This window comes from Mesoplodon densirostris, chromosome 7 (assembly GCF_025265405.1).
Source record: "Mesoplodon densirostris isolate mMesDen1 chromosome 7, mMesDen1 primary haplotype, whole genome shotgun sequence".
Taxonomy (NCBI): domain Eukaryota; kingdom Metazoa; phylum Chordata; class Mammalia; order Artiodactyla; family Ziphiidae; genus Mesoplodon; species Mesoplodon densirostris.
The window spans coordinates 5,137,742-5,280,818 of NC_082667.1; the positions used below are offsets into that span (position 1 = coordinate 5,137,742).

Consider the following 143,077-nt stretch of genomic DNA (forward strand, 5'->3'; position numbering starts at 1 on the left):
GTAATCCAATTACCTGTTTCTAGTGATTTGCTTTTCTAAGAAGCTGAGATGCAAACCAGGCATCTGGGTGCAGAGTCCGTGCCCTTGTCCTTCTGCTCCGCTGGGTCCAGCAGGGAAGGAGGGCCACAGTGCCCGAGGCGGGGGCACTATGTCCAAGGCCAGGGTGTGGCGGTGGGGCTGCAGAGCTGGGGCGGTGCAGCACGTTCTAGGAACTGGATGTGAAGTGACCGAGCAGAGGGGCTGGAGCAGTTTTGAACCTGATCCTGAAGGCAGCTTCCTGTCCCAGAAGGGTTGGGGGCAGCTGTCTGGGGCGGGTCAGGCCGGCAGCTGACCCCTGTGACAAGGGAGGGATCCCGAACCAGACTGGCCAGGGCTGGAGGGCAGGTGGAAGGACGTGGAGGTGGGGGTCGAGTGTAGGGAGCGGGGGGCTCCCAGATGGCCCAGGCCTCTGGTTCTGGGTCCTTCACAGAGGCCGGGCTTCCTCCAAGAGAATAGTTGGGGCTTTCAAGGGACACAATAAAACCCTTTATCAAACTGTGGTTAATAGTTTCTTCCAGAGTCCTATGACGGGAGAATGAGCAAGGCAGGCGGCACTGCACCAGGAGGCCTACCCCTCTCCTCCCTGCCCCCTTTCAGGTACCCAGTCACCCTCAGGGATGCTGGCTGGCCAGGCCCGTGGGGACACTCCCCCTCCTGCAGTGCCCTCCATGTACAGCAGGGGGCAGCAGTCCTGCTGGATGCAGAGATTCTGGATTCCGGCTGCTGGTTGCTGGCTGCAGTGCCCCTGGGGTGGGCGGCAGGGGTGGTGGGCCAACCTCAGAGCGTGGGTGCTCTCCCTCTGACACCGCTGCGTCAGGATCTGTGATAACTTTCCACGCTGTATCTCGTGCGGACTGCTCTGAGAGCCACGGCTCTGGATCCCGGGGCCTGGCTCTCTCCGGGTCCTCTCAGCCAGCCTAGGGCCTGCTCCTGTGGTCCTTTTTACCTGTGCAGGTAAGATGGGAATCACCTTCCACATCCTTCAACTTAGGCGCATCCATGTGCTTGAAATACAGAACAGATTCTGAAGTCGTCTGCTGTAGTCAGGCAGCACAGCTTACGTAGTTGGGGAGGGGGTGGGTGGCTCCGGACCCAGACTGACCTGGTGTGAACCCCAGACCCACCCCCCAAGGAGTCCTTGGGCACGTTATCTGGTCCCTGGGCCTCAACTTCCTCATCCCTCAAATGGGGGCGATACTAGTACCCACCCGCTGGACCACCGTGAGGATTCTGGGTGACAGCAACCACTCAGCCTAGTCAGCATTTGTGATCCTAGAAAGAGGCGGAGCCACCGTGTTCTGGGGAGCTGGTGACGTGCCCATAAAGCATTGCCATCGATGTCAAACTGGTGAAAGATGACTCCTTTTGAAAACTGGACTGGGCATCATTCACAACAGCCAGGAAGCAGAAATGGCTCGTGTCCATCCTGATGGATAAACAAATGTAGTCTACCCGTACAATGGACGTGTTTATTCAGCAATAAGAAAGGAATGGTTAGGCCTCCACGCTTCCACTGCAGGGGGCACAGGTTCGATCCCTGATTGGGGAACTAGGATCCTGCAAGCCGCCACAGCCAAAAAAAAGAAAGGAATGGCTCTGACCCTCGCTACAGCAGTGAGAGAAGCCAGACACGAAAGGACAAATATTGTATGATTCTACTTACGTGAAATACCCAGAATAGGCAGATTCATAGAGACGGAAAGTAGGTGAGAGGTCGTCAGGGGCTGGGGGAGGGGAAACAGAATTCTCACTTCCTGGGTACCCGGTTTCTGTTTGACGTCCTAAAAAAAGTCCGGAAGTGGATAGTGTGATGGTTCACAACATTGTCAATGTCATTAATGCCGATGAATTGTCAGTTAAAAGTGGTTAAGCTGGTAAATTGTATGTTATGTATATTTCACCACAACTTTTTAAACATAGGGAAAAACCCCACTAGGTTAATGAGTCACATCAGTTGACTGGGAAAAAAAGGCAAAACTTGGATTTCCGTGGCTGTCGTTGATGACTGTTCCCTCCCAGCTGTTCTTGGCCGGTGACTGGACACTGCAGCTGCAGGTCACCTGGGCTTGGCAGGGGGCTCCAGCCACACCACCCTCACCGCCTGTCACCTCGCTGCCTGCTGGGCCCTCCCAGGCCGGTGTCTCTGTTCCCTTTTCCACAGGAATACTTTGCTGCTCGGTCTGCAGTGGGGCCTTCACCCTGGCCTCCAAGCACCTGCTTGCCTCCCTGCCCCGCCTCACCCCATTAATCCAGACCCCAGCCCAGCGGGCACCACCTTGGCCTTGCCCGGCTCCCAAGCTCAGGCTGCCCCTCCATCCTCCGCCCAGTTCACTCCGCCAGACTGCAGGGCTAACCCTCTCAGGGCCAGGTGTGGCCCGAGACCCGAGTCTGCTCTCACCCCAAAACCTCCCAGCGGGTCCAGACAGATAGTGGGGGGGGAGCATGTAGGGGGAGCGTGAAAGGGGACAGTGGGATGCAGGACAGCCCCAGGCAGGCACGAGGGCTTTGATCAGACTGTCACCTCCGTTACTAACCAGGGGGCCTGGCTGCTGCTGAAACGTGTCACTAGCTCAGATGGGGCTGTGGAGCTGTCCCATCTCAGCAGGTCCCTTCCCAGGTCACTGTCCCTGCTCCCCATCTTCTACCTGGTGTCAGCACACGTGTATTTTTCTATCCCGGGTTTCTCCTCTGCCTTTCTCCCCCACTGGACCACCAGCTCCAGGCGGGGGGAACGTATCTGTTTTATTCAGTAACGTACACGCAGCATCCAGGACCACACCTGGCCCGCGGCAGGGATGCAGGTGCGTGCACGAATGTCTCCGTCACAGCCCCTAATTCCATGCTGTTGCTGACCAGGGGAGGGCTGAAGGGGCTCCTTCCGTCTGCGGCGTGGGTCCCAGGCTGTGCTCGGGGCCGCAGGCGTTGGGGCATGGGGGCTGGGGTGGGGGGAGGAGGGTCGGTGGAGCCTGCCCAGTGGCGTCTGGTGAGGCTGCTGGCCCAGCAGCTTTACGGAAAAGATGGAGTCCTTGGTGTCCAGCAGGACCACAGTCAGACAGAGCTCTACAAACATTAAAGATGTAAGTTGGGACTTCCGTGGTGGCCCAGTGGTTAAGACTCCGTGCTTCCACTGCAGGGGTCACAGGTTCGATCCGTGGTTGGGGAACTAAGAGCCCCCATCCTGTGCAGTATGACCAAAAAAGTTTTTTTTTTAATACTTTTTAAATGAAGATGTAAATCGCTCTACAGTGCCGGCAGGGCTGTTCTGGTTCCTGCAGGTTAGCCCAGCTGTCAGGAGGGGCAGCTTCCTCCCGACATCTCCCCACCCTGGGGGCCTCGGACTCCTCGGGCCACTTCCGATGAGTCCGGGCGCAAACCCGCAGGGCCTGGTTCTCGGAGATAAGGGCGGCACACCTGGCAGCTGGGTGCCCCTTGACCCACTTCCTGCGAGGCCCCGCGGCAGAGATGGGGAAATGCTGAACCTGAGCTGCTCACCTCCCTGGAGACGCCATCTGGCTTTCTTCTTCCTCTGCTCCCGTGGGCGGCCACCAGAGACACATCGTCCCCTTAGAACCCGGGCAACGCTTCTAGGCCTTGGTGCGCAGTACAGAATTGCAAGATAGAGTCCGGCCCTACCCCAGGCTCCTGATAAAGTTCAGGACTGGCAGAGTCGTTATCAGGTTGTCTTGGCACGATCTCAAGGGGACAAAGGTCACCTCGTGGAGGGATCATTTTCAAGTAAAATTGCCTGGCGTGGGGCCTGCCTGCAGCCAGCAAGCCAAAGAGGAAACCGTGAAAGAGTGGGGAGAACCAGCCCCTGCCCTGAGGGGACAAAGGAGCAGAGAGTTGAGGCCGTTGCTGGGAGGTCCATGCAGGTCAGACCTTGACGACGGTGACATCTGTGAGCTGCTCTGGGCTCAGGGCTCTGGGCCAGGTGCACTAAATCATCTAAGCCTCCAAGAGCCCTGCAACGTGGGTACTGTCATTTCTCACCATTTTACGCACAAAGAAACTAAACCATAGAGGGGTGAAGGTGTTTTTCTGGTTCCCCAGATAGTTCTGATATGGGCGGCCGGGGTTGAGGAACCTCAGCGGCCAAGTCTCACCTCTTAACCGAGGCCAAGGGAGATCTTCTTGGGGCTGAAGATTTGGACAAATAACGAACTGAGGGTTTTTTTTGTGTGTGGGAGGGGTTGTTTGTTTTTTTGTTTTTTAATATAAATTTATTCATTTTTGGCTGTGTTGGGTCTCCATTGCTGTGCACAGGCTTTCTCTAGTTGCGGCAAGTGGGGGCTACCCTTCGTTGCGGTGCGCAGGCTTCTCATTGCAGTGGCTTCTCTTGTTGCGAAGCATGGGCTCTAGGCGCGCGGGCTTCAGTAGTTGTGGCACGTGAGCTCAGTAGTTGTGGCTCATGGGCTCTAGAGCGTGGGGGTTTCAGTAGTGGTGGCACACGGGCTTAGTTGCTCTGCATCATATGGGATCTTGCCGGACCACGGCTCGAACCCGTGTCCCCTGCATTGGCAGGTGGATTCTTAACCCCTGCACCACCAGGGAAGTCCCTGAGGGGTTTTTTTGAATTGTTCCAAGTGGTGTCTTGAAACTCCCCAAGTCTTAAACCTGGGGCCCAGATGTAAACCTGGGTGGAAGCCGTAACTTGGGCCTCAGACTCCAGCCAAACCCCCGATGCTGCAATCCGGAGCAGAGAAGGCAAGTGCCCAGTACCCCGCATGAGTCAGACCTGACGCCCAGCCCTCAGGCCACTGCACCTGACCAGGAAGTCCCTGACAGGAGGCTGCCCCTCAGGCATCTCCGGACCTGAGGAGAGGAGCCCCCAATAGGACACCTGGCTCTCAGGTGACTCCATGACAGGACGGCTGCCCAAGCCGTGTGGCTGACAGGGTCTTGGTTCTCCAGCCTGGTGTCAGGCCTGAGCCTCTGAAGTGTGAGAGCCAAGTTCAGAACATTGGTCCACCACAGACCTCCCAGCCCCACGTAATATCAAACGTCAAAAGCTCTCCCAGAGATCTCTATCTCAATGCTAAGACCGAGCTCCACCCAACGGCCAGCAAGCTCCAATGCTGGACAACCTTTGTCAAACAACTAGCCAGACAGGAACGCAACCCCACCCATTAGCAGAGAGGCTGCCTAAAATCACAAAGTTCAAAGACACCCCAAAACACCACCAGACGCAGCCCTGCCCAGCAGAAAGACAAGATCCAGCCCCATCCACCAAAACACAGGTACCAGTCCCCTCCACCAGGAAGCCTACACAAGCCACTGAACCAACCTTACCCACTGGGGGCAGACACCAAAAACAACAGGAACTAGAAACAGGCAGCCTACAAAAAGGAGACCCCAAACACAGTAAGTTAAGCAAAATGAGAAGACAGAGAAATATGCAGGAGAAGAAGGAGCAAGGTAAAAACCCACCAGATCAAACAAATGAAGAGGAAATAGGCAGCCTACCTGAAAAGTAATTCAGAATAATGATAGTAAAGTGATCCAAAATCTTGGAAATAGAATGGAGAAAATACAAGAAACGTTTAACAAGGACCTAGAAGAACTAAAGAGCAAACAATGATGAACAACACAATAAATGAAATTAAAAATTCTCTAGAAGGAATCAATAGCAGAATAACTGAGGCAGACGAATGGATAAGTGACCTGGAAGATAAAATAGTGGAAATAACTACCACGGAGCAGAATAAAGAAAAAAGAATGACAAGAATTGAGGACAGGGGCTTCCCTAGTGGTGCAATGGTTAGGAGTCCACCTGCCGATGCAGGGGACATGAGTTCGTGCCCCAGTCCGGGAAGAACCCACATGCCACCGAGTGGCTGGGTCCGTGAGCCATGGCCGCTGAGCCTGCGCGTCCGGAGCCTGTGCTCCGCAATGGGAGAGGCCACAACAGTGAGCAGCCCGCGTACCACAAAAAAAAAAAAAAAAAAAAATCTGCCAACAAACAAAAGCCCAGGACCAAATGGCTTCACAGGCGAGTTCTATTAAACATTTAGGGAAGAGCTAACACCTATCCTTCTCAAGCTCTACCAAAATATAGCAGAGGGAGGAACACTCCCAAACTCATTCTACGAGGCCACCATCACCCTGATACCAAAACCAGACAAAGATGTCACAAAAAAAGAAAACTGCAGACCAATATCACTGATGAATATAGATGCAAAAATCTTCAACAAAATACTAGCAAACAGAATCCAACAACACATTGAAAGGATCATACACCATCATCAAGTGGGGTTTATCCCATGAATGCAAAGATTCTTCAATATATGCAAATCAATCAGTGTGATACACCATGTTAACAAACTGAAGGATTAAAAGCCATATAATCTCAATAGATGCAGAAAAAGCTTTTGACAAAATTCAACACCCATTTATGATAAAAACTCTCCAGAAAGTTGGCATAGAGAGAACTTACCTCAACATAATAAAGGCCATATTTGACAAACCCACAGCCAACATCATTCTCAATGGTGAAAAACTGAAACCATTTCCTCTAAAATCAGGAACAAGACAAGGATACCCACTCTCACCACTATTATTCAACATAGTTTTGGAAGTTTTAGCCACAGCAATCAGAGAAGAAAAAGAAAGAAAAGGAATCCAAATCGGAAAAGAAGAAGTAAAGCTGTCACTGTTTGCAGATGACATGATACTATACATAGAGAATCCTAAAGATGCTACCAGAAAACTGCTAAAGCTAATCAATGAATTTGGTAAAGTAGCAGGATACAAAATTAATGCACAGAAATCTCTTTCATTCCTATACAATAATGATGAAAAATATGAAAGAGAAATTAAGGAACACTCCCATTTACCATTACAACAAAACGAATAAAATACCTAGGAATAAACCTACTTAAGGAGACAAAAGACCTGCATGCAGAAAACTATAAGATATTGATGAAAGAAATTAAAGATGATACAAACAGATGGAAAGATATACCATGTTCTTGGATTGGAAGAATCAACATTGTGAAAAGGACTCTACTGCCCAAAGCAATCTACAGATTCAGTGCAATCCCTATCAAACTACCAATGGCATTTTTCACAGAACTAGAACAAAAAATTTCACAATTTGTATGGAAACACAAAAGACCCCGAATAGCCAAAGCCATCTTGAGAAAGAAACACAGAGCTGGAGGAATCAGGCTCCCTGACTTCAGACTTTACTACAAAGCTACAGTAATCAAGATGATATGGTACTGGCACAAAAACAGAAATATAGATCAATGGAACAGAATAGAAAGCTCAGAGATAAACCCACGCACATATGGTCACCTTATCTTTGATAAAGGAGGCAAGAATATACAATGGAGAAAAGACAGTGTCTTCAATAAGTGGTGCTGGGAAAACTGGGCAGCTACATGTAAAAGAATGAAATTGGAACACTTCTTAACACCAAACACAAAAATAAACTCAAAATGGATTAAAGACCTAAACGTAAGGCCAGACACTATAAAACTCTTAGAGGAAAACATAGGAAGAACACTCTTTGACATAAATCACAGCAAGATTCTTTTTGACCCACCTCTTAGAGAAATGGAAATAAAAACAAAAACAAATGGGTCCTAATGAAACTTAAAAGCTTTTGCACAGGGCCTCCCTGGTGGCGCAAGTGGTTGAGAGTCCGCCTGCCGATGCAGGGGATACGGGTTCGTGCCCTGGTCTGGGAGGATCCCATATGCCGCGGAGCGGCTGGGCCCATGAGCCATGGCCGCTGAGCCTGCGCGTCCGGAGCCTGCGCGTCCGGAGCCTGTGCTCCGCAACGGGGGAGGCCACAACAGTGAGAGGCCCGCATACCGCAAAAAAAAAAAAAAAAAAAAAAAGCTTTTGCACAGCAAAGGGAACCATAAACAAGATGAAAATACAACCCTCAGAATGGGAGAAAATATTTGCAAATGAAGCAACTGACGAAGGATTAATCTACAAAATATACAAGCAGCTCATGCAGCTCAATATCGAAAAAACAAACAACCCAATCCAAAAATGGGCAGAAGACCTAAATAGACATTTCTCCAAAGAAGATATACAGATGGCCAACAAACACATGAAAGAATGCTCAACATCACTAATCATTAGAGAAATGCAAACCAAAACTACAATGAGGTATCACCTCACACCAGTCAGAATGGCCATCATCAAAATATCTACAAACAATAAATGCTGGAGAGGGTGTGGAGAAAAGGGAACCCTCTTGCACTATTGGTGGGAATGTAAATTGATGCAGCCCTATGGAGAACAGTATGGAGGTTTTAAAAAAACTAAAAATAGAACTACCGTACGACCCAGCAATCCCACTACTGGGCATATACCCTGAGAAAACCATAATTCAAGAAGAGTCCTAGGGGCTTCCCTGGTGGCCCAGTGGTTGAGAATCTGCCTGCTAATGCAGGGGATACGGGTTCGAGCCCTGGTGTGGGAGGATCCCACATGCTGCGGAGCAACTAGACCCGTGAGCCACAACTACTGAGCCTGTGCGTCCGGAGCCTGTGCTCCGCAACAAAAGAGGCCGCAATAGTGAGAGGCCCGCGCACCGCGATGAAGAGTGGCCCCCACTTGCCACAACTAGAGAAAGCCCTCGCACAGAAACGAAGGCCCAACACAGCAAAAATAAATTAATTAATAAGCTCCTACCCCCAACATCTTGAAAAAAAAAAAAACAGTCATGTACCACAACGTTCATTGCAGCACTATTTATAATAACCAGGGGGCTTCCCTGGTGGCGCAGTGGTTGAGAATCTGCCTGCTAATGCAGGGGACACGGGTTCGATCCCTGGTCTGGGAGGATCCCACATGCTGCAGAGCAACTAGGCCCGTGAGCCACAATTACTGAGCTTGCGCGTCTGGAGCCTGTGCTCCGCAAAAAGAGAGGCCGCGATAGTGAGAGGCCCGCGCACCGCGATGAGGAGTGGCCCCCGCTTGCCACAACTAGAGAAAGCCCTCGCACAGAAACGAAGACCCAACACAGCAAAAATAAATAAATAAATAAGGAACAATATTAAAAAAAAAAAAAAAACTAGATATATAATAACCAGGACATGGAAGCAGCCCAAGTGTCCATCGACAGACGAAAGGATAAAGAAGATGTGGCACATATATACAATGGAATGTTACTCAGCCATAAAAGAAACAAAACTGAATTATTTGTAGTGAGGTGGATGGACCTAGAGTCTGTCATACAGAGTGAAGTAAGTTAGAAAGAGAAAAACAAATACCGTATGCTAACACATATATATGGAATCTAAAAAAAAAAAAAAGGTTCTGAAGAACCTAGGGGCAGGACAGGAATAAAGACACAGATGTACAGAATGGACCTGAGGACACGGGGAGGAGGAAGGGTAAGCTGGGATGAAGTGAGAGATGGCATGGACATATATACGCTACCAAATGTAAAACAGATAGCTAGTGGGAAGCAGCCGCATAGCACAGGGAGATCAGCTCAGTGCTTTGTGACCACCTAGAGGGGTAGGATAGGGAGGGTGGGAGGGAGACACAAGAGGGAGGGGATATGGGGATATGTGTATACATATAGCTGATTTTATTTGTTATACAGCAGAAACTAACACAACACTGTAAAGCAATCATACTCCAATAAAGATGTTAAAGAAAAAAAAAGTGGAGTCTTGCCAGCTCGGCAAGGCTGAACCCCACTTCTGCCACTTATTCCGTCTGTGCCCTGAGCAAGTTCTTACTGCATGCGTTGGTTCCTTGTTGCAAAGTGGGGACATTAGCGGGACTTCCCTGGTGGTGCAGTGGTTAAGAATCTACCTGGCAATGCAGGGGACACAGGTTCAAGCCCTGGTCCGGGAAGATCCCACATGCCGCGGAGTAACTAAGCCTGTGCACCACAATTACTGAGCCTGCACACTACAGCCTGCGAGCCACAACTACTGAGCCCGTGTGCCACAACTACTGAAGCCCACGTGCCTAGAGCCCACGCTCCGCAACAAGAGAAGCCACTGCAATGAGAAGCCTGTGCACCGCAACGAAGAGTAGCCCCCGATTGCCGCAATTACAGAAAGCCCACGTGCATCAACGAAGACCCAATGCAGCCAAAAATTAATTAATTAATTAATTAATTAAAAATAAAATAAAATGACATTTTTTAAAAAGTGGGGGGCTTCCCTGGTGGCGCAGTGGTTGAGAGTCCGCCTGCTGATGCAGGGTACACGGGTTCGTGCCCCAGTCCAGGAGGATCCCACATGCCGCGGAGCGGCTGGGCCTGCGCGTCCCGGAGCCTGCACGTCCCGGAGCCTGTGCTCCTCGACGGGAGGGGCCACGGCAGTGAGAGGCCCGCGTACCACAAAAAAAAAAAAAAAAAAAAGTGGGGACATTAGCGGCACCCGCCTTGCCTTGCACCGGTGGGTGTGCTGGGGTGAACGTGGGCATCATGGCTAATAGTTAAGGCACGTTGCTCAGTGGCTCACTGACAGTTTCTTACCTTCCAGAAAGTTCTCTTCACAGGACGGTGCAATGCGTACAAAAAGAAAGATGTGATTTGCCTGCTCCTTTAAGGGAAGACTCTACTTTACTGTCAAACCCATACCTTGAAATTGAAACTGGTATTTCACCTGATAAGAAAAGTTCCTTAAGAAAACCTTCCAGGAATTCCCTGGCAGCCCAGTGATTAAGACTCCGTGCTTCCACTGCAGGGGGCACGGGTTTGATTCCTGGTTGGGGAAGTTCCACATGCCACATGGCCGAAAAAAAAATTTTTTTAAATTCAAAAAAATGAAGGGACTTCCCTGTTGGTGCAGTGGTTAAGAATACACCTGCTAGGGCCTCCCTGGTGGCGCAGTGGTTGAGGGTCCGCCTGCCGATGCAGGGGACACGGGTTCGTGCCCCGGTCCCGGAGGATCCCACGTGCCGCGGAGCGGCTGGGCCCGCGAGCCATGGCCGCGGAGCCTGTGTGTCCGGAGCCTGTGCTCCGCAACGGGAGGGGCCACAGCAGTGAGAGGCCCGTGTACAGCAAAAAAAAAAAAAAAGAAAAGAATACACCTGCCAGGGGCTTCCCTAGTGGCTCAGTGGTTAAGAATCTGCCTGGTAATGCAGGGGACCAGGGTTCGAGCCCTGGTCCGGGAAGATCCCACGTGCCGTGGAGCAACTAAGCCCGTGCACCACAACTACTGAGCCTGCGCTCTAGAGCCTGCGAGCCACAACTACTGAAGCCCGTCCGCCTAGAACCCGTGCTCCACAACAAGAGAAGCCACCGCAATGAGAAGCTCACGCACCGCAACGAAGAGTAGCCCCTGCTCGCCGCAACTAGAGAAAGCCCGCGCACAGCAACGAAGACCCAACGCAGCCAAAAATAAATAAATACATGAAAACATTTTTTTTAAAGTGAAACTTTGGGGGGACTTCCCTGGTGGTCCAGTGTGTAAGACTCCGCACTCCCAATGCAGGGGGCCTGGGTTCGATCCCTGGCTGGGGAACTAGATCCCACACGCCGCAACTAAGACCCAGCAAAAATAAATAAATATATTTTTAAAAAAGTGTATTAGAACTTTAATTAAAACTTTAGAACTTTAATTTTTTTTTAAAAAGTGAAACGGGGGCCTCCCTGGTGGCGCAAGTGGTTGAGAGTCCGCCTGCCGATGCAGGGGATACGGGTTCGTGCCCCGGTCTGGGAGGATCCCATATGCCGCGGAGCGGCTGGGCCCGTGAGCCATGGCCGCTGAGCCTGCGCATCCGGAGCCTGCGCGTCCGGAGCCTGTGCTCCGCAGCGGGGGAGGCCACAACAGTGAGAGGCCCGCATACTGCAAAAAAAAAAAAAAAAAAAAAAAAAAAGTGAAACGGGAATTCCCTGGCGGTCCAGGCGGCCCAGTGGTTAGGACTACACGCTTCCACTGCAGGGGCCATGGGTTCGAGCCCTGGTCGGGGAACTAAGATCCCGGAAGCCATGCGGCATGGCCAAAAAAAAAAAAAAGTGAAACAATGCCTCTGAGAACGCAACAACGAAGTAGAAAGTAAATGATCAAATGCACAAAGAAAAAATGTAAGAGACCTGTGAATAGAAGAGACACCTGTATGTTTCTTCTCTGCTCTGCTCTTACGACCACCCTCACACTTCTCTGCACTCAGGACTTCACATCTGGCCCCCCAGTGTGGAGCTTTCCCCACACCAAGCAATCCTCAGAATCTCGGGACACCAGCTGAGGGTCCTACAGCTGAATTCTGACACCACCCAACTTGGGAGAGCCCAGACCCAGTCCCACAAGACGTCCCCACTTCAGACGCCCATGGCAGGTCCAGGTTGTCACCTGTGCTTCTGACCGACAACAATAAACTGGAGGTTTCCATGACTCCCTCCTCAGGCTGACTGTTTGCTAGCAAGCCTCATAGAATGCAGGGAAACAGTTTCCTTACTAAATTACTCACTTATTACAAAGGATACTAAAGGATGCTAATGAACAGCCAGGTGAAGAGGCACACAGCACAGGCCTGGACGGACCCCGAGCCCAGAAGCATCTGCCCCTGTGGAGTTTGGAGTCACCACCCTCCTGGCACATGAATGTTCCTGTTCACCAAACCTGAAGTTCTCCAAACCCCGCGCTTTAAGAATTTTTAACGAGGCTTCATTATAGAGGCATGACATTTATTTTGGGGGGAAAGTTTTTTTCCCAGCTTTATTGAGATATAATCAACATGGAACACTGTGTAAGTTTAAGGTGTACGACATGATGATCTGATACACGTAGATATTGCAGAATGAAGACCACCATGGCGTCAGCTAACACCTCCACCGCATCCCATAATTACTAAGTGGGCGTGATTGATTAAATCATTGGCCGCCTGTGATTAACTCAACTTCCAGCCCTTCTCTGCTCCTCAGAGGTTGGGGGTGAGGCTTAAAGTTCGAACTAGGAGCTTTCCGAAAATCACCCCATTAACATAAATCAGGTGTGGCTGAAAGGGACCAGTTATAACAAAAGACACACGTTCCATTCTGGTGACTTTTATCCTTTAGGAAATTCCAAGAGTATGTTTTAGGAACTTTGCCCCAGGAACAGGGATGACGATCAGATATACTTTCCTTATTATAAATCGCAACACAGCTTAGAAATGCTGTACAGCAGGGGTCCCCAACCCCTGGGCCGTGGACCGGTAGCGGTCCGTGGCCTCTTGGGAACCCGGCTGCACGGCAGGAGGTGAGCAGCGGACGAGCGAGTGAAGCTGCATCTGCCGCTCCCCGTCGCTCGTATTACAGCCTGAACCATCCGCCCACCCCCGGTCTGTGGAAGAATCATCTTCCACGAAACCGGTCCCTGGTGCCACAAAGGTTGGGGACCACTGGTGTACAGGGTGTATAATGCAGGGAAATGGTTAAAGGAAATTCGACAGGATCGATAACGTTTCTAGGATGATTTGCAGGAAAAGCCGGCAGGCAGGAAAGACTGGAGCAGGGTCAGATCCACGGGAGCCCTCAGTCAGCTGCAGATCTGATGGGTGTTGGTAGCGGCAGGCGGGCAGCCAGGAGGTCTTAAGGAAGGCCCAGAGCTCCCTCTGGGACCGTGGAGGGCTACTGGTGTCACAGCAGGATGGGGACTCATTGTGGAGGTCCCACCAAAGCAAAGTTGGCCAAGGTGGTCCCAACTGGACACCTGGGACCCTCCAAACACCTCCCCTCCCCTAGAGACTCTTGTCTTCTCTTTCTTGTCACATCCCCGTCCTTCCACTGTGGATGGGTATCTGGACCCCTGGGACCAGTGGCCTTTGTCCTTCCCTGAAGAGTGGGGAGGGGTCCAGGGGTGGGTGCAGGGCTAGGATGATGGGACCTGTCTTGCTGCCCCAGCAAGACTGGGGCACCTGGAAACTTCAGACCACCATTCCGCACCTGTCCTTTTTACCTGATGTCTGTTCCAGAAGGAAGGGATTTCCCTGGGGTGAGGTGGAACAGCAAGATCCTTGCCCATCACCACTGTTCCCAGGCTCCCTTCAACTTTGACCTTCCTGATTTCTGCTGTAGCCTCCCAACATGGGTGTTAATACCTAACACTTTAATTTCCCTCACTTTTGTTTTTTTACTTAAACCCTTCCTTTAGCTTTGTCATGAGCTATGAAGTCCTAGCCTTGATGTAGCAGCTGTTTACTGACACGTATTAAACAAATGCCTAACTGTGAACATCGAAACTGCGTTCCTGTGTCACCAGAATCTCATCCTGTGCCCGGATGCACCCAGACCACTTTCGGTTCCAGCCTCTACTGATCACAGGCTACGGTCTTGAGCCAGTGCTCGACCGTCTCTAAGCCTCAATCTCCACCTGTGAAAAGTGTAGGGGACCTGGCGGGTGAGGTCACTGGAGGTCAGTTTACAGGTGGACTGCCTAGTGACCCACAGCAGGTGTGGGTGGAGCACTGCTTCCCTCTCCCCTTCTCTCCGCCTCTACAAGGTGTCTGACGTTGCCCCAGGCCAAGCTAAGCATGCAGGCTCCGCCCACTCCATCACTACCTTTCATCCTGCTGTAGGCCAGGTGCTGTGCTAGGCACTTTGCCTGAGTTATCATACTGTGAAAATTAGTAAAGGGAAACCTCATTAAAATGGATTCAGGAGGCCACAAGGGGGAGCTCTCACCACTTGACCTTAATTCAGATTCTCCGCAGGAAGTGACACTGCTTACTACATCCCGCAGGAGAAACAAAGATTTTCTCCTGGCCTGGCAACAGCTCAGCCAATGAGAGACTGTCGTAATTCAGCCAGTGAAAGGCCACTACACTTCCAGACCCCAGTTTCCTCCAGTGGACTTTTTGTTTATAACAGTCCCTCCCAACTCCCCCTTCTCCTCTATAAAAGGGTTTCCTCTCCTCTGCTTTACTGGTCTCGCATGTGGTTTGCCATGTTTGCATGTCTGTATTGCAATTCTTTGCTGCTCCTGAATAAACCCGTTTGCTGGTAAAAAATAACTGGCTATTTTATTGTTTTAGGTTAACAACATTTAATCCCCCAAAAAATCCCATTGTGTTAGTCAGGGCTGTCCAGAGAAACAACCAATAGGATATATATATATAGATATAGAGAAAGAGATGTATTATGAGAGATTGGATCATGGCAGTCTCACAATCTGCCATCTGCAAGCTGGAGACCCAGAAAAGTATAACTCTACTACAAATCTGAAGGCAAGAGAACAAGGGGAGCCAATGATGTAAGTCCCACTCCAAGTCCAAAGGTTAAAAATCAGGAGCACTGGGCTTCCCTGGTGGCGCAGTGGTTGAGAATCCGCCTGCCTATGCAGGGGACACGGGTTCGAGCCCTGGTCAGGGAAGATCCCACATACAGCGGAGCAACTGGGCCTGTGAGCCGCAACTACTGAGCCTGCGCGTCTGGAGCCTGTGCTCCGCAACGAGAGGCCGCGACAGTGAGAGGCCCGCGTACCGCGATGAAGGCTGGCCCCTGCTTGCCACAACTAGAGAAAGCCCTCGCACAGAAACGAAAGACGCAACACAGCAAAAATAATTAATTAATAAACTCCTACCCCCCCCAAAAAAAAAATCAGGAGCACTGATGTCCGAGGGCAGAGGATGGATGTCCCATCTCAAGCAGAGAGCAAATTCACCCTTCCTGGGGATTTCCCTGGTGGTCCAGTGGTTAAGAATCTGCCTTCCGATGCAGGGGACACGGGTTCGACCCCTGGTCGGGGAACTAAGATCCCACGTGCCACGGAGCAACTAAGCCCGTGCGCCACAACTACTGAAGTGGTACACTCTTCAGGGAGCGTGTGTGTCCCCTGCATTGGCAGGCAGATTCTTAACCACTGCGCCACCAGGGAAGTCCTAATAAATAAATACATTTTTTAATTATGAAAAAGAATTTGCCCTTCCTCTCCCTTTCTGTTCGATTCAGGCCCTCTGTAGGTTGGATGGTACTGCCTCATTGATGAGGGCACGGCCACCTTCTTTACCCACTCTGTGATTCAAATGCTAGTCTCTTCTGGAAACACCCTCACAGTCGCACCCAGAAATAATGTTTTACTAGCATCCCTCAGCCCCGTCAAGTTGACACATAAAATTAACCATCACACCCATGTAATTCTCACAATAATCTTACAATTATCTTTTATTATCCTTTAATTATCAATACAAATAAGGAAATTGAAGCTGGGAGAAGTTAAAAAAAACCACATCCAAGTCCACACTGCTAGTAAGTGGAGGCAACTGGATTTGAGGCCAGGTGGCCTATGTCCCAAGCCTCGCTGGGGAGGTTCGTGCCGGCAGGGGAGGAAAAAAATATTTTCCTCTACCCATCATGGGTTCTCCAGCCAGGGCTCTATAAATGAGACGGACCAAAGACAGGTTAATAAGAAAAAGGCAGGGACTTCCCTGTTGGTCCAGTGGTTAAGACTCTGTGCTTCCACTGCAGGGGGCACGAGTTCGATCCCTGGTGGGGGAACTAAGGTCCCACATGCTGTGCGGTGCAGCCAAGAAGAATAAAAAGAAAAAGGCAAAAAGAAGTTTATTAACATGGTCATCTCATGTGGACACAAGGGAGCACGAATGATGAGTAACCCACTGGGTTAGTTAGAACTTGACCTTAAATACTATCTTAGCTTAGAACCAAGGAAAAGGGTATTTGGGCTTTGGGGTGGGAGGATACAAGTTATAGGAAGGTGACTGGGAAAAGAATGATACTCAAGGGTTGTTTAGTAAGGTTTGCTATGCAGGTTTGTCTGTTTTTTTAATTTAATTTTTATTTATTTATTTGGCTGCGTTGGGTCTTTGTTACTGCACGTGAGCTTTTCTCTAGTTGCAGCAAGCGGGGCTACTATTCGTTGTGGCGTGCGGGCTTCATATTGCGGTAGCTTCTCTTGTTGCAGAGCACAGGCTCTAGGCACGCAGGCTTCAGTAGTTGCAGCATGTGGGCTCAGTAGTTGTGGCTCACGGGCTGTAGAGCACAGGCTCAGTAGCTGTGGCACACGGGCTTAGTTGCTCCGTGGCATATGGGATCTTCCCGGACCAGGGCTCAAACCCGTGTCCCCTGCATTGTCAGGTGGATTCTTAACCACTGCGCCACCAGGGAAGTCCCGCTATGCAGACTTAAGTCTTATCTTCTCTATTGATGAGAGTTTCAAGTCCTCTACCTCCTTGATGGGAGAAGGAGACTCTTTACAAAAGGAAATTGCCTTTATGAATAAAAATTTCCGGGAATGCCCTGATGGTCCAGTGGTTAGGACACGGCGCTTTCACTGCCATGGCCCCGGGTTCAATCCCTGGTTGGGGAACTAAGATCCCACAAGCCGTGTGGCACGGCCAAAAATAAAATAAATAGGGCTTCCTTGGTGGCGCAGTGGTTGAGAGTTCACCTGCCGATGCAGGGGACACGGGTTCGTGCCCCGGTCCAGGAAGATCCCACGTGCCGCGGAGCGGCTGGGCCCGTGAGCCATGACCGCTGGGCCTGCGCGTCTGGAGCCTGTGCTCCGCAACGGGAGAGGCCACGGCAGCGAGAGGCCCGCGTACTGCCCCCCCAAAAAAAAAAATAAAATAAATAAATAAATAAATAAATAAAAATTCCTTTACAAAGGAAAACCTGTGCCCCATTTTTAGAGCTTTTCCTGTGTCTACTGGTTCTCAATGGCCTTTAGGTCAAAATAATTCAAAGGCCCAAGAGGCCTAGTTTGCGGTGGCATGTCTCGTGCCCCCAAACCTACTTCTCCCCTCCACCTGCCTCAGAACTGCTCTCAGCCACTCTGAGGACCCTGTGCCTGGAGGCCCAGACTCCATCAGAGAAGCCTGTTGAGCTCAGAGAAGTTGATCCAAGGTTTTTCTCTCATCATCCTTGATGCAGAAGCGTTCAGACTTCTGTAGGGTGGGCATGGCTGAAGGAGGGCTGCTGGTGCCATCACAGCCTGCTCTGGGCAGGACCCTACCAAGGTACAGAGTGCTGTAGGGTCCCAGGGAAGAGGCAATCCCATCAGATGTTAATGTTTGTTGCTTTCTCAGCCACAAAAGTACCTCCCCCAAACAGCCAGCCCTTATTCCAAGCAAAAACATCTGAGTCACACTTGGAGAGTTAGCTGCTTCTGCTTCTGCTTCTTCTTCTTCTTCTTCTTCTTCTCCTTCTCCTTCTCCTTCTCCTTCTCCTCCTCCTTCTCCTCCTCCTTCTCCTTCTCCTCCTCCTCCTCTTCCTCCTCCTCCTCCTCCTTCTTCTCTTGTATTAAAAAGATTCAACAAAAAAAAAGAAAAAAGAAAAGAAAGAAAGAACAACAACAAAAAGGAAAAAATTAAAAGAAAAAATAAAATAAAAACAAAAAGATTCAACTTTCCAGAAAGAAACCAAATGTAAAGTGAATGTCATACCTAGCAAGCCTTACAAAGAGGATTTGACAAACTGTCCCAAAAGTCTTAACATACATAACCTTTGGTCTGGTAATATCAGTTCTAGGAATTTGTCCCAAACAAATATTCAGATATGTGGAGAGTTATGTTTGTACAAGGATGTGCATCCTGGCTGGATTAATAAATAGCAAAAATGGGATAAATGCAGATGTCCAACAATATAGAATTGCTCAAATAATTATGTAACAGTCATATAGTAAAAACTATGGAATCATTATCAAAAAGCAGATTGTTGGTTGCCTGCAAAGGGGAAGGAGTGGGGAGGGGTCATCAAGGGCAGGAGGAGCTTTTAGATGTGCTAGATGTGTTCACTATGTTAATCGTGGTGATGGTTTCACGAGTGTATACAGATGTCAAAACTTACCAAAGCGTACACTATAAATATGTGTAGTTTATTGTGTCACCTTAAAATAAAATAGCCAGTTATTTTACCAGCAAGATAATTCAGGAATTCCAATTTGGGATGTGCAAGCTATGGCAAACCACAGGCAAGTTTGGAAAACTAAGCAGAGGAGCATTCTTTTATAAAGGAAAGGAGGGATTTGGGAGGGGCTATTATAAACAAAAAGCCCATTGGAGGAAAGCCAGAGTTCAGGGTGGTGATAGTTTCTCATTGGCTGAGTGGTGGTGATTTCTCATTGGCTGGGGTGGTTGCTGGGCAAGGAGAAAACTTTCTTCCTCTTGCTGTAGTAAATTAGTAGCCTTCTTCCTTCTTCTTTTAAACATAAAACTTGAAAGCATAAAAGTACTAAAAGAGAATATAGGAAAATTTCTTTATGACCCTAGAGTGGGGACAATTTTCTCTATAAGTCAAAATTTGGAAGCCATAAAAGAATAAGAAATTTATAGAAAAAATTCATTAAAAAAATCAAAGTCAAAAGACAAATTGGTTAGCCCTCAAGAAAATGCAAATCAAAACCATAATGAGATACTCCTTCATATCCACTAGGATGGCTATAATCAAAACTACAGTGGGAATTCCCTGGCAGTCAAGTGCTTATGACTCCACACTCTCAATGCAGGAGACACGGGTTCGATCCCTGGTCGGGGAACTAAGATCCCACATGCGGCACAATGTGGCCTAATAAATAAATAAATAATTTTAAAAAATTTTAAAACCAAAACTGCAGGTAATAACAAGTGTTGATGAGGATGTGGAGAAACTGAAGCCCTCATACACTGCTGATGGGAATGTAAAATTGTGCATAGCCAACAAGTGGAAAGAAGCGAAATAGCCATCAACAGATGAATGGATTTTTAAAAGGTGGTATATCCATACAATGAGATAATATTCAGTCATAGAAAAGAATTAAATACTGACATATACTACCACACAGATGAACCTCAAAAACACTAAGCTCAATGAAAGAAGCTGGACTCAAAGGCCACATATTGTATGATTCCATTTATATGAAATGTCCAGAACAGGCAAATCCATACAGACCTAAAGTAGATTAGTGCTTAAAGTAGATTACTGTTTAAGCCTGAGAGAGTTGGGGGCAAATGGGAAGTGACTGCTAACGGTAGGAGGTTTCTTTTGCGGATAATGCAAATTTTCCAAAATTGATTGTGGTGATCATTGCACAACTCTGTAACTATACTAAGAACCATTGAAAACCATCCACCACTTCAGATGGATGAATTATATCTTATATCATATGTGAATTATATATATATATATATATATATATATATATATATATATATATATATATATATATATATATGTATACACACACACACACACACACACATTTCTTTTTTTTTGGCCACACTGCACGGCTTGTGAGATCTCAGTTCCCTGATCAGGGATTGAACCTGGGCCACGGCAGTGAAAACCTGGAATCCTAACCACTAAACCACCAGAGAACTCCCATGAATTATATTTTGATAATGCTACTTTAAAAAAGATACACTGGTGAGGGTATGAGGAATAATTTTATATGTCAACTTGACTGAGCCACTGGAGGCCCTGAACTTTGGTCAAACATTATTCTAGGTGTGTCTGTGAGGGGGTTTCTAGATGACATTGACATCTGGATCAGTGGACTAAATAAAGCAGATTGCCCTCCCTAATTTGGGTGGGCCTCATCTAATCAGTTGAAGGCCTGTATAGAAAAGGCTGACCTCCCCCTGAGTAAGAGGGAGCTCCTCCTGCCTAACTGCTTTGGAAGAAGGACATCAATTTTTATCCTGCCTTCAGACTCAAACTGAAACATTGGCTCTTCCTGGGTCCTGAGGCTGCTGGCCTTCGGATTGGAACTACACTATGGGCTGTTCTGGGTTTCCAGTTTGCCAACTGCAAATCGTAATTATGTGAGCCAATTCCTTTTTTAAAAAAAATTTTATTGGGGCTTCCCTGGTGGCGCAGTGGCTGAGAGTCCGCCTGCTGATGCAGGGGACGCGGGTTTGTGCCCCGGTCCGGGAGGATCCCACGTGCCGTGGAGCAGCTGGGCCCGTGAGCTGTGGCCACTGGGCCTGCGTGTCCGGAGCCTGTGCTCTGCAACAGGAGAGGCCGCGGCGGTGAGAGGCCCGCGTACCACAAAAAAAAAAAAAAAAAATTTATTGAAGGGCTTCCCTGGTGGTGCTGTGGTTAAGAATCCGCCTCCCAATACAGGGGACACGGGTTCAAGCCCTGGTCTGGGAAGAACCCACATGCCGCGGAGTAACTAAGCCCATGCGCCACAACTACTGAGCCTGCACTCTGGAGCCCATGATCCACAACTACTGAAGCCTGCATGCCACAACTACTGAAGCCCCCATTCCTAGAGCCCATGCTCCACAACAAGAGAAGCCACCACAATGAGAAATCTGCACACCACAAGGAAGAGTAGTCCCCGCTTGCCGCAACTAGAGGAAGCCCGCACGCAGCAACGAAGACCCAACGCAACCAAAAATAAATAAAATAAAATAAAAAATAAATAAATTTATTTTAAAAAGATTAAAAAATTTTATTGAAGTATAGTTGATTTACAATATTGTGTTAATTTCTTCTGTATAGAAAAGTGGCTCGGTTATACATATATGTTCTTATATATATATTCTTTTTCATATACTTTTCCATTATCATTTGTCACAGAATATTGAATATAGTTCCCTATGCTATAGAGTAGGACCTTGTTGTTTATCTATGCTGTATATAATAGTTTGCCTCTGCTAATCCCAAACTCCCATTCCTTCCTTCCCCTATCCCCTCTCCCCTTTGGCAACCACAAGTCTGTTCTCTATACCTGTGAATCTGTTTTTGTTTTGCAGATGTGTTGACTTGTATTTTAGATTCCACATATAAGTGATATCATGTGGTATTTGTCTTTCTCTTTCTGACTTTCTTCACTTAGTATGACAATCTCTAGGTCCATCCGTGTTACTGCAAATGGCATTATTTCATTCTTTTTATGGCTGACTAATATTCCATTTTATATATATTTATATATATATATATATATATATATATATATATATATATATATATATACACACCACATCTTCTTTATCCGTTCATCTGTCGATGGACATTTAGATTGTTTCCATGTCTTGGCTATTGTAAATAGTGCTGCTATGAACATAAGGGTGCATGTATTTTTTCAAATTATAGTTTTGTTTGGGTATATGCCTAGGAGTGGAATTGCTCTATCTTTAGTTTTTTGATGAACCTCTATACTGTTTTCCATAGCGGTGAGCCAAGTCCTTATAATTATTACTTTATATTATATTATATATAAAATTTTATGTATATGTATGTATATCTCCTATATCCGATTGGTCTGTTTCTCTGGAGAACCCTAATACAGAGGGCAAACAGTAACACACATCAACACTGTGCACACGCAAGGCCTTGACCCAGCTATCACAGTTCTGAAAATCCACTCTATTGATTGACTTCCAGGTGGGCAAATTGACCTTTGTATAGTTATTCACTGCAACAATGCTATAGGGCAAGAGACAGGAAACACCCTGTGTCACACTGTGTGTGTTTGTTACAGGGCACAAATAGACTGTGGTAAAATAAACCATATTGATAGAACACTGTGTACCCTGAAACAATTTACAAATAAAGTTGAACAAGGAAACTCTCTATGTGATGACAGGAAAATAGCGCCAAGACATATAAGTAAGCAAGCTTCCTTTTACACGGGAAAGAAGGGAAGTATACATAACAACTCTTTTCTACTTGCATTTTCATAAGGAAATTCTGGAAGGATAACACAAAGAATCAATGAGTGGCTACCCGTGTGTCCGATGGGCAAGTGTGGGAGTAAGACGTTTCCCTCAATACTTTTTTTTAATATAAATTTATTTATTCATACTTTATTTTTGGCTGCATTGGGTCTTCGTTGCTGCTCACGGGCTTTCTCTAGTTGCAGCGAGCGGGGGCTACTCTTCATTGCGGTGCGTGGTCTTCTCATTGTGGTGGCTTCCCTGAGTTGTGGAATATGGGCTCTAGGCGCGTGGGCTTCAGTAGTTGTGGCTCGCGTGCTCTGTAGTTGTGGCTCGCGGGCTCAGTAGTTATGGCTCCTGGGCTCAGTATTTGTGGCGCACGGGCTTAGTTGCTCTGTGGAATGTGGGATCTTCCCGGACCAAAGCTCAAACCCGTGTCCCCTGCATTGGCAGGCGGATTCTTAACCACTGCACCACCAGGGAAGTCCTCCCTCGGTACTTTTTTATACTGACTTGATATTTGAACATTAGTGATTAAAACCGTCCCTATTTAAAAAAATAAAATACCCGTCCTGACCCACCTACAGTATACTTGTCAGTTGCCCTTGTAGAAGGTCAGGCCCAGGAGGGTGGTGTCTATTTTGTTCATTATTGTACTTTCTGAACCTAGGAGAGGTCTGGGTCTGGCACACAACAGGTGCCCCAGAAACGCATTTGGGATGAACGGCTGAATAGAGAGAAACTGGAAACAAACGAAAAACAACAAACAACAGAGAATGCTCGACAGGAATGAAGGTGCAAACTATGGAATATCATAACAGAGTTAAGAAAGAGGTGTATCTAGACCAAGTGAGTTTCAAAACATACCGTTAAGTTGCGGGGTGGGGGGATTCCAAACAACCCAATCTGACTTATGTAAAAGAAGTCCCTAAGTAATACTGTGTGTGTGTGTGTGTGTGTGTGTGTGTGGTGATGTAAAATGTGGAAAAGTCTGGAAGAACATCCAGCAGAGAGGGGAGTTGGATGGGGTGGGGAGGGAGGTGACCAGGGGCTTCTGTGCAGTTTCCATGTATTCCAAGAGAATGCATCTAGTACTCGGGGAGAATGAATAACGTCAAATCAAAAAAAACATAGAGACGCTTGTGCACCATACGACTTCCATTTCGTAAACATGCACGAAATGAGAGTGAAAAGATACACAGAAAGTAGAGCCATCGAAAGACGGAAAGGAAATGCAGCCGCGAGTGCGATTCCAGGCAATTTTAAAACTTTTTGATTACGGTTCAGTGTTCCTTGTTTTCCCACAATGAATACACCTTAATTGCGTAATTTAAAAGGGTAATAGAGGGGTGGCCTGAGCAGCCAGCCTTGTAAGTCAGCTGCCGCTCCAGACCCTGCGGCGACTGGCCGCGGCGTAAGCGGATCCGCCGGGGTTGCACGGACCGAGGGCACCCGGCTTGCGTAGACGGAGGGCACCCCAGGAGGAAGCGCGCGGCCACGGGGAAGCCCCGCGCGTGGAAGGGCGCAGGGCGGGCGCACTCGGAGTATCCGCGGGGCTCCGTGCTCCGGCCCGGCTCCGGGGTCCGGGCTGGAGGGCACGCACGCCGCCCCCAGCCTCCTCCCTGCGGCCTGAAATCGGCCAGGGGGCGATTTCACAAGCCCGCCCGGCTCTGCGCCGAACCGGTCCCTCCCGAAGTCTGACTCTGACCCCGCGGGCGCGGCCCCGGGCGACCTTGACGCTCCGCGAGCGCCCGCCGGCCGACCTCTGCTGACCCCGGTAGGGTGTGCGGGGAAACAGCGCGCCGCCGAGGCCGCCTCTCTCTCTAACCTCCAGCTCCTCCTCCTGCGTAAAAGAGCGGCCCTAGGGAACCCGGGGACGCACAGGGGCGGTCGGTGGGCGCCGAGAGGAGGCGGGGGTGGGAGAGCGGAGGAAGCCGGGGGGCGTCCCGGGGCCCCCTCCCCACCCGCGACCAACGCCTCCCCGGCGAGCAGGACCGGCGGCTGCGCGGGACGCCCGGGACCTTGACCTTCCCCGGGCCTGCGGCGGGCACCCAGGCGGGCAGGGAAGGGGCCTGCAGCTTCGGGATCGTCCTCCGAGCTTCCCACGAGAAAAACACAGATTCGAGGGAGCAGGACAATTGGGCATTTTTTCAACTGAAACCGCGTTCGGCAGCCGCCAGCAACCGCTGGTCTGCCGCTCCCGCCCCACCTGCACCCCCAATGCCCCCCCAACCCCGCTGCTGGGGCTGTCACTTCCTTCTCCGCACCCCACCCATCCCTGAAATTCCCCGGCTTTTCCTCCTCCCGTCAAAGGCAAGAGATCTCAAGGAAACAATTAGTTTATCTGGCGGCCAGTTAGCGCCTAGCCAATCCCCCTCTCTCCTTTCCACAAAAGGTTTGGCGGGTTGGCGGAGTCCAAGCCCAGGGGCTTCAGAAATGGGACTCCACCGCGGTTCAGGATCTAGAGTGAGGCGTGGAGACACGCCTCAGGTCTTAGAAAAGGCAGGTGTCCTGGAACCGGGCCCGGTGGGAGGGCGCGAGAAAGGGGTTATCAGTCTGTTTGGGGTCATCTGGGGAGGCTTCTTGGAGCTGATGGTGTCTGAGTTGGACTTGGAAGGTTAGATGGGAATGTTTCCGGTGGTAAGGGAGACGGCCAGCGGCTTGTATTTCAGGGTCAAGGTCAGAGTGGGGGGCTGCACCCCTCCCCAGCCCTCCCCCACAGGCAGATTGGGAGCTGGTGTGTGAAAAGAGCTATGGGCATCCATCAGGGGATGAATGGATAAACAAAATGTGGCATACCCTTACCATGGGATATATGCGGCCCTAAAAAGGGATGAAGCACTGACACAGGCTACAACCTGGATGGACCTTGAAGATATTATGCTCAGTGAAGGAAGCAGACATAGAAGGCTACATATTGTAGGATTTTATTTATATGAAACTTTCAGAATAGGCAAGGCTATAGAGACAGAAAGTAGATTCGTGGTTGCCAGGGCCTGGGGGCCTGGGAGGAGTGCTGCTGATGGGGGATGGGGTTTCTTTTAGGAAAGAAAGTTTTGGGGAACGTTCTGGAACTAGACTGTGGTGATGGTTGTATAACCGTGTATATGTAAAAACCACTGACTTGTACACTTTTCTTTTCTTTTTCTTTTTGGCTGCCCCCTGCACGGCTTGCGGGATCTCAATTCCCCGACCATGGATGGAACCCAGGCCATGGCAGCGTGAATTGTACACTTTAAAAGGATAATTTTATGGTACACATGAGTCATATCTTAGTAGATTTTTTAACAGGGAGGAGGGCTATGAGCAGAGCCCCACGTGGACCCAGCATCGTCCTCGTTGCTGCCTGTTTTGCAACAGAGGAAAGTTTGCCCGCTTTGGGCCTCACAGCTGGACACAGCCACAGCTGCGCCAGAACCCAGATGCCCTCTGAGCATCTTCTCTGGGGAGTTGGGACTGGGTGTAGTTTTCCCCATCTCCCTTCCTGGCACCTAGCCCAGGGCGTGGGAAGGCACCCTGGGCGGTGGGAACCCCGAGAATAGATGCCCAGAGGCCGGAAGTGAGATGATGTCTTGAGTGGAAGAAGCACCGAACTCATCGAGGCTTGTAAACACAGGCTGGCGTGGTCTCTTGGGTGCAGATCTGGGGAGGACTTGTGGCCCTGTCCTGGAGACAGGGCCGGCTGCCTGAGTGTCCCACCCGTGCGGTCGCAGAGCCAGCACTCAGAAGAGCCCTGTGGTTGGTGTAATGCCTAGTTGTCACCGTCTTGAAATTCTTAATGATTTTTGAACAAGGCTCTGCAGTTTTGCTCTGTGTTGTGCTGGGCAAATTATGTAGCTGGGTCTGCCTGAGGTCACAGGATGCATCAAAGGTTTCGAGATGCAGAAGGTGACTTTAGGAGCACCAAGAAGAAGGACAGGCAGGAGTGAAGTTTAGAGGGGTTCCTGCAGGGGACTTTGAGATGGGATGAGGGCCTGGAAAGGACGGGCCAGATGGCAGGGGCCCCAGGGAGCTAAGCCGGCATGGCCCTCCATCCATCTGCCCACCCATCCATCCACTCAACCATCAGTTAATCATGCAGCTAACATTTCTGAGACCATATGATGTATCAGGTGCTGGTTAGAGCGTCCCCACCCTTTGGAGCGTCTGGTCCATTGAACACCAGCTCCCATCCACTGTATTCTAGGCCATGCACACTTTGTCCCACTTTCTGTTTTGTTTTGTTTTCTCATTTTCCCTTTCTTTTCACATGAGAGAGTATTTGTTTCTTGCCTGCCTCTCCCACCAGAGTGTGGACTCCTGAGGGCAGGGCTTGGTCTAAAGGCTCTGTCACTACTGAGTTGCTGAGTATGTATTTGCCAAATGAATGAATGAATGGACAAACGAATGAATGGACAAGTGAATGAATATGGGTAAGAAGAGGGCTGGATTCAGATCATTCGAAAGCCCTACTTGCTAGAAGGATTATGGTAACCTCTTCATGAGTAATTTAAAGGATTATGGTAACCTCTTCATGTGTAATTTAAAAGATATACTAAAATAAGTGTAAGAAAAGCCATCAAAGTTCTTCCTTTGAGGGCTATTTGCTGTTTTCTTTAACATAGAAAATATAACACCCCTCCCCCACTTTTCTTTTCTTTGTGGCCCTGCTTTGCTCGCACCTGAAGCTTGACTTCTCCTCCTGGTAGGTGACAGCCCTCGGAAGCGAATGAGTCAAGTCATTTCTCTTGGAGAGGGCCCCTCTGTTGGGGATTTGGGAGGATCAGAATGGGGGTGCCAATGTGGCAGGGTGGAAGCTCGCAGGAGAGCAAGGCTAGTGGCAGAGGCAGGGCCAAGGCAAGAGGCTGGGAGCCTCACCTAGCCTGGGGTGGGGGCCAGACAGAAGGGAGCCAAGGAAGGCATCTGAGAACAGGTCCCAGGGGAGGGGAGGAGTGGGGCAGGGGTGACTCACGGGTTACAGAAGGAGAGGATTCTGGCGGAGGAAGGGGGGAGATGGGGCAACAGTGAAATGCAGCAGAGGGTCCCAACAGGATGGAACCTGGGGAAGAGGCAGGTGCGGCTGGTCACTGGTGAGCCCTGTGTCGCTCTTCATCTGGCTATTCATCTGCATCCTTTATCATATCCTTTACTAAGTTGGTAAATGTGTTTTCCTGAGTTCTGTGATCCACTCTAGCAAATCAAGCAAATGCAAGGGTGGGGGGCTCTTTGGAGCCTCTGATCTGTAGCAGGGGTCAGAAGCACAGGTGATAACTTGGACTTGCAACTGACAGCTGAAGTCAGGGGACAGTCTTGTGGGACTGAGCCCTTAACCTGTGAAATCCGATGCTATCAATGGGTAGATAGTGTCAGATTTGAGTTGATTCTTGGATACCCTAGTGGTGTTGGAAAATTGCTTGGTGGTGTGGGGAAAACATCCATACACTGGGTGACCAGAACTGTCAGAAGTGAAGTGTTAGGGACTTCCCTGGTGGTCCAGTGGTTAAGGCTCTGCGCTTCCAATGCAGAGGGCATGGGTTCGATCCCTGGTTGGGGAACTAAGATCCCACGTGCCACGCAGCGTGGTCAAAAACTTTTTTTTTTTAATTTTGAAAAAAGAAAATTCTTTCAGAAAAAAAAAGAAGTGAAGTGTTTCCTGTGAGCAGTGAAGAAAACAAACAGGGAAGAAGCACACAGTGGGGCAGAGCTGGGGGTTTCCCTGCACAGGAAGGGTAGACAAAGTCTGGTTTTCCTAAACAGGTACAAAACTGGTTAATATTCTACACAGCAATAAAACCACAACTTTGGTGAATACTTTTTTTCAACTGAAAGAAATCCTTGCATTGCTTTTTCTTTATTTAAAAAAAAATTTATTGCCATATAGCTGATGTACAATGTGTTAGTTTCAGCAAAGTGAATCAGTTATACATATATAACATGTATCCACTCGTTTTTAGATTCTTTTCCCGTGTAGGCCATTACAGAGTATTGAGTAGAGTTCCCTGTGCTGTACAGTAGGTCCTTATTAGTTATCTATTTTAATTCTTGCATTTTTGTGGGACAAAAATCTACCAGTTACATGTAACTTCATAAGAGTCTGGGGCTTAGTCAAAACACAATTCCCTAGAGAATGAGCTAATCCTGGATGGGCGGTTTAGACGGTGAGCCGGTGAATGGACATTCCAGACATCCTTTTGCCTTGTTTCAAAATTTTGGATACATTTTTCTTAAACTGTGTGGGTCAGGAGTTGATAAATGGGCTTCGGAAGGTCCAAGACTGAAATTATTTACCACTGTTGACGTGTGTGTGCTTTTTTCTGGAGAAAGTGTTTGTAGCTGTCATCATGTTTCCAAAGGGTCAGTGACTGCCTTCAACTCCCAAGTTTAAAAACTATTGACTCAAGGTATTACCGCCTCACCTCCTTCTGCAAAGGGGAAGAATTAGCATCTTGACACAGAAGTCTTCTGCCGATGCTTATTTGGATATTCAGGTATCTGTTAAAATGTGCCGCAGGATAGTCACCTCTTCCCCATCTCTGAGGTCACAGTGTCCAGGCAGGCCAGTCAAGATGCCAGCTTCAAAGAGCATCTGCTGAGGTGTCGCCTGCTCTTTGCCCAGCATACTGCTCTGGTCACACCAAGAAGCTCAGGTCCTGGCCCGAGCTCACATTCTCCAGGTGGGCTGGCTGGTGGGACCCTCAGAGATGCCTGGGATCTGAGGAGGTCATAATGCTGACCTCTGAGCTATTCGGACCTTTCCAAATAGCCTTAGAAAGGTCCCACATTTATCTGAAATGAACCTACATGGATCAAAGTGTGCATGTTGTCTGCCCCTGGCTGGCAGCCCAGCAGGTCTTGGCAATCCCTGTGCTTAGAGGCAAGCATCTCTTGAAGGAATGAATACATCTCATACTGATTGTAAGATAGCAATTGTGCCCATGTTTCTGATTAATAAATGAGGAAATAAGTTATTAAATGTGCTGTTTATAGACAAAAGCTATTAAAACATGTGCTCCATAGAGGGAGAAGGATAATCACAGCCAACATTTATATGGCGCCTACTGTGTACTGAAGAACGTCCTAAGGGCTTCCCATCAGCTACTCAGGTAATCTTCATTAGGATTCTCCAAGGCAGCTTCCACTCCTCTCCCCATTTTCCAGGTGAGGAAACCACAGGACATAGAGGTTAGGATCACTCAGCTGGGAAGCAGCAGAGTCAGGGTTTGAAGGCCGTCTAACTTTGGAGTTCACAAGCCTAAGTGACTAGAATTACTGCTTCTTCAAATAAATAATGGTGGTGACAGACTTAGAGAACAGACTTCTGGTTGCCAAGGGGGAGAGGGGAGGGGAGGGGTGGACTCGGAGTTTGGGATTCCCAGATGCAAACTATTATATATAGAATGGATAAACAGCAAGGTCCTACTGTATACCACAGGGAACTATATTCAATATCCTGTGATAAACCATAATGGAAAAGAATATGAAAAAGAATGTATATATATGTATAAATAAATCACTCTGCTGTACAGCAGTAATTAACACAACATTATAAATCAACTATAGTTCAATTTAAAAAAAAAAGAATGGTGGTGAAAGTTTGCTCATTATTGTCCCAGCCCAACATCCTCGTTTTTTTCTTTTAATTAATTAATTTTTAAAAATTTTATTTATTTTTGGCTGCGTTGGGTCTTCGTTGTTGCACGCAGACTTTCTCTAGTAGCGGCGAGCGGGGGCTACTCTTCGTTTCCGTTTCGGTGTGCGGGCTTCTCATTGCAGTCGCTTCTCTTGCTGTGGAGCATGGGCTCTAGGCACGGGCTCAATAGTTGTGGCTCGTGGGCTCTAGAGTGCAGGCTCAGTAGTTGTGGTGCACAGGCTTAGTTGCTCCGCGGCATGTGGGATCTTCCCGGACCAGGGCCCAAACCCGTGTCCCCTGCATTGGCAGGCGGACTCTTAACCACTGCACCACCGGGGAAGTCCTTTTTTTTTTTTTTAAGTGAAGAAACTGAGGCCCAGATGGGGGAGCGAGGCACCCACAAAGCCAGCCAGGGGCAGAACTGGCCCAGGGTCCAGGCGTGTCCACACCTGGCCACTGTGATGCCTCCCTGGGAAGGCAACCCTCACCTCTGCCCACCTTCCCTGTGCCTAAAAGGGCCCCAGCAGGGCCCTGGGTGTGGTGAGGTGCAGAGGAAAGAGAGTGGAGTCCACGCCCTGGAGAGGAGGAGGAGGCAACAGGACAGGAAGGAGGAGAAGAGAGGCTGGGGCGCAGGTTTCCTTTGCCGCTGCTGCCCACAGCCCTGCCAGCTCCTTGGCTGCGGGCACTCTCCCCGCTGCTCTCCCTGCCGCTCCCCTGCACTAGCGAGGAGCTGGCAGCGGTCCCCACCCTTTCTCTCCTCCCCAGCTCCGCAGTCTCCCCAGGTGACCCAGTGTCTCAGCTTCATCACCTCTTCATTTCATGACCACCCAGATGGCCTCACCCCTACCACCAACAGTCAATGCCCTACTCACCTCTAAATCTTTTTTTAAGTTTTGATTATTAAAATTGAGGCCATGGGAATTCGCTGGCGGTCCAGTGGTTAGGACTCGGTGCTTTCACTGCTGGAGCCCAGGTTCAATCCCTGGCCGGGGAACTAAGGTCCGCAAGCAGCGAGGCGCGGTCAAAAAATAAATTAAATAAATAAATAAAATAAAATTGAGGCCTAACATCAGGGAGAAAACACCATCAAGTGCATAATCTTATGCATATGGAGGAAGGCATTTTCATACACCCCACCTCCCCCCACCCCACCCCCACCATGGGCTCCTTTGTATATTTCTAGGTCAATAGCCATCACCGCTGTTAATATGTCTCACTTGGGACTTCCCTGGTGGCACAGTGGTTAAGAATCCACCTGCCAATGCAGGGCACACTGGTTTGAGTCCTGGTCTGGGAAGATCCCACATGCTGTGGAGCAACTAAGCCCTTGCACCACAACTAATGAGCCTGTGCTCTAGAGCCTGTGAGTCACAACTACTGAGCCCACGGGCCACAACTACCGAAGCCCGCGCTCCTAGAGCCCGTGCTCCGCAACAAGAGAAGCCAGCGCAATGAGAAGCCCACGCACTGCAGCAGAGTAGCCCCCATAGCCCCTGCTCGCTGCAAGTAGAGAAAGCCCGCGCACAGCAACAAAGACCCAACGCAGCCATGAATAAATAAATAAATAAATAAATAAATAAATAAATAAATAAAACTATCAGAGGGAACAGAAAGAAAAAAAAACTCAAAAAAATGTATCTCACTTATGTTATTGAAATAATACAGTATATTTATGTGTGTGTGTGTGTTTGGCTTTCTTTTGCTTAACATAAGCTCTGTAAGATTCATCCACATTGTGTATGTCAGTAGTTTACTCTTTTTCCTGGCTGTGTATTATTACACTGTATGGAGAAACCACAATTTATTTAACCATTCTACTGCTGATGGGCATCTGGGTTGTTTCCGGATTTTTGTCACCTTGAGCAAATCTTCTATAAACCTTCCTGCCTGAGTCTTTGCATGGACATGGGTTCTCATTTCTCTTTGGTGCATACCCAGGAGTAGGATTACTGGGTCGTAGGCCAAGCCCATTCAATGAAGAATTCGTAAAAAAAAAAAAAAAAAAAAAAAAAAGAATTCATTGTCACTCTGAGGTCCTTTCACTGGCACATGGTCGAGCCGCCTTCTTTCTTTGCTTGCATCTGCGTTATCTCATTTTCTCCTCACCAAATCCCAGTGATGCTGGCTGAGCAAACATTGTCACCACCCTGATGTGAAACTGCTACTACTTACTCACTGTCTATGGGGCTCAAGGTTCAAGTTCAGAAGTGCAGAACTCTGAGATTATAAAATTGTCTCCTATGGGAAATAGAAACTGAGTTCCAAAAAATCTCACACACTTTTGGACCAGAACCTGCTGGGAGCTGCCAGCAAGAAATGAGGCTGGCAAGGGTGAGTGGGATTCAGCTGTGCTCTTCGCAGGCCCAGAGGGCTTTACAAGTTTTGTATTACAATTGTTTCTCTATTTTAGGTTGGACAATGGCATTGCCATTCTGTATTTTTTTTTAAAGGACCTTTATCTTTCTTTAGCGATTCGTACTCAAGAACGTGTGGACAAAATGACAAGATTTCTGGGTTTGCTTTAAAGAAATCAGAAAAAAAGAGGGACAATATCCGAGTAATAATAAAAACATTCCACGCATTTTTTTAAAAAGTGTTCCTTATGGCCACAATAGGTAGCTGCTACAGTGTGTTCCAATCAAATCCGGGAAGAATTTGAAAAAAACAGAGCTTAAGAAAGACTACTTTCTGAGGCAGACTCTGGGATATTTTTGACCCCGAGGGAACTCAGGACCCAACCGGGCTGAAGCTCCCCAGGGACCTAGTTCCTCAGTTCTTTTTTTTTTTTTTTCTTTTTGCGGCATGCGGGCCTCTCACTGTTGTGGCCTCTCCCGTTGCGGAGCACAGGCTCCGGACGCGCAGGCTCAGCGGCCATGGCTCACAGGCCCAGCCGCTCCGCGGCATATGGGATCCTCCCAGACCGGGGCACGAACCCGTATCCCCTGCATCGGCAGGCGGACTCTTAACCACTTGCGCCACCAGGGAGGCCCCTCAGTTCTTTATTAATAGCCACCCCGGGGAGCTGCAGTCCCCGGGAACAGAGCTCAAGAAGGGAATGAGGCCTCCACCGCTCGGCTGGAGTCGCCAGCAGGCGTGGGCTCATTATCGTCCCCGGAGAGAGTCCAGCCTCTGGAGCACAGGTGAGCGCGGAGGCGACCGCGGTCCCTGCCCCTGCCCCGCCGGGCCTGCAGGCGACACTGAGGGCAGCACGCAGGGAGGGGCGCACCGTCAAGGCCGCAGAGCCCTGGGAACAGACGGACGCCGGGCCAATCCCTGCGGGGCGCACGACGGGGCAAGGAGGGAAGGAGAAAGTGACCTTGGGGCGGGGACCTGCAGACAGCTGGGGTTCCAGGAAGAGGAGGGAAGGGCATGGGGGGTAAAGCGACCGTCCAACTTGGGAGGCACAACCCAGGGAGGCCCACAGGCTGGTAGAGACGCGCAGGTGATGCTGGAGGAGCCAGGGTAGGTGCGGTGCGGCCGAGCCTCGGGCAAGTGTGCCTTGGCCCAGACCACTTGCCCTCTTGGGCCACGAGATCTTCGGGGTTCGGGGCCTGGGATCGCTCGCGGGCCAGACAGGAGCCAGCAGGGGAACGAAATCTCCAACTTCTAACTTCAAAGAAATGCGAATTAAAATAAGGAGAGATACCCGCCCCCACCCCGCCTTTAGGATTGACAGCCAGCGGTGGTGATCTCCTGGAGACCAGGCCGCACTCCCACACCCGGGGGCGGGGGCGGGGGGGTAGTGGACGCTTTTCCAGAGGGCAGCTCGGCAAGTGGCACCAAAATGTCACCAAGGCGTCTCACGTGCCTTTGACCTGGCTGCTTCACTTCTAGCGATCTACCGAGAGATATAGGCGCTCAAAGACGCACATTGACGGCCCACACAGCTTCATTTATGTCTGCTGCGGTGAAAAGGGGGTGCCTAAGTGTCCATGGGGCGCGTTACATACTGTGAAAGCCTCGGTCATCTCTGTGCCTCGACAGGGGATCCCGTCCACGACATAAGCCAAGTGAAAGCAAAGGAGTGTGTTACAAACAGCACTTATCCTATGACTTCATTCAAAACAGCCTGGAGAGTGTGCGCCGACAGTACACTGGGGTCAGTGGGGGGGGGGCGGAACTAGACAGGACTTTCATTTTCTCTTCTAAACCCATCTGGAAAGACAGAGGCCAGCAGGGAGTTTTCTCCGCCCAGAGGAGCGGCTGACCCTTAGGAAAGCCCGGTCTTTGTTCATAGAACTGGTTATTTTATGGAGCACCTGCTGTATGCGGGACCACCCGCTGGGGCCTGGGAAGCATTTTCGGCAGAGATAGAGAAGGGGCTGCTCACGCCGCGGGAAGCGCGGACCTCCACCCCGCGAAGTAGCTGCAGGTGGCAGCTGCCCTTGGCCTGGACCTAGACTCAGATCGGCCAGTGCCAGCTCAGTGACAGGTACAAGGCACATCAGTCACTCTGTCTCCACCTTCAGCCATTTCTATCCTGGCACCTACTATGCTTTAGACGCCTGAATAGTTTACTAAATCTTACCAAAGCCCAGCAAGGGAGCAATGTTTATCCCAGTTATATGAAGAGGGGGCTCAGAAAGGTCACTGGAATAGGCATTACCATGTTGGTTTCGTGAGCCACGCTGCCTCAAGATCCTATCAGCTGTCACTCCTGGGATAAGGTCCAATTTGGAGTGTGGGCTCTGAAATCAGACCCGGGCCCAACGTCGAATCCATCTTCTTAGTGTGACTGTGGGCAGGTTAGTGATCCCTCCTCTGACCCGGGCTAGGATCAGCTATTTATAGGGGTGCCGTGAGGATTATATGGGGCAATGCCTATAACGGACGAGCATGAGCTAGGCACTGTGCTAAGCGCTTTTACGGGCATGGCCCTAATGAGTTGGCCCATTTTTCAGATGAGGAAACTGAGGCTCGCAGGGCGAGAAATCTCGTCCTAGGCCTCAAGCTGGCAGAGGCGGAGGTAGCCTGCACCCCTACGAGCCTCAGTTTCCTCGCCCGACCCGCTCCCCAGGGCGCCCCGCCCCTGCTGATGCCCCGCCCCGTTCGTCCAGGTCCCGCCCTTGGCCCGCCGAGCGCCGGGAGTCGCCGCACAGCCCCTCGCGCCTCAGCCAATCGGCCGCGGGCGGCGTCGGTTGCCTTCAGCTTCGCCCGCTGTCCTCCCGCCCGGCGCTCGCTCGCTGCCTCGCTCACTCAGCCGCCGCTGCTGCTGTGGCTGTCGCCGCGCCTCTGTCCGCCGACTCGGTAAGGCCGGGCTGAGGCCGCGCGCCGCGGGAGGGGGGTGTTGGCGGGAGCCGGGGGCTGGCTGCGGCGGCGCCCAGGGCCAGGGGCGGACGGGGACTGCAAGGGCCCGGACCGAGGCGGGGGCGGGGGGCCGCCGCCTGTGTCGGGGCGCCGAGGGACAGCGGTTCTTAGAGAGCTCGAAACCGGAGCGGGGCGGGACTCCCCATACCCCGCAGTGGATTGGGTCTAGGGGGTCCGCGTCAGTGTCGGTCCGCATGCGGGCAGGTCCGGTGTGGCTGCGGGAGGGATGCTCAACCCTTCGGACTTGGCAGGACGCCTCCGGGCTGGGGCCAGTAGGGCCACCGGCTCTCTTTCCCTTCCCATCTCCCCGTCACTTCCCAGGAGTGGGTTGATTGGGTCTCGGGGTCTGCCCGAGGATCGGTCGGCCTTGCGAGCAGGTACTGTATGGGAGCTGGAGGGACGCTTGACTCTCCGGACTTGACAGGATGCCCCCGGCCAAGGGACACCAGGACTGCCGGTTCCCTTTCCCCAGCATCCCACTCCCTTCGCCGAAGTGGATTGGGTCTGGGGATCCGTGTTAGGGCAGTGGAAAGGACGCGACGGCGGGAGGGATGCTCAGTCCTCGGGATATGGCAGCGAGCCGCGGATCCTTCCTCTATCTCGCCCCATCCCCTCCCCCTCCGAGAGTGGATTGGGTCTGGGGGGCCGTCCCGGGGTCGCGGGCCGGCCGAAGCGGGAGCCAGAGGGACGCTAGGGACTCAGCAGGGCGCCGCCGACCCCCTCCAGGCTCCCGCCCCCGCAGCGCAGCCGTGGGGACACGCCCTTGGCGCTGGGACTCCAGGCGGTGTCCAAGCGCCCTAGGTGGATGCGAATGGAGGCACCGGGCCTGGGTCCCCTCTTGCGAGCGCCCTCCATCCCCCCATGCGGCGCGCGGTCTAGGACAGGTGGGCGAGGAGAGCCTGTCCAAGGTCGCGCCGGGCCGGGGAGCTTGCCTTGCGGGGGGTGGGAGGGTGTGGGCGCTTCACGTGACCAGGCCTGGGCGAACTTGGCCTGCGAGCCCGGACGGCGTGGTCAGGGCGGTAGAGCAGCCGGGGCTCCGGGGCCCCTATTCCGGCAGCCCCTAACCCCAACTCCCTGGGCGAGCAGACAGTTCCTTTCGTTTTGGAAAGGCTGTGGATCAGTGTCTTTATAGTGTAAATCGGTGGTTGACTCACGTTAAAGCCGAACGGAACAAAGATGATCTTACTTTTTTAACTCCAAGAGTTAAAAATCTCGAGAAATCAGGTGGAATACAGAACAATTTAATATTACCAACTTGGAGCTGCTTTCGGTTTCCTCTGTGCTCCATGTGATATTAAAATATTGAAGGGCAGATTTTAGTAGGAAACTGGTAACTTTGTAAGTCACCAAATAAAATCAGTTTAACCTTTTGAAAAGTGTATTTTGTTAGACCATTTTCTCACACAGGCTTCCGGTTTCTGGTCATTCCAGATATTCAAGCATGCTTATTTCTTTCTAAACCACAAACCAAATGAATAAAAAATGGCCGAACACACTGGTCTTTTTATTTATTTATTTTTTTATGCCAGCAAGCATCACCCCCCTTTCCAAATTATTTAAGGTGACTCTTAGTGAATGTGGCATAAATGAGAACATTAATGCTGATGATAATGCTTATCGTTGAGGCGAGGGAATGTTTAGTTGTAAGTGATAGGAGCTGAATGCAAAATTCTCGGTGGAGTTTGGGGTGGTTCTGCCCCTGCGTGCCCGGGGGCTGCTTTCCGTATGTAAATGAACGGTTTCCTTCCAAAGATGTGTGGCTAGACCTGATCTTGCACACTGAACTCCATCTGAACAGCTGTTGGAATCAGAAAAAGAGCCATCTTAAGGAGTGCACATACTTTGTATCAAGAGTGGCAGAAATTGGAGTTATGCACAGGCCGAAATAACCTTTCGAGTTTGTACTGAACACAAGCGGCCTTAACCCAGAGGTGAAGGGAAGAAAGCTGGCGTCGCTGCCGCCCGGCCTTGGCCCCGGCCACAGCCCCCGTGGTCACCGAGCGGTCAAGCCTGGGTCTCCGGGGAGTCCTGGGGCGAGGGCCCGGGCTTACGCAACCCTGGCCCCGCATGCCCATTCATGGAAGCACAGTTAATTGTTCCTTGGGCTGCGCGGTGAGCCCCTTCCGGAGGCGCTCTGGGCTCGCGGGGCGCGGGGCACCGTTTCTGGTGTGGGCTGTCTTCGGGCACACCAAGCTCTTAACTGTCCCCAAAGTTGACCATGCAGGGCTCGGCCTTCCCCCGCAGAGGCGCTGCATTTCGCCCGCTGTCGCCGGAGTGGCAGCGCCGCTGACGCGCGCCAGCTCGCTCCGGAAGGTGTCTACCCGGGCCGGGCCGGTGGAACAGGATCTGAACTCCCGGGGCGCGCCAGGCCGGGGGCGGGGCTCGCGGTAACCTTTCCCCTACTTTTCTCAGCCGTCACGTGACGCCCGGGGGGGAGGGGCGGGCCGCGCCGACCGCAGCTGCTGGCGTTGCCTGTGAGGACGCGTTCCAAGCGAGCAATTAGAGTTGCAGCCTGGAGTCTAAAGGCGGTGGGAAGGTGGGAGGCGGAAACGCTTACCCGCTCCGGCCAGGGGCTGGTTCTGCACTTTGATCCAATGCATTTTTTCCTTTGTTGGAAAAAATGTTTAGTCACTCTGCATGGTTATTATTGGCAGACCTGACAGTTCAGTTACCGGTGGAAGCCTGCACTTTGAATTCCGGAAAAATTGCTGCTTTTAAGAATAAAATTGTTGCTCAAGCTGGTGGGTTTCAAGTTTGTTTCGGAGACTCTCCCTCTTACTTTAACGAGACCTCTACTTCGAATGGCTTGAGCCCCTCTTGAGCTTTTCCTGCGAGGACTTTTCTGTTTTAAAAATAAGTACTAGAAGCACACGGTGCAAAATGAAGGGGGTGCAGGTGGGAATTCAGCACAAAGCTGGCCTCCTCACCCGGTACCCCTCCCCAGAAGCTACCACTATTAAGTTTCCTTGACAACTGTAGAAATAGTCTAGGCTGTACAGGGCGTTAAAAAAAAATCTGTTACAGACATCTCACAGCTCCATCAACATCAAGTCCTACTGCCAAAGAAACAAACCAATGCTTTATAAAATACAGAATTGGGAACAATTAGGGAAGCAGAGGCCGAACTTGCATGGATATGTAAGGAAACTAGCCGTGAAAAGAGCCTTTTTGAGGGGGTTTCCTTTGCATTATATTTGTACACAATTATATTGATAATCCATATAATTATATTTTGAAAGATGTTGCATAAAAATAGGCAATATATGAATAATACTACTAACCTTCAACAGTTCATCCTAACGACATGGTAAAAATACGGATAATCTAAAGGAAACTCTTCAAAAAATCCGTTACTTAACACAAGTAAGGAATATTTTCTGCTTGTTGATTTCTGATTGCCTTTTGATTTTGCTGCCTTTTGTGAACTTCACCTTTTACCCCAAGCAAATATTAGGTGACTGAGAGCCTCCGTTCAGTGGAATGTCCTTTAGTTTTTTTTCATGTGAGCTGTTTTTGTGTCCAGGAATGTTTAGGGAAGTTAATAATTGAAAGGACTTGTGCTACCCAGTGAGGTGTGCCTCTCCAGGCGTACAGTAGGTTAATGGCCACGCTGGAGGGTTGGAAAATAGGGTAGCTACGTGCAGCTTACGAAGGCTTATCGGCTAATTGTTGGACACCGAGTTCTCTAGGGAAAAAGGAAAGGAATCGTTTGTACACTCCATGTGGTGGTTCACCCACCCATCCCAGGAACCTGAGGGTCATCCTAGATTCTGCTTCCTAAATGGCCTTTTTTAAAAAAAATATTTACTTATTTATTTGGCTGTGCTGGGTCTTAGTTGCGGCAGGCGGCATCTAGTTCCCTGACAAGTTTGTATTAACAGCTAGAGTCTGTCATAGAGTGAAGTAAGTCAGAAAGAGAAAAACAAGTACTGAACGTTAACACATATATATGGAATCTAAAAAAAAAGAAATGGTTCTGATGAACCTAGGGGCAGGCAGGAATAAAGACGCAGACGTAGAGAATGGACTTGAGGACACGGGGGTGGGAGGGTAAGCTGGGATGAAGTGAGAGAGTGGCATGGACCTATATACACTACCAAATGTAAAATAGACAGCTAGTGAGAAGTAGCCACATAGCACAGGGAGATCAGCTCAGTGCTTTGTGACCACCTAGAGGGGTAGGATAGGGAGGGTGGGAGGGAGACACAAGAGGGAGGGGATATGGGGATATGTGTATACATATAGCTGAGTCACTTTGTTATACAGCAGAAACTAACAACATTGTAAAGCAATTATATTCCAATAAAGATGTTAAAAAAAAAAAGCTAACACAAAATAACCTTGCCTTTAAGAAGTCGTCATATGCTGTAACTCGGACTTTCCTTCTTATGAAATAATACTTCATTTATAAGATTATACATGTATCACTGATTTTTCCAAGTGTCGGCCTCTCCGTGCCCTTAAAAAGATTTAATGCACGGAGTTTTGGTTTCTTTCTCCTTTTGCAAGCAAACACTGTTGTGCAGAGTGAAGTACAGTAATGCTGCTGAAAGCTAAACGTCAAAGACGTTGGGCTGGGGTATCAAACGCAGTGGGAAGAGGAAGGATGGAAATCCACATTCTTGGAGGACTGCTGCTGGCCTGTGGCTGCAGTTGGGCAGGTACAGAGTATGTTCCTGCATTGGAGACCTAATGTGAGTTATGGGTAACGTGCGTACTTTATTTGACAGGAAACAGATCTTATGAATGGTGATGACATGTGCTCTAGGCGCCCCCCCCACACTCACACACACGTCTAAGTGTCAGACCTGGAAGTTGAACCGTGATCTGTGTTCTCCAAAACGTGTGCCCCCTCCCCCTGACAGGCTGCTTCCCAGACCACTGCAGGCAGAGGGCCTGGGTGTTGGCACTTCCCCCAGCCCAGGGCCCACTGGATGTGACATTGAATCAGCTGTGTGTGTTTCTGGGTTTCCACTTCCTGATCTCTAAGGCGGTGCCTCTGACACCTGTCATCCTGTCTCACAGGGGTTTTATGAGGATCCAAAAGAGGCCAGATGTGAGAGTAGTTTTGAGGGTGTGAAATGAATACAGCTTCCAGCAAACAATACCGTGGCCACAGGCAGGGCTTTTTTTTTTTTTTTTTTTTTTGGCTGCACTGGGTCTTCATTGCTGCACGCGGGCTTTTCTTTAGTTGTAGTGAGCGGGGGCTACTCTTCGTTGCTGTGCGCGGGCTTCTCATTGCGGTGGCTTCTCTTGTTGCGGGGCACGGGCTCTAGGCATGCAAGCTCAGTAGTTGTAGCACGCACGCTCAGTAGTTGTGGCTTGCGGGCTTAGTTGCTCCACAGCATGTGGGAATCTTCCCGGACCAGGGCTCGAACCCGTGTCCCCTGCATTGGCAGGCGGATTCTTAACCACTGCGCCACCAGGGAAGCCCCTCAGGCAGGTTTTATGGATACGGCTGCCTTCTGTAGTCCTCAAATTGTAACGTGTGGTTTGACCAGTTCAATTGTACTTCTGGGTGCAAAGGAGAAGCACGTGTGTGGGAAATATGGGGCATCCCCCACAAGGTTTTAGGGACATTTGAGGGAACCACACCCTGGTGGCGAGGAGAGGTTCGGGGACTTCTCTTGGGTGGACGCATGCCTCTCCCAGCCGTTCTCGCTCAGGCCATTGTCCTGATGTTGGCCAGGCTGGTGGGGGTCCTTCTGGATTTCCATACAGAGAAAAACACCTGAAGAGGTAGTGCAGATAATTGGGTTAGACAATTATATTGGCAGGTTACGCCTGCCAAGACATTCTGTATTTTCTTTCTGGTTTTTTTCGGCCACTCAGCACAGCATGCGGATCTTCCCGATCACGGATTGAACCCGCGCCCCCTGCAGTGAAAGCGCGGAGTCTTAACCACTGGACCGCCAGGGAAGTCCCCAAGACATTCTGTATTTTCTTTATAAAAATGTGACCCTCGATGACCTTTCCCAGTTCTTTTTCTTGGTGAAATCACATTTCTCTGCATTTAACTGGTTAACCATTACTTGTTGATATGGCGCAGTGTAAGTGTTACGTTTGAATTTTGCTTTATTTTTACAGTACCTCGGTAGGCAGAAGCTGTTGTTTTTCGAGAGCCATAGAAAAAGGGATAATGATTCGGGTTTCCCCTATAACCTGCCTTGACTCAGCATCTTTACCCTGTAAATGTGAACGGTTTATTATGATATACTTCACTGCGACAAATGAACCGTGTGGCCAGTTTACTTAACGCGGCTCTTCAGTGCTCTATCATCAATTCAAATGTAGCCATTCATAGGTGAAAGTTCCTGCACCTTGCCTGTGCACGAAGCCCTCCCCCAAATTTAAAGTGAATTCTGAGTCTCATGTTCTTGCTTCTAAGATGCCTCCCTCAGATTAGGGAAAGAATAATGTGTATTTGTTTGTGTACACACTTGCTGAACAAACACAAGAGCACAAGTACAGAGGATCATGTCTCCAAGGAAATAAGGACTGGCCCGTGGTGGGCAGAGAGGTGGGGTGCCCGCGCTCTGGTGGAGAGGCGCCCTTTTATTTTTTCTTCCCGTTACTGCTAATTTTTGCCTGCATCTAACCTCTCACCCTCATTAGCAGCAAAATGGCAGGAATACTAAATACTAAAGAGCAAAAAGGAACCTGAGAAGACACATGGACCCCTGGGCTGGTGAAGCCTTTCCAGAACCTTCCTGGTACTTTCCTTGATGTGCTTCAGGTAGCAGTGCTGAGGTAAACCTGGGTACCACCTTGGTTGTCAAGTATGGCAGGAACATGGTTTCCCCAAGTTGCAGCCAGTCCTGGAGGGCAGAATTAGCTTTGTTCAGCTGAACCCTCCCAGGCGTTGGTCACCAGACCGTAGAAGAATATGTGGTAGAGGATAAGATAATTGCTCTGCCCGCGGCTAAAGATGATGCTACAGATTCTTCGCCTGCACTGGCTTCTCACAGGAGGTTTTCCAGGGGTGGCAGTGCAAGTGTCATCCAGTCTCACTCTGATGAGGGATACAGGCTGTGCTCCTGGAGACCCTGCCAGGTACTCGTGCTGCGCTAAGCTGTCCCTTCCTGTGGGTGACCTTTTCTCAGAGGATTTCCAGCTCAGCTGTTTGCCGCTAGATGAGGTGGATTTTAATAGAAGGCAGGGTCCGCTCCTGTGGGCCTGTGAACTGTGCAATTCTAGTGGGAATACTGGAAATACTGGAACATGGGAGTAATTTTAGAGTTGGCACCCGCTGTATTTGTAGTTACTGTAGTTTTACTGCTGGTTGCAATCACGTCATTTTGGTTACGACAGAGTGACCTAATTTTGTATCTGTGTTGTAACGTTAGGAATCTTAAGTAGAACTTTATGTGGAGTACGTACCACCTAACTTGGTAGGTAAGAACATGAGTTTTGGAGTTGGACCTCAGTCTGATTCCCAGCTCTGCGGGTTCGCTAGCTGTGACCTTGGGCAAGTTGCTTGACATCCAAGCCTCGGTCTTCTCATTTGTAAATGGGAAGAGCAATAGTAACCAATTCCTAGAGTTCCCGTCAGAATTAAATGGGTTAATGCAGGTAAAATACGGATCACATTGTCTGGCATATGCCAAAGACTTTGGTAGAAAGAATATTTTGTATCTTCATTGTTAAAAGCACAAAAATTAATCTGTATGCCTTACCTATCTATCCACCTACTACCTACTTCTCTCTTTATCTGTTAATTTCAAGACTGTTTTGAAAGGCTTCTGACAACACATAATTTATTATAGATTATATTATTATATGCTATAAAGACCGTTTTCTTGGAAACCTGCTGTCACATGGCAAGTTTTTATTGTTTGTCTTATATTATAGAGGTGATTTTCACCCCTCAGTTTTCCCCAGGCCTGTTTTGAAGTCTGGCCCTGCACTTTACATTGGGTGACCTTTTACCTCCTTTCCTGCTGCCTGTTGCAGAACCTCGGGGGGGAGGTGGAGGAGGCCGGCTCTGAAGGAGGCCAGATGCCCTTGAGGGAAACAGGATGTCTTATGGATGACTTTTTAAAAATTAATTAATCTATTTATTTATTTATTTTTGGCCGCATTGGGTCTTCGTTGTTTGCGTGCGGGCTTTCTTTAGTTGCGTCTGCTCTTCGTTGAAGCGCGCAGGCTTCTCATTGCGGTGGCTTCTCGTTGCGCGGAGCACGGGCTCTTGGCGCGTGGGCTTCAGTAGTTGTGGTACACGGGCTCAGTAGTTGTGGCGCAGGGGCTTAGTTGCTCCGTGGCATGTGGGATCTTCCCCGACCAGGGCTCGAACCCGTGTCCCCTGCATTGGCAGGCGGATTCTTAACCACTGTGCCACCAGGGAAACCCCGGCAGGCGGATTCTTAAGCACTGCTCCACCAGGGAAGTCCTTATGGATGACTTCTTGATTACATGACCAGTGTTACGATTTGCAGGCCACTGACCTCTGAGGTTAAAGGCCTTTGTTAAGAGGAATTGGTTGTGGAGAAAGACGGCAAAGTGAACACATTTGACAAACAAAGTACAGACCAATATTGGCCAGGGAGTTAGAGGGTGGCATTGGGCTGTTAAAATGAAGGTAGTCTTAACAAAAATTGAATGAGACGTTGCAGCATTTCTCCCCCAGATTGTTCCCTTGACATTCACTGTTGGAGAACTGTGGGCTCGTGGTTTGTTCAGAGAATTCAACAAGGATTCGTGTCCTGGGGAGCTTTACAGCTTATGTTGGGAGCTTAAAGGAATAACTGACAGGTAAAAGTCATTCGCCAGCAAGTGCAGCTGAAATTGCTAAATGTAACTGATAGAATTCCTGTGTTTCCAGAATGTGCATTCCAAGGCAGGCACCTGGGCGAGGGGAGCTGTAAGCTAGGTGTGAAGCAGGAAAAGGGAAAACGAAAAAGGTCAGAAGGCATCCATCCCAGCTATGAGTCGGAGTTCACAGGCCACCGGTCATGGCCAGTGGGCCTGGCCAAAGAGGAGGTGACCAGGAGACTGAGCTTGGGAGGGCCTCGGGAATAGCAGCATAATTCAAGACCGGAAGTGTGAATTTTAAAAATTGCGATAAATAGGTCGTCATTCTCAACCGGAGTGTCTTATTCTGGATCTCGGTGTTTTTCCTGGAGCAGATTAGCATAAGGTGCTTAAGTGCTCTGGCACAGACCTTGGTGACTGTCTCCCTCCTTTAGTGGCCCTCCTGGTTTCTAAGGCGGCACCATTGCGTGGTTCCCACGTTCAGCTGGGCGGGCAGCAGCGCCCAGGTGTGGCCCCGGGCCGGGAGCTTTGTGCACAATCACCGTCAGGTGGGGCTGCAGGTGGGCGCTCTCCACCTGATGCGGCCAGAAGTGATCTCTGTCCTCCCAGGGGAAACAAACGGGTCCGTAGCCCCACGGCCAACACGCACACAGAGAGGGCTTTGTTTTCAGCATGTTGGATCAATTTCTGGATGTCTCCCCGCAGCTGGGGGGTTGCTGCCACCAGCGGCCATCTCCAGTTTACCCCCGAGCTGGTCTGGCGGAGCACTGCAGGAGGTGGCCTCGCGTCAAGAACGGTCCCCAAGGGGCCTTCTCCCATCACCTAGCCAGACCTCCGGCAGGGAGGAGCAGCCAGCCTGTGCTCCCAGAAGGTTCTTCCACTGTCCCCCTGTACCCTCCAGTTCAGAATTCTTGTCCGAGGGCCTCCGGTAGTTGCCCAGTGATGATTTGCCTGAACAACCGAGTGCAGAAGTGGAGACAGTTTGTGTGTTTTCTTCTCCAGCCTCCCGAGTATCCGGGGCACAGGTGCACGTTCTGTGGGTGGGTCCCTGGGGAAGCCACATCTCTCCACCCAGGTGGAGTGGTACTGGGGGAGAGGGGCAGCATACCTTCCCAGAACAGCAGGTTCTGGTGCTGGTCCAGCATGGGGTGAGGGATGGAGTGAGGGCTGCCCTAACCCGTCCGCGCCCCGGCATGGCAGGCGGTTGGAGGTGTTTCAAGGAGAGAGTTGGCCGGGAGGATGCGGGAAAGATGCAAGATGGGTTTTCAGTTGACTTGTTTTTGGCATCAGTGTAGATGAGTTTGGAGAGAGACTCATGTGCACAGATACAAGGCAAAGCCCTGGGCAGGGCCTTGTGGGTGGCTGAATCCCGGGTGCAGAGGGGCTGGAAGAGGACCCTCAGCAGATGAACTGGTAAAACAGTCTATGTATCTGGTGACCTTACCTGGGAGGGAGAGGAAGCTGGAGAGGGGACTGGCACGTGGACACTCAGGGTTTAGCTGCACACCGTGTGTGGGCATGGCAGAGCCCGCGCCAGCCCAGGGAAGCCGGGAAGGGGGTGCCGCCCGCTCGCCTGGCCCTTGGAGCCCTGCCGTACCCTTTTTTTAAAAAATTTTTTGGCTGTGCTGTGCAGCATGCGGGATCTTGGTTCCCCAACTAGGGATGGAACCCGCGCCCCCTGCAGTGGAAGCACGGAGTCTTAACCACTGGACCGCCAGGGAAGTCCCCTAGCGTGCCCTTTGCCTTCATCCTGGAAGGTTGAAGGGGTGCAGAGAAGAAGCTGTCCAGGGTAAGTGGCCCGGATCCAGACACAGGCCCCAGCCTGCCAGCTGGCCCCAGGGCCCTTCCTCTCCTGCTGTGTTGAGGTTCCCAGCGGCGCTGACAGTGACAGGACAGCCGTGCCAGCCTGGGCTGGCGCGCCTCGGGGCTCCAGGGATGCGGACCGGGAAGGGAGAGTTGGGGAGAGGGCAGTCTCCGGTCCACATGGCACAAGTATTAGTATCTGTTCCTTCCGGGAGCAGACATGTAGGTGTGATTCCTTGCTCTCGTGTGTTGGCAGTATCTCCTGCTGTAAGACAGAAAACATCCTGCTGTATTAATACAGTAAAGTTCACTGGGGCTCTTTTGCGGTCCTCATAATTCCTGATTTTCCACGAGTTTATTACTGGCGTGCCCCCTTGCACCTGGAGCAGGTCTGGCCTCTCCCCCAGCTTCACCTGGAGGTGGTTTGCTCACAAGGCAGGTAGATTTGCCAGCAGTGGGGAGGCCATTCGTCAGCAGTGGCCCTTCAGCTCCAGGCACTTTTGCCAACTCTGCGGGGCTGCCGACCTGAGTGACTTCAGGGAAATATCCAGAGGAACAGCTTGCCTCTCTGTTGGCAAGGTTCGCACCATTCTCATGGTGGTTTTCAAACTCTGGTCTGGAGTCCTCCACCCAGGAGGGCCAAAGGGAGGAAGAAGAGGGTTGAAAGGCTTTATCCACCAAATTTTCCTGTGTGTTTACATTTGAAGAAAAAGGTCCCCATTTTTAGAGATGTTAGGAACCCTCTGGTCGAGCGACCCACGGGAGATGCTTCATTTCCAGGGGCCACGGTCAGCCTTTGGGAAATGATGGTAGCCGTGTCTTCATCAGTTACTCCAGCTGCTGCTTCAGGGCGACTCCAAGGTGGGAGAGGCAGGGCAGTGCGTTCAGGCTGCACCCACACCCACCTGGGTTGGGTGGAAGGTAGGAGCTGGGGGTATGACCCGCGAGGGTGCCCCAGGGCAGGGGGCGCAGTGACCCCACAGGCAGCCTCGCCCTTCCTTTCTTGTTGTTTCTGCAGGTGTGGTTGGGTGGGTGAGCAGCTATTTCCCTATGGTGTCTGGGGAGCTTTGAAAGTTGGTCTCTGGGTGTGAGATTTAGCACCGGCTGCAGTGGATACGTGTTTTATTTCCTTAAACATACTTTAAGCAATTATTAGAGCAGATGACAAACATACAGAAGAGACACAGGCGAGAATTCTCTGGCGGTCCAGTGGTTAGGACTCTGTGCTTCCACTACAGGGGGCACGGGTTCGATCCCTGGTCAGGGAACTAAGATATCCCACAGCCATGTGGCATGGCCCCCCTGCCAAAAAAAAAAAAAAGAAGCACAGGCATAAGGATTCTCACTTGGTCACAGCCCAGCTTCACCAGTTCTCACATATGGCAATTCCTACCCCTGTCCATCCTTCCCCCACCTCCAGTGGTTTTGAAGCAAGTCCCAACATGATAAAAGATAAAAGTGCATTGGTAGGGCTTCCCTGGTGGCGCAGTGGTTGAGAGTCCGCCTGCCAATGCAGGGGACATGGGTTTGTGCCCCGGTCCGGGAAGATCCCACGTGCTGCGGAGCGGCTGGGCCCGTGAGCCATGGCCGCTGAGCCTGCGCGTCCGGAGCCTGTGCTCCGCAACGGGAGAGGCCACAACAGTGAGAGGCCCGCGTACTGCAAAAAAACAAAAACAAACAAACAAACAAAAGTGCATTGGTAAATATTTCAGTATGTATCGCCAAGAGATAGCAGCTCTTACCGTTCAATTAAAAAATAGTTTTCTAACTTTGTAAAATGTGTGCATGTTATATTTGAAACAGTTGTTTTCAGGCACCTGCAAAAGGTCTCATCCTGATGAATTATAACATACAATACACCATATGTTTATATTTCCATGTGTATTGGTGAAGCAATGCATAGAATTTAATTTGAATCACAAAGTTGGTGATTTGACATTAAAAAAAGACAGCACCTCTTTTAGAAAATAACCACCATATCATGTGACACCTAAAAGCATTTAATAGTAATTCTTAAGGTTATGAAGTAACAATTGTTTAAAGGGGTCCTTAGTGTGAATGCAGAACTAGGCCCACATCGGGGGAAAGGAGTAGTAACGCCCCCACCCACTCGCCCCCCTGAATTACATGTCTGAGGAGAGAAGGTTCAGATGCATGAGTGTTAAATAGATACCACTTCTGTTTCATGAGACAGCGGTGTTTGTGTGACAGCTTTATTGGGAGATCATTCACATCCCATACCATCCACGCACCTCAAGTGTACACGTCAGTGATTTTAGTATATTCACACGTATGTGCAGCTGTGACCCCCATCAATTTTGGGACATTTCATCACCCCCAAAAGAAACCCTCCTCTCCTTAACCCCACCTCCCCCCGGCCCTAGGCAACCACTACTTTCTGTCTCTGTGGATGTGCCTGTTCTGGACATTTCCCATAGATGGAATCGTACAATACGTGGCCGACTGTGTCTGGCTGCCTTCACTCAGCATCGTGTTTTCAAGGTTCACCTGTGCGGTGGTGTGTGTCAGTGCTTCATCCCTTTTTATTGCTTGTAAACAGCATCCTGTTGTATGGATAGGGCGTATTTTGTTTACCCCCGTTCATCAGTGGGAGGGTGTTAGGGCTGCTTGCACTTTTTGGTTATTATGAATAATGCCGCCGTGAACATCATGTACAGATTTGTGTGCAGACACATGTTTTCATGAGCATGAGCCTAGGAGCGGAATTGCTGGGTCGTGTGGTAACTCCACATTTGACTGTTTGAGGAGCTGCCAGACTTTTCCAAAGGGGCTGTGCCATCTGACATCCCGGCCAGACATGCACGAGGGTTCCGATTTCTCCACATCCTCTCCAGCGCCTGTTATCGCCCCTCCTTTTGATTATGGCGGTCCTGGTGGGTGTGAAGTGGTATTTTACTGCAGCTAAAGCTCTGCATTGTCCTGGTGGCTGCAGGGGGCAGTATTACAAGGCTGCATGTTTCCAAGTGCGAGGCTCTGGATGCCAAAATCGAGGGTGGAATTTTCACTCGATAGTTTTGCAGAGGGAGCGTCTCAAGCCCTTGTCATCCGGTTCACTAACTCCTGCTTCTGGCTCAAATCAGGGGAGGCCGGCTCACGATAGTCATCCTGGCTCCTGCAAAACTAGAAAAACAAATTGTCCACCTGGAGGGCACTTAAGACTCTTCTATTTGGTTTTTAGTCTGAACCAATCAAAACAAGCAAATCACTAGTTAAATTTAGAGTTTTTTCATTTTTTTAAAAATAATTTTTAGGGACTTCCCTGGCAGTCCAGTGCTTAAGACTCCACGCTTACACTGCAGGGGGCATGGGTTTGATCCTTGGTGGGGGAACTAAGATCCCACATGCTACATGGTGTGACCAAAAATAATAATAATAATAATAAAATAATTTTTATTGGAGTACAGTTGATTTTAAATGTTGTGTTAGTTTCTGCTGTACAGCAAAGTGAATCAGTTATACATATACATATATCCACTCTTTTAGATTCTTTTCCCATGTAGGTCATTACAGAGTATTGAGTAGAGTTCCCTGTGCTGTACAGTATAGGCCCTTATTAATTATCTATTTTTCAGAGAGTTCTGATAAAGGCCTCCAGAAACGGAGGCTGTAAACATCCTTGTCTGTGTGCCCCAGGCCAGCAGAGATTAGCTCCCCAAGCAAACACCGGACACATACCTTTGGAGAGAATTGGCTACAAACACTATATTTAATCTACTGCCATTAATAATCCCTTCCTGTTCTGCACAAAGCCCTTGAAAGATTTTAAAAATCATTGAGGGACTTCCCTGGTCGCACAGTGGTTAAGAATCTGCCTGCCAGTGCAGGGGACACAGGTTCGAGCTCTGGTCCGGGAAGACCCCCACATGCCACGGAGCAACTAAGCCCGTGAGCCACAACTACTGAGCCTGCACTCTAGAGCCCATGAGCCACAACTACTGAGCCCGCCTGCGTGCCACAACTACTGAAGCCCACGCGCCTAGAGCCTGTGCTCCGCAACAAGAGAAGCCACTGCAATGAGAAGCCTGTGCACCGCAATGAAGAGTAGCCCCCGCTCGCCGCAACTAGAGAAAGCCCGCGCACAGCAATGAAGGCCCAACGCAGCCAAAAATAAAAATAAATTAATTTAAAAAAATCATTGAAAGGGTAGCCAGTTACATAAATTTATTTGCTGTGATGCATGCTGTGCAGAATTCTCATCTTTGTAAGACCTGCTTCGTGTTCACCCCAAGGCTTTGATGGGGAGGGGTTGAGTTAACCTTCAGGTTCTGGAAAAATCTTAAGAGCCACCTTGGGTAGCTTTTCGAGAAATGGATTCCAGCTGTTGGTTTAAAATGTCTTCAACATTTTAAATTTACCTGTAGCGAGCTTTTGCTTAGAGATCGTGCTGCTTTCAAATGGGATCTGTCTTCATAATTAACCAGGCTCTGGACGTTTGCTCTGTGCCAGGTAAATAATGTGTAAATTTTTTTTTTTTTTTTGCCCACGCCGCACGGCTCGCAGGATCTTAGTTCCCTGACCAGGGATCGAACCCAGGCCCTCAGCAGTGAAAGCACAGAGTCCTAACCATTGGACTGCCAGGGAAGTCCCAAATAACGTGTAACTATTCTTGAATGCTGGGCAGCTGGCACCAGGCCAAGGTTCCGTGAGTGGGATGCAGTTTCGCTGACTTGCTTTTTTCTTTCAAGGTCATCCGAGCAGAGCTCTCAGGTGCCCATCCCAGCCACTTCCTCTGCCCCAGCATCTCCACGTCGGTGCCCCGGTCCACCCCAGGGTGAATGCACCACTCCCAGCCCACCCCACGCTGTGGCTCTTCTGTGTGTGGAGGCTCCGTGGAGCCCACACGGTTCAGACCCCAGCCCCAGGGCACCTCCGAAACCTGTCTGGAGTGAGTCATCCTCCCCGTCCCCAATGTTCCCACTCTGGGCCACGCTCTCCTGGAAGACCACCCCAGCTTCGTACTGGTCTCACTTCCTCACCCCACCTGCCCCTGGCTCCAAACAGCAGCCCGAGTGGTCTTCTTTAGAACAGACACAGACACAGGAACTGACGCCCCTGGCTCACAGCCCTTGGATACTTTTCCATTGCCCTTAGCATGAAACCTGACTGCCTCTGGGACTTCCCTTTCTGAATTTAGCGCCCACCTTGACCCCAGCCACCCTGTACCTCCAGCCCTCTCACAGGTCTGCCTTCAGGCCTGAAAGTCTTGCCCTCTGGCCGATCCTTCTCCTGGGCTTCTGTGTCACCTGGAAGGTCCCCTCTGTCACTCCCTCTTCTTTCTGCCCCCTGTCTGAGCTGCAGGAGGGCAGGGGGACCTCCATCCTCCCCACTGCTGGCACATAGGAGGCAGTCAGCACACGCTTGTTGAACAAACCAGTGAGTGAAAGTTGAGATCATTTGTCCTGATTTGCTGAAGACTAAGCTAGTTTGACTTTTGTAACTGGGTATCTCTGAAACCGCCTTACCCTTGATTTTGACGGGTCCAACGTCTGCCCCCAATAGGCTTATTACATGGGTAAAAAAAGGAAACATAGCATGCGATGGGGATACACACACGCACTCACAGTGTTGGATTTTTATTCTGGTTTATTCTGGATTTTTCGCTCCTCTTTATCCACATATGCTTGCTGGCACACGGTTTACGAGGAGGTGGTGCCATCGCCTGCCTTCAGAAGGTTGGCAGAGGGGCCGGTGGTGGGGAGGCCAAGAGGGAAGAGGTGAGGCAGGAGCCCGCCAAGGAAGAAGGTGAAGGGAGACCAGATATGCCCAGCAGGGGAAATGAAATGCGCTTGCCTTTGCCAGGCGGGGAAGCCCGCAGGGAGGGCCAAGCCTGCTGCGGGGAAATGTGATACTGGCTGTTGACAGCAGTTTGATTTCTACAGCCTCTGAGGAGGAAGGCCCAGCCTGTCTTGTCCACACCCCACCTCCCCCTGAGGGTTCTGTGCGTCTGGTTTTCATGGAGTCCTTTGTGGAGCCTGAAGGGGTTTCTCGGGCAGCCCCACGCGCACCAGAGGCCAAGGTGTTTGGTGTTGGTCCTGTTTTCCCACCGGTGATCCCTGAAGATAAGGGATCAGGGGCCATTGTGGACGCATTTGTGGACTTTCTGTGCTAGCCTCTAGGCTGGCTGGTGGGCGGGAATGGGATTTGCCTCCCATTTGCAGGGCAAGTTGCTAAACCGCCCCGAGCTTCCTGGGTCAGCCGGGTGTAGACTGGGCGGCAGAGTTGGGTGGATGGCGGGTAGTGGAGGGAGGAACAAGGGGTTCCCGCCCCTGGACTCAGCTAGTCACCCAGCGCCTCTAAGCAGAGGCCGCAATTGTCTGTATCTAGCTGGACCAGCAGGGAAGGGGTGATGGCTAATCACAGAATCGGGTGTGTTAATGAAAAACTTGTAATATATCAAATGGGAGGAAACAGTCAGATTTCAGAATGGATTGCGCTTCTCTACAAGTTAGAGGTTTTCTAATGTCCAGTCAGTGCCCCTCCGTGTTACGTTCTCCCCTTGTCTTTTCAGGAGCTCCATAACCATGGCGGAGGCTCACCAAGCTGTGGCCTTTCAGTTCACGGTCACTCCCGACGGAATCGACCTCCGGCTGAGCCACGAGGCCCTCAGGCAGATCTATCTGTCTGGACTTCATTCCTGGAAGAAGAAGTTCATCAGATTCAAGGTTTTCAGACACTTGCTTCAATCTGTACAGTATTCCCTTTATTGAAGTTTCAGTGTGTCAGAGTGGTAGTTGACACATCATGTATGTTTCCGCGGTCCTTAAGGCTTGTGAGACACTTTCCCATGGATTGCCTCGCTGAATTCTTGGAGAAATTCTGTAAGGCAGGTAGGGTGGATGGGGACCCCGTAGGGCAGACGAAGAAATCAGGACTCGGAGGGGGTAAGTGACCTGCTTGGAAGAAGCAGAATAAAGGCTAGAATCCATGTCTCGGCTCCGAGTCCAGAACCCTTTACACCTTTTAGGAAAAGGGTTGTTTTTCAGCTGTGTGAAACCGCAGCGAGTTTAACAACAGTCTCGCCAATAAAATAGTCCAGCGTTGAAAAAGATGCACGTAAATGCAAATACAGTTAACTACTCATGTTCTCAATTCTGTTTACCTGCAAGAGTGGACATTTATTCACTGTTTTTAAGCACGTGTCTTGTTTTTAATTCACTTATTTTAAAAATTACAAAAGTCATGAACATGCATGTACCCTTCGCTTAAAACTTCCCCAATTTTGCTGTTTAGGGAGACACTGCTGGGGAAGATCCCCGGGGTGTTCCTTACCTGCTGCTTGTAAGAATACATCCTTCCTTTTCCCGAAAATAAGAATCACAGAAGGACAAATGCATGTTTAGAAAAATTCAAACAAGACGAAAGTGCACCAAAAGCATCTGCCCCCCTGTTCCCCAGTTTGTGTGTTTGTTGTCCAGTTTTCCCTTCAGAGGGCAGCTCCGAGGCGGGCTGTTGAAAAGGGACTTCCCTGGTGGTCCAGTGGGTAAGACTCCACACTCCCAATGCAGGGGGCCCGGGTTCGGTCCCTGGTCTGGGAACTAGGTCCCACATGCATACCGCAACTGAGTTCACATGCTGCAACTAAGGAGCCTGCAAGCCGCAACTAAGACCCCGTGCAACCAAATAAATAAATAAATATTAGAAAAAGAAAAAGGCCCAGGAGCTAGGGTGGATGGGAACAGTGACCAGGGGGACAGTGGGCCGGCCCCTGGGACCTGGCCTGGCTGGACAGGTGTTCCCGGGCTCTGCCGGAGGGGTCTGGGGCCCCGTCACGCTGGTCCCTTGTGGGCGCCAGCAGCATGACCCACCCGAAGTGGAGGAGGGCGCCACCTACAGGGGAAAGTGCCCTTTGCGCTCCTGACCTTGCTGGGACGCCTCCTTTTACCTACGAATGGAGGAAAGTAGAAGCTTGAGTGCCCCGGTGTGGCCGTTGTCTTAACCCAGTGGAGACGTTGTTCCCAGACTTTAAAAACCTTGTGGTACTGCCGAGGGGGCAAAACTAACGTACAAAAACAGACAGTGCACAGCGAGGGTGCATCCTAACCACGTGGTTCCTTAGGGGACCATCTGATGCTCAGAGGAAGCGGGGGCAAGGCTGGCAGAGTTGCTGCCGGGTCGGGGGGTGTGGTGAGCAGAGACCTTTTATCTAGAAACGTCCTCCGTACATTTTAATTTAACGTATGTACCTGTTTATTTTATAAGAATGGTTCAGAGAACACCAGAAGGCCCCTCTGTGCCCAACAACGTTGTTTAAAATCTTTTGTGATTCTCCATAATAAGAATAACATGTAGGGATGTGTAAGTCTCTTCTGAGAGGATTCAGATAAAGCTTTGAGAGTTTTTTAATCTATTATCTTAACTATTATCAAATCAGTCTTACTAAGATGGCTTCAGTAAGATTTTTTTAATTAATTAATTTATTTATTTAAAATTTTTTTTTTAATATTTTTGCCTGCGCTGCGTGGCATGCGAGATCTTAGTTGCCCCACCAGGGATCAAACCTGGGCCCCCTGCATTTGAAATGCAGAGTCTTAACCGCTGGACTGCCAGGGAAGTCCCAAGATTTTTTAATTGGAAGTTTTGAAACATACGCAAAAGTAAAGAGGGTAATAAATCCACACTGCTCGTTTCCCATAGCTGTCAACATTTTGCCAATTTTGGGTTATATGTCTTCCTTCCCCCTCCACTGCTACTATTTTTTTTGAAGCTAGGCTGGGGGAGCTTTGGCTGAAGCATCTAACGGCAAATTCTCGACATGGAGTGAGGTTTCCTGGAAATACCTCCGGTTGAACGGTGTCTGATTCAGGAGCCGCAGGAGGGATGGTTTTGGAGTTGGGGGGGTGTCTCCAGGCATCCTGGGTGTAGCCTGTTGGGGAGAGGACATCGTGGTTGGCAAGGTGGCCAGTATCCTGAGTCAGTCTGGGTGAAGCTCGGGAATTTGTATGTTAAACTAGTGCTTCGGGTGAGTCTAATGTTCTGGGGTCACTTTCGGGGAGAACTGTTTTAGGGAGGGTTTTGGCTCAGAAGTAGAGGAAGGGAAGGAGCTGGACAGAAGTTGGAGCAGCTGGGGGCCGGAGGCTCTGGGGAACGTTTCCAGTAGTGACAGTGTGGCCGCTTAGCTGCCCCTGTGCGCAGACCCCCCAACCCCTCCACTGCCTGCCAGCTCACGGGCCCCCACCACCAGGAGGGACGTTGTTCATGCTGTGCGTGTCTGCGTTTAGAATGGCATCATCACCGGCGTGTACCCGGCGAGTCCCTCCAGCTGGCTCATCGTGGTCGTGGGCGTGGTATCAACAATGTACACCAAGATCGACCCCTCTTTGGGAATAATTGCAAAAATCAATCGGACCCTTGACAGGACGTAAGTAATCCTTTCAAATCTCCAACGGTCTAGGGAGTTATTGACTTTTTTGTTGCTGACGTTTTTATGTCTTCTCACACATCATGGCTGTTGTGGATTCAGTTGGAGGCTTTTGCTGTGGTTGTCATGTCAGCTTTCTCCCCGTGTCCCGGACACGGGGAAGGTCCCCTCGGGAGTTTGGGGACCCTTGTGGCCCTTTCTCTGGAGACCAGGGACAAGAAGGGCAGGCTTGGTCCCGGGGTACCCGCCAGGACATGTCAGGGCCCAAGGTGGGGGCCAGCAGTGGCAGTCAACTTAGCCTGGCCAGGGGGACCCTCAAAACGAATTTCTGCCCCAGGAGCTGGTTCTGGACAAGGTCTTTTCCCTGCACTGGGGTCCGTCCTGGAGTTCTGGGACCCCGGGAACTGACTGCTGTCGGGGGCTCTGGGGAGACCTCAGCCCCTCAGCTCCCTGTCTGATGATTGGCTTAGAACACCGGGGGGACCCCAACACTCTCTCCTGGTTGCTGTAGATTTTTCTAGGAGCTTTTTTAATACCATGATATTCGGCAGGGCGGGGCCTTGGGTTGATATTTTTCTTGCGAGGTACGTGGTGGCTGGGGTCTCATGCCAGAACGTTGGCCGTGCCCTCGAGGGCATTTCTGGAGCCCCTCTTTCTTCCCTCCGGTCCTGGGGGTGGCCCTGGCTCCCGTGTAGCCTCTCCTGCCGTTTGGCCCCTGCGCTGCAGGGACCTCTCTCCCTGGGGTCTCCGACATGAAAAAGTGAGGAAATGTTCAGAGATGCAGATTCCTGCCCAGAGTCACAGAGAGGGGAAGTGGGGAGCTGGAATCCAGAGCCAGCTCCGCGTGGTCGGACACCGGTGCTTCCTTCAACGTGCCCTGAGCCTCCCCTCGGAGAACCTTCTTGCCAGGCAAACGCAAAAACACAGCACCTCTGGGGGCTTCCCTGGTGGTGCAGTGGTTGAGAGTCTGCCTGCTGATGCAGGGGACGCGGGTTCGTGCCCCGGTCCGGGAGGATCCCACATGCCACGGAGCGGCTGGGCCCGTGAGCCATGGCTGCTGAGCCTGCGCATCCGGAGCCTGTGCTCCGCAACGGGAGAGGCCATAACAGTGAGAGGCCTGCGTACCGCAAAAAACCCCGCACCTCTGCCTTATTGGTGTTTGAGTGGCCAAATGATGGGACATACACAGGTCTGTTTCCATTACCCCATTTGTGATGGCGGCCCTGGCTCTGGAAGGCACATTTGAAATGTTTGGTTTGGCTGCACCAAGCAACTTGTGACGGGATCCTAGTTCCCCGACCAGGTATTGAACCCGCGCCCTCGGCAGTGAAAGCGCCAAGTCCTAACCGCTGGCCCGCCCGGTAAGTCCCATGGAAGGCATATTTTTATCTTCTGGTTGGAAAGTACTCGTGCCTCCAGCTCAGCTGTGGCTGTCCCCTGCCAGACCTTTGATCCTATTCCTGTGTTGCTTGTTAACACCGGAGGCCATCGTAGGTCTGTTACTAGAGAAGTAATAGTCCCCATGTCTTCGTCCCGTGCTTGGGCTTTGCTTTTTGCGCCACGGGTTTTGGGAGGCAGGTGGGGTCTGTGAGGGATGGGGTGCATCCCAGGTGTGTCCACGGGATCCCTGGGCCGTAGCTACCGGGTCGCGGCTGGGCCTGAGCTAAACAGATGAACTTCTGGGCCTTTTACTAAATCAGTTGGTTGTTTGGATTTAAATATTGTTCTTTCAGAAAAGAACAGGAAAGTAATGTGGCAAAATGTGACATAAAGGAAAGCTCCCAGCTCAGGACTGAATTTGATTCTGATCACTCTCAAGAAATGATTAAGTGGTTTTCAGTTAAAGGTCGGAATCTTCTTAACATTGCTTTGAGCGGGTGCCCCTCACTCCTGAAAGCTGCTCCTAATTCATGGTGTCCTGGGATACACGAGAGTCACCGAGAGTCCAGCTGAGTCCCTCGGAGCCTCCAGCCACCTCATGATCGCTGGCTCCTGCCTTTATAAGCGTCCGCAGGGCCCAGGATACAAAGCCCTGTCATTGCAGTGGAAGCACGCCTGTGCTGGACGCCTGCCCGACTCCTTGGTCTGCCTGGGGGCCGGGAAGCCAGGCAGGGACCCTGTCTCTCTCACCTCCCTGTCCCAGCCTGTCTCTTCCCCTCCTTTATTTCCGGGGAGCCACAGGCCTGCCCCCCCTGCAGACGGTTCACCTCCGATTTCCTGCCTACTTGGGTTTAACACAGTTTTTAAATTTACTTTTGAGCGGGGGCAGTCTCTTTGCACTGGATTGTATTTAGAAGTGTTGCCTATTTAAAGCCCTTTCTAATCTGGGTCTTTATAAGATTTGTTTCTTTGTCTCTAAACCAATTGCGGTAAACTGGGCCATCCCTGGCCCAAATTTAGAAAGACCAGGTGAAGGGGCCAGCGTCTTCCAGGTTCAAGGGCTGTTCTGCAAAGTCTTCCTGGAGAGGGTTCCCAGTGTCCTGAGGTTGCAGCTTCCCTGGGTGCAGGTGTACGTCGTGCTCTGTGTAAGCCCATCCCCTGCATACTCGGAAGGGACACGCCCTTTAACAGAAAGCTATTAAAGCTGATGCTTGCTGTCAAAGTGCCTGTATGCATATATATAAAAAATGCTGGGGGACTTCCCTGGTGGTGCAGTGGTTAAGAATCCGCCTGGCAATGCAGGGGACACGGGTTTGAGCCCTGGTCCGGGAAGATCCCACATGCTGCGGAGCAACTAAGCCTGTGCGCCACAACTACTGAAGCCCGCGTGCCTAGAACCCACGCTCTGCAACAAAGAGTAGCCCCCGCTCGCCTCAACTAGAGAAAGCCTGCATGTAGCAACAAAGACCCAACACAGCTGAAAAATAATTTTTTAAAAAAGAAAAAAACTTAAATGCTGAACACATCATTTGTTTGTTAATGTAAAAATACTACTTGATTTTTGTGAATCAAGTGTGTGTGTCTTTTCCAAGTTCAGTGACATAGGACTTAGAAATCTAAAACATAGATTGTCTGAAAGACAGGTTCTTAAATCCAAGTTTGCTTGTAGATTAGACTATCAGAAAAGAAGGTAGAGGTTTAAAGTAGAGACTACAGTTAAACTTGAATGCAAGAATTGACAGGTTATAGAAAGATATGTTTTGAAGCAGACTTTTTGCCAGTATTTTACTTTTTGTTTCTGTGTTAGTGAAGTAAGAGAAGATGTTTAATTGGTGGTTTCCAAATATTGGCGAAACCTTTAGGTTAAGGATATAATTGACATAAAACATTGTATTAGTTTTTAGGTGTATAACATAATGATTTGATATATGTATATATTGCAAAATGATTACCAAAGTTTTGTTAATTGTTAACATCCATCACCAGATATAGTTACAAATTGAAAATGTTTTTTAGATTTCATTATAACTGAGATTGTACAGTATGTGTCTTTCTTTTTTTTAACATTAACAAAAAATTGAAGTACAGTGAATGTATGATATTGTGTTAGTTTCTGGTGTACAGCAAAGTGATTCAGGAATATATACATATATATATTATAGTTTTCTACATCTGTGAGTCTGTTTCTGTTTCATTAAAAAGCTCGTTTGTGTCATATTTTAGATTCCACATTTAAGTGATATCATATGGTATTTGTCTTTCTCTGTCTGACTTATTTCACTTGGTATAATGCCCTCAAGGTCCATCCATGTTGTCACAAACAGCAGGATTTTCTGCCTTTTTTCCTCGCCGAATAATATTCCACTGTATTGACATATACCTACCACCTCTTCTTTATCCATTCATTTGTCCATGGACACTCAGGTTTCCATATCTTGGCTGTTGTAAATAGTGCTGTCGTGAACGTGGGGTGATTTCACTTCCTTCAGATAAATGCCCAGAAGTGAAATTGTTGGATCATATGGTAGTTCTAATTTTAATTTTTTTTTTGAGGAACCTCCATACTGTTTTCCACAGTGGCTGCATCAATTTACATTCCCACCAACAGTGCGTAAGGGTTCCCCTTTCTCTGCAACCTCACCAGCATTTATTATTTAAATTATTTTTATTTTGAAAATATATTGTGGTTTCTAAAACTACAGCCCACAAAGGTTAATGAGTAGCTGCATTTCTTCTTTTTTTTTTTTTTTTGCGGTACGCGGGCCTCTCATTGTTGTGGCCTCTCCCGTTGCGGAGCACAGACTCCGGACGCACAGGCTCAGCGGCCATGGCTCACGGGCCCAGCCGCTCCGCGGCATGTGGGATCCCCCCGGACAGGGGCATGAACCCATGTCCCCTGCATGGGCAGGCAGACTCTCAACCACTGCGCCACCAGGGAAGCCCTTCTCATTTTTTGAAGTCCCATCTTTACCGGATAATATATTACTTTCCTTAGCAAACGAAAACATTTTCTCTGTCAGTTTTCGATTTAAATGATCATTTTACGTCATCAGTTTATACATTTATTCGTGGTAAGTGTTCCTGCCCAGATCGAAAACAAGCTCTTTTGATCTAAATAGTTGAAGTAATAGTTGTGCCAGTTGATCTGCGTTTCTTATACATCCTGGTGAAATCCCAAGGTGTGTTTAAGGAAAAAGCGTCCTGAGCAGCAGGAAGGGAACGTGCAGGATGCTGCCGGCTCCCAGCCCAGGAGAAAGCAGGTCAGTCTGGGGCTGAGCTCTCATCGTGGACGGACCACCGCCTCCCCCATACCCTCCGTCCTCATTCCTAGGCCTGGAGGAAGTTGTCCATGCTCCCCAGTTAATGCAGATTAGCCTTGGTTTGTTTCGAGGACCAGCAAAGCAGATGCGGCTGGTTCATCTCGAATCCAGGAGAAAGATGGCTGAGTCTTTTGAGAGTTGGCTTAACACGGGTTGTCGTCTCCCTGATCAGGCCTGACTCCAACTGGGGTCTGTGGCCTCAGCTGTGTCCACAGGAGACCACCCCACCTTGTAGCACGTGGCGCCTCTCGGCGCCATTGCCCGTGGCCTCCTTTCCACGCAGACGAACCTGTAGCTTGTCTGGTCTTGTCTCGGCAGTAGCTACATGTCCAGCCAGACGAAGAAGGTGGTCAGCGGCGTCCTCTTCGGCACGGGCCTGTGGGTGGCCCTCATCATCACCATGCGCTACTCTCTGAAGGTGCTGCTGTCCTACCACGGCTGGATGTTCGCCCAGCACGGCAAGATAAGCCGCGCCACCAAAATCTGGATGGTAATGCAAACTCACTGCCAGTGCACAACTGGTGTGGATGTTTTTAAACCGCTCTCTCGAGGTATGCCTGACATCTGCGAAGCTGTAGCTCTTTCACAGCTTGATGTGTTCAGAGATAAGTGTGCGCTTGTGACACCTTCATCACTGCCAAGGCCACAGATTTACCCACTCTCCAAAAGTTTCCTCGGGCCCCACTTACGCCTCTTGCCTTTGGCCGTAAGAGCATTTAACATGAGATCTGCCCTCTTAGCAAATTTGGAAGAGTCCAGCACAGGAGTGTTGGTTCCAGGCCCAATGCCTTAGGGTAGGCCTCCAGGACGTGCTTATTTCTTGTAACTGAAACCTTGTCCCTTTTAACCATCCCGCAGCCCTGTGTCCCCCAGCCCCCGGCAGCCCCCATCCCTCCTTGCTGCTTCCATGGTTCCACGGACCTGTGAGACCACGCAGGATGTGTCCTGTGCCTGGCTCATCCGTCAGCTCCACATCTGGTGTGGGCAGCTTTTACTTCTGAAAGGAAGGTCCTCGCTGGGCCTTTTCCCCTGGGTGACTTTTTTTTTTTTAATTAATTTTTGTTGGGGTATAGTTGATTTACAATGTTGTGTTAGTTTCAGGTGTACAACACAGTGAGTCAGTTATACATATACATATATCCAATGTACATATACATATATCCATTCTTTTGGAGACTCTTTCCCATATAGGTCATTACAGAGTGTTGACTAGAGTTCCCTGTGCTCTACAGTCCCCTTGGTGACTTGAGCGTTGCCCTGTAAGTGCCAGAGAGCTGATTCAACGTGCCTCATTGTTTGGGCCAGAGGCTCTTTTTCTTTAACAATCTTAGTGTGTTCTGAACATCTGGTATTAATTAACGTCTGCTGGGTTTCTCATCCAGGTCACCCATCAAATAAAAGCGCCATCCGTCTGCTTCTTTGTAGCTTTTCTAACCTTAGCTGACCGGTTGACCGGGACTCCCTGACTCACCCTTAGCTTCTAGTACCTTCCATCAGTTCACCTCAGCCCTTAGTCTGCCTGTCACTTACCGGCCATGTGCGTGGATGTTTGTCCCGTGATGGGTTCATCGGTGGCAGAATGCTATCCCCTGGGGCTCCTTGTGAAAGGAGCAGGCACCCTCGTGCCCAAGCCCACCGTACACCCTGGGCTTCACTCTTTCCCAAACCGACTTCCTGCTGTTGCTTGGACGTAAGATTTCTGATTTCCAGACAAGTAGAATTCAACTCCCAAGAGAGATTCTGAGATGGTTTCCACACTGTACAGAGCAAGGTAAACGACCGTCCCCAGGGTGGCCTTCATGGCTGGTGTCCAGGTGAGTCCCACCTGCTCTTCGACATCAAGAATCACCCCCCTGTCCACACACACACACTGTGAGCCCTGGAAGTTCCTTTGAAGTCTGGTCAGCATGAGATGACCAGTCATCACAGCAAGTTTAGATCATTCCAGACTATAGCAGGCAACTATGTGCCATCCACCAGGCTTGATGTTGACCAAAGGGGCTGCACTTGGCTCCAGGTCCAGGTCCCTCTCCCAGCCCCGGGAGCCAATCCTGAAAACGAGGGCCTTGCAGAAGTAGGTGGGTGGAACTTACCGCCATGCAGAAGTGCAGTCAGACCCAATGTCAGGGTGCCCGGGGAACAGCACCGCCGGGACAGGGCAGGACGTCTCAAGGCATCTGTCAGACGTAGGGTTTCATTCACCCTGGGTTTTATTTGGGGTTACTTGTTTGCTGAGGCCTGCAAGTGTAGGGGCAGAAAATGGACTAGAGGAAATGAACCAGCACAGAAAATCAGTCCATGGTCGGCAGGTTGTATATCCTGGAGAACTGGTTTCGGATCTTTGACAGAGCTCGTCTTTGAGAATGTACCTTTTTTTTTTCTTTAAGGGTATGGTCAAGATCTTTTCAGGCCGCAAACCCATGTTGTACAGCTTCCAGACGTGTCTGCCACGCCTGCCGGTCCCAGCCGTCCAAGATACCGTCAACAGGGTAGGTGCGGCTTCGCCCGTCCCCAGAACGCTCACTCTGAAACGCCAGCATCTTTGCAGTTAAGGTCTATGACTTGATGGGACTTCCCTGGCGGTCCAGTGGTTAGGCCTCTATACTCCCAATGCAGGGGGCATGGGCTGGATCCCTGGTTGGGGAACTAAGATCCCGCATGCCCCACGGCATAGCCGGAAAAAAAAAAATCTCATGGCAAACCCACCGCCTAGCAGCAGTTTTGTGTCCTGTAAGTTTGCTTATGCACGTGGTGGACGCTATTGAGTGCTGTGAACTGCTACCTGCCTGCTCTTACCTGCAAGGGCCAGAGCAGATCAAAGTGGGGACCCCGAAAATTCTGAACTGGAGGCCTGGCCTTGACCTGGTGGCGTGACCTTCTCCGTCCCTATCATTCTGGCTCCTTTCCCGTCCCGGTGTCCTGAACACCAGCCTTCGGTCCTACCCTTGGCTCTCAGGGCCTCCCCACCCATCTCATTGGCACCTTCGTAGCTTAGGTGAGAATAGCGCTCTTATTAAGGACCAGATGACGGAGAAAAAAATATACATTGAAAGTTCCTTGTCGATCAAACCTCGATCTTGTCAGTCTAGAATCCAGTTTGATGGTTTTTGTGGTGATTCAAGATCTGGGAGCTTGTATGCCAGTAAAGGACAAAAAAGTTTAGTTGTTGAGTTATCACCGATCTAAAACATCCTTTAGTATTGGAGTTAGCTACCTTGTGTGAAGACCTGCCTTTTTCTAAGGCACAAGGAAGGAAACCGCCTGTTTTAACTAGGCTTGTGTTTCTCCCATCAACCCCAGTACCTGGAATCCGTGAAGCCTCTTATGAAGGAAGGAGACTTTGCACGGATGACAGGTCTGGCAGAAGATTTTGCTATCAATCTCGGGCCGAAATTGCAGTGGTATTTGAAGCTGAAGTCCTGGTGGGCTACCAATTATGTGAGTATACATACACGCTGTTTTTCTTGGTGGCATTTTCTGTAGGAGCATATAATCTGTTCCATGAGCCAGCTAGCTTCCCTGCGCATGGCGGGTGGGAGGAGACATTGAAACGAGGCAGGGGGGTTGAGGTTTTGAGGAGTGGCTAGCTTGGAGGAGAAGGTGTGACCCAGACACACCCGGTGGGTGGGGCTGGAAGTGGGCGGTGGCTGGAGAAAACGTGGTGGGTGGGGCAAGTCACCTTCGAGTTTGATCCTGGTGACATGGGCGTGTTGAGTTTGTAAACATTTTCACATGTACGCTTAGGTTCTTAGGTGAGCACTGTTCTGTATGAGTATGTACTTTACAAAGTGAAGGAATCGTGATCCTTGGGTCCTGGAGGTTGTGGATGCGGTTAGGATGAGGTTGCTGGCCTTCTAGGGGACATCAGGAGGACAGCACACATGGACCCTGTGTGGCTCTGAAAGGGAACTGAGCATGGCTCAGTGGCTGCCTTGGGGAGGCTTGGCAGCAGAAGGCGAGAAGCAGTCTGTGGGGCCGTTTGGGGTGGTGTTGATGGTCAAGAAATGTTAGCAGTCCGACATGTATCCCTTCTTTTCCATTTGGTTTTTTTTTTTTTTTAACCCTCTATAAAATGAAGGTGATCTGCCTTCTAGCTATGTGTTGACTTGAATAAAACCGCTTTCCAGTTCCTTCCCACTGTTTTGCATTCCATCTAGTTAGGGCTGTCTTGGCCCCCAAGAGAGGGAGAAACGATGTCAAACATGCAAGACAAAGCACTAAATGCACCCTCCCCCAGCCCCCCCGCACCCCGCCTTCGCCCTGGGCAGCCTGGTTAAGCCTGTCGGTTGGTCTCTCCTGTGTGCACCTGACAGGTGAGTGACTGGTGGGAGGAGTACATCTACCTCCGAGGACGAGGGCCACTGATGGTGAACAGCAATTACTACGCGATGGTGAGTCCCGAGCCGTGTCTGATGGAGACCACGCACCAGGGTGGCCTCTTCCCGGCCCTGTGGGCTGCCTGGGGACGCTGTGGGTTTCCCCATGCTCCTCTGGCCCTGCCGTCCCCGTCCGAGGCCTCACGCCCCTAGCAGGGAGCCCAGGACCTGCTTTGCACACTGGAGAGCCCCGTGGATGTCCTTTTGGAATTGCCAAGTAGCTCAAGGCACCCACCAACCTGCTGCAGAGACATTCGGATCGCACAAGTGCTCTCGTGGCAATTGGCTTTCCTCGTGGCAGCGAACCTCTCCCTCTTTTCCTTCCCTCTGTTTTCCTGACTGAGCCTGCTTAGTGGTGAAGGATCACATCCCTGCCCACCCCGAAAAGCTCAGGGGCCGTGGGTCGGCTGAGAGTTTGTCCACACGCTCAGCTTTGTTATTCTGGGCCCTGGGACGCCAGGGGTGCTGCACTGAGTGTCATTTTCACACCTCCTTGGTCTTTCTTGCCTTTTGAGACATAGGTGGTCTGCAGAGCACACCCTGTTATTTTTTATTATTATTATCATTTTTTGCGGTACGCGGGCCTTTCACTGTTGTGGCCTCTCCCGTTGCGGAGCACAGGCTCCAGATGCGCAGGCTCAGCAGCCATGGCTCACGGGCCCAGCCGCTCCACGGCATGTGGGATCTTCCCGGACTGGGGCACGAACCCATGTCCCCTGCATCGGCAGGCGGACTCTCAATCACTGCACCAGCAGGGAAGCCCCAGAAGACTTCTTTTTGAGAGTGAGCTGTCCACCTGGTGCCCTTTCGTTCCTGAAGACTTTGGTGTCCATTTCCCACATAATCAGGGGCAGCCCTGCACATAGGTTCTCTCAAAATATAGTTGAGACAAGCATCCCTTGGACTTGAAAAATGTAGACACTTAGAAATGTGTCCCCAGATTTAGAAAGTTGCAAGCACTGCTCTATATAAAAGGTTATTTTAACCTTTGGTTCCTTCTCATTCAGAAAACTTCCTAATTATCTAATTGCTCCTTTCAATTTCTGCTTTCCTTTTTATGTATTCTATGAGGATAATTGGGGTGAAGCACTGTTATCTTTTTTTTTTTTGGCTTGAATTATATTTATTTACAATTTACTTTTAAAATACACGGTTACCTTTCCTAGCCCAAGAATTATTTGGGGGCTTAAAACGTGAACACAATAAAACTGAAAAAGGGTAGAAGATGAAAATAATTTCTTTTTTTTTTTTTTTTTTTTTAAATAAATTTATTTATTTATTTTTGGCTGTGTTGGGTCTTCGTTTCTGTGCAAGGGCTTTCTCTAATTGTGGCAAGCGGGGGCCACTCTTCATTGCAGTGCACGGGCCTCTCACTATCGCAGCCTCTGTTGTTGCAGAGCACAGGCTCCAGACGCGCAGGCTCAGTAGTTGTGGCTCACGGGCCTAGTTGCTCCGCGGCATGTGGGATCTTCCCAGACCAGGCCTCGAACCCGTGTCCCCTGCATTAGCAGGCATATTCTCAACCACTGCGCCACCAGGGAAGCCCGAAAATAATTTCTTTTCCAGCAGAGCAGATGTCATTAACACCTGTATAGAAATATTTTAACTGTGTGTTGAAGTTAGCTTGTCTTTTCCTATGAACATGCTCCCTGCTGTTGTGTGTTTTCTTGTATCAGGATTTGCTGTACATCACACCGACTCACATTCAGGCAGCGAGAGCAGGCAACGGTATCCATGCCATCCTGCTTTACAGACGCAAACTGGACCGGGAGGAAATCAAACCAGTACGCAAACAAACTGCTTTTTAAAAAATTCTTTTAGAACAGTTCTATCAAGGTGTAACTGATGTACTGCACATGTTTGAAGCATCCGCTTTGATAAGTTCTGATATACTGATGTATATCTCTGTACTCGTGAAACCATCACCATAGTCAAGTTAGTGAACCACCCCTGAGAGTTCGCTGGTGTCCCTTTCCACTCCCCCCGACCATCGCCTTGATCTGCTTTCTGTCACTCTAGGTTAGCTTGCATCTTCTAAAACTTGTGAATGGAATTTTACAGCATGCATTTTTTTTTTTTTTGGTCTAGCCTCTTTCACTCAGCATAATTACTTTGAGATTTAATTCTCCTCTGTATCCTAAATGGATATATGTTTGATGTATTTTAGTTCTGCAATTTGTCCTACGAAGAAGCCCTCGCTTGCTTGTGAAGGAAATAATATAGCTGTCTAGCTACTCACGAGAAGGCATTTTTTCCTTCTTTTTCTTTTTTTAAAATTTTTATTGGAGTATAGTTGATTTACAATGTTGTGTTAGTTTCAGGTGTACAGCAAATTGAATCAGTTATGCGTATACATATATCCACTCTTTTTTAGATTCTTTTCCCATGTAAGCCATTACAGAGTGTTGAGTAGACTGCCCTGTGCTATACAGCAGGTCCTTATTAGTTATCTGTTTATATATAGTAGTGTGTATATGTCAATCCCAATCTCCCAATTTATCTCTCCCCCCCCCTGGCATTTTTTTTTTCTTAAATACCCCTTTGGTTTAAGTGTCAGTTTATAAGTGACCCATTAGGGTGTGTTATTTAGGAATAAGAAGCAAGATGTTGTGCCTTGGCCTGGTTCTGCAAACTCCAGGGCAGCACGGTGTCCCAGGGAGCCACCGTTCTTTATAGTGTTTGGAAAAGATTAAGTCCAGCCACGCTATGTGCACAGAAAACAAATCCAGCATTTAAATGTGTGGACTTGATTTGCTCCTTAGATTTTTGTCTGAAACATGCTTCTATTACAGATTTTTCTTTTGGGATCTACAGTTCCACTCTGCTCCGCCCAGTGGGAGCGAATGTTTAATACTTCTCGGATCCCAGGAGAGGAAACAGGTGCGTGATCTGCTCGGGGTTCCTTTGGGAATCAGAACTTTCCATCCTTATGCTCAGGAGTTGTTGGAGGAGACCACACTGATGAGTGCTGACCTTCTAAGATTTCAGAGATTTCAGGCTCGTCAACCTTCCTTCTGTTGAATTTCCTTTGTCTTTCTCAGGCCTGGACAGTTAACTGATTTTCAGACCTCAGTTTCTCTTCGGTTGAAGGCTGTCTTGTGGTGGAGTTTTTTCTAGGTTGGGTTAGGAATATTCCTATTTCTTCATCTGGATCTTTCAGGGGCGTTTTGCTCGGGCTCCCACGCGGGGTTTATGGTGGGAAGCGCCCTGGATTGTGCTCAGGGAAACCAGATTTGTGGTTCAGCAGCTCACTGCCAGCAGCCTGACCTGGGACACGTGACCCCCCTCCTTTCCCACTGCCCAGCATAGGGGGGCCACATCTGTCCCAGCCGGGAGACCCTCAAGAATGTAAGGGAGAGACAGTGGCACCGCCTGGGTCCATCCCAGGCCCGCCAGGGCTCAGGCTTAGCGAAGGTTGCGTCCTTTGCTCCAGGAGACACGTCCAGTGAGCGGCCGAGCAGAGCTTAGCACTCAGGCCTGTCTGATCCCAGAGCTCTCGATTCGGGTCCTCTACCAAGTCCTCTGCAGACCTTTGGGAAGCGGACTCGTGAGCTGAGCAGAGTGATGCGGGGAGAAGAATTGGTGCCGTCACGGGTAGTTTTCTCCCCTCCCCTAACCGGGTGCCTCCGGATTCTGCCTCCCCCCACCCCCTCCCCAGACACCCTCCAGCACCTCAGGGACAGCAGGCACATCGTCGTGTTCCACAAAGGCCGCTACTTCAAGGTCTGGCTCTACCACGACGGCCGGCTGTTGAAGCCCCGGGAGATGGAACAGCAGATGCAGAGGATCCTGGATGACCCGTCGGAGCCCCAGGCTGGGGAGGCGAAGCTGGCAGCCCTCACGGCGGGAGATAGGTGTGCAGCCCCTCTGTGATGCCGTTGTGTCTGGGGGCCATCGGGGACGGGCGCTCAGGGTGCTCTCCTCACCCAGGGTCCCGTCTGGCGGGGAGGTGTGTCCACTACCTGCAGCCCTTGGCTTGGCTTTGTCCCCGGGGAGCGGGTTCTGCCCCCACCCTCAGGTCCCCTCGGGCATCCGTGGGACAGGCAGGCGTGCATGTGCACGGGTCCCAGGGCACATGACAGAAGGAAGGAGGTAGGCGTCTTCCCCGGACTGCGGCATATTTTATCTAGAAACAGACGTGTTTAACCAGGGCCTCTGTGGTAGGGGTAACTTCCTGCCTCGTCTGAAGCTTGAGGACCTGGCTTGTGCAACCTCGGCTCTGATACCTTTGGGGCTGGATAAGTCTGTTTTAGGTGGCGGAGGGGAGCATTGTCCTGTGCACCGTAGGGCGCTGAGCAGCATGCCTGGCCTCTCCCACTGGATGCCAGTAGCATCCCCCAGCGTGGCAAGCAAATCTGTCTTCAGGCTTTGCCCAGGGCCGCTGGGGGCAGTATGGTCCCTGGTTGAGGACCCCTGAGGTCAGCAGTGTGGCCACCGTTAGGGCAGCACTGGGAATAAGGTGGTGAGTGACTGACCTGTGGAGAACAGGAAGGTGCCTGGGTGAGGGCACACAGAGACCGGCAGTGAACCGTGGGGACCGACAGGCCACAGAGGTGTCCAGAGAGCAGATGCTGGGAGCCGTGGAGGGGGTCAGGGTGCCGGAACTCCAGGTGGGATGGGTCCCGTGTGCCCGGCTGCACTTGGGCTTGATTCTGTGATGGGCTGCTGTTAAAGGGACCATGTTAGGCTGGAGTGACCTGAGCAGACTTGGGAGATCATTCTGGTCCAGGGGCTCCTGGAAGCAAGATCCTCGCTGCTTGAGGACCAGAAACAGGCGGTGTTAGTAGGAAGGGAGGCTCAGTCCGAGAAGCTGGGGTGTTTGGCCATTCTGGGGACAAAGACTCAGCTGGAACAGAGGGGGCGTGTGTCCTGGGGAATGAGCCCTGGGTCCCCAGTGCTGATTGAGTGTCACTGGGGCACCCAGCTGGGCAGAGGTGGGGCGGGGCGGGATGCAGGCTCAGTGAGCTCCACCCTGATGCTCCGCCCGTGGGGCATCACCCATCTCCTCTGCCTGAGCGCTGACGCTGTCCCCAGGCACTGAAGAGAGCGGTTGGGGCTGATCCTGTGATGGGACCCGTTGTGTTTATGGGCGTTTTAGCCCCATGGGCGGCCTCAGCTGAGCACTCGGTGCGCGGGGAGAAGAGGGTGGGAGACAGAGGCCAAGTGGCCCTGACGTGGAAAGGTGGGTGGGGGCCTGAGTGAGGGGGCCCAGGAGCCATCTGGGGAAGCCACGGCTGGGGTGGCTCTCAAGAAGCGGGTGTCCCGTTAGCACTGTGTACCCCACGTAGGGCGGGACGGAAAGGGATCCCTGAATTCCGCTCCCAGGGTGCCCCTTATCAAGGGGGTGTCGTGTGGCTGTTTGTAGCATGGACCTGGGGCAGGCTGGCCTGGGTAGGAATCCCAACCTGTCACGAAGGAGCTGTGACTTCATCTCTGTGCCTCAGTTTCTTCATCTGAAAAATGGGACAGTGGTGTCAGGGCCCGTGAGCTTGTCCCGGCACCAGGGAAGTGCTCTTGGCACTCGCTGTGGCTTCCGTGGGGTGGTTCCGTGGAGGGGGTCTGGGCACGGGGCTGGGAAGGATGTGAGCGGGGCCCTGCCTGCCGGTGGGTCTGCTGCCCTGGACGGCAGAGCTTGGGGCCCGTCTGGATTCTTGTCCTTCACTTGGCATTTATGGACGAGGTTCCATGCCTGCGACTGCCCTGGAGCAGATACAAGGAGAAGGCGAGGCCCCTGCCCGCAAACAAAGCAGCCCAGCTGGCAGGCAGGTGGGTGACTGCAGATGCAGAAAGTTGCAAACGTGTAGTTTTCCTTAAACCCCTACAACACTGGAAACTGAAAACCGTTGTCTTTCCAAACATCCCATGTAAAGAGATGTCACCAAACTGCTGCAGGTTTTTTTATATGTTTCTTTTTCATTTATTTCTTTTTATTTTTGGCTGCGATGGGTCTTCGTTGCTGCACAAGGACTTTCTCTAGTTGCAGCGAGCGGGGGCTGCTCTTTGTTGCAGTGCGCAGGCTCTAGGCGCGCAGCCTTCTGTAATTGCGGCACGCGGGCTTCAGTAGTTGCGGCTCATGGGCTCAGTAGTTGTGGCACGTGGGCCCTAGAGCGCAGGCTCGGTAGTTGTGGCGCACGGGCTTAGTTGCTCCGCGGCATGTGGGATCTTCCCGGACCACGGCTCGAAACCGTGTCCCCTGCACTGGCAGGCGGATTCTTAACCACTGCGCCACCAGGGAAGTCCCTGCTGCAGGTTTAATTGTATTTAATCCTCACTGCAGAGTCCCCTGGGCCAAGTGTCGCCAGGCCTATTTTGGACGTGGGAAAAACAAGCAGTCTCTGGATGCAGTGGAAAAAGCCGCGTTCTTCGTGACATTGGACGAAACAGAACAAGGGTATAGGGAGGAAGACCCGGTTACGTCGATGGATAGCTACGCCAAATCTCTGCTGCACGGCAGGTGTTTCGACAGGTATCACGCTTACCTTCTGAACCACAATGGTTTGCCTGTGGACTTGGAAGAAATGTTACATGTGGCTGACACCCAGCCTCAAGTATGTATCCACGCTCTTAAGGGATAAGGCTAGCGTGAAAATAGGACTGGTAACTCTCTTCTTTCCACCAAAACTGTTACACACACACACAGCTTAAGCAGCGGCTTTGAGGTCCTTCCCCTCTCTGTGCACGACACCTCCACTTGGAGATGCTCATGAGGAGTGACTGTGGGTTACCTGGAACCAGGTGGGGGAAGGTGGTACCTGGGGCCTGACCTGGATGTCGGCTCTGGCTTTGCTCACCGAGCGCGTGATTGTGGTGAGGCTCTTCCACCTCTTGGAGGCTCCTTTGCCTTGTCTGTAAAGTGAGGTCCTGCCTGCCCATCAGGTTGGGGGTGAGGATTGGCTGGGGTGGGGGAAGGGTGCGGCAGGCACAGTTGGTCTTCCATATCCACGGGTTCAGCCAACTACAGACCGTGGACCGTTGTTTAAGAGCCTCGGTTGTGGAGCCTGCGGATACGGAGGGCCAACTGTGTGGGGCTGGAGCATCCTCAGGGTTTGGTATTGGCAGCAGGTCCTATAACCAACCCCCCGGCAGATACCGAGGGATGACTTTGCAGCCTCCTATTTCTCTGCAGTTGCCTTGTGCATCCTTTTTTGTTACAATGATACGCCCTGTTCTCCTGCTCTCCAGTACCTGAATGCCTGTCCCTGCGTAGGGAGGGGAGAAATGGACGACTTAGGGTCCTAGGTGTGCCTTTATTGTCACCTGCGGAGACCTGTTCACCCCCGCGGGTGCCAAGTCAGTGAGCCCATCCAGAGGAAAACAGATACATCGTTCGGGTTTATTTTTGTCTTTGTAAATGTGTAAGTCACATAAACGTTTTTGTTTCGTGTAGGTGGTTTGATAAATCGATCACGTTTGTCATCTTCAAAAACGGCAAGGTGGGCATAAACGCGGAGCACTCCTGGGCCGACGCCCCCATCATCGGTCACCTCTGGGAGGTGAGTGTCTGCAGGCTTAACCTGAGTGTGGAAATTGCTGTTGGAATTTCTGAACTTAACTGAAGTTAACTTCACAGTATCTGTCTGGTTATACTAAGTGTTTCCAGCAGGTGTCGGCGCCGAATGTAAAGTTAAATCAGTAACGGAAGTCATTCCTGTCTTCATTCCCTACAGCTGAGGGTCCTTAAATGGAAACATTTAATGTCATGTCCTGATGGAGCCAAAATAGTGAGATGGCCTTGGCTCCAACGCAGTGACATCAGGGCGGAACTGAAGCTCAGTTATTTTGAAATAAACCACCCCTTCTTTGCTGTGTTTTCTAGATTTTCCTATCTGCCAAGCGTTAGGCCAAATAAAAGCAAGGATATTAAAAATCTTGGTTTATAAAAATGCAGCGTGCCTTTTACCACTTCACTTAATTCTTAGAATTACCAAATTCTAAGAAAACCCACCAAATCCCTGTCATCCTCTCCCTCCACCTAATGTTTTGTTTTTATTCTTTTGGCTGTGCCGTGCGGCATGTGGGATCTTAGTTCCCTGACCAGGGATCGAATCCGGGCCCCCTGCATTGGGAGCACGGAGTCTTAACCACTGGACCACCAGGGAAGTCCCCCACCTAACATTTTAAAATACAGTGCGGGGCTTCCCTGGTGGCGCAGTGGTTGAGAGTCCGCCTGCCGACGCAGGGGACACGGGTTCGTGCCCCGGTCTGGGAAGATCCCACATGCCGCGGAGCGGCTGGGCCCGTGAGCCATGGCCACTGAGCCTGCGCATCCGGAGCCTGTGCTCTGCAAAGGGAGAGGCCACAACAGTGAGAGGCCCGCGTACCACAAAAAAAAAAAAAAAAAAAAATACAGTGTGTATTGGCCCTGCCACCTTTTAAACTGTTTTAAAATTCATTTCTCTCTGAGCTGTTTGACCTGTGTCATGTTTGGCATGAAAAGTTGAGTGAAGGTTTTGTTTTCTGAATTCGCCTGTCAGGTTCTTTTGTAAGGAAATTGCTAAATTCTAGGCCTGTCAACAGTGGACTTGACAGAGAAAGACAAGTACTATATGATATCACTTATATGTGGAATCTAAAAAATAATACACATGAATCTATATACAAAACAGAAACAGGGACTTCCCTGGCGGTCCAGTGGTTAGGACTCTGTGCTGTCACTGCTGAGGGCCCGGGTTCAGTTCCTGGTCAGGGAACTAACATCTTGCAAGCCAAGTGGTGCAGCCAAAAAAAAAAATAAAAACAAAAAACAGAAACAGACTCACAGACATAGAAAACAAACTTATGGTTACCAGAGGGGAAAGGGGAGTGGTAAATTTAGGAGTATGGGTTTAACAAACTACTATGCATAGAATATTGGGTTGGCCAAAAAGTTCGTTCGGGTTTTTCTGTAACATCCTATGGGAAAACCCGAACGAACTTTTTGGCCAATCCAATAGATAAGCAACAAGGATTTACTGTATAACACAGAGAACTATATTCAATATCTTGAAATAACCTATATCTGAAAATATATACATAAGATGGAGTCATTTTGCTGTACACCTGAAACTGACATAATATTGTAAATCAACTATACTTCAATTTAAAAAAAAAGGGGGACTTCCCGCACACTGCAACTAAAGATCCTGCATGCCACAACTAAGACCCACGCAGCCTAAATAAATAAATAAATAAACATTAAAATAAATTGGGTGTCTTTAAAAATAAATAAATACAACAACAACAAAAAACAGTGGACTCGACTCAAATTGTGTATCATCCCATTTGACCAGACTTGAGGTTACTTTGATGAAGAGATAAGCCCCTTTGAGAGTCACAGTGAACACAACAGTATTTCTGCAGTCTTTATGTTGCTGCTGCTCTAATAAATGGAGTGGAACACAGTGACGCACTGTCACTGCCCAAGTGGGAGACACACCCCCGTGACCGCAGGCCGATCACCTCACCGTCCTGCCCAGGGCGTAGAGCCCGGGTCTTGTCCCTGAAATCAGATCGTGTAGTGCACTTGTGATGACATCCACAGGGGAGCTCCTGCTGTCCCTTTTCCACTTTACTTGACTGTCGTGCCTCTGGTTAGGGTCTCAGCAAAACCTAACCTGCCGTTCCTTCAACCAAGGGAGGTTTTCTATGGGGGGAAACCTTTAAAAAGGGGGAAAAAATGCTGCAGTCTAAGACAACAACAGCGTGGTCCTAAGACATTTATCCGTGATAAAAACGACCAAGTATCCAAAAGGCTCATCACCACCCTGGTCTTTGCTTCTGCCGACAAAGGCTTAGAGATCCTTTCAGCTGAAAATCAAGCAAAGATCAAACCCCCTTTGGCACCACTGGACACCACAAGACCTTTTAAGTCTGTTTGCACAGGATAATGATCTAGGTCTGTTACACCCTGTTCCAAGGACTCTCCCAGTAATAAGTGCATAAGAGCTGTTCTTTGGTAAACGGGAAAAGACTGAATCCTAGGCAGTCTGGACTATGTAGGGTACATTTACCAAACAGAGAAATCTACTGGATGCTGACAAGGCCAGGCTTATTTTTTCAGTACTCTGGATAAAATAAGGTAAAGGGATTTAGTCTCAGACCAGGGTGACCAGTTGGAAGTGGCGGTGTTTAACGGTTAACTGCCCAGTGGACAGAATGGCCTATGACTCCAGGGGTCAGACAGGAGCCCAGTTGCTCCCCGCACGGGCGGGAACTGACCCCACTGTCTTGTCGTGGAGGCCCACACCAGAGCCACTTAAGGGGCCGGTACAAGGACCACACCCATGCCAGCTAAAATCAAATCTGGTCCAAGCTGAATCCTGTTGGCTTTCGGTTGTTCCTGATGTTTAATTGTGTTGGACTCTTTAGGGGTGCTGGCACAGTGCAGACACAGATAGGCTGGGCTCCCTCACCTGCCCAGCTCTGCAGGATGCCGACCGCACATGCATGCGGCTCCGCTCCATGCTCCCCCATCCTGTAACCCCCCCTGCCCCCCTCACCATTTGACAGTATCACCATCTGACCTTTGTTTTTTTTTAATTTTAAAAAAATATTTAAAATTTTATTATTTATTTTGGCTGCGCCGGGTCTTAGTTGCAGCACACGGGAGCTTCGTTGCAGCATGTGGACTTGTTAGTTGCGGCATGCGTGCGGGATCTAGTTCCCCCACCAGGGATCAAACCGGGGCCCCCTGCATTGGGAGCACCCACTGGACCACCAGGGAAGTCCCTTGAGTTGTTTTTTGTTTGTTTGTTTGTTTGTTTTGCTTCCCCCGCTGGAATGTAAGCTCCCCGAGTGCAGGGATTCCTTTTTTTTTTTTTTTTTTTTTTTTTTTTTTTTTTTTTTTGCTGTACGCAGGCCTCTCACTGCTGTGGCCTCTCCCGTTGCGGAGCACAGGCTCCGGACACACAGGCTCCGCGGCCATGGCTCGCGGGCCCAGCCGCTCCGCGGCATGTGGGATCTTCCGGGATCGGGGCATGAACCCGTGTCCCCTGCATCGGCAGGCGGACTCCCAACCACTGCGCCACCAGGGAAGCCCTAGGGATTCCTTTTTTAAAATATTTTTATTACTGTTTTATTGGATGTAATTCACATACCATGAAATTCACCTTCTTAAGGCATACAGTTCAGTGGTTTTTGTACATTACATGGCGGTTGTCTATCCATCACCACTATCTAATTCCAGGACATTTTTATCACCCCACTAAGGAAACTCCCCACCCTCAGCCCCCTCTTGTCCCAGCCCTGGGTAACCATTCATCTCTTTTCTGTCTCTGTCAGTTTGACTGTTCTGGCCATTTCACAGAAACGGAATCACACAGTACGTGGCCTTGTGTGTCTGGCTAATGTTTTCAAGGTTCATCTACATTGTACTATTAATGGTATTTCATTCCTTTTTATGGCTGAATAGTATTCCTTCATATGATTAGACCACATTTTGTTTATTCACCACTCAGCGGACATCTGGATTCTTTTTACTTTTTGACTACTATAAATAATGCTTCTGTGAACATTAGCATACAAGTTTTATGTGAACATATGTTTTCTTTTTCTTTTCTTTCTTTAATTTTTTTGCCACACTGTGTGGCTTGTGGGATCTTAGTTCCCTGGCCAGGGATTGAACCCAGGCCCTCAGCAGTGAGAGTGCCGAGTCCTAACCACTGGACTGCCAGGGAATTCCCTATTTTCATTTCTTTTGAGTACATACCTAGGAGCTGAATTGCTAGGTCATGGCCACCTTTAACCTTTTGTAGAAAGGCAGACATTCTTGTCTGTTTTGTTCACTGTCCTGTCACTGGTGCTCAGAAGCATTGCTGACCCATAGTAGGTGCTCTGTAGATACCGCTGAATAAACTGGCTTAGGTTTACCTGCCAGTGAACAGAAAACATCCACACCTGGGCCCACATCCTGGCTCCCTGAGGAGTGTGAACTGGGACAGACTCTTCACCTCTCTGAGGCTGCTTTTTCATTTATACAAGCGGGAATGATAATTACTGCTTTACAGGCTAGTGTAAATATTCAGCGGGGTAGCACCCAGAGGGCACTAGCGCACAGCCTGGGACCTCGAAGCAGGCTCTGAGCTGCTTTCTGTGCATCAGACGCTCTGCTCACCTCCTGGCTGTGCTCTTTACCTGTCCCGACGCTGTTGCACCTCTCCAGGTCCATTTTTCTTGCCCCTGAAACGGAGGTAAGAATATCTCATTAGGTGTCTGTGCAGAGGATGTCACATGCACAGCAGGCTGTAAGCAAGTAGTTATGGTTAAGTCTTTTTTTTTTAAATAAATTTATTTATTTATAGATTTAAAAAATTTTTGGCTGGCATTGGGTCTTCGTTGCTGCGTGTGAGCCTCTCTAGTTGCAGCGAAAGCGGGGTCTACTCTTCATTACGGTGCGCAGGCTTCTCATTGCAGTGGCTTCTCTTGTTGCAGAGCACGGGCTCTAGGCGTGCGGGCTTCAGTGGTTGTGGCGCTTGGGCTCAGTAGTTGTGGCATGTGGGCTCAGTAGTTGTGGCTCGTGGGCTCTAGAGCGCAGGCTCAGTAATTGTGGCGCATGGGCTTAGTTGCTCCGCGGCATGTGGGATCTTCCCGGACCAGGGCTCGAACCCATGTCCCCTGCACTGGCAGGCGGATTCCTAAGCACTGCGCCACCAGGGAAGCCCTATGGTTAAGTCTTGATGTTATCTCTAGAAAGAACGAGGGTTTGTCTACTTTGGGAGGTCAGATAACTTTTATGTAACGCTATTAGCTGTGATGATCTCTGACTTCACAGATGTATCTTTTTATTTTCGACAGTACGTACTGGCCACGGACAGCTTCCAGCTGGGTTATGCAGAGGATGGACACTGTAAAGGGGACACCAACCCAAACATCCCATACCCCACCCGGCTACAGTGGGACATCCCGCAGGAAGTAAGTCCCAGTGATCAGGCACTTGTTAATTATCTTGGGTGGGAAACGAGTTTAAACTCTTAACAGTCGACTTTTCCAGCTGTCCTTCCTAAGTGTTCATGAGGTCAGTTGAAGACCCCCGAGACGGAAATCTGTCTGCCTGGGGGTTTCTTACTGGGACCTCGGAGTTGCTATAGCTCCAGTTGCCTGGGAAGCCCCAGTAAATATTTCTTCTTTCATTTAAAGCATTTGGCTAAGATTGTCAGTGAAATTTCCAGCTCAAACTTAGCTAGACATCACAATGAAAAAGTGAAAACCAAAATCACTTCCTTTGGAGTTGGAATACTCTAAATCGCTAATTTGTCATTTTTGTCCCTCTAAGTGTTCTCCAATGCAGTTCGCTCAGTGGAAGCCATTTCCGGAAGGAATTTTAGGGTTGGAAATACCAAATCCTAGCTTACCTAAGCCAAGCAGGAATTCCTGGGGCCTGTGAAGTGTTTTTCTTTTTTTGGCTGTGCCGTGCAGCATACAGGATCTTGATTCCCCAACCAGGGATTGAACCCGCGCCCCCTGCAGTGGGGGCACGGAGTCTTAAGCACCGGACCGCCAGGGAAGCCCCAAGAAGTCTTTTTTTTTTTTTTTTTTTTTTTTTGGCGGTATGCGGGCCTCTCACTGTTGTGGCCTCTCCCGTTGCGGAGCACAGGCTCCGGACACGCAGGCCCAGCGGCCATGGCTCATGGGCCCAGCCGCTCTGCGGCATGTGGGATCTTCCCAGACCGGGGCAGGAACCCGTGTCCCCTGCATCGGCAGGCGGACTTTCAGCCACTGCGCCACCAGGGAAGCCCCCAAGAAGTCATTTTGATGTGGAAAATATTGCATCTAGTCTTGCAGTCTTGCCCATCTGCACTTTTTTTGTCCAGCCTGCCTCCCTGGGGCTGGTGTGTGTTCCTCAGAGAGATGTAACCTCTGCTGAAGTGTGTGGTTGAGGGTCCTTTTAGCTAACCAAGTCACTTACCGTTTATTAAAAAAATTTTTTTTGATGGACTTTATTATTTAAAGCAGTTTCAGGTTCACAGCAAAGTTGAGTGGAAGGTTCAGAGAGTCCCCGCGCTCTCTCTGCCCTCACACATCACAACCTCCCCTGCTACCAACGTCCCCTGCCACTTGGTGCGTCTGTTACAGTCGAAGAAGCTGCACTGACAAGTCAGTATCACTAGAGTCCATAGTTCACGTCAAGGCTCACTATTTTGTTTTCCTCTGTCTATGCCGTGTGGCTTGCAGGATGTCAGTTCCTCGACCAGGGATTGAACCCAGGCCCTGGCAGTGAGAGCCCAGAATCCTAGCCACTAGGCCACCCAAAACTCCCCAGGGTTCACTCTTGGTGTTGTGCATCTGTGGTGTGGACAAAGGTGTAATGATGTCATAGTATCATACAGAGCAGCGTCACTGCCCTAAAAAACCTCTCCTCTGTCTAGTCATCCCTCTCTCCTGCCTCACTCCCGGCAACCAGTGGTCTTTTCACTGTCTCCATCATTTTACCTTTCCCTGGATTTCATAACTGGAATCGTACAGTGTATAGCCATTTCAGATCGGCTTCTTTCACTTAGTGGTAGTCATTTAAGATTCCTCTGTGTGACTTCATGGTTGAGGGCTCATTCCCATTGTACGACTCTACCACAGTCCCTTTCCTTTTTACTTTATTTTTCTAATTTTTTGGCCACACCGCATGGCGTGCAGGATCTTTTTTTTTATATATATTTATTTATTTGGCTGCGCCGGGTCTTAGTTGCGGCACATGGGATCTTTGTTGCGGCCTGCAGGATCTTAGTTCCCCAGCCAGGGATCAAACCCTTGCCGCCTGCAGTGAAAGTGCAGAGTCTTAACCACTGGACCACCAGGGAAGTCCCCGTCCATTTCCTTTTTTTTTTTTTTTTTTTTTTTTTTTTTTTTTTTTTTTTGCAGTATGCGGGCCTCTCACTGTTGTGGCCTCCCCCGTTGCGGAGCACAGGCTCCGGACGCGCAGGCTCCGGACGCGCAGGCTCAGCGGCCATGGCTCACGGGCCCAGCCGCTCCGCGGCATATGGGATCCTCCCAGACCGGGGCACGAACCCGTATCCCCTGCATCGGCAGGCGGACTCTCAACCACTTGCGCCACCAGGGAGGCCCCCATTTCCTTTTTAAAACTGGTTCCTCAATGGCCAGCATATAACAAGAATGGATCTCACGAAACAGAACCTGTGACACTTTGAAATGCCCTTTGGGATCCCACTGGGAACCAGGAGTTCCTCCTGCTTGGGCCACCCCACTGCTCTTCAAGGGCAGGGGGGGTGCTGCGTTGCTAACTCATTGCAGCTCTTAGGTTAGAAAGGTTGGGGAAAACCAAGAAGAAAAAGTGATGTGTGTATTTCCAAGCAACAACTCTGTTAGCTGTGCTGAAAGCCAGCTTGCTGTTTTCTTCAGAGTATGTGTCAGTATTTTCCTTCCCATTAAGTGAAAGCTTTTCTCTTTTTTTCCCAAGTGTCAGGAAGTCATAGAGACTTCCCTGAGCAGCGCGAACCTCCTGGCCAGCGACGTGGATTTCTGTTCTTTTCTGTTCAGTGCTTTCGGTAAAGGGCTGATCAAGAAATGCAGAACCAGCCCGGACGCCTTCGTGCAGCTGTCCCTCCAGCTGGCTCATTACAAGGTGAGACCCAAAGCTGGGGTTTTCATCCTGAGGGCTTCTGGGGTCCCTAAATGCAGGTCCAAGGCCGTTTGCCCAGCAGGTAGTGGGGACCCATCATGGGAGCAGGTCGTTCCTGTCATGGTGCGGGGGGCTCCTCCCGCAGACAGATGGGACAAGTGTCCAGCAGAAGCGCCTGGGGCAGCAGCGGTTTCCCGTATTGCACAGGAGTAGAGGGAGAGTGCGGGGGATGGTAGCCAAGTGAGATCTCATTGCTCCACAAAGTGGAAAATAAACCTTTAAGCTCCCAGTCCCAGGGTTTGGTAAAGCAGAACTACTTAGGGCAAATGACTGGGTGTCTTTGACCTTTGACATCCTCTTTCATAAAAGGGGACATGCCAGGCCCTGGGAGGTGCTCTGGGATGGATGGGGTCCCTGTAGGATCAGAAGCTTGTGGTGTTTCCACTGCCTCTCTGGGCCCCTGGGCACATTCTGGCTTGCACCTGACGGCCCCATCAGAGACATAGCCCAGGCTCCAGGAGGACCTTAGTGGGATTTTTTTCTGTTGGAGGGAGCATTCCACCCTGAGAGGGCACCCCTGGTTTCCAGGGCTGGCGGAAATCCTTGTGACATTGGCTCAAGATATGCCTTGGTTGTCTTGTTTGTTTGTTTTTAATGTTTTTTGTTTTCATTTTTGTTTTTTCTTTGGCCGTGCCAAGCAGCATGCAGGATCTTAGTTCCCTGACCAGGGATCGAACCCGTTCTGTTTTTTTTTAAGAATTTTTTTTTGATGGGGACCATTTTTAAAGTCCTTATTGAATTTGTTGCAATATACTGCTTTTGTTTTATGTATTGGTTTTTTGGCCGCGAGGCATGTGGGATCTTAGCTCCCTGACCAGGGAACGAACCTGTACACCTTACATTGCAAGGCAAAGTCCTAACCACTGGACCGCCAGGGAAGTCCCAAGATATGCCCTGTTTTTAACGGAGAACTTTTGTTTTAAAACTTGAGTGCTGTGCACAGATGCAGTGCAGCGTCCTTGGATACTGGTTCTGCCCTTGTGAGTTTTGCATTGTGCCAGGCACTGGTCTCAGTGCTCTCACAGTCCCCTCACTAGGGAGGAGCTATTGTTCGCCCATTTTACAGGTGAGAAACCAGAGGTTCAGAGAGGTGAGGTGACCTGCCAAGGTGACACTGGAGTCAGGGGTGGATCCAGGGGGTGGCCTGTAGGTTCGATTCCTCTATAACTCAGGTCAGGAAGGTAAACAGATGCAGAAGAGCACAAGAGGCAATGTTAGTATCAGGTAAACGACAACTGATGGGCCACAATTGTACCTAAAATTAACTGTAACACAGTTCTTAATAAAGATGGTCACGATCGAGTCCCTCCCATCAAGGAAACTTGCACAATCCTCTTAGATAGCCTAATCCACCAGAGGGCAGACAGCAGAAGCAAGAAGAACTACAATCCTGCAGCCTGTGGAACAAAAACCACATTCACAGAAAGATAGACAAGATGAAAAGGCAGAGGGCTATGTACCAGATGAAGGAACAAGGTAACACCCCAGAAAAACAACTAAATGAAGTGGAGATAGGCAACCTTCCAGAAAAAGAATTCAGAATAATGATAGTGAAGATGATCCAGGACCTCAGAAAAAGCATGGAGGCAAAGATCGAGAAGATGCAAAAAATGTTTAACAAACACCTAGAAGAATTAAAGAACGAACAAACAGAGATAAACAATACAATAACTGAAATGAAAAATACACTAGAAGGAATCAATAGCAGAATAACTGAGGCAGAAGAACAGATAAGTGACCTGGAAGACAGAATGGTGGAATTCACTGCTGCAGAACAGAATAAAGAAAAAAGAATGAAAAGACATGAAGACAGCCTAAGACACCTCTGGGACAACATTAAACGCAACAACATTCACATCATAGGGGTCCCAGAAGGAAAAGAGAGAGAGAAAGGACGGGAGAAAATATTGGAAGAGATTATAGTCGAAAACTTCCCTAACGTGGGAAAGGAAATAGCCATCCAAGTCCAGGAAGCGCAGAGAGTCCCATACAGGATAAACCCAAGGAGAAACATGCCAAGACACATAGTAACCAAATTGGCAAAAATTAAAGACAAAGAAAAATTATTGAAAGCAGCAAGGGAAACATGACAAATAACATACAAGGGAACTCCCATAAGGTTAACAGCTGATTTCTCAGCAGAAACTCTACAAGTCAGAAGGGAGTGGCATGACATATTGAAAGTGATGAAAGGGAAGAACCTACAACCAAGATTACTCTATCCAGCAAGGCTCTCATTCAGATTCAATGAAGAAATCAAAAGCTTTACAGACAAGCAAAAGCTAAGAGAATTCAGCACCACCAAACCAGCTCTACAACAAACGCTAAAGGAACTTCTCTAAGTGGGAAACACAAGAGAAGAAAAGAATCTACAAAAACAAACCCAGAACAATTAAGAAAATGGTAATAGGGGGCTTCCCTGGTGGCGCAGTGGTTGAGAGTCCGCCTGCCGATGCAGGGGACACGGGTTCGTGCCCCGATCCCGGAAGATCCCACATGCCGCGGAGCGGCTGGGCCCGCGAGCCATGGCCGCAGAGCCTGTGTGTCCGGAGCCTGTGCTCCGCAACGGGAGAGGCCACAGCAGTGAGAGGCCCGCGTACAGCAAAAAAAAAAAAAAAGAAAAAAGAAAATGGTAATAGGAACATACATATCGATAATTACCTTAAACGTGATGAATGGATTAAATGCTCCAACCAAAAGACACAGGCTCGCTGAATGGATACAAAAACAAGACCCATATATGTGCTGTCTACAAGAGACCCACTTCAGACCTAGGGACACATACGGACTGAGAGTGAGGGGATGGAAAAAGATATTCCATGAAAATGGAAATCAAAAGAAAGCAGGAATAGCAATACTCATATCAGATAAAATAGATTTTAAAATAAAGAATGTTACAAGAGACAAGGAAGGACACTACATAATGATCAAGGGATCAATCCAAGAAGATATAACAATTGTAAATATATATGCACCCAACACAGGAGCACCTCAATACATAAGGCAACTGTTAACAGCTCTAAAAGAGGAAATCGACAGTAACACAATAATAGTGGGGGACTTTAACACCTCACTTACACCAATGAACAGATCATACAAACAGAAAATTAATAAGGAAACACAAGCTTTTTTTTTTTTTTTTTTTTTTCTTTTTTGCTGTACACGGGCCTCTCACTGTTGTGGCCTCTCCCGTTGCGGAGCACAGTCTCCGGACGCGCAGGCTCAGTGGCCATGGCTCACGGGCTAGCCACTCCGTGGCATGTGGGATCTTCCCAGACCGGGGCACGAACCCATGTCCCCCCTGCATCGGCAGGCAGACTCTCAACCACTGCGCCCCAGGGAAGCCCCGAAACACAAGCTTTAAATGACACAATAGACCAGATAGATTTAATTGATATTTATAGGACATTCCATCCAAAAACATCAGATTACACTTTCTTCTCAAGTGCGCACAGAACATTCTCCAGGATAGATCACATCTTGTGTCACAAATCAAACCTCAGTAAATTTAAGAAAATTGAAATCATATCAAGCATCTTTTCTGACCACAACACTATGAGATTAGAAATAAATTACAGGGAAAAAAAGTAAAAAAACACAAAACACATCGAGGCTAAACACTGCTGTACTAAATAACTAAGAGATCACTGAAGAAATCAAGAGGAAATCAAAAAATACCTAGAGACAAATGACAATGAAAACACGATCCAAAACCTATGTGATGCAGTAAAAGCAGTTTATAGCAATACAATCCTACCTCAGGAAACAACAAACACCTCAAATAAACAATCTAACCTTACACCTAAAAGAACTAGAGAAAGAAGAACAAACAAAACCCAAAGTTAGTAGAAGGAAAGAAATCATAAAGATCAGAGCAGAAATAAATGAAATAGAAAGAAAGAAAACAATAGCAAAGATCAATAAACCTAAAAGCTGGTTCTTTGAGAAGATAAATAAAATTGATAAGCCATTAGCCATACTCATCAAGAAAAAGAGGGAGAGTACTCAAATCATTAAAATTAGAAATGAAAAAGGAGAAGTTACAACAGACACCACAGAAATACAAAGCATCATAAGACACTACTACAAGCAACTCTATGCCAATAAAATGGACAACCTGGAAGAAATGGACAAATTCTTAGAAAGGTATAACCTTCCAGTACTGAACCAGGAAGAAATAGAAAATATGAATGGACCAATCACAAGTAATAAAGTTGAAACTGTGATTAAAAATCTTCCAACAAACCATAATTCAAAAAGTCATGTACCACAATGTTTATTGCAGCTCTGTTTACAATAGCCAGGACATGGAAGCAACCTAAGTGTCCATCAACAGATGAATGGATAAAGAAGATGTGACACATATATACAATGGAATATTACTCAGCCATAAAAAGAAACGAAGTTGAGTTATTTGTATTGAGGTGGATGGACCTAGAGTCTGTCATACAGAGTGAAGTAAGTCAGAAAGAGAAAAACAAATACCATATGCTAACACATATATATAGAATCTAAAAAAAAAAAAAAGGTCATGAAGAACCTAAGGGCAAGATGGGAATAAAGACAGACCTACTAGAGAATGGACTTGAGGATATGGGGAGGGGGAAGGGTAAGCTGGGACAAAGTGAGAGAGTGGCAAGGACATACATACATAACTGATTCACTTTGTTATAAAGCAGAAACTAGCACACCATTGTAAAGCAATTATACTCCAATAAAGATGTTAAAAAAAATCTTCCAACAAACAAAAGTCCAGGACCAGATGGCTTCACAGGTGAGTTCTGTCAAACATTTAGAGAAGAGCTAACATCCATCCTTCTCAAACTCTTCCAAAAATTGCAGAAGGAAGGAACACTCCCAAACTCATTCTATGAGGGCACCATCACCCTGATACTAAAACTAGACAAAGATACTACAAAAAAAGAAAATTACAGACCAATATCATTGATGAATATAGATGCAAAAATCCTCAACAAAATACTAGCAAGCAGAATCCACCAACACATTAAAAGGATCATACACCACGATCAACTGGGATTTATCCCAGGGATGCAAGGATTCTTCAATATACACAAATCAATCAATGTGATACACCATATTAACAAATTGAAGAATAAAAACCATATGATCATCTCCATAGATGCAGAAAAAGCTTTTGACAAAATTCAACACCCACTTACGATAAAATCTCTCCAGAAAGTGGGCATAGAGGGAACCTACCTCAACATAATAAAGGCTATATATGAGAAACCCACAGCAAACATCATTCTCATTGGTGAAAAGCTGAAAGCATTCCTCTAAAGATCAGGAACAAGGCAAGGATGTCCACTCTCACCACTATTATTCAACATGGTTTTGGAAGTCCTAGCCACGACAATCAGAGAAGAAAAAGAAATAAAAGGAATACAAATTGGAAAAGAAGAAGTAAAACTTTCACTGTTTGCAGATGACATGATACTATACATAGAGAATCCTAAAGATGCCACCAGAAAACTACTAGAGCTAATCAATGAATTTGGCAAAGTTGGAGGATACAAAATTAATGCACAGAAATCTCTTGTATTCCTATACACTAATGATGAAAAATCTGAAAGAGAAATTAAGGAAACACTCCCATTTACCATTGCAACAAAAAGGATAAAATACCTAGGAATAAACCTACTTAGGGAGACAAAAGACCTGTATGCAGAAAAGTATAAGACACTGATGAAAGAAATTAAAGATGATACAAATAGATGGAGAGATATACCATGTTCTTGGATTGGAAGAACGATTATTGTGAAAATGACTATATTACCCAAAGCAATCTACAGATTCAGTGCAATCCCTATCAAACTACCAATGGCATTTTTTACAGAACTAGAACAAAGAATCTTAAAATCTGTATGGAGACACAAAAGACCCCGAATTGCCAAAGCAGTCTTGAGGGAAAAAAAGGGAGCTGGAGGAATCAGACTCCCTGACTTCAGACTATACTACAAAGCTACAGTAATCAAGATGATATGGTACTGGCACAAAAACAGGAATATAGATCAATGGAACAGGAGAGAAAGCCCAGAGATAAACCCATGCACCTATGGTCAACTAATCTATGACAAAGGAGGCAAGGATATACAATGGAGAAAAGACAGTCTCTTCAATAACTGGTGCTGGGAAAACTGGACAGCTACATGTAAAAGAATGAAATTAGAACACTCCCTAACACCATACACAAAAATAAACTCAAAATGGATTTGAGACCTAAATGTAAGACTGGACACTATAAAACTCTTAGAGGAAAACATAGGAAGAACACTCTTTGACATAAATCACAGCAAGATCTTTTTTGATCCACCTCCTAGGGTAATGGAAATAAAAACAAAAATAAACAAATGGGACCTAATGAAACCTAAAAGTTTTTGCACAGCAAAGGAAACTACAAACAAGATGAAAAGACAACCCTCAGAATGGGAGAAGATATTTGCAAACAAATCAATGGACAAAGGATTAATCTCCAAAATACATAAACAGCTCATGCAGCTCAATATTAAAAAAACAACCCAATCCAAAAATGGGCAGAAGACCTAAATAGACATTTCCCTAAAGAAGACATGCAGGTGGCCAAGAAGCACATGAAAAGCTGCTCAACATCACTAATTATTAGAGAAATGCAAATCAAAACTACAGTGAGGTATCACCTCACACCAGTTAGAATAGGCATCATCAGAAAATCTACAAACAGCAAATGCTAGAGAGAGTGTGGAGAAAAGAGAACCCTCTTGCACTGTTGGTGGGAATGTAAATTGATATAGCCACTATGGAGAACAGTATGGAGGTTCCTTAAAAATCTAAAAATAGAGTTACCATATGATCCAGCAATCCCACTCCTGGGCATATACCCAGAGAAAACCATAATTCAAAAAGACACATGCACCCCAGTGTTCATTGCAGCACTATTTACAATAGCCAGGACATGGAAGCAACCTAAATGCCCATCCACAGATGAATGGATAAAAAAGAAGTGGTACATATATACAATGGAATATTACTCAGCCAGAAAAAGGAACGAAAGTGGGTCATTTGTAGGGGCCTGGGTGGATCTAGAGACTGTCATACAGAGTGAAGTAAGTCAGAAAGAGAAAAACAAATATCGTATATTAACGCATATATGTGGAACCTAGAAAAATGGTACAGATGAACCGGTTTGCAGGGCAGAAATAGAGACACAGATATAGAGAACAAATGTATGGACACCAAGGGGGGAAAGCGGCGGGTGTGGTGGTTGTGTGATGGATTGGGAGATTGGGATTGACATATATACACTAAGATGTATAAAATGGATAACTAACAAGAACCTGCTGTATAAAAAAATAAAATTCAAAAAAAAAAAAAAAAGATGGTCACGATCATGATGATGCTTTCTTTTCCCAAGTAACACCTTCCCTGAAATGAAGGCACCCAAAGCGGTTGGAGAGAAGCACAGTCATTGTAGGGGACTTGAGCTTTGTCTGGCAGATCCAGTGAATAAAAGATATAACGGGATTGAGGTCCTGGATCTTAGATTTAATTATCTTGATTTTTAAAACTTGATAAGCAAATGGCACGTAAGTCTGCAGCGTTAGGAACTGAGGAGGTGGTGACGGTTCAGATACAGAGACGATTTTAGTAAGAGGATCCCAGGTTCCATAGCAACACATTTGAAACTCTCGATGAAATGAGGATTTTCTGCAGGAACACAAATGAGTCAAGTGGGCCCCAGACAAGGTAGACAGTCTGAGAAGGTCGGTGTGCGTGTATGACAGACAGGTAGTTGGAGAGCTGCCCGCCCGCCAGTGTGAACCGGCTGGCAGCAGCTTCGTGGCTTTGAAGAGTGGGCTGCTCCAGAGGCTTCAGGAAGGAAGGAAGCTGCCTGATGGCCTCCCAGGACTAGCCTCACTCTGGTCATGACAGTGACCTGCACGGAGCCTGCCCAGTGCCGGGCTGAGTGCTGGCAGCAGCCGGTTAACCCTCATAGCCACCCCGAGGAGGGTACTTTCTCATCTCCACTTTATACTCGAGGAGGTGGGGTATCCTGCCTGCAATCTATAGCTCGTTTGTGGCAAAGCTGAGCTTGGATCCAAGCAAGCTAGTTCTAGAACCCATGTCCTCAGCCGCTGTGATACAGCTTTTCAGCTGACGGATGCACGAAGAAAGCCATGGATCAATTTTGCTCACAAATGCAGGTGCAAAAAACCTAAGTAAAAGAAGGGCAAATAGCATCTGCCAGTCTAGGGAAGATATAATCACCAGCAATAGTTGATACCAGTGGCAGGAGGACGGTTTGGTATTAGTAAATCCGATAGTAGATTAACTCATATTACTAGATCAGAGAAGAAACCAGTCATTGTGGCCGATGCTAACAAGGCATTCAAAATGTAGCATCCTGTCTCATAACTCTTAGTATAGGGGCTGTTTCCTTAACACAGTCAATCCCATCACGTATCAGCCACCAGCGTATTCCTCAAAGGTAAAGTGTGGAGGCGACCCCATTAAAACAAGAAGGATGAGGAGGCCCCAGGAGGCTGTTCCCAGACGGCTTTCCATGAAGTACAGCGAGTGCAGCCGACAGGATCATGGGGCAGGGGGAATATTCGCACATCTGCTCAGAAGATGGAGCGGGTGGAAAAGCTTTTACGGTTAAGAAGCGTGTTCGGGAAGGAGGCCCGGTGCAGAATTATACAAAGATCAGCATCTTCCTCGTACAGCCACAACAGCCAAGCAGGAAGCGTAGTAGGAAAATGTGATGCAAACTGGAAACAAAAATCTGGGACCCCAGGTGTTTCTTTCTTTCTTTGTTCCTTCGTGCAGGCATGCGTGCCGTGCCACGCGGCTTGTTGGCATCTGAGTTCCCTGACCAGGGATTGAACCCGGGCCCTAGGCAGTGAAAGTGTGGAGTCCTAACCAATGGACTGCCCAGGCGTCTGTTTATAAAGCAGACGGGACCTTTGGGTAGGAAGGCCCAGAGCTGTCGAGAAGGGATGGACTCTCGGAAAGGGAGAGAAGGCTGTGATTTGGGGTAGAAAGACTCGTCACCGTGGAGATGGATGTTCCCAGTTCATGCGTGCAGTGTGAACATAGTAAGAGGTCCGGAGATGATTGTAGGAAAGGAGCTTGACCGCTTTACCTTCAGGTTCATCTGGAGGGCTAACACTTATATGAGAATAACCAGTAATATTCTGAAAAGGAAAAGTGGTCAGGTGGACACGGGGCAGGCTGAGGTGGCGACTTGTTCTTTCAAAGCCAAAAATATAGAAATCAGAAGCTTATAGTAATTAATATGGTGTAGGTTTGGTCGCCAGAATAGTTCTGTGAAATCGTATAGCGATTCATTTAACATGGGTGGGAAGGAATGACTTGAGTCATCAGTGGAGTTGGAAAAACTGGCTAGATGGTTCCATTTCGGGAAAATAAACCGCCCAATAGAAAAAAGTCAGAGCAGAAATGCGTGGTTCACAAGAGAAGAAAAATACCAACAGTCAGTGAATGTACACCAAGAGTTTAATCTTACCAGGAATCTAATAAGTGCAGCTTAAATAAGACTGAGTTTTTGTCTGTGCAGTTTGCAAAGAGCTTTTCTACATTCTCTGTTTGGAAGGGTGGCCTGAGAAAGGGGTGTTCGAACTCAGCAGTGGGGAATGGTCATCTGTGGGGCGCACACAGCCTGAAGAATCACTGGGAAGGCACACCCGTTTACCCAGCAAATTCTACTTTGAGAATTGTATTCAGTGAAAGGACAGGTTGACAAAGATGAGTTTAAGCTTGCCCTCTAAAAATTTGAAGCAATCTAAAAGGTTCTCAAAGTGAAATTTGTTAGACTGTGGCATTTTTGTACATAGAATATTATGTAATTATTAAGTGATGTCTATGGTGTATTCTGTGAAAAAACTTAGTCATAAAACAAGATGTTATTCATTGTTTACAAGTGATCTGCAAACTCTGGCCCACAGGCCACAGGGGCCCTTCAGCTAGTTCACATGGCCCTTGAGTGGAGAATGGTCTTACTTTCTTTGTTGTTTTTTTGGCTGCGTTGGGCCTTCCTTGCTATGCGCAGGCTTTATCTAGTTGCGGCGAGTGGGGACTACTCTTCCTTGCGGTGTGCGGGCTTCGCATTGCAGTGGCTCCTCTTGTTGCGGAGCACAGGCTCTAGGCACGCGGGCTTCAGTAGTTGTGGCTCGTGGGCTCAGTAGTTGTGGCTCACGGGCTCTAGGTGTGTGGGCTTCGGTAGTTATGGCGCACAGGCTTAGTTGCTCTGTGGCATGTGGGATCTTCCCAGACCAGGGCTCGAACCCATGTCCCCTGCATTGGCAGGCGGATTCTTAACCACTGTGCCACCAGGGAAGTCCCTGGTCTTACAGTTTTAATAGTTGAAAAAAATTAAGACTGTTTTGTGATAGGTGAAAATCAAATGAAATGTCAGAGAGCAGAGATCAAGTTTATTGGCACGTGGTCATACCCACTTTTTGGCGTATTGTCCGCGGCTGGTTGTGAGCTATGGTGGCAGAGCTGAAAAGCTGCAGCAGAGACCACCTGGCCCACCAAGACGATGATATTTACCACGTGCATTTTACAGAAAACGCTTCCTGACTCTCCTTTTATTCTATGCAAAGTCTGGAAAGGAGAGAGGGAAAACATTGGCAGGCAGTGCTCTGAAGATTGATCTTCATTTTCTTATCTTTTTCTGTTTTAATTTTTTGCATAAGCACGTATTACAGTGACTCTTAAATCAAGTTACTCTTTCAAAGTTAAGGATTATTTGTTTTAATAACCGAAGGGCTCATATTTATTCTTTGCGTTGCAGCTAGAAACAACCAGAATGTCTTTCTTGTTCCCTCCGCCCACACCAATTCTTCACATGGCACTCAGTCTGTTGAAAATGATCGATTGAAGTGATCTGTTAGTGTAAATCAGATTCATCTGTTCAAAGGTTCTTTCCTGCACACTTGGTTGACGGCCAGCTCTGTCAGGGACAGGGCTCATTGTGGAGGCTGGTTGCAGCAGGTTAAGTGGGCTGCAGGCATAACCCAGCTTGGCTCTGTGAGGGGTCTGAGCACACTAGTATTCAGTGTATTGGCCACGAGGTTTTGAGATGGCCTTTTTCTTTGGCTGTACGCGGGCCTCTCACTGTTGTGGCCTCTCCCGTTGCGGAGCACAGGCTCCGGACGCGCAGGCTCAGCAGCCATGGCTCACGGGCCCAGCTGCTCCGCAGCATGCAGGATCCTCCCGGACTGGGGCACGAACCCGTGTCCCCTGCATCAGCAGGCGGACTCTCAACCACTGCGCCACCAGGGAAGCCCGAGATGGCCATTTTTTAAAATTGTGGATGTAATGCATGATTGCGCTGACCACTTATACAGTTGAAGTTTGACGTTGGAAAGCTGACTTCAAATAAATCATTGCGTCATCTATCCCAAGTTAACCTGTATTAAATGACTAAAATACCACATTTATACTTCTTCCTTGTCCCCTCCTTCCCTCCGTGCCCCAGTGTTTCATGATGAGCCCCTTGGAAAGCACCCCCATAGTAAGATCCCCTCCTGTAGGGAGTTCTCCCAAAGGCATATTTGGTAAGTGACCTGGGACCCCCTGCTGTCCATAGGCCAGAATGAGGAGTTAGAACCTCTCGGACCCCATCCAAGGGAAATTTAATAACTGGTGTATTAAAGGACGAGTGGTGTGAGCTGGTGGGTCTTTGTGCTGGGCACTGGGGGCCACCAGAGGCTGGGATGGCACTCAGACCCCATGGCCGGCTGGCTTCATCCCTGTACATGCAGGATGGCAGGAACAGCCAATGTTAAGTCAACCCTACGAGCCTTAGGGGTGGGGGGAAGAGTCCTGCAAGGCTACTCACGGGTCTGGTTCGCACACCGGAGGTTCAGCCTTGCCCGCTCCTGAATTTACTTAACAGTATCGGCCTATTGCAGGGTGTCCCCTGTCATCCTGGGGCCACCAGGACCCAAATGCCCAGAGGGATGTCTTCTGGTCAGGAATCACCTGGGTCTACAAACTGCCACTCAGCACTTTTCCCGTCCATGTCGGGGAACCTGGTCGTCTTCGAGCAGGTGGTTTGCAGATGGTTTCCTCCCATGGCACGGGTGCTGGGCTGTCCCGAGCTCCCGTGGACCTGACCCAGCTCTCATGCATCACCTGCTGTGCCATCCCATCACCTGCAGGGTTCCAGCCACAGGCGCCTTAGTCCTTCCCATCATCCCGTCTCCCCTCTGCTCCCTGACACCAGCGTTCCTGGACCCCATCAGGGCCTCCACCCTGCCCTTCCCTCTGCCCATCTTGCCTCCCTCTTTTCCTCTCTGGACTTGGATTCCACAGCCTGTCACCATCACCCCGACCTCGGCCCTGGGGCCCCAAGCACAGCAGACCCATCCCCAGCGCAGTCCAGGTGTCTGCCTGCTTTGGTCCTGCATAGCTGGAAAAAAACCCCAAATCGCTGGCTCATCTTCCTTAATTCATGAGCCCTGACTCTGATGGCCCCAGACCACCGACTCTCTGTGCCCTTAGAGCCTGCTTCACACCCCCTTTCTGACTCCAGTGCCGCCTCCCCATCCTCACTCTCAGTAGGTGAACTTATTTCACCGAGAAAATGCGAACGTTCTAAAGAGACCTCCCGTCTGCCTCCCACCGCCTCTGCCAGCTCCCACACAGCTGTTCTCTCCTGCTTTCTCTCCCTCCTGTCTACTGGGGGGCGGGGGGCTGTGTGCTGTAGGCGCCGGCCACCCACCCCCTTCCCGCTCCCTGGAGGAGGACATTCCCAACCGGTCCCCTCTCCTGAAGTTAAATAATTTCCTACTCCTGCATGCCGATCTACTGGTCCTGTCCTGTATCCCTCCGTAGCCACGTCTGCACTCGGGCAGGTGTGTGAAACTCAGGAAATCAGGTCATGGCACCAGTTGCATTTGGAAACAGAAACCTGGACACCCCCCGCTTTCCTTTGCAAAGCCAATGACGTTTCCACCTGCCTGCTGCATAAGCCTGAGTAGAAATTTGACGATGACTAAAAACTGCAGCTGACGAAGTGTGCTTTACCCTGCTGACCTTAAGCGATGCCCTCTTATACTTTAGTTTGTCAACATGCCCTGTCTTGTGTTAAAATATTTTTCCTTTCCCAGGACATGGGCAAATTTTCCCTCACCTACGAGGCCTCCATGACCCGGCTCTTCCGAGAGGGCAGGACAGAGACCGTGCGTTCCTGCACCACTGAGTCGTGCAACTTTGTGCTGGCCATGGTGGACCCCACGCAGACGGTAGGTGCTGCCCGGCCGGGAGCGGGACAGTGCTTTTCACAGAACAGCCCCTGAGGTTGACATGCAGCCTTCCCTGATTAAATCCCATGCGTACTTTCTCCAGCAGGTCCGTGTCCAGCATCTCCCTCCCTTCACCCCTCTCGAAGGGACAGAAAGTATTAAAAGGTGACTCTCGGGGACTTCCCAGGCGGTCCAGTGGTTAGGACTCCACGCTTCCACTGCAGGGGGTGCGGGTTCAACCCATGGTCGGGGAGCTAAGATCCTGCATGCCTCGTGGTGTGGCAAAAAAAAAAAAAAAAAAAGGTAACTGTTAGGAGACACAAGGGTTCATGTTTGCATCAATCTTCTGTCCTTCTGTAACGTCTATAAATCAGATTATACTTCCTGAGAGTCTTTAAATCAGAGTAGTACACAGCCAGTGAATAAAGGAGTGGCAGGGAGATGCTGCAAGACGGTGCAAGTAGTCGGTGTCTGGGTGGGAAAACAGTGACTATCACAGGAGCCTTCTGTTCGGGGTTCCTGAAGCCTGCTGCCCATGCTGAAGCTTCTTGAGCAGGCTTGGGGCTCCAGGTTTTCTGTACGTTGCCTTTGACAATCCTAGCGGTGGCTGCTGAAGTATCATCAGTTTATTCTTGTAGATAAAGGAACAGAGACTTAGATGAATTCGGCAAACTGCTGGGCCGCACACCTAGTTAGGGGCTGAGGCCCATCCACGGCCAGTTCTGCCTGACCCGGAGTGCAGGTGCCTGCTGACCCCCGAGGAGACATGGCCCAGGGCTCTTGCTCTGCTCTGGAGGAACCTCCGTTCTGCAAAGGCTTTTGATTCTGTGGGAAGAGCTCAGTAGGTCTTGTGACGGATTGCTCTGATCTGTCATTAGCTACCTTCAGAATCATCATTAGCTGCCTTCAGAATCAGCCTTGAGGACCAGTTCTGGAGTGGGGGGGCCAAAACCCGATGGGCCTCCATATCCCACGGAAGGGTGCTGTGTCACCTCGTTCTGTGATTGACTGAACAGGGCCCAAACGAAGCTGAAGCAGGCTTTTCGGGTCCAACCTGAAGGCCCCAGAAGCGCTGTTTTAGTAGAACTTCCAGACCACTTTGGAGGGTTATTTTTGACCTGCAGGAACATCGCAGCCCGCTGAGAGGGACAGACCGTCATTTCCACTTGATGAGACTTGGAGGCTGGAGCTTTCCTACCTGCTTGGTGGTCTCATTTGTAGAAAAGGTGGAATGATGCCCAGTGGGCTGCACACAGGACCCCGAAACTGCCTCTCCAACAACTTGTCCCCCTGCAGCCTCCACGCCGCCCCGTTCGCAGCAAATCTGCGGAAGCGGCAGCCGGCCAGTGGGGTTTCTGGTCAGGTCGCCTTGGCAACTACCCAGAGACCCCCCCCCCCCCGCACCCGCACCGCCACCAGTGACCTGATTTCTCAGCACCTTGTCGGACCGCTGGAGAGAAGGGCCATGAGCCTCATCCTGGAGCTTAGCCCATGATGCACGACTTGAAAGTCCCCGTCTTTTGTTATTTTAGGCTGAACAGAGGCTCAAGTTATTCAAGATTGCGTGCAAGAAGCATCAGCACCTGTGCCGCCTGGCGATGACCGGTGCCGGGATCGACCGCCATCTCTTCTGCCTCTATGTGGTGTCCAAATACCTCGCTGTTGACTCCCCTTTCTTGAAGGAGGTGAGTCACTTCTGGGGCAGCCCGCTCAGCTTTCTTGGCTAAACCAAAACTTAGTACATCAGTAGTACAGCTTTGCCAATCGGAACTGGCCTCACAGGTGGGTCTTGGGGCTCAACTGTCCTCACCATGGAAAATTGGAGCCGCATTTCTTCAACCCCTGGAATGCCATGGCTTGTACTAAAATAATTAGCAGGTGATGAGCTCTGAGTGTTTTTTTCTTTTCCTTCAGCCGTGCCACGCAGCATGCGAACTCTTAGTTCCCCGACCAGGGATCAAACCCATGCCCCCTGCAGTGGAAGTGTGGAGTCTTAACCACTGGACCGCCAGGGAAGTCCCAATAAAATTTAATTTTTTAATAATGGCTGTGTTTAACAAGCAGCTTGGAAAATTCCGGAAATTTGGCAGCCATCTCAGGGGAGCTGGTACCAGTCAGCTCCAGCACACCACTGCCCCCGTTCCGAATCTTACTCCACGTATCTGCCACCTTCCCTGCCTTAAGACCCCATCAGCCGGTGTTGGCCCCTCCAGTCCGGGTGTCCTCACCTGCTCCATCCCTCTCCGCAGACCTCCTGCCCTGAGCCGCCGGCGAGGCCTTCAGGGACATAGGCCTCTGGTGTCTGAAACAGTGCGAACACCGAAGAGGATGGAATTGGGAAGTGTTGTTGGAACATTTCCTTGTTTTACTCCACAGGTGCTATCTGAGCCTTGGAGATTATCCACCAGCCAGACCCCTCAGCAGCAGGTGGAACTGTTCAATTTGGAAAGGAATCCAGAGTACGTGTCAAGCGGAGGCGGCTTTGGACCGGTAAGCGGCCAAGCGTCTGCAGATATTGATGGCAGTCTCATAGTGAAAATGTCAGAAATTCCCTTTGCCCGTGGCCTCATTGCCCAGGGTTCTATTGATGGATTGGCCGTGCCCCGTGGCATGCAGGATCTTAGTTCCCCGGCCAGGGATGGAACCCGTGCCCCCTGCAGTGGAAGCGCGGGGTCTCAACCACTGGACCGCCAGGGAGGTTCCCCCACGGATCCATTTAAACCTGCTTTTCCATAGGTTGCTGACGACGGCTATGGGGTGTCGTACATTCTCGTGGGTGAGAAGCTCATCAGTTTCCACATTTCTTCCAAGTTCTCCTGCCCTGAGACAGTAAGTACAAAACAAAAGTTCTCTTTTCTAAAGTTGGGGTTTTTCACTGTTTTCTTTTGAGCACATCCTTGATTTGACAGAAATTTCAATTCAGTTATGTACTCTTACTTGGTTGGGACATTTTCAAAACAAGGATTTTGAAAGTCTCTTAATAGTTTTAAAGGGATCGATCTTATTTGGTTGAAAGTGTGTATCTTTGCTGGTCAGAGTGGTTTTAAATCGTAATGTTGGAGTGCTTCTACAGCTTCCAGACTCTCTGTAACATTGGAGGGTGGACTAAGATTCGTGTGCACATGCTAAGAAATACATATACACATTGAAGCAGGGGTCTGCAGTGTTCTCTGTGAGTGGAACCCATGACCACCTTCCTAGCATGGCACATTTAATCCTTATTTATATTCTCTCCTTTCCACATTGTACATAGCCTGACAGGCAATGCCAGGTTCACCTTTAACAGAGAAGATTGGAATTCACTTGCTTATTGTGTTTTATGTAACACATTGACATTAGGGGAAGCCTTAGATTAGGGGAAACCACACCCACACAGAATGTAAATTGGTGCAGCCACTATGGAAAACAGTATGGAGGTTCCTTAAGAAACTAAAAATAGAGCTACCATATTATCCTGCAATCCCACTCCTGGGCATATATCCAGAGAAAACTCTTAGTTCAAAAAGATAACATGGGACTTCCCTGGTGGCGCAGTGGTTGGGGGTCCGCCTGCTGATGCAGGGGACATGGGTTTGTGCCCCGGTCTGGGAGGATCCCACATGCCGCGGAGCAGCTGGTCCCGTGAGCCATGGCCACGGAGCCTGCGCATCCGGAGCCTGTGCTCCACAACGGGAGAGGCCACAACAGTGAGAGGCCTGCATACCGCAAAAAAAAAGATAACATGCACCCCAATGTTCATAGTGGCACTATTTACAATAGCTAAGACATGGAAGCAACCTGAATGTCCCTCAAGAGATGAATGGATAAAGAAGATGTAGTGTGTGTGCGTGTGTGTGTGTGTGTATATACACACACACACATGCATACACACACAGTGGAATATTACTCTGCCATAAAAAAATGAAATAATGCCATTTGCAGCAACATGGTTGGACCTAGGGATTATCATACTAAGTGAAGTAAGTCAGACAGAGAAAGATAAATATCACATACAATCACTTATATGTAGAATCTAAAAAAATGATAAAAATGAACTTATTTACAAAACGGAAATAGAGTCACAGACATAGAAAACAAACTTCTGGTTACCAAAGGGAAAAGGGGGTGGGGAGGGATAAATTAGGAGTTTGAGATTAGCAGATACACATTACTATATATAAAGTAGATAGTCAATAAGGACCTACTGTATAGCACAAGGAACTCTACTCAGTATTCTGTAATAACCTGTATGGGAAAAGAATCTGAAAAAGAATGGATATATGTATATGTATAACTGATTCACTTTGCTGTACACCTGAAACTAACACAACATTGTAAATCAACTATAATATAAAATAAAAATTAAATTAGAAAAACAAACTATCAGAGTTATTTCACTGCAAAAGATAAAGTGTTGGAAGCTAATGGAAACTTCAAAAGGTGTGTGACAATTAGCTGAGGCATGGAAACGATGTTTGCTCCATACAATAAGTTATATGAGAAGAATAAGACAGGTACTGTTCAAACTACTCTTTTTTTTTTTTTTTTTTTTTTTTTTTTTTGCGGTACGCAGGCCTCTCACTGCTGTGGCCTCTCCCGTTGTGGAGCACAGGCTCCAGACGCGCAGGCTCAGCGGCCATGGCTCACAGGCCCAGCCGCTCCACGGCATGTGGGATCTTCCTGGACTGGGGCACGAACCCGTGTCCCCTGAATCGGCAGGCGGACTCTCAATCACTGCGCCACCAGGGAAGCCCCAAACTACTCTTGATAAGTTGTTTTTACAAAGAAATAAAGCACCTTAGTTTTCAAAAACAAAACAAAACAAATATACACTACTATATATAAAATAGGTAAGCAACCAAGTTGTACTGTATAGCACAGGGAACTATATGCAGTGTCTTGTAACAACCTATCATGGAAAATGAAAACACACACACACACACACAAACATGTATGCTATCTTTGTTAACCCTTAACATCTCTCCAGACGCTATAACTTAATGATTAAGTGACTAAGTCAAAGCTTAGAGAATTGGCAAAAAGGAATGTTAGTTCTTCGAGTCAGATTACAAGTGAAAAGGCTTGAAATGTGAGAATTTCCACATTGTAACCTGTTTCTGTTTCTTGTTTTTAAATGAAAGGATTCTCATCGCTTTGGGAAGAACCTGAAACAAGCAATGATTGACATCGTGAGTTTGTTCGGGCTCAGCTCCAATTCCAAAAAGTAAATCCCTTAGCACTGCCGGGAAGGAAAATGAGCTCTTCGGATGAAAAAGCAAATGAAAAATAGCTGTGAATCCTGATTGTAGTTCAGGATGAAAATTTGCTCTAAAAGACTCAGACGTTTCCTTTCCTTCGAGGGTTTGGTGTTCTTGCTTTTCTAGACGGCAGGCTCCACCCCATGAAGTATAACCCTACTCCTTCCAAGCAGGTCCTAACCTGGGGGACATTGGATTAAAGTCCCCACTAAGGTCTTCCCATCGCCTTGTGTTTCTTAAGGGATGAAACTGTCGTTGAGCGATTTATGGAATGAGTGGGGCTGTGACTTCATACTTGTTGGAAACGGCCGACCCGGCACGCTTCCTCGGCGGCCACTGGACACTTGGTACTTACGGGCATTTAATTTTATCAGAGCGATGTAAACATTTGTTTCCTTCCGAGAGAAAAGCATTGTTTAAGCTGCAGATGTTAGCAGTTAGTAGCCAACGCACATGCAATGCACTAACCAAGAAAAGCTGTGCTTTTGGAACCCATTCTGTCCCTGTGGTAACTCTGTCACTGTCTAGTTTGGTCATCTGCATTTGCCTCTCCATGTTTGAAGCATGTAGTATGTCTCATCTTTAGTTTTCCTGACCTTGCAAGTCTTCGAAACCCAGTGCCTTAAAAACGGAAGGCCCTAAATGTAAGGGAGACTGCACGAGAGATTTATTTTGTAAAGTCTTTAGGTGGAATTGTGGGTGTCTTACTGCTTCTCAACTTACTGGGTGGATAACCCTATGTAGGCATTTTACTGTGGTGTCCCTGTATCCCAGAAGGACCAGTTCCCTTACGAGGGCAGTTGTGCTGCATTCCCCCATCAGACTGCCTTCCTGATGCTTCCTCATTAAGCTGCAAAAGAAGACGTGGGCGTGCCTCAGAAATGGGGAGCAGGGGATGTGATGGTCGAAGATCATGTGTCTGGAGCACTCACTGAAAAATCAAACATCCTAGGTGCCTCAGGATTCCTGCTTACCCAAACTGGCAGCAGGGAGAACATGACATTCGCCACTGAGGAGGGAACAAAACTTGAGAAAAGCAAACCTCAGGGCAGTCAGGGTTGGGCATCCCAGCTGGTGAGAGAGGAGACGCACTCCCGTTTCCAGGGAGACGGAGGGAGATGGGTTATCGGTGACCTCCTAGAATGTCGCAGGTGACAGGTGCTGGGTTTAACACAGCCTACCCTTTGGACGGGAGTGCCTTGATCGAGTGATTGACCAAAAAGCGATGAGGCGCTGAATCGTCTTCAGTATTTAATGTAAAAAGAACGGATCATGGAATGAAATAATACCCACTGCCTCTGGGCTGTAATGACAAGCTTAGCTGTCCATCTGTTAAAATCATGTATTTATTTTTCTGACCACTATGTTCTGGTGGGGCTCGCCGCTCTAAGAGTTCTGAACTCCAGCGATACGGTGACGAGGCCGAACCCTTGGAGCAAGAGGAAGGCGCTTGCTGCGGAGCACGTGCATATTTTATTCCTGTACATGTTGTGATGTAAAAACCCCACCTAAATGGGCCAAAGACTTTTTTTTTCTTTTAAAAGCAAGCAGAAATGAGAACAGACGAAAAAAGCAAAAAGGGACATCTAACCACCACAGCAACAAAAGGCCCTGTTCATCTGTGTTATGTAGTCAAGGAGGCGTGAGGGGTACAGCCCCTCTGCCTCAGCGAGGTGTAGCTCCCAGTCGAAGCCAGGGCCACTGAAATCATACACTGTTGACCACTGACCAGTCTGTATTATGATTCACGGGTGAATTCGAGCACAGACATGTTATCACTCAGACTTACTTGGGCTTGTCTCTCAGGTTTTAAGTGTTTCAAATGTAATCACTGCTAATCCGTGCAGTTATCAATGCAATTTTATATTCCCTAAAAGGAGGAAGAATGGGTTTTTATTGTACATGTTGAAAGCAGGGGGTAGGAGTATGATGTATTTAACTGAATTTGGAATAAGCCATAGTCTTAACGGAGCTGTGGTCTGAATTTGTTATCTTGAATTGGCCATTGCATGTAAATACAATATGCTTTTTTGGATAAATCTTAGAAATGCAGTATGAATGTTATCATTAATAAAAACATTAATTCCAGTCTACCACAGTATTGCTTTCTGTGTCTTTTGTTATACTGATAAGGAGGCTATAGGTCAAGTACCAGGCTCAGGCACTTGGGACAAAGGTGACCAACCAAGATATGCAGAAAAGGCCTCGGGTTGGGCAGAGTGGACATCGCTCGATTCACACACCTGACAGAGAAGGGTGGCTGCTAAGAAGGGCTGTGGATTTTGCTGTGTTCATTTGTGCATCCTCACCCTTGCCCCGGGGCTTAGAACAGCGCCTGACACATAATAGGTGCTCAGTAAATTACATGAATTCTGTTTTCTCCACAGTTCTTATTGAACACCTACTGTATGCTTAGCTCTGTTCTAGGCACTGGGAATACAGCAGGGACCCCAAAAGGTTCTGGCTGTCATGGAGATCACATTTCATTGGGAGGAGGTTGAGAACCAAGGAAACCTCTCAAAGGGTCTTAAGGGTTCCTGGGCACTTTGTGTGTGTGTGTGTGTGTGTGGGTGTGTGTGTATGGTGGGGAAGAGTACCTGGCTCGGGGAGGAGGCTGATTTAGAAATGGGTTTGGGGGAATTCCCTGGTGGTTCAGTGGTTAGGACTCCGCTTCCTTTGCAGGGGGCCCGGGTTCCATCCCTGGTCAGGGAACTAAGGTCCAGCAAGCTGCGTGGCCGAAAAAAAAAAAAAGTGGGTTTGAGCTGAGGCCTGAATGACAAGACAGAGCCGGCCTTGGCCGATCCAACAGGGCCAGAAGAGCATCTAGGAACTGCAGGTGCTCAAAGGCTCCAGGCCCTTGATCCTGCCCAGCATGGTGACACACAGATGGCCATGCACGCCTGACCCATGGGGACTGTTCACTAGAAATGTCTGATGTGTGAAGGAGTGAACGGTACGGCCAGGGGGTTGATGTGCTTCTCAGGCTATTCAAGCTCTTCACGGTTTTCCACTTGGGTTCTTCAGTTTATATTGCCTACAGTTTGGGAAGCCTGAGTTGCATTCTCAGGCCTGCCCCCAAACTCAGCTGAGTTCAAAGAGATGTGGCTTTTCCAGCCATAAAATTAAGGAGATTCACGTGCACAGGTGTATGTTGATCTCCAGAGAAAGGGCTGAAAAGATACACAGCGGACTTCACAGGGATTCCCTCTTTGAAAGGCAGTGTGATTGTGGATGGTATGGAACCCAAGGGAACTTCAGCTTTATCTGTAATATTTAATTATTTCGGTAGGAGGGCTTATGTACTGTACAGGTCTTCATCGACTTATGATGGGGTTAAGTCCTGATAAACCCACAGTAAATCAAAAATGCACCTAATAAACCTACCCTACCAAACATCATAGCTTAGCCTAGCCTACCTTAAATGTGCTCAGAATACTAACATTAGCCTACAGTTGGGCAAAATCATCTAACACAAAGCCTATTTTATAATAATGTGTTGACTATCTCATGGAATTTATTGATACTGTCCTGAAAGTGAAAAACAGAATGGTTGTAAATGTATCGGTTGTTTATCCTTGTGGTTGCGTGTCTGAGAGCTGCCCAGCCTCACTAGAAGGGAGCATACATATCCCTAGCTTGGGAAAAGACCAAAATTCAAAATTTGAAGTATGGTTTCTACTGAATGTATATCACTTTCCAACCATCATAAAGTTTAAAAATCCTAAATGTCCATTGACAGATGAATGGATAAATAAGATGTGGTACATATATACAATGGAATATTACACAGCCATTAAAAAGAATGAAATAATGCCATTTGCAGCAACATGGATGGACCTGGAGATTATCATACTAAGTGAAGTAAGTCAGAGAAAGACAAATATCATATGAAATCGCTTATATGTGGAATCTAAAAAAAATTAAAATGATACAAATGAACTTATTTACAAAACAGAAACAGACTTACAGACTTAGAGAAGGAATTTATGGTTACTGGGGGGAAGGGTGTGGGGGAGGGATAGATTGGGAGTTTGGGATTGACATGTACACACTGCTATATTTAAAACATAACCAACAAGGACCTAGTATTAAAAAAATCCTAAATGAAGGACATTCTGTATAACTAAAGAAAAAATCTGTCCTAATTTTAATCTGAAGAAGCCACTAAAGCTTTCTATGGAGTCCTGCCCTATAGATCATAGGCACACAGGAAATGAATTCTCCAAGAACTGGACAGTATTTCAAGGCAAGTATGTTTGCAATGAACTAGTGGCTGGGAATATATTTTAAGTAATTCACATGGTAGGAAAATTCCAACAGTGAGAATTTAATTACATTATGTTCTTTTAATGTCAACTTTTAATGTCCCATTATAATTTTTTCAGATAAGAAAGTCCCAGCAACTTAAAGCTGTGCCTTAAATTTCTGGATTGTCAACTGCAGGTGCTCAAAGGTCCCAGGCCTTTGATCCTGCCCGCCATGGTGACTCACACAGATGGCCATGCACGCCTGACCCATGGGGACTGCTCACTAGAAATGTCTGATGTGTGAAGAAATCGCAAAATTTTCTTGCGATTTCTTGAACGCTGAAGTGTACAGCCGAATAGTGCATAGTGCTGGTGTGCCTTGGTTACTACTGTTTGATTTAGGAACGTATTTTTTCAGTGAGATTAGAAAGCGAATGCATTACTTTTTTTGGCGGGGTGGGGCCGCGCCGAGGGTCTTGAAGGATCTTAGTTCCCCAACCAGGGATTGAACCCTGGGTCTTGGCAGTGAAAGCCCGGAGTCCTTGGGTTGCTTACATTGCTCGAGGGCAGAAAAAATACACGGTCAAGATTAAGGTCTGAGGTCAAGCCAGGGAGTCCCAGCCAGCGCTGCCTCAGACTGGCCTGGGGGTTTCTGGTTCCCCACCTGAGCCTGGAGCTGCTGGTCCTGGGAGTGTCCTTCCCCGTCCACCTCCCCTCAACTGGCCGGTCCCTGACCTCCGGCCCCGACTCCGCCCAGCTCGCCCCGCCCACCACCCTCCAGCACTGTCACGGGGGCCGCCTCCCCCGCCCCCATCCCTGCTTATCCCCTCGCACTTCCGGGACCCGCCCATGCCCCCACTCACTTCTGCGCCGCACCTTCGCATCACCCCCAACCCCTCCCACCCTCTGACCCCGCCTCACGCGCCCCGCCTCCGCCTCCGCCTCGCCCTGGCCCCACCCACCTCCGCGAGCCCCGCCTCCGCTTCGCCCCTGGCCCTGCCCCAGTCCATGGCCCCGCCTCCTCCCCAACCGTCAGTTGCTCGGCCCCGCCCCCGCGCTCGGCGCTCTGCCAGCTCCCGGGGCCACAGGTGCGCCGTCTGAGAGGCCTAACTCGGCGCCCCTCCGGTGCCTGAGACCCCGGCAGCCGTCGGGTTTCCCCGCGGTCCCCGGCCCGGCCTCGGGTCTGCAGAGGGGAGGGGGACGGTGGGGCCCCTAGTCAGCCTCGAGGGGGCGGCGGGACCCCCTCGCCAGTCGTCCCCGTCAGGGGCGGCGGGACCTCCAGGTCTGCCCCTCGAGAATGACGGACCCCCGCCCCTTTCAGCCCCAGTCGGCCGGTCGGGCCAGCAGGGCCCCTTCTCCGGTCGGCCTCGCCGGTGGGGGGTGGGGTGGGCGGGCCCCTTAGGCCGGCCTCTCGGGAGCGGCGGGCCCCCCCGGGTCAGATCCCCGGGAGCGGCGGGCCCCCCGGGTCGGCGGCCGGGGCGGGTGGGGGCCGCCGCCTGACTGCGCCGCGTCGTTGCAGGTGTGCGGTTCCCGCCGGATCCCCCTCGCGCCGGGTGCTGGGCGATGCCCGGGCCCGGGTGCCCCCAGTGGACATGGAGGAGGCCTCTCTGCTGGGCGATATGTCCAGCCCCGAAGACGAGATGGTGATAGACCTTTTCAGCGCCGAGAGTCAGTTTGTTCCGGAAACCCTTCCCCTGAAAACCCCGGTGGCGGTGACGCAAGAGTCAGATGAGTTCCACGTCTTCAAAGACGCGTACCTGGGCTCCGCAGACCCCGAAGAGCCCCTGCTGCACGCCTTCAACGCCCCGCTCGGCGGGGACTGCGAGGGCAAAGTCAAAGAGGAGCTGCTGGAGGATGAGTACGAAGATGAGGAAACGCTCGGGGAGAACCCGAGTCTTCCCAAGCTCAATCCCCTGGAAGACGCCGTTCTTCCCGCCGCCCAGCAGCCGCAGGCCTACAACCTCTACTGCCTGTCCTCCCTGCTGACCCCGCACAGGAGTCCTGCCGTCGGGCCCCTGGGCGCCTGGGCCAGGGAAGGAGCCGCCCACCACGGCGTCCTCATGATTCCAGTAAGATCCACGTCGCACAGTACCCCCTCACCCCTGCCCTAGTGGAGACGGGAGGCTTCCTGCTTCTACCAAGATTTTTCTCGTGTCAGTAGCATCCCTGATCGGATTCACTCATTCCCAACAGGGCGCATCCCTTGCTAAACGCGAGATGCATCACCCAGCCAAGCCATTCTACCTGAAGGTGAATTAGGTCCTCGGTCCCTGGTTCAAACCTGGCCTAACCCGGCAGAGATCATACAACAAAAGAGGAGGGAAACAAGTAGATTTTTTTTTTTTTTTTTCAGCCAGGGAGCTTAGCCCGTGCCCCTTACAGTGCAAGCGTGGAACCCTAACCACTGGACCACCAGGGAAGTCCCTAGAAAGTTTTAAAAGCGGCTTTAGGAAAGAAACCCTAGTGTCTGTGAAAACAAATGCAGTGGGAGTCTTCACGTGCTCACCTTTTACATTTTTTCCCCTTTAGATTGATAAGGGTTTTAATTCACAGCCAGGACTCACAGTTAGTACTTGTGTTTGGTGAGCCTTGAAATCAAGGTGTTAGAACTTCCCTCTGCTAATAAGTGGTTGTTCCTCAAGCGTATGCAATATAAATCAGAGTCTACATGAATTCATGGTAATTGTCAGCCAGCTACCCTCTTTTGCTGTGGATAACTACTGGCAATTTTCTGCTTTGTTCTTATTTGTTTATCTTTTTTTTTTTTTTTTTTTTTTTTTTGGTACGCGGGCCTCTCACTGTTGTGGCCTCTCCCGTTGCGGAGCACAGGCTCTGGACGTGCAGGCTCAGCGGCCATGGCTCACCGGCCCAGCCGCTCCACGGCATGTGGGATCTTCCCGGACCGGGGCACGAACCTGCGTCCCCTGCATCGGCAGGCGGACTCTCAACCACTGCGCCACCACGGAAGCCCTTATCTATTTATTTTGAACCTGGACACTGGGCAGTGAAAGCACGGAGTCCTAACCACTGGACCGCCAGGGAATTCCCCTTTTCTGCTCTGTTCTTGCTGAAGCTAAACAAATCAGTTTTTAAAGGAAACAAAGGATCTGTAAGGAAATGTGTACTGGCCCCTCAAAACGATCTAGTTTGGAAAACTAGATTACTCTGCTGTTAAATCATTTTAGTAAGTCATAAATTAAGCTTTTGTGGAACATTTTTGAATTGTTGAGCTGGCTGGAGCCTGACTTTGTTTGCATATCATAAGCTGTAGCAGCAGGAGCTTAGATTTCTGTTTTCTGGTGTTCTTTGAGCATAATCACTGCTCCTTAGCGCACAGGAAAGGTGGGGAGGAGAGGCTGAGGCCTAGAGAAACCATGGAGCATACGTAGTCCCACCAGCTTTCAGCTGGTGCAGAGGTCTTCCTCGGAATCTTTTTCAGATGGCTTGTAATGTCAGACACTCCATTTTGCTACCAGACCAAACGTGTGTCCCAGCACCTTTTGCCTCTTGGTCCTAGCACCGCTCCCTTCCTGTACCAAGGGGACTCAGTGAGCATTCACCAGAGCAGGAAAGGAACTAGCTCACGTTAAAATAGTAAATTCTCTTTAAATGTAATTCAATTTTAACAAAATAAAGGAGAGACTATTTGGATGCTATTTCTTTGGTTTTTTGAATTTTTATTGACAATTTCCTAATTCACTAATAAAATGAAGAAGATTGAGCATGGACATGTTTGTCTTTTAAGCAGAGTGGAATTATTTTTCAGTAAATATTCAGGGTCAATTGCTAATTTCCTTTTTCTAGAAATTCATTCCCACATATTGACCTCTGTTTATTCTGTAAAAATAGGATTTTACTATACTGTAAGTAGTTCAGATATCAGTTGCATGGAGCTGAGGAATTGATATATTTACTGTATAAGTATTTGTTAATTACAGGGAGATAAGTTAAATCTAAACTTTGATGATGTGGGACTTCCCTGGTGGTCCAGTGGGTAAGACTCCGTGCTCCCAATGCGGGGGGCCTGGGTTCCATCCATGCTTGGGGAACTAAATCTCACATGCCTGCCGAAACTAAGAGTTCCACCGCCACAACGAAGATCCCGCATACCGCAACTAAGACCCAACACAGCCAAAATAAATAAATAAATAAATAATTTTTTAAAATAAACTTTGATGATGTGTACATGACAAATTCCCCAAAGCAGAAAGCAGAAGAAAATTGAAAACTTTCTACGTTCCTATAAAATTTGAAATATCTAAATAAAGTTATAACTTGAAATAACTTGAAATATAGCTAAACTTTCCTCTGTCTTTTGAAACATTTATACCTAGATGCTAGTCTGCTGTGCTAAGGGATTTGGCAGTCCATGAAAATTATTAATTGTTTAGATTCCAGATTTTAAGTTAGACGATCTCCAAGTTTGGAGTCAACACCCACACTTTGAAAGATAGTTGTCTGTGCTGTGATTTTATATGAGGTCTTCAGAATGTTACCATAGAATCACTCTTCTTTAAAGGACTTTATGACCTGCCTCCTGGCCTCTGGGGAAGCTCACCTGTACTCTCTAATAGGCAGTCTGGGCAGGTGGAGGTTAAGGAGGGGAGGGAGAGGTGATGTGAGTGCAGGTTGACTGCTGCTTTCCAATCCTCCGCACAGTATCACATCTTAAAAAGAAGCACCCTGATTTTAAAACACTTAAATCTAATGGTTATTATTTTTTTAATCATCGAGACTTTTTAGTTTTTAAAATTCTGTTGATTTTCAGTAACATCATTGGAATCTCTCCCTACTTTTGGTAATTTTGCCGGTGTGTCACTGAGTCGTTGCAGAGGATAGCTTAAAAACAAAGTTAAAGTTGGCAAGTTATTCCCTACCCTCACTGTTTTCATGTTAATTATCGTCCTACCATTCAGTTAGGGAAGCTCTACTATTTATAAACATTACTCTAAATACATTGTAAGTTACAATATAAATATTACTAAAACATCAGCAAAGATGTCAGGCTTCTTGATGAAAAAGCCAAACAACAGACTAGAACATTAATACAACCTAATGAGCGTGCTCTGAAAGTGGCAATAGAGGAGCACCATTTCACACGGTTTTAAGGAAGGTCCCATGAGGCAGCCAGCTCCTTTGGAGTAGGGGGCTGTCGAGGAGCTCAAGGGGCAGCTGACCAACTGCAGAATCTTCTCAAGTTACTTATACTGTGTTTTTGAAGCAGCAAGAGGGCCACATCAAAATCACATCTCCACACCTCGTGGGCAGATGGTCCTTGTCCTCGGGGGTCCTTGATCCCCAGTGAGGCTGGTCAGAGGACTTGTCACCCCATCTTGCTGCCCCAGAGAGAGAATAATAGTCAGGAAGAGAGGACACTAAGAGTAAGGCTGCTCTTTACTTTAAAAATGTAACTTCTACAAAGAATTTTCTGTATTATGCAACTGTAAAGTACAATAGCCAAAACGTGATTTCTAAACTAACGTTTGCTTTTTTAGGTTGAAATCAAGGAAGCAGATGGTACTATCACAAGTAACAATCTGGAGGAAGCAACTTTGCAGAACCGTCTGGCCCAGGAGTCCTGTTGCAAGTTCCCAACCTCACAAGAAGCAGAGGATGCCTCTGGCTGCTCTCAGAAGAAAGGCTCTAACCCAATGGTAATTATGCCAAAGAAAATGTGTCTGACTAACATCATATCAAATGTTTGACCCTTACCATTACTAAGTCAACAGTAATATATTTTCAGTCATTATTTTTCATTCTGTTTACTTGTCGTGTCAGCATTTTTGGTTGTCTTATCTATGAAAAGAGGGATATAATTAGAGCCTTTCTGATGTTTCTGTCACGTCTAAGATTCTCATTTCTACTTGATCTTAACAAATCAAACAAAGATTAGGACACCACTCTCTTTGTTAAGGAGAGAAGCCATAAGTGACATCAGTCCATGCAGACCCGTGGTTGGCCCAGGAACGGGGCAGCTGGCTGAGCTGCATGGTTTGGCATGTTGCTGGGATGGTGAAGCTCCAGTTCTGTGGCTGCAGCACAGTGGCTGCTTTCCTTCCTGCCTGCCTCCAAATTCCTAATACTAACTAACACGCATGTAAGATAGGTAATCAGTAACATTTGTGGTTTATGCGATATTTTTGCATGTTTGTAATTTCATTTAATCCTCTATCAACTCTGTAGTGTACGCATTGTTTTTATCTACGTTTTATGGATAAGAAAACAGAGATGTTACATTGTCTTCTTGTAAGTGGTACGTTGAGGACTCCAGGTCTCGGTGTGGTGAAGACTGGGAAGTGGGGGGAGCTAGGGAATCCAGCCCCAAGCATTCTTTTATTTATTATTATTATTATTTTCTTTTTTTATTTTTTTTGCGGTACATGGGTCTCTCACTGTTGTGGCCTCTCCCGTTGCGGAGCACAGGCTCCGGACACGCAGGCTCAGTGGCCATGGCTCATGGGCCCAGCTGCTCCGCGGCACGTGGGATCCTCCCGGACCGGGGCACGAACCCGTGTCCCCTGCATCGGCAGGCGGACCCTCAACCACTGCGCCACCAGGGAAGCCCCCAAGCATTCTTTTAGCAGAGTCCGGAGAACCAACATTTGCCGTCCCCCTATCAGCTCTTTATTCTGATAAAGGAGACCTTAGCCCTAAGGCATATACTTTAACTAGAAAATACTTGAATATGAGCTCATCATGAACTTTGGCTTAGCTGTGGCATACACCAGTACTCGCCTCTGTCCATGGTTCTCCTCAGGCCCATGGGTTCTGAGAGCAGAGCTTTTCCAGGACACCTGGAGCAGGTGAGCAGGATGAGAGCTCCTCCAGTTACACCAGCCTCCTGAGTAATGTTAGAACACTCCCAGGAGGGACAGGGCAGAGCCCAGAATTGTGCAATAGCAGAGGCCTGGAAAGTCCACTCTGAGCCTTTCCCCCCCAGTTTGTGCACCTGTGTGTCTGTGGCTATAACTTTATCCTCTACATGCAAATAAAATTCCAATCAAACATGAATGCTGGCCTCTTATCCAATGTCAGGATGATCTGAAGGTTTGACCCAGTGGTCAGCACCTCATTAACATAGGCTCTGTGTGTGTTATTTTGGTAACATTGATCCTTTATGGTTATTTGGGTTTTCCTGTCTAGGAAACCCAAAGGCAACCTAACAGCAGAAGCCATAGCTTCTCTGGGTATCTGTGGTTTTACCATCAGAATTAGAAGCTATGTGCAAGCAGAAACAGTGATTTCTCTCACCTTCATGTTCAAGCTGCATCGCCGTGGACAGGGCTGACTGGTGTGGCTGACTGGCCAACTCACCTGGCTCACTGAGGACGTATTTATGGTCGGAGCCCAACTAGGTGATCTTAGGGTTAACCTTTCTAAACCGCACTTGTAGGAAATGAAATAAGTGGGTATTTTAAAAGCACCCTACATGTTAACTAATAACATATGCATGTGGCAGGAAAGAACAGCTGCTGTAAAACTGACGATTATTCTAAGTATCTGGTCAGCTACAGAGGTGGAGTCAGCGGGGCAAAGTCCTTCGTATAGTTCACTGGACGTGAATGGGGCCGGGGCTGGATCGGCACACTCTCTCCGTTTACGATGACCACGGAGTACGTGGACAGGTGACGGAAGCTCGGGCTCACAGTCACCTGTTCCCTACCCTAAACCTCAAGGCAGAGAAAGGCATGAGCAGGAACTTCTCTTAACACACTAACCACATCTCACAAGACATTTCCCAGGGGTTTTGCCCTGTGGTGCCTCCAGAGAGCGCATTATCGCAGGGTAGGAAACTGAGAACATGTCTATAGTTTACCGCTCTCCATGAAAACTTAAATTCTGGATTAAAACTGTGTTCTCAGATTTAAGTTTACTTAGGTTCATATTACTGGATATCTTTTGCAAAATGAAACCTGATCATTATTTTTCATTTTAGGTGATATGTCAGTTGAAAGGGGGTACACAAATGCTGTGTATAGACAATTGTGGCACAAGAGAACTAAAAGCACCTCATTTGGTTCCTCAGTATCAAGACCAAAATAATTATCTACAGTCAGGTACAAAGTAAATTAATAGAAAAATATGTCATATATCACACGGAAGTTGGTAAGTGACTATGTTTGGCTTTGTATAGAGAGTAAAAGTGAAATTATCAGTGAGGCAATTTGGCAATCCCCATAGCCCATGAGTGAGCTAAGAATAGAAAACAATATCTTTAGAGATTAATTTATGTACATTGTACTGACAATCTCAAATTCTTGGATAGCTGTCCTCTCCTTCTGCTAGTTGCAGAGAGCTTTGTGATCCTTGTACAGCTTGTAGTACAAGTAGTCCAGGTGACTACTTGTACCCATGAGTGCTGTGGCTAGAGGTACCTGGGTTGAAACATCAAGCTTTTGCAGATTGGGCGGCGGGTTGACTGTTCAGATGTGGTAAAAACTGCATATGTTTCAACGTAAACGTTTTCATGTAGTCAGTGAGAACTGCCACTCTGCTTTAATCACCATGAGTTCTGAAATGACTATATCAAATGCTGATTTATCTGCCATTCATTTACTCAGAAACGTCTTTAAACTGGTGCGTTAGCAATAAATGATCTATAAGTACTTGATTACCATCAAATGACTTAGGAATGATTAAAGAAAGGCCAAATGACACAGTTTTAGGATTGTGTTTACAAAGTTTAGACACTAATACTTGAAAACTGGACACCTATGTGTACTGTATACATAATTGCGTTACTCTAAATCTTGGCCTAACCGGAGCCTCTCATTATCAGATGATTCACCGACCTTGTCAATAATTTAAATCAGTATTACATCCAAATGTCATATCAATGGGCCTTTGGAGCCCAGGGCAAAAAGAAAGAGTGTGACTCCCAATTCCATCCTGGTAGTCTCTTTACCCAGGGACAGGGAACATGCCTTTCAGACATTTACTTTTCTATGGTGCAGAGAGCCTTCAGGAGCACTTTGCTGCACCCCAGCCACGGCTTCTCCGGCTCCATTCCCTGAGGGTCAGAGCTGCATCTGCTCCTCTACAGGCAGAGAAGGGTTCTTTCCTAATTCCCTTCCTTCTGGAACACGACAAAATCCTAATGCCTTTAGATCACCCACAGAAGGAAGATTTACATAATGCTCTCCAAGTCTATTTCCTTGTCATGTCATCATAACCGCCCCCGCAGCCCAGTCTTCTTTGTTTTGCTGTGTACACATTAAATATCACCATAAAATAAATGCATTCTGTTACTGAAGTCTTAAGGTAACATCACTCAAAGGATGCACAAGTATGGAGCAGGAAATGTGTTCAGCTGGTGGGCAATCAGGAGACTAAGACACATTTCTCCAGCCACTTTGACTAAAACACAGAGTTTCACAGGGACCTTAGTGTCTCAGGGATGTTTTGCATGGCACCCTGAGGCCAAAGAAATACCTATCGGTTCCAGTCTTAAGTAGTTTGGTCCCAGTTAGTAACCATTTGAAGAAGAGTGCAGGTAAATTGAAAGTAGTTCATGTGGCGTCCTACAGATGGTGCTGTGCTCTCCTTGAAAATGTGACATACCTAGTGCGTCCCTGGTGAGTTTGGGGCAGCCCTGGAGGGCACCTTAGCACACAGTTTGGGAACCTGGGCACTGACAACATTTTTTAGCATAGCTGTCCCTGGAAGCTCGAGTGAAGTAGCATTATGACAAAGCAAAAGGGTGTAATAAGTAAAAACAACAACAAAAAAACCCAAAAACATTGACCAGAAAGGTTTTATAGAAAACATAAATAGGATCAAGATAAGTGTCAATGACTCTGCACATGTTAAACTGAGGATACATGATCATTTTTGTACTTTCTTCCGTGTGCAAGTGGAAGAGGAACAATATATGCTATCAATTAATTGTAATTGTCTTCCTTACAGATATCCCTAAACCCATGACTACTTTAGTAGGAAGACTTTTGCCAGTACCAGCAAATTTAAATCTCATTACACAACAAGTGAGTCATTGTTTTAATAAAAAAATACAATAGGGCATTCTTGTCTCTTGAAATATCGATGGTCGAAGTTTTTATTACTCGGAAAATATAGTTTATCCTCCATTTCACAATCAGCAGTGAAACCAAGTATCCAGTACCTTCACTACTGTGTCAGACAGTGGGTGGGAGTAATGGAGTGAGTCTGAGAGCCCATTCTCTGCCGGCCCTGTGAGAGTGCCCGGCCCTTTCCTATAGCCTCTGAACCCTGGTTCTGTGCCATTTGCTGAACATGTCCTTTGCGGTCCGGTCCTGCCACCCATTAGCATATACCACCCACTTGGTCTAGAATGTCTCTCACCTTCCTCAGTGTTAGGGAAATGCTCTTTAAAAGTTTAAAACGCTTTTATGATTACACCATAATATGCATAGATTAAATATAATTACAAGAAAAATGTGTTCTTTTCCTTAAGTCTTGTTTTTTTTTTTTTAATTTTTCAGTTTTGACAGTCCAGGGTTGTATTTTTTAAAATTAATTAATGTATTTATTATTTATTTTTGGCTGCGTTGGGTCTTCGTTGCTGCGCATGGGCTTTTCTCTAGTTGCGGCGAGCAGGGGGCTACTCTTCGCTGTGGTGCACGGGCTTCTCATTGTGGTGGCTCATTGCGCAGAGGTGGCATTTAAAGCCACGAGACTAGAGGAGATCTCTGAGGCAGTGGGTATAAATAGAGTAAAATATTTTGCTGAGTGAGTAAATAAATACTTCTCGAATGATCCATTAGCCAGGAGGGTCAAGGAGTTAATCAGGGCCGGAGATGAGTGTCAGCCTGATGCTATGAGCGCCTGATGCAAGTCTCTGTCGATGCTGCACGTAGGCCTCTACCTCCTGGCCTCCTCCACACCACTGGCCTTGTTTTGCTAATGGTTTCAGCCCCAGTCAGCAAGGCACACGTTGGACTTGCTTTTCTACCACTGAGCTCCTGCACTGAAAGGCCCCTTTGGACCATAGTCTCCCTGTTTCTGCTCCTCCCCTCTTTTCCTTGACTGTGTTTAGACCTACCTCATTTTGACTCCCCCGACCTCTTATCCAGTGTGGACCTTGGGGTAATTATTTTAGCAATGCATTTTCTGCAACCCTAGAACCCCTGGCTTCCTTGCCAAACCCCAATTCTGTATATTCTTCAGCTCTTCGCTACTCAAAGTGCGTGCGGTGTGTGGACCAGGAGCGTGGGCATCACCAGGAAGCTTGTTAGAAATGCAGGATCTCGGGCTCCACCCCAGGCTCACTGACACAGAATTTGCATTTTAGCAAGATCCCCAGGTGACGTGACGGGGAAGCACCCTCTTAGGGTTTATTTCTTCCATCCTAGGCAGTTCAACATTGCCGAGGAAAGTTATGGATTCTAGTATAAAGCTGCCCTAGATTTACCACCTACGTAGTACTGAAAAGACATCTCTCTTTCTCTGCTTTACTTTGGGGCTAAATAAGCAAAGGAGAAAAAGAGCAATTGTGTTTGGTTTATGCAAAGAATTGTCTCAACCCCGAGAGCTGTGAAATCCTTTCTTCAAAAGAATGCAAAACTTTGGACTGCCACCTGGAGACGTTGGCCCAATAATTAGGCAGGTGTCTGGGTGACTGCAAAGGAAACAGTTGCAGTAACCTGTGAACACTTCCCTCCAGTAAAGTGAGTGAGAGGAGAGCAGAGCCCCCCAGCTCTCGGCCAGACCCAAGAGGGCGGGTCCTGGGGGTGACTCCTCAGTGGGACTCGGGGTTTGGGGTGGGGGGTGGATTTGTAATGAAGGAGTTGGACCCAGAGTGGTTTCTCAGTGTCTTCAGACCCCAACAGGGATTACACACAATTTAAAAACAGGCAGAAGAGAGAAAAGAAGGAAGATGAATAAAATGTGTTTTTCCAAGACCATGCTTTTTCTTTCTTTCTTTCTTTCTTTTTTTGGCTTCACGGCTTGTGGGATCTTAGTTCCCCAACAAGAGATTGAACCTAGGCCCTCGGTAGTGAAAGCGTGGAGTCCTAAGCACTTGACCGCCGGCGAATTCCAAGACTATACTTCTTAAATAAAGCTTATTTTTAAATTTCAAGTTTTCAGGGAGGAAGGGACAAGGATAGGATGTTTAACTGTGATATATACAAATAATCTCAAAACCTAAATTTATTCAACACTTTAAGTTTCTTCAAGCTTCTGATAAGAAGAAAATTAGGTCAGTGTTGATTTTGCTACCCTTTCCTTTCCCTGTGAGCCATGCCAATGGATAATATAAAGGAAAATGAGAACGGAGAAAGCAAAGGACATGGATAATACAGAGATTATGACATTGCTTTTGAATTTGTTAAAATTGACTACAAAATTTTTTATGACTAGATGAAAAAGTAATGGTTGCCAATGAGACTTCAGATGTCAAGATCTCTTGTGTTGTACTAAGAATATAATAATAATTAAAGAACATTTCTAGCTTACAGAAATTTGTAGTTGAATTTATTTCACAGTTTGTAGTTCATCAAAATGAAAAAGATGCCCATTGCAATATCGCCGGCCAGCCAACTGACAGCTGTGTGTACTGCTTGCCAGCTTGTGGATAGCCTGGCCCAGAATCCATAGCCCATTTCCGTCTCTGTCCACAGTCAGGGCTTCCTCACCCCAGGGCATTCTGTGGTCAGGCGGGGTGAGATGACTGGGCTGGGCTCTTCCCACTTCTGCTAAAAAGCCTCGGCTGGAACCTGCTCAGGTGTTAGCAGAATCATGGTGGTAATAAGGCCTGGATGAATGTAAAAGGATTGTGATGTAAACCTCCAGAAGAAAAAGAATCATTTTTAGCTGTACCTAGGGGCTGACGGGAATGAACTTTCAAAATGTATACTAATTCAGATCATGCTTGCTTTTGACTTTACACAGCTTGATAATGGAGCCTTACCATCCGCAGTCAACGGATTTGCTTCCCCTTTGGGATCAACTCTTCCAGGACCACCCAAAATAACTTTGGCTGGGTAAGGATTAAAAGCAATCAATTGTCACTTACTTTAATGTAAAAGTTTAAGAGGCTCTTGGGTACATTTGTGATTTTTTTCCTGAGTTTTAAAATTAGCTTTACCCACAAACCTTTATGACTTCTAAAATATGACGTTTATATTCAGCAGTGCACTAACAGTGTTGCTGCGCGTGTCTGGTTTGTGGTCGCTGGAAAGACGGGTCTGTAACCTCCATTTGCTTCCACTCTCCGTCCACCGTCCGCTGTCAGTGTTTCAGAGGCTTGCTGCCGTTCCTAGCTCTGTCTTGAGTTCACATTGATTTAAACTTAGCTGCTCTGTTTCTTTTTTGCTGTCATCAACATAAGTAATGGTGTGGCAGTCACTTAGTGTCACTTAATGTCGACGGCAGTCTTTATGTGCCTTTATGGCTGCCTCTGCCCGCTGCCTTCCCTGTTCTGTCAGTTCACGTTCAATGGCACGGGCCGAGGCACACGGTCTCCAGGTGGACGTGGCTGCTCTTACCTGGGGACTCGTCTTGCCATTTTAAAGTCATGTCTATAATTGTAACTAATTAAACTAACCAAGCTGGTCGAAACTCTTTGTGGAGTTAACGAGTAACATTCATGTGCTATTAGTAGACGGGGCAGCCCTTTCTGTTCATGGAACCCTTTAGTTGGTGATGGAGATCAGTCTCTCCCTGCCTTCTGAAGTTTTGGGGCACACAGCCTAATGCAGATGTACATCTGAAGACCCGAAAGAAATCAGGGCAAGCAATTTAGGAAACGTAGACTGTGACCTCTAGAGCCTCCGGGCTCCTGAAGTGTCTACCATCAGGCACATCTTCACTGCGGCGCTGGTGAGGGTGAGGACAGTTGTCCGGGGTGGTGTGAGAGGCTTAGGTGGAGTTCTGGAGACTTGCTGGGATTCAGCCAACACTTCACCTCCGCGTCGTCGCTGAAGAGTGTCGGTTGCTCATGTGATTTGCTGCTTCGGTCTTAGCTGTTGGTTGCGGAGCTGGTTGATGACTCTCACTTGATTTGATGGACTAGGACTATAGGAGCCATTCTCCTGGCTCCACTCTTGGCGCGATGGATCAGCGAGGGTATGGTTGCTGTCGTTGTAATTGGTTCTATAATCATGGCTCTTAATGTTTCTGGACAAAACAGCTATGTGGGCAACCTCTAGATTCTGCTGGTATGTAATGCTGCCGGCATAGTATTACACCATATACCCAGGACGTTACTATCCTGAAGATACTCACTTTATCTTTCTTGTAATCTGGGAGCATCTGGCCAGCAGTATTGCACCACTGTGTGCTTTAGCATGTCTGGCACATTCAAGGGAACTTGGTGTTTCTAACACTTTAGTTCAAGTGTGTGCTCTCAGAGCTACAGTGCCATTTGAGGTTTCTCTGTGTTGTAGCTGATACACATTTCCACAGAGGAGCAGTAGTGAGGAAGTTTTCACTGCAGTGTATTTCTCCTTTTTCCCACCCTCCCCCTGCCTTCTTCCCAGTCTCTACTAGGTTTTCTCTAGTGTGAAGGAATTATGCAGGTCATAAAATATTTTTCTATTATAAATGATGTGCCAGGAACAACATAAGCTTTGTTTTTGTATTGTTTTGCTGCAAATAATTACTTGATTTGATGTCACACCACTGAATCAGCCAGATGATTTTTATCTCAACATCCATAGTACTGACAGTGTACTGGAATCTCTACCAATTTATTATTTGTGGTGAGGGAGCTGTCAGAAAACTGTTTGCTGACTGCTTCATTCTGTATGAGTTCCCAACCACAACTAATTTGCTAGACCTCTTTACCTCTTTAGATGCTTTGTTAGGCTTTTTTTTTTTTTTTTTAAACTTCCACGAGATAAGAGGGTCAAGCTAGGTCTGAAGACATCAGAAAGGAAATTCTGTCAGCCCAATACTGTTTAAACGTTCTAAAATAGTAGATGACATAGAAGCAGGCCGGCTTGGGCCTTACGGCCAGCAGTCCATATGGGTGAATTCACCCAATCGTCATTCTTTAGAGATAGGTGGTGAACTGGCTAACTTATTAACTACCTTATCATATGAATAAAAATTCACGTCCTGTCACTCTGCATAGCTTTAATAATCTGATTATCAGTCAGGAGTTAATGTAAATTTTGTTACATCATTGATGCCTTTATTTTTGGTGACATAATGAACATTATAATATTCAAGAGTCCGCTTCTCTGGAAATTTTTTCTTAAAGATGAGGTCATATCTCAACTGTGGTACAGTTTATTTATAATGCTTTTCTGAGGCAGAGTTGTCCAGATCCCTTCTAACCCTTTACTCTTCAGATTGGTAGAGTAAAGAGCAGTCAAACATTATTAGAGCCATGGAAGTTTTTTCCCAGTTTAGTCCATTACAGTGAACTTGTCCCTTTACTGACCCCTCAGGCGCTCTGTGCTCATCCCTGAGGTGGTGTCTTTGCTCGTGCTGTTATTTCAACTGAAACATCCTTTTGTTGAATAACAAAAAACTTCACACCCTTGAAAGTCAATGTCAAGCTCTACCTCTTTCAGAAGTAGTTTGTTTTGTTTTTACATCTCTATTAAACTGCCCGTGAATTTTATGTCACTTACAATCAGTATCATATAATTTGATAGTTGATTATATAATATCTTCTGTTCTCTAATTTTTCAATTGTATATATCATCTCATGTCCCACATTATTTGGTGGATTCCTCTAGAACAGTCACTGTAAATTTTAAAAAATATATGTATTTTGGTGTTCCCCTGAAGCTCTTATGACAGTCCTGGCCACATGGGGATCTCTTAGTCAGTGCCTGTTGGCATCTTCCTGACACTGTAGGTACTCAGTGAATTGTCCTGCTTCCACAATTGTGGGAGGTCACCACTGGAGTGTCTCCATGGACCTCCACCTCATTTTTAAAGAGAAGAGTTTTGGTTCCTCTGGAAACGTAGTGCCAGGCCACCCCGTGCCCCATTTTAGAGGCAGGGCTGAGGGCAAGAGCAGTGAAGTCTGTGCACATGTCCCCTTCCCCTGAACAGCCCATGTGTGATCCAGGGTGGGTGGGCCAGGAGCAGGGTAGCCAGATCTGCCATCTCCAGGCACCCGTGAGAATAGAAGGCTGCAACTCTCCTCTCTATAAGGAGAAAACTAGACTAGACGAAGAATAAATTAATATAGCATTCAATGACATAGTATGGGAACATTATTTTAAAAACGAGAGACACCTCCAGAAGAAGTAACACTTAGCAGCTCACCCAGGAGTCAGTCGCCATTTGCTGTTTCAAATGAGGGAGGTTGAGGTCATGAAACAGAAGCAGAGCCGGTGAGAAGAGTGGCGGAGCCCTGAGGAGCGAAGCAGCCAGAGCAGAGGGGAGGGTGGGCTGAGCTGAGGCTGAGACTGACCTCAGCCCCGACTGGAGACGGTTGTGTTTGTGAGGGCACGGAGCACAGGCCGAGCGTAGTTCCTGTGCTCTGTGGGGTGACAGGGGACTGTCAGCACGCCCTGTGTGTGCCAAGTACTGTAGCAGCTCCTGTAGGAAACCCGAGACCAGGATGTGTCCCTGCCCGGAAGCAGCCAGTGGTTGCAGAGGCGAAGCCTGCACACGCAGTCTCGGGGAGCAGGTGGCCGAACTCGAGGGAGGGAGGGAGAGCCCCAGTCACAGCCGGGGTTTTGGCACGTGTGCTCCTTCTCGTCCCCAGGATCTACCCACCGTCTCACGTGGCCAACATCCCAAGTTCTCTCAGGGAGCAACATTTCTAAGCAGCACTTGGGAACTTGTCCCGATTTCTTAACCCACAGCCGCCTCTCAGGTTCAGCAGCATCCAGCGCACATTCATCTCTCCTCCTCCTTTGCCCTTGGAGATGGCTTCTAGGCTAATCCCCAAAGGAACGGTGAGGAGGGAGGTCCCCAATGCCCACATGATACATTCAAAACACGCTTTGATACTGGTGGTAATACTAGTTGGACAGCTCTAACAATGGGAACAGTCGTTCATCTGTTAGTCTTTAATTCATACTTTTCATTAGTGTTCTGATTTTGGAAAATACAGAAAATAAAAATAAAAAGAGCTATTTGGTGTGGGGGGCCACACACAGTAGAGGTTTAAACAGATCAGTGGAAGAAGCTCGGGGAAGGCTCCTTGGGGAGCAGACAGCGATGGGGTCCCTGGACCTGCAGCTGGACCTGGCCAGGCTCGCTCCCCCATGTGTGAGTGTGCGTGCCACGCCCCCTCACGGTCAGGCACCGATAAATAACACCCATAACTCTCTGGTGTTGAGATTTTCAGTATTCGTTCAAAAACACCAGATGCTTAGCTAATTCTCTTTTTAAAGAGTAACGATCTGAATACATTTTCTTTTTCAACCTTTATAGAGTAACTGTTAGTTCATGGGACACAAAGTCTAAAAAGCCATGTAACTGTACCAAATCCCAGTGTCTGAAATTGTAAGTAATCACAGATCCTTCATTATTAAATAGAAATAAGGTCGTTTAGAAGTCAGTAAGTGAAGCAGAGTCCAGACAGACCTGAATGGCTAGTAGCGTACAGGTTACAGTTAAGACTCAACAGCTGCGTCCTGACGCTGCTCGTAAACCAGAGCAACAAGAAGCCACACTTCCTGCATAAACCTGGTTGGGGTCTTTTGGTGTTATCTTGACCAACTAACCTAGGAAAGGACCTCAAGTGGTGTGATTTTCTCGGATTTGGCTTTCGTTGTCCAGCCCCCCAGACACGCGCTAAACACGGCATCCTTGTTGAGCATTAACTGGAACATTTCCACCTCCTAGTTTTTAAAAGTTTGATGAATTGGTTTACTCTATATTGAATTCTTCTTAGAAACATTCTCCCCCAGGGATGCCAGCTCCCGGGAGGCTCGCTCAGCGGCGTGGTAGGGCAGGTTGTGAAGCAGAATCATGGGTCGGGGTGGATGGTGTGGCTGAAATAGGAAGTGGACCGGCCACTCCGACTGACGGCACCGTGCGCTCGAGCCCCCGTCCCCACCCTGTCACGTGGAGTCTCTCACTGGTGTGGTCTGCCGCTCTCAGCCTCTGCTCTGGACTGCCGCTTTCTGCCCTGAGTGCCTGCCTAGCTTTGTTACGTGATGGAAGGGGAGATGCCGCCTCGCCCGATGTCTAACAACCCTAACCACCATCTCCACGTGATTTTTCCATTGCAGAGCTTCTGCTGAAGTCACTGAGAGCTCCAGTGATGGGACAGTGATATGGGGGTGCAGACGTGGATAAAAATCCAGAAGTCCATGAAACTTGGTTCACAAAACAAAACGGAGAAAAAATCTGATTTTTTTGTTAATGTTGAAATCTAGGGTTGACTGTATGTGAATACTGAGCTGTCATTAGTTTAGTCTGTGAATGCGAGGCCTATACCTGTCTGAACGTTGGAAACGCCACGAGACCACTGATCAGGAGCTCTAAAAATGCAGCTGGGTGAGGAGGAAGGAGAGCAGAGGGCAAAGCCCGGACCACATGACGCTGTCAAGCCGGAGTGGCCGGCCCAGATGGAACTTCTGATGCGGTGGAGGACGAGGTGGTAGAGTCTAGAGTGGACAGAGCCGGGGGTGGGTGCGGCTTCCTGTGGACAGGGACTGCCAAGCTGCTGGCTGGGGTGGCGGCTGGGGAGCCCGTGAATAACCCATGAAGCCTAGAGCAAGGTGTGGACTATGACCGGGGACAGAATGAGGTAACTCTTAAGGACGTGGAGATGAGATGAGTCTCCAGGGAGAGTTTAACTTACTGATTACCTCATAATGGAAAAGCCCAAGAAAGAGCTTCCTGCCTAGAGGCAGCTTTCCAGATTAATCGGTGACTGACACACTAGAGAAAGAGTTTATCATCACAAGGGGGCTTGGTCAGCACTGGAACAAAGGAAAAGGAGGCTCAGAGTGTTTCCAGTGCTGTCCAGGGAAGGGGGGCAGTGTCGTCTCCAGAGAAGTGCTGTGTGCTGTGTGCCGGGGGCTTGCACCCTCCCGTTGTGCCCCGTGACTCTGCGCCTCTAACTGTTACCACACTCAGCGCCGGCTGTTTAGCTTCCTCAATAGCTCCATCCCAAGGAGCAGGGGGCCCTGGGTAGAGGCTGCAAACGTTTTGGGCACTGGAGGGGTTGTTATTTCCACCATAAATTAACACACAGCATTCTGAGCAGTGCATCGCAGTTTGGTTGGTATCAGTCTGTCACTGAGAAACCAATTATCTCTGGAAATACTGCTTTTGGAAAGGCCAAGGGCAAATGTACCCCTGCAGAGCTTCTTGGAGAGACCTGTGAACTGGTGCTGGCGGCATCGCCACTCTGTCTCTAAGTGTGCCACAGGCACTCACATTGGAGCAAGTTGGCGGGGGGTGGGGTTCACGTTGCCTGCTTCACTAGCAAGCTTCACTGCTTCACTAGCAAGCATCACCACCAGCTTCCTTTAGCATTTTACTCCCCGCAGCTAAGCCATGTTCAAGGCAATGGAATCTAATTTTCTTGGAGTGCATTTGTCCTACTTTATTTGAGAGTCTCTCCTGGATAAAGGTTAAGAGTGATTACTACTAATTGGCCATTAATAAAGAGAAAACCACATTATTGTATTTTTTAGAAATCAAGTGATACATACACATGGGTAAAAATCAGTGACTGTATCTGATTATGATGGAAAGTCCTAGTACCCTGCTCCACCTCTCCCCACTCTCTGGACTCCTCCCTAGAAGCTACCATTTTACTGACTTCTGTTTTCAGGCTTTCTGAAGTTTGCTTCCACGTCTGGAAAGGTTATCTATTGCCTTCTTGCTGTGGGAGAGGAGGGGCCCCCTCTGCGCTCATCCCCCTTTGCCAGAGCCGCCCTCTGTAGTGCCTTTGCTGATTACCCTCGAAACCTGAAGTCATGTGCTCCAACCTTTTGTTGTTGTCGTTCCATTAGCCATAAAAAGCTGAGAATTATTTTTAAATGATAAAGTTAATCTGTATAATTAAAATGGTGTTGATGTAAACTTAATTAAAAGGTAGATACATGTTTTGTGATTATTTTATTGAAAATTTATCAATTATTAAAAATTGATTTTAAGATTTTATAAGTAGTTCATGTCTACCTTTCCATCACTGTGGGAAATGATTTTCTTAATAATTTTTATACATTTTAAACATTGATTTACTGCATCATGATTAGGTTATTAAAACACTGATTGTAACCCACTTTTGTATCAGGATTTTTTGTGTGTGTGTGTGGTAAGCGGGCCTCTCACTGTTGTGGCCTCTTCCGTTGGGAGCACAGGCTCCGGACGCGCAGGCTCAGCAGCCATGGCTCACGGGCCCAGCCGCTCCGCGGCATGTGGGATCTTCCCGGACCGGGGCACGAACCCGCGTCCCCTGCATTGGCAGGCGGACTCTCAACCACTGCGCCACCAGGGAAGCCCCCAGGATGTTTTTTGATACAGGCAATGACGTGTTAAATTCTGAACCTTTGGACAATAATTTCATAGAGTGAGAAGGAACCCTCTGCAGTGGAGTGGAGAAAGGGCTCTTCTCTTTCACTAGCATGCTGAAGGAAGGAATTGGCTTTATGTTATGAGTATAGGGTTTTTCCATGGCAGTTTTAATTAGCCCTTTCATGTATCGACTTTAAACAAATCCAAACTCAATTTTTTAAGCATCTTCCATTCCAACTCAATTTTTGCTGAGATACTGGGTGGAACTTGTAGGGAGCAGCTATACTATCTAATTTTTCACCCTAATCAAATCTAAATCAAGATTTTAATCATAGATTGGGTAGTCTCCAATATTGCTTCTTCAAATGGCCTTTGCCTCTGGCTAATTGGATTAATTAATTAACTAGAATGAATTAACCAGAATTCTGTGGAGTAGAAGGTCAAATCTGGATGGTCTTTTTTTTTTTTTTTTTTCGGTACGTGGGCCTCTCACTGTTGTGGCCTCTCCTGCTGCGGAGCACAGGCTCCGGACGCACAGGCTCAGCAGCCATGGCTCACGGGCCCAGCCGCTCCGCGGCACGTGGGATCTTCCTGGACCGGGGCACTAACCCATGTCCCCTGCATCGGCAGGCAGACTCTCAACAACTGCGCCACCAGGGAAGCACTGGATGGTCAATTTTATAGTTTCTTGTTCCTTACTTATACTTTTGATCCTTTCTTTTATATTTTAGAATAATACTTAATTTATACTCTATAGCTTATAATTCTAATATTAAAGTCTTTGCTTATCTGATTCTGGTGATTGTTTCTTCTCTCGATCTTTCACTCATTATGGCTTGTTACGTCATGTATTTTGTGATTTGCTCTGTGTGTGTGTGCACGTGCGTGCGCGCGCGCGCAAGAGAGAGAGAGAGAGAGAGAGAGAGAGAGAGAGAGAGAGGGAGAGAGAATTATAATCACTGGAACTTTATATGTGGGAATTCTTTGAGGTTGGCTTGAGAGTGCATTTCTTCAGAGAAAGTTTGAATTTGTTTCTACTTGGGACTTGGTGGCCCTTTCAATTTGGACAACCTAAAATTTTTGGCTAAGACTTTTTTTTTTTAGGCCACACAGTTAATATGAATTCAGGTCTCAAACCCAAGTGAGCCCCCTCCTCTCAAGCCAATGCCCACATGCATTTTTCTTGCCCTTTCTTTTGCAGGGCATTTTTCCTAGTTCATTCTTCCACTGGGTACAGACCTTCTACTGTTCCAGCTTTATGTATAGATCTTGGAGCTGATCCCATGCCTTGAGCATTAATGTATGTAAATATATTAAATATATGTAAACCCACGTGTTAGTGTATAAAGCACTTAGAGCAATGCCTGGCATATTGTAAATGTTCTGTTTGCCATTATTATGGTTGTTGTCATCCCCCCCCTCTTCCTCCCTGTAACAGTTAAAACCAAAGCCTTTGGTTGTTGGGATCAGCAGAGCCCTAAGATAGCTGCAAGCTTCAGCTTTAGCTTACCCCGCTGAGTTTTTGCTTCTCTTTCATTTTTTGGTCTCTGAGGCATTTCTTTAATTTTTTTTACCAGCTCAAATATGCATCTAAAGCGTTTCAAATATTTATTCCAATGTTTTAAAGTGTTCCTAGCTGGGGATTTGTCAGGATGCCAATGAATGAAGAATGAGTTTCGAATATATATCATCTCAAATCTTTTCAAACACTACAGCTAAAATTCTAGGATACAATGTGCTTGTGAGAAGTGACTGTACCACAGAGTATCGCAGGTATTTTCTTGACAGTATTATCACCTTCTCGTTAAGTGACAGAGTAAGATCACCCACAGAGTGCTGGAATGTTGCCAGCCTGGCAGCACTGAGACAGTCTGTACCTCAAGGACAGCATCTTTAACAGATGGTGCTCACTTGGTATTTCACAGCCAAGAGAGGGGCCACCAAACATCAAGTGATGGCTGTAGATGTGGTTTCCTGGGCAATGGTGAGAGTAGACTGAAGAAGGGGGACAATAGAAGTACCTTGTACGAGAATACCTAGACCGCAGATGGTACCGGTGACAAAGCGTAAACTCACAGGAATGAGGCATGCCCCGAAAGACCACCATCCACTCTCATTCATCAAACTGCAGACAGTCAGATTTTCTTCCACTGAAGACTTGGAACCCTTACCTCTGTCTTGACTGACCCACCAAGCGGGGGAGCCTAAGACCACAGAGGGTGATGCTTTCCCAGCTCTCTTCTTGTGGCTGCCACTATCACTGTTATCAACGGGAGCAGACTAGTCTGAGCCTATTAGGAGAGGAAAGCAATTTTGTGTGGAGGGGAAGCCCACATAAGTAGTAAAAGGGAGTGGAAGTTTGGCTGGGGGCCAAGGTGTATATCCCAGCCCTAGACATGGGTTGTCGACCCTGTCTGACCCTCATTCTAACCCCAAGAGAGAGCACGACTGTAAGTCTTATGACAAGGAGGACTGTGTCTTATTTACGACTGTATCACCAGTGTCTAGCAAGAGGTCAATGTCTACTGGGCCCTCAATACGTATGGCTGAAGGTGAGCAGTGACTTTTGATGAACAGAAGTTGTAAATTTAATGTAGTCAAAATTATCACGTGTCTTTATTAGTCTTTTTACATGTCTTTATTATTATTGCCTTTTTGTGCCCTGTTTAAGAAATCTATCCATATCCCAAGGTTACACAGATGTGCCATTAGACTATTTCTAAAAGTTTTAAAGGTTTGCTTTTTGTCATTGAGGCCTTAATGCACCTGAAATGGATTTTTCTGAGTGGCATTAGGTAGGAATCTAATTATTTTTTCCATAGGTACAATTAATTTTCTAGCACCATTTATTGCAAAACCGTAATATGGTCCCCCATGATCTGCAGTGTGTTCCCTGTCAGCTGTCGAGGTTTGAAGTACACACGCGGGTCTGGTTCTGGGTTCTTAGTCCTGTTCCTTGCATGGATCCCGCTTCTTAGGTGTAGTGATCCACCTGTGAATTTCCTTCACCTTTGTATTTAATCAGTCATCTTGCCTGCAGAGAAGGACCATGGTCTCTTTCCTATCTCACCCTTTCCCTTGCCTTATAGTCTTCGCTCAGACCTCAGCGCAGTGATGAAGGGAAGTGCTGGTGCTGGCATCGCCTTGCTCCTGATTTTAGTAGAAACACTTCTAAAATTCCCTTACCCTGCCCGAAATAAGATATTTGCTGTAGGTTTTTGAGAGATGCTCTGTAGTAGGTAGAAGACATGCTGAGACACTATTTCAAAGACTCTGAATGACAACCATTTCAGGGCTCTGGGGCAGCGGATCAGTATCAATGTCTCCACCTCCTTTATCAGCTGCTCTGCCATCCTCAGGTGAGTGGTTCAGTTCTGTGGGCTAAGAAGGCTGCCCCAGCTGCCACCCTCACATTTGCATTCCACCCACTGGGGAAGAAGAAGAGGAGGGCGAAGGCACACTCCTTACCTTCCAAGGCATAACCGGAAACTGCCACAGTCACTTCCACTCGTATCCCTTTGGCCAGAACCTAGTCATGTGGTCAGACCATACCGGGTAGGAAGCTGGGAAGTGGAGTGGAAATTGAGCGGAGTTGACCACATGCTCAGCCAGAGTTGCTGTCAAGGGGCAGAGTAAGGGGAGGATGGGTCGTTCTCTGCCACATGCCCACTTTGAGCTAAGGAAGTGTCCTTCTATGCCTGGTTTCCTAAGAGGTTTTCTTTTTAAATTCTTATTAAAAATGAGTGGTGATTTTATCAAAGCCTTTTTGCCTGCATTCATTGAAATGATCAGATTGTTTTCCTCTTCTAATCTTACAGTTTGATCTATTACAACATTTTCTAATGGTCATCCACCCTTGTAGACCAGGGATTAAACCCAATTTGATCATGATGTACTAATTTCATCTTTTGTATGTACTGCAAGATTTAGTTTTCAATATCTTGCTTAGGATTTTTGTATCTTTTTCATGAGTGAGATAGATCTGTAATTTTCCTTTCTCATATTTTCTTTGTTTGGTTTTTGTATTAGTGCTGAATTGCCTAATAAAATGCATTAGCAGTTTTGCCCATTCCCACTGGACCCTCTTCTTTTTCTCTAGCCCTGAAAAAGTTTGGACAAAGTAGGACTTATTAGTTCTTTGAAGTTGGATTAAACTTTGTGCGTAAAGCTTTCTGGGCTAGCGTCTTTGGGGGCTGGAGTGGAGGATGAGATGGATTGCTCATTTATTTTATTTAGTACTTATTGCTCTCTCTAAATTTGTGTTTCTTTTTGAGTTCATTTTGTTATTTTATTTTTTCTTGAAAATTGTTGATTTCTTTAAATTTTCAAGTCTATTAATATATCCCTGTTCATATATTCTTTTATTATTTTAAAAATTATCCCTGTATCTGTAGTTATAGCCTTTAATTTTTTCTAATTTTAATTTCTGCTATTGTTTATTTGTACCTTTTCTCCTCCTCAATCAGTCTCATGAGAGGTTTGTCTGTTTTGTCAGTCATTTCAGAGTACCAACTTCTGGTTTTATTGATTTTCTTGCTAGTCTTTCTGTTTCCTATTTCAGAAATACAGTAAATCTTACTCTTTACTATTTTCTCCCTCATACCTTTATTATTTTACTCTCTTGTTTTGCTAGCTTTTTGTGTTAAATGCTTATTTATTTCCAATCTTTTTTGATTTTTGAGGAAATGCATTTAAAACTATAAATTGCCTGTAGGTACTGCTTTGCTACATCCTCCAAGAGTTATGTGCTACTTTCATTGTCATTCACTCAAAATATTTTGTAGTTTTCATTATAATGTTCTCTTCACCTCATGACTTATTTAGGTGTACATTTCAAAGTATCCAGATATGTATGTATGCATACATGTGTATTATATATATTTTTAAGCAACATTTTTGTTGTTAATTTTTATGTTTAATTATAATGTGGTAAGATAATATGGTCTATATGATATCAATGCTTTGAAATTAATGAAGACTTCCTTATGACTTAATGTTTGATCGATTTTTAAAATATTCTATATTAACTTAAAAATGTATATTCTCTATTTGTTAGATACATTTACTATCCATTAGCTCCAGTTTGTTAATTTTGTTTTTTAAATCTGCTAAATGCTTATTAACTTTTGTGTGATTTATCTGTTTTTGATAAAAGTGCATTAAGACCTCTCACTGTGATTGTGAATTTGCTTATTTTTCCCTTATAATTCCATTTTGGTTTGTATATTTTGAGTCTATAGTGAAGGGTTATACAAATTCATGATTGTTATATCTTTTTTGTGAATTATTCCATCAACTGTTAAATATATCTCTGCAACCTATTGCTTTTTGCTTTATATTTGGGGTTTTTTAATTTCATATTAATGTTGCTATACCACATTTTCTTTGGTTAGTATTAGCAGGTTGTGCTCATAACATCCCTTTATGTTCATACTTTCTGTGTGGTAGTTATGTTTTAGGTGTGTCTCCTGTAATCTAAATATAGTTGGCTTTTTATTCCTTTTTTTTTTTTTTTTTTTGCAATACGTGGGCCTCTCACTGTTGTGGCCTCTCCCATTGCGGAGCACAGGCTCTGGATGCTCAGGCTCAGCGGCCATGGCTCACAGGCCTAGCTGCTCCGCGGCATGTGGGATCTTCCCGGACCGGGGCACGAACCCGTGTCCCCTGCATCGGCAGGTGGACTCTCAACCACTGCGCCACCAGGGAAGCCCTAGTTGGCTTTTTAAAAAGCAAATCCAATAATCCATGTTTTAATAGACTTTTAAAATCCATTTGCATTCTTTGTCTCATTATTGGTAAACGTGGAATTATTTGTACCACCTTTCTTTGAAGGCTTTTTTTTTTAGCATCTTTATTGGAGTGTAAATGCTTTACAATGGTGTGTTAGTTTCTGCTTTGTAACAAAGTGAATCAGCTACACATATACATATATCCCCATGTCTCCTCCCTCTTGCGTCTCCCTCTGAAGTCTTAAAATTTATTTAAGTTCTTTTCTTTCCCCAGTAAAATGGCAGCATTTCAAACATGCTCTCTGCACCTTGCTTTTTTTAAATCGTGGTAAAATATGCAAAACATAAAATTTACCATTTTAACCATTTTTAAATGTATAATTCAGTGACATTAATTACAATCACGATGCTGTGCAACCATCACCATTATCCGTTTCCAGAACCTTTTCATCATCCCAAATAGAAACTCTGTACACATTAAGTAGCTTTCCATTACCCCCTTGCCCCAACCCCTGGTAACCTCTGTTCTACTTTCTGTCTCTTAGTTTTCATATTCCAGGCACCTCATATAAGTGGTACCATACAATATTTGTCCTTTTGAGTCTGGCTTCTTTCACTAACATGATGTTTTCAGGGTTCATCCATGTTGTAGCATGTGTCAGTACTTTATTTTTTTTTCAGGCTAATAATATTCCACTGTGTGTACAAACCACGTGTGTTTATCCATTCATCTGTTGATGGACACTTGGGTTGTTTCTACCTTTTGACTGTTGTGAATAATGCTGCCTATGAACATGGGTGTGCAAGTATCTGCTTGAGTCCCTACTTTCATTTCTTTTGGGTGTATACCTAGAAGTGGAATTGCTAGATTATATGGTAATTCTATGTTTAACTTTTTCAGGAAACACCTTACAGGTTTTCACAGTGACTGCACCATTTTACATTCCCACCAGAAATACACAATACCACTTTTGTGTTTTCTGATTGCCGCTTTTTCTTTGCTTCTTTTTGCCTAATATATGTTTTAGGAAATTAGCACTAACGGCAAAGTGGAGGAAGTTGAAAGTTAGGAGGCTATCACAACAGTATAGACAAAAGATGATGATGACCTGAACTAGGGCAGAGATGGTAGCAACGAAGAAAAAATCCACAGATTTAAGAGACATTTCAAACATACGCATTGTAGTATTTTTTCCACTCATCATTTATTCATTCCACAAAGTATTTTTGAATGCCTGTGATTTCAGGAATAGGGAAGACAGAAATGAGCAAGATAGTTATGGTCACTGCCCTCTCAGCACTCACAGTCTGGTGGGGGAGACAGACATGAATAAAACAATTACACACGTGGAGGTCATGGTGGAAAGGAGCAGCAATGGGCAGAGGGCGATGGGGGGAGCTGACCAGGTATGACAGCCAGGAAAGCTTCCCAGAGGACAAGAGGGGTGTTGGATGAGGGGGCAGAGGTAGATTGAAAGTGGGTTGATAAGAGTGTTCTAGGCAGAGGAGACAGCAGGTGCAAAGGCCCTGTGGCAAGAGAGAGAGGGTACACGGTTCTCAGAACAGGAAGGAGGCCAGTGCCACTTGTGTAGTATTGTTCATTATTCCAAAATATATAAAATAATCTGAATGTTCAGTATAAGGGGAATTTTTAACTAAATTATGATGCCACTATAGAATGGGGTATTGTTCAGTCATTAAAATGGCATGTAAATCTATTTACATGTAATATTAACACTCATAACATTATATTGATAAGTAATGAAAGCAAGCTGTCACATTGATTACTGACATTGTTACATAATAAAAGCACATTGAAACAGTGTATAGAATATGATCTTTTTTTATATATATTATATGTAACCAAACAACATGTATTTATTTTCATATGTATAGTTTTACAGAAAAACTCTGAAATATATTTGCCAAATGATCATCTCTAGGGAGTGGGATTCTGGGTGATTGTAATTTTTCCTTTTTGCTTATTTACATTGTTAAAAACTACAACAAATTGTGATTTACTTGTATCAAGAATAAAATTAGCAAAGACATTTCTGAGCCAGAATCAGTAGACTTGGTAACCCCTTGGATGTGAGAAAAGAGAAAGGTAATCGTCAGAAATGACTCAGGGGTCATGTTACTGGGTGGATGGACACCATGAATGCAGAGAGAGACTACTGAGTGAGCACAATGAGGGCTGAAGGTGAAGGTCAGGAGTTAAGGTGTGGACACCATGAGTTGGAGGTGGAAATGTCTGATAGGGTGGAAATGTCTGATAGGAAGTGGGGAATGTGGTTCTGGAGCATAATAGTGTCACACGCTGCTGAGAGGTAAATGCAGTGAAGAGGTCCTTGCCTTTCTGGTTAAGGAGGTTGGTTGAGAGTTAGGGGGATGGAGAAGACAGTCCGAACACAGTAGGTTAAAGAAAGAATAGGAGATGAGGAAGGATAAGCAGCAAGCGGAGAAACCCTTTCTTGTTTGGGGAAGAAGAAAATGAGGGTTCGGTGATACACAGTTACAAATCTTCAACATAAAGTTTTAAAAAATAGAGGGGATGGAGTTAATAAATAAAAGCACCCAGCAAGGTGTGGGTGCAAGAAAAGAAATATGCCTAGCTTGGACCTTGATGAGTAAGCATAGTTTGACTAGGTATAAAATTCTAGATTGTCAGTTTTTCTCTCAATGCTTCGAAGGTATTATTCTACTGTTTTCCACTATTTCTAACACGAAGTGAGTGGTTAGTCTAGGTAATGTCTTTTCTTCTGGTCTTTTTACAATTTTGTCTTCAATTTTTCTTTTTATTTGCCTTTTTGGGGTTCATAACGTTTCTGAAATCTGAGGATCCACAACTTTCAACAGTTCTGGAAAACTCAGAGATATCCTCACTCCAAATATACCTCTCTTCCATTTTCTCTTTTCTGTCCTTCTGTAATGCTAATCAGACATACATGAGCCCCTCTAACTAGCAACCATTTCTTTTAATCTCTCTTCCATATTTTTAACTTTTGTCTTTTTATGCTGAATCTGGATCTAATTTATTTATCTTTCAGTTTATCCTTTCTGACTTTTCATTTAGTTATTATTTTTATCTAGCTCACATGCACATAGTTTAAAGAGCCAAATAATTATACAGGGCTTATGACAAAAAAAATGTAGTTCCCTGACAATTGTTCCTTATTTTCTGATCTCCAGGAACTTTTAAACCTTAGCCAAATCTTTTTTTTTTTTGAAGGCTTTTTTTTTTTTGATTTGGGGGTAGGAGTTTATGAATTTATTTATTTATTTTTGCTGTGTTGGGTCTTCGTTTCTGTGCGAGGGCTTTCTCTATTTGTGGCAAGCAGGGCCCACTCTTCATTGCGGTGTGCGGGCCTCTCACTATCGCGGCCTCTCCTGTTGTGGAGCACAGGCTCCAGACGCGCAGGCTCAGTAGTTGTGGCTCACGGGCCTAGTTGCTCCATGGTATGTGGGATCCTCCCAGACCAGGGCTCGAACCCGTGTCCCCTGCATTGGCAGGCGGATTCTCAACTACTGCGCCACCAGGGAAGCCCCCTTAACCAAATCTTTTAATATTTGCCTCCATAAATCTAAATAACGTGCTTGTGTTGCTACTCCTTGGCTTTTCAGTTTGGGCATGATCTCTTGTATTTGTGCCATAAATGATGTGGATTTAGCTCTGTTCCCTCTTGCTACTCACACGTAACCCCCCTCCCAACACACACATGTCCTGTTCCCAGACATCAGATGTACTTGGTCGGATCAGTAGTATTTATTTTTTATGGCTATGAAAACACTCCTCACTGCTGAGCCTTGATTAATTTTCTTCCTGCACTTCTTTACCTTTTCCCTTGAGTCAATACTCAGTTTTCTAATGTACCTAACACTAACTTAACCCTTAACTCTCCTCCGCTTCTGTAACTGTTCTCTCAACATGCTCCAGCACACTAGGTACTCAGTGAATTGGTCTGGAGGAAGCCTTTCCTGCAGCCGTCACTGTCCTGCTCTTGAGTGGTTGGTTTCCAGGCCTGCTGCACAGTTCTCTTGGACCCTCCCTCCAGCATCAGGCCCGGGGTTTCCTTTGCTTCTTCCTCAGGTTTGACCCCCTGGCTCCTGGATTCCATTATCTTCCTCATTTGATTCACTGCATCATTTTGGTGCAGCACGTCCTCCAGTAGCTACCTGAGCAAGAATGATGGGAGAGAATGTTTTCAGACCGTATGTGTCTAAAATGTCATAGTCTGTCCTCTCACTGACGTGATCCTTTTGGATGGACAATGGGATTTCCACCTTCAACTAGTGGAATTTTCCTTTAAAATTTTGAAGGCTTTGTTGCATTTTCTTCTAGTTTCCAGTGTTGCTATGAACTTTTTTCTTGCCCTTTGTATGAACCCTATTTTATTCTTTCTAGAACCTTGTGGGAGCTTCTCTTTGTGCCCCGTGCTCTGAAATTTGGTGAGAGGTGTCTTGTTCTGGCCACTTGGCGGTCCCTTTCACTCTGGGAACCCATGCCCCTTAGTGCTGGGAAATGTTCTTGACTTACTTTCTCCCCTCCATTCTTAAAATTCTATCTTTCTGGAACCCTTATTTTTTACCTAAGTGTTGGACCCTCTGATGCTCCTCTACATTCTTCTTCCTCCTGTTGTTTTTTACTTTTTTGTATGTGTGTTCTGTTTTCTTATCTTCTGTTAAGTTTTTCATCCCTGTGATTACTTTTTTATGTTACATAATGTATTTTTTGTACTTTGAGTGTTTTTTAGCGTCGTTTTCTTGTTTCCTGGATACAATAACTTTTCTTAATCTTTCCAAGGCTATTGATGCCCCCTGGTCCCCCGCCCCATTTTCTTTTCCCTTCAGAGTCTGTTTCTTTAGGCCCCTGTCTTTCAGACTGGATGAGTCCCTAAAATGTCTGCAGATCTTTGCCTGCCACTCTGCTCATGGTTAAGAACAAGGCAGAAGGGAGGGGGCTCTTGGTACATGAGTGGGAGCTTGCTCCCTGTGGCTTCACCGTAGGGTGATCTTACCAAGCCACTTATTGGGGAATCTCAATGTCAGACTCTTTATATTTTCTCTTGGGCTAGTGGGTCCTCAGAGAAGGCCTTTCCAATCTCCTGCTAGAATTCTAAGGGCTGAGTGGAAAAACCTAGGGGTCTCAGATTCACCTTTCCCCCTTTTGTTCTTTAGAATACCCCAGTCCTCAGTTGTTTTACCCCAGAGAGTAATTTCAGTCTCTTGCCATGGTGGTGGAGGAGCAGTCAGGTACTGGAAGGGAAGGAGCCTGGGGACCCCCTACCTCCTAAGTAGAATTTCAGCCACGTTCACCCCACTTCAGAGCAGCCTGGTACCTACCACCCATTCATGCCTTCAGAGCTGCTTCTCCACTCTCTCTTGCTAGCTCAGGTTTCAGTGTTCTTGAATCTGCTGTCCATTGACTCTCTCCCCTCTGTTTTCCAGCCTCCAAATCTTCTGTAATTGTCTCCGCTCCCTTCTGTCCATCCTAGTGGTCAGGAAAAACTCTCACATTTTCCCCTTGTTCTCTATCTGTGGCTCAGACAGTACTGTGTCTCCACGCTCTCCTTCTGTGAAGTAGATTTGTGGGGAGGTGGCCTTTCAAGGATTCACACTTTATATGGGGTTTTTTTGATCCAACTCCCACCTTCAGACTTTGTCTGAAGCTTTGTAGCTTCAGACTTTGTAGCTCAGACTTTGTCTCTTGTCCGCTGCAGGAGTGGCCCGTTTGATCCCTAGGACCTGCAGAGGGCCCAGGACAACACTTGGCAGCTACAGAGCTCACGTGTCTGGCTTCATAGTTCCTTATCTTTCCACATCTGACAATCTCCTTTACTCTCCTCTTGGTTTGACATGCATTTTGACACATTATTTAAAAATATTAAAATAATAAATGTTAAAATAATTGTGTTCAGGAACTCTGTAACAGGAAGGTTTCTGCAAACACCTAGTCCACCATATAGCCAGACGCAGAGGCCCTCCTGCATTCGTTCACCACTCTGTCACCCGCTATGTGGGAAGCACGCCAGGCCTTCCCTCAGCGACCCTGTGAGCCCGGGGGGTCAGGTGCCAGGGCTTCCTGCCTCCAGACGCTGGCTGGTAACCTGGATCAGATAACATGGGGTGCCAGCAGCAGAGCTGATGTCAGACCTGCACTTGAAGCTCTTTTCAACGAATCATGCTCTCGGAAGAGAACGCTGTGGGTCTTCTCTAGTCACAAGTTGAGGCCGTGGAGTGGCTGATGAGCCTCCCAAAAGCTCCCGAGGGCGCAGGTTACAAGCAGGATATTTTACATGAATTTTTACAGGAGTTGAGGAAAGTGTCTTGCCCCCGCCCATACTGAAAAGGTGTAAACCTCAGGCCTATGAGGGCCTCTGTCGCGCAGCACAAGAGCAGGCTCCTACGAGAGCATGTAAAGCAGCTCACAGTCATAAACGCTGAGAGGTCTTCAAGGGAAACGCAGCAGAGCAGGTGCTCGGCACTGCCCTTGAACTGCTGGGCACTGCCCGTCTGACTCCAGGATCCCGGGGGCAGGTGCTGGAACGGGGTCTACTCAGCACGCTGTCCCGTGGACTCTGCTCGTGGACGACATGTGTTATCACAGTGTGACAGCAATCGTGTCACACCTGTGTTTCCGACCCAGTCATGCCTCCTTTCTCCACCACTGACATGGAATGAAAGTGACACAAAGCCTGGGCCAGGGTCCACCTCTAGGTCCCTTCGTTTTTTTCTCGTAGGCGAGGTCTGGCCGAGAGGTGAACTCGCTTTCAGCCGGGTTGGGACGGTTGATGGGAAAGTGGCTCTTTGCTCACCAGCTTATAGTGTTCCTGGGAGAAGGGCGGCGGGCATTGGGGGCAGGAGACAATGGACGCCAGCGGACATTGTCCAGGAAATTGTTTACTCTGCACATGCCTGTTTTCTGAAACCAGTGATTTTTAACGAGTCTCTCTCTCCTGTGTTGGTCACTGGAGAGCATCATCCCAGTGGATCTAATTTTCACATAAAGAGGAGAATCACGTAACTAAAAGTTGTGTTGACTAGGCGTGTCTCTCCCTGTAGGTATGTGCACGCTTGTTTTCAACTACTCCCAGTGGTGCCTTTGACACACTGTGTTGTTTTATTCACAGGTACTGTGATTGCTTTGCAAGCGGGGACTTTTGCAACAACTGCAATTATAATAATTGTTACAACAATTTACATCATGAAATGGAACAGTTTAAGGCCATTAAGGTAACAAATTTCCATTAAATACACACATTCTGAAAGCATTTATTTTTTAATTTTTATTTATTTATTTATTTATTTTGCGACATGCGGGCCTCTTACTGTTGTGGCCTCTCCCGTTGCGGAGCACAGGCTCCGGACGCGCAGGCCCAGCAGCCATGGCTCACAGGCCCAGCCACTCCGCGGCATGTGGGATCTTCCCGGACCGGGGCACGAACCCGTGTCCCCTGCATTGGCAGGTGGACTCTCAACCACTGCACCACCAGGGAAGCCCCTGAAAGCATTTAAAAATGCAGGGAATATTCACAAAACGATCTCCTCAGATTTCTAATTTCAGTATTGGGAAAACCCAAAGTGTTGAAGAGTATACATTAAATAGGACTCTATGCCTGAAGGTGGCGGTATTGACCATGACCAGGGGCAGTTGTGAGAGTGGCAGCTGGAGAAAGACCTTTATTCTCCACCAGCATGGGAGGGCTTCAGGGGAGCAGCAGGGTCCCAGAAGGGTCTGGTTTAAGAGCATGGAAGGATCCATGTTGTCTTTTTTTTGTAACCACTTTATTGAAATACAGTTGACCTGTAAAAAGCTGTACATTTAATGTATACAACTCAGTGAGTTCGGGGTTAAGTATACACACATGAAATCACAACCATGAAGGCCATAAACATATCCACCACCTCCCAAAGCTGCCTCCTAACCTTAGCAGAAAGTCAGCCCTCTGCTTGGAACAAAGTGGGTACCCAAGAACAAATTTAAGGGTGTTCAGTAAAGATAAAAGGCTGCTCAACTCAATGGAAGCAGCAACTGAAAAGGACAACTCAGGTTGTCACATAGTGATCAGATGCAATGTCTAACAGTTACATAAATAGAAAAAATTCACTTAAGTGCAGTTCGGTAGACAGTCTTTTGGGGAGGGGATAAAGTCTTCCATACAGAACAGCTTGTGAGTACATTTGATCCATTTCCTTGGAAACTGGCAATACCTTCTACTTCCGTTGGCATCAGGGACTCTTTGCCTTATTTTGGCTAGATCTTTCCCAATTCTGTCTTCAGAAGAGTTAGTTACTAAAAGATACCTAACCATCACTTTTTTCAGGTGACTGAAGGAAGTGGGAACATCAGTGTTCATAACAAAATAGTCATTGCATTTCCACGTTTTTAGAGGGCACCCCTTCCCAGAATAGCTACTCAGCGGTGTGAGTAGGGCTCTTTTTCATCCAGCTTTGGCCAAGAGATATTACCTGGGGGAGCCACAAAATACTCCTCCACACCTCGATGAGAGTTTTGTAGTAGTTCTTCAGCACAGTTGCCTTCTACCACACTGTCGGATCTCAGGTACAGACATCTGTCCTCCAGAACTGACTCCTTGGGCTCCACCCGGTCCGTGTCCACGGCGCGGAGCCAGTCGTTGAAGGTGTTGGCTTTCTCCAGCCGTGCCACGGCCTCTTGGCTGCCGAAGTCCACAAGCGCTAGCCACTCCAGGTGCTTGATCAGCTCGGCCGTGACCCGGCGGCTTCCCCGAGGATCGGCCTTGGAGGTGAAGCCGCGGCGCCCACCTGCCAACGCCCGAAGGCCCAGCCACATGGCCCGCGTCCACATTTCTCTCCTTCTCATCCTCCATAGAGTGTCCTCCTCCACGTTGTCTTGATTTGGGGTTTAGATATTTGGATTGTGTTATGCAGCAGATAAGCCTGAGTTCAAAGAGTGTAGTCTGAAAAGGCGGAGATGGTCCACTGTGTGAAGAAAGCTGGGTGAAAGCTCTTGGCCATCGTTACTTAGGCTGATTTTTATTCTCCTTGGCTTCCCGGTGAAGGGAGAATCTAGGGGCAGACAGCACCTTGGAGAGACCCGCAGGCCACCTGCTAAAGGCTAAATGCATTAGGGGCAGTTTTCATCCCTTCCCGTGGGCACAAAAGATCACCAGAGAAGGGAGCACAGCCCACCTGCTCGGGCCGCGTCTCGGTGCCCTCTCACTTACCCAGGGAAACTGAGGGCCATCCCCTGTGGACTTGAGGCTCTCATACTGTGCCATGGTTGGTCTGTCTATTTTTTGTAAAATACTTTAACTTGCCTCTTGAATTATAGATAAATCAGTTGAAAATATCAATTTTGATACAGGCAGATCCACAGCTTCAACTGCATCAAGCTTCAATATAGTAGCCTTTTCTTCAGGGGTAAAGGATACTGTCTGCAATTAAAAGTATAAAAAGTTCTATTTGAAAAGTGTTGGGGGACTTCCCTGGTGGTGCAGTGGTTAAGAATCCGCCTGCTAATGCAGGGAACATGGGTTCGAGCCCTGGTCCAGGAAGATCCCACGTGCCACGGAGCAACTAAGCCCATGCGCCACAACTACTGAGCCTGCGCTCTACAGCCCACAAGCCACAGCTACTGAAGCCCATGCGCCTAGAGCCTGTGCTCTGCAACAAGAGAAACCCTGTGCTCAGCAATGAAGACCCAATGCAGCCAAAAATAAATAAATAAATTTATTTTTTTAAAAAAACAGTGTTGGAATTCTCATGCATTGCTGGTAGGGATGTAACTTGGTACCAGCACTTGGGAAAATTGTTTGGCAATAGTTACTAAAACTAAACCTTTGTATGTGCTGTGACCCAGCAGTTCATTCCTAAAAATAGAGCCCCTAGAAATGAGTGTACATGTCTACCAGAGGCTTCTACAAAAATGTTCACAGCAGTTTTATTCATAATAGCCCCAAACTGGAAACAAGCCGTGTGTTCAGTGGTAGAATGGATAGATCTGTCGGGGTGTATCATCTAACGGGTGACACACATCAATGAAAAACAAAGACCCACAGCTCTGTGCCACAGCCCAGAGAATCTCACACGGTGCCGATGAAAGAAGCCAGGTGGAAAAGAATACACACCAAATGGTTCCACTTAGATGAAGTTCCAGAACAGGCAAAATTAAAGCAATCCCAGTAAGAGTAGAGGTTCCCTCGGGGGTGTGTTAATGGGGAGGAGTCAGGAGGGGCCTCGGCGTGGGGGGGTGGCTGGGCTGTCCTCTGACCTCGTCTGGGTGGGGGTCGCACGGGGCTCGCACATGCTCAGATTCATCACAGTCCTCCATCCCTCATGCTGCAGTAAAAAGTAAAAGCACACAAGCAAAGCAGCCTCACTGCAAAGGCCTTTCTGCAGCGATGGGGACCTACAGGGCCCTGGTGCTGACCGGATCCCCGCTGCTCACCTGTGAGGGGAAAGGGAGGACGGGGGCTGCTGCTGCGCCTTCCGCGTTGCTCCAGCACAGCTTTATAAAGAGCACGGCCTCACCTTGTCATTGAAAATAGTCTAGATGGGTAGCAGACAGGTAGAAGAGTCAAACAAACAAAGCACCATAAAAAGCCGAGCGTGATGTATGAGAAAGGTACTTGGTGGTTGAGACCCGGGGCTGGACGTGAGCACAGGGACCGGAACTGGATTCCATCACTTGGTCGCTGTCATCTGACCTCTCGGTGCCTCAGTTTCTTCATCAGTCAGATAGCAAGAACAGTGGTAGTGTTTCCTCCACAAGGTTGCTGTGAGGATTGAATGAGAGAACGCGTATAAATCACACAGAAAGTGGAACACAGTATATATTTGACAAACGTGAGCTGGTGTCAGAGTACCGTGATCCCAACTATTTCAGGAAAAAAAGTACAAGAGATGCAGGAAGGAAATATGTCCACATGGACACAGTGATTTTCATCACATCTTTACTGTCCATAAATTTTCTACCTTTAAGTGTTCAAATGAATTAAAATGAAATGGGGGGCTTCCCTGGTGGTGCAGTGGTTGAGAGTCCGCCTGCCGATGCAGGGGACACGGGTTCGTGCCCCGGTCTGGGAAGATCCCACATGCCGTGGAGTGGCTGGGCCCGTGAGCCATGGCCGCTGAGCCTGAGCCTCCGGAGCCTGTGCTCCGCAACGGGAGAGGCCACAACAGTGAGAGGCCCGCGTACAGCAAAAAAAAAAAAAAAAGAAATGGGGGGGGAGGTGATGTACTTCCTCAGCGATGTGAGGAGATGAGGCAGACTGCTCGTCGTGGCTCGTCCTAAAGTAACAACCAGATCCAGTGACGGGCAAGCCAGGTACCTTGCACTGAACATTATTTTTAAATAATAAAATATAACTTGATGGAGTTTTGTATTTTCTGTCTTAGGCATATCTTGATAGAAATCTGGAAGCTTTCCAACCAAAAATTGGGAAAGGAAAATTGGGAGACGTAAAGCCTCGACACAACAAAGGATGTAATTGCAAGAGGTCAGGCTGCCTTAATAATTACTGTGAATGCTTTGAGGTCAGTCAGCAATTTCTAAGTATTATTTTTAAAAATCAGCTAAATATATGGCCTAAGTAACTTTGTGGTTAAAAAATCTTCAATTTAAAGGGAGAAATATAATTTAATTTCTTCCTTCCAGGGCTTCTAAAAGGGCACCCATCAATCTACCTTAGTTTCTCAAATGTGCATTACGCCTTATGAATCAAGTAAATGAGCTCAGGCCTCCTTCGGGAGCATGCTGTCTCCCCCGAACCCGCCCTGAGTGTCCAGCAGAGGGTGCCCAGTGCCAGGGCCTTGCCTGCCCTGCAGCTGCTGATCTGGTGCTGGGGCTACCCTCAGCGGCCAGCATCTGGTGGCTCCCAGAGGTAGGCCTTTTCCTTGCTGAGCAGGGCAGAGACACTCTGGGTGGGGTAGTGGGGGCAGCCTTGTCCTCAGGTGAGTATTCACCTGGGTGCTTTGAGAGGGCAGCTCCCAAGCAGCTCGTCTGGCTGCCGAGACACAGTGTGTCCGCCCACTTTCCTCTGCCGGGCAGTGGCCCACGCAAAGTGCTGATGTCCTGTAGTGTCTGGCATTACAACAGACTAGCAATCTCGAAAAACCTCCTATTCAAAACACCCAGAGGTGCAGAACAAAACACACCCTATTAGATGCATGTCTGAGCTGGAAAGGACAGAGGGAAACCCCCAGGGGCTGAAACAAAGAGGAAACTGGAAACCAGAGTGTCACAGGGCCAGCCTTCTGACTGCCCCCAGGCCGGGCCTGAGCAAGGGGTTGGTCCCCAGCCCTGAGTGTCACGCAACCGTGTGACAAGAAACAAAGTTCACCCACAAGGAAGCAGGAAGGGCTTCCCCCTAGAATGCCCACCGCAGGCCCGGCCTCCGGTGGGTTTCAGGTTCTACGCACTCACACGTTCTCTGCAACAGCAGAGCCAGCAGGACCCCCTCGGTGCTGAAGGAGGAGGGCGGTCGAGTTGGAGTGCTCTAACCGGCTGAGGCAGGCTTCGACGAGAGCAAGGGTCAGATGGAGGCTTCGCTGCGCTCCGCCGGACGAGGGAGAGGCCCCACTCTCTGCTCGGGGCTCACACCCACACCCGCCCACCGGCCCTCGGGGGCCCCTCCCCACCTCTCTTCACATCACAGCCACCTGCCCCTCTTCACTTCTGCCTTTCTTTGGTATGAAAATTGCAGATTATATACGTGAGTGCACACACAGATATAAACAGTTATTTAAGATCCAAATAGAATTTGTTGGTTTTTGATGAATGGTAGGACAACCTAATTTTATTGAAGCATTTTACATTACCAGGCCAAAATTATGTGTTCTTCTGTTTGCAAATGCATCGGTTGCAAAAATTATGAAGAAAGCCCAGGACAAAAAACACTAATGAACATGCCAAACTATATGGAAATTGGAGGTTTTGAAGGTGGCCATCATTTGTCAACAACTAAATTTTCAGGACTACCAAAATTCAGAAAAGATAGGTAGGTACTCTGAACTAACCCTCCTAATAGGGGAATTCAAAAGGTTATTTTGAGAGGAGAGTTGGAAATTGCCTGGCAGTCCAGTGGTTAAAACTCCGCACTTTCACTGCCGGGGCCCGGTTTCAATCCCTGGCCGGGGAACTAAGATCCCCCCATAAGCTGTGCAGCGCGGCCAAAAAAAAAAGAAAATTTGAGAGGAGAGTTGAAACAGTTTACACACTGGAAAGAAAGCGTGTTTGTCTATAGGTGGGGGACAAGGGATGGGGAAGGAAGACGCCAGTTTCTTTCTCTGTCTTGACCAGCCCTAGATCACACACTGTTACCTCAGAGCGGCGCCTGCTGTCGAATCCGCTTGGTCCTATTTGTCCTCTTAGCTCGACCTTTTTGTCCTGACCGTCTGAGTTAACCTTGCTTTTGTACAAGAGCAGAAGGTCCATACAGGACCTCGGGAGGCAAGGGCATGATCTCTAGGCAGCAAATACCCAAACCACTCTTTACCATAGGAAGTGACGGCAGGGAGATATTCTTGGTGTGTGCTGTGTTCCTTACTAAAGGGATTATGGAGTCCACTTTAGTTGGATAGCTTCCCATTTAATTATTTTGAGGTCATATTATACTCCTAGAAGGTCTCAAAGATTGAGTAATAATTTTATTATATATTGGACTAGATTCATCCATTTAAAAACATTTCTTTGAGTTCTCTGTGATGGGTCATGTCATGATAAAGTACTAGATATCATTAATTAATTGATAACATGTAGAAAAGCCAAACTCATACTTATTTGGTTAGAGACATCAGAAATACTCATCACTGTGACCTGCAGAGGTCGTCATTGGTAAAAATGTACTGAAACATGGCTGCATCTTCTGTGAAATTATATGTGAAAACATTGCCTGACATGAGGATGTTGTGTGTCCGATGGAATGTGATAGGGGCTCCATACGTTGGAGTCTGGTCTCAAAATGTTAAGACTCTTGACCTGAGGACAGCCCTGTTCTTTCATCTTCAACAAAAGTCATTGTGTATTGCCTTTACAGAGAGATTTTAACTAGTCCCAACATCTATATTTTCATAATCCAACACTTCTGAATACTTTATAGTTTTCCTAAATTTTTTCAGTTTGAGCATGACTTGGGCAACTATCTAGCTAAGCCACAGTTGCCCC

The 143,077-nt window shown here is 48.0% G+C and overlaps 3 protein-coding genes across 3 annotated transcripts; 2 read left to right on the forward strand and 1 right to left on the reverse strand.

The window, feature by feature from the left end:
- Positions 1 to 35,266: 35,266 nt before the first annotated feature.
- CPT1A (carnitine palmitoyltransferase 1A) lies at positions 35,267 to 100,669 on the forward strand. Its single transcript, XM_060103000.1, has 19 exons — positions 35,267 to 35,398; positions 52,542 to 52,695; positions 55,252 to 55,391; positions 60,410 to 60,581; positions 62,479 to 62,580; positions 63,392 to 63,529; positions 64,405 to 64,482; positions 66,144 to 66,251; positions 67,260 to 67,347; positions 68,126 to 68,321; positions 70,745 to 70,933; positions 71,855 to 71,960; positions 77,239 to 77,355; positions 79,853 to 80,017; positions 93,214 to 93,348; positions 94,881 to 95,033; positions 95,725 to 95,838; positions 96,085 to 96,177; positions 98,469 to 100,669. Exons 2-19 carry the CDS (start codon positions 52,555 to 52,557, stop codon positions 98,553 to 98,555), a joined length of 2,322 nt encoding a protein of 773 aa, XP_059958983.1. The 5' UTR covers positions 35,267 to 35,398; positions 52,542 to 52,554; the 3' UTR covers positions 98,556 to 100,669.
- Positions 100,670 to 104,424: 3,755 nt separating this feature from the next.
- Positions 104,425 to 115,798, forward strand: TESMIN (testis expressed metallothionein like protein). Its single transcript, XM_060105237.1, has 5 exons — positions 104,425 to 104,901; positions 108,328 to 108,486; positions 110,769 to 110,889; positions 112,739 to 112,815; positions 115,703 to 115,798. The coding sequence occupies exons 1-5, from the start codon at positions 104,425 to 104,427 to the stop codon at positions 115,796 to 115,798; spliced, it is 930 nt and encodes a 309-aa protein (XP_059961220.1).
- Positions 115,799 to 137,239: 21,441 nt separating this feature from the next.
- On the reverse strand, positions 137,240 to 137,758 carry LOC132494356 (glutamyl-tRNA(Gln) amidotransferase subunit C, mitochondrial-like). Its single transcript, XM_060105405.1, has one exon. The coding sequence runs from the start codon at positions 137,756 to 137,758 to the stop codon at positions 137,348 to 137,350; it is 411 nt and encodes a 136-aa protein (XP_059961388.1). The 3' UTR covers positions 137,240 to 137,347.
- Positions 137,759 to 143,077: the final 5,319 nt, after the last annotated feature.

Excerpts from the sequence above, each read along its gene's own strand:
- LOC132494356 (XM_060105405.1), bottom strand. The coding sequence starts at position 137,758 with ATGTGGACGCGGGCCATGTGGCTGGGCCTTCGGGCGTTGGCAGGTGGG.
- CPT1A (XM_060103000.1), top strand. The coding sequence starts at position 52,555 with ATGGCGGAGGCTCACCAAGCTGTGGCCTTTCAGTTCACGGTCACTCCC. Across the intron at positions 67,348-68,125 it reads GATCCCAGGAGAGGAAACAG|ACACCCTCCAGCACCTCAGG; the intron begins GTGCGTGATCTG and ends CCCCCTCCCCAG. Across the intron at positions 70,934-71,854 it reads CACGGCAGGTGTTTCGACAG|GTGGTTTGATAAATCGATCA; the intron begins GTATCACGCTTA and ends TGTTTCGTGTAG.
- TESMIN (XM_060105237.1), top strand. The coding sequence starts at position 104,425 with ATGGAGGAGGCCTCTCTGCTGGGCGATATGTCCAGCCCCGAAGACGAG. Across the intron at positions 104,902-108,327 it reads ACGGCGTCCTCATGATTCCA|GTTGAAATCAAGGAAGCAGA; the intron begins GTAAGATCCACG and ends TTGCTTTTTTAG. Across the intron at positions 110,890-112,738 it reads AAATAATTATCTACAGTCAG|ATATCCCTAAACCCATGACT; the intron begins GTACAAAGTAAA and ends TCTTCCTTACAG.